Genomic DNA, 124,793 nt, shown 5'->3' on the forward strand with positions numbered 1-124,793 from the left:
TTTAATTCAATCTCCCTTCCTTCCGTTTCCTTTTCTCTGCGAGGGAAACTTCATGGAGGAGATACTTCTGGGAATAGGTTGAATAATGTTGATTAGGTTTAATCAGGTTTAGATATTATTATTATTATTATTTTCTCCCTCTTTAGAAACGCGCGCGCCCGCGCACACAGAGAGACACAGACCAGCCACATCCGTCGTTCTCCGAAGGTTTAGGAGCTGTGAAAAATTTTCTCCCAGGCTTGGAGATAATTTATTCCCCTATTTGATTAAGGCTTCTTAAAAAGGAAAGTGGGCGTTGCTATTTCCGGACTTCGTAATTCTAGATGGTAAATCACAGCGCCAGGCTGCGATCCTAAGCACGTTAAATAAGGGAGGAGGTCTCCAAGGTAGCAACCTGCAAGCAAGTATAGATAGGATCGGGCTGCGCTATGTGGCGATCCTATACATGCAAACTCAGAATTCCCACCAAATTTTCTCCCCATATGTTTATACTGGGAAGCACCTCTGCTGGCAAAACTGCCGCGACGCCCCACAGATTCCCCATAGATTTAAAGGAGATGGGCAAATTATTCTAGTTATGAGGGGTGTCGGGGAATTTGATCAGTAGCGTTAAGATATTTCTATACAATGTGAAATGAAATTAAAAAATATTTACCAAAGATGGTAATATTAGGATAAAAGACAAGCTCAGATCAATGACCCGAGGCCAGACTCTGTTTCAGCGTCTTCCTCTGCTCCGCAATGGAAACGAATTATTGTTGCTGTTAATAAAGGGTCTACCTTGCAAGGCTTCTTACCGGATCTATGGCGTGCTTGGAACTTGAGATAAACAATAAAACGAGCTCATCAGTTCTTTCGGAGTACATGCAGTATTTTAAAAACATCCAGCTAATTGGAATCAGCGCCAAGCAAAGACAGTCCTGTCTCCGCGGATGCGCGGTGTTGGCAGGGAAGAGGAAGCAAGCTTGCGGGACGCACAAAGCTCTTTCTCAGGTGGGATTCAGTTCCCAAATTAAGCAATGCAGGCCTATAAAAGCCAGCCAGCAGGCCAGCGCCCCTACCCACCACCCAAATTGTTTAGGAGTGGATTTCTCGCCCCCTCCCCGGATGAGAAATCTCTCTCTTACTCGAGGTGATATCCAAAACTCTTTGGGAGACGGGGGAAACGGCCATGTTAATAAATGCCATTTTTTTCTGAGTTTTGTTTCATTCTGACCACGCGGTTTACACAAAAGCCTCAGCCATCTCTTTCTCTCTCTCTCTCTCTCTCTCTCTCTAACCAAGTTAACGCTCCATGCGTCCGAGGAAGCCCTGGAAACGTAATAGCCTCATAAAACGCGCCAGCCTTAGGGTTCACACAAGGCTCTTCGTTGCTTCTGCCGCAACCAACGCAGCGACCCCCTCTGCCAAATCCTACAATGTACAGTAAGTGCATTGGCTTAGGCTGATCGCCTCGGCTCCCCTCCGAGTTCTCCCCCTGCTGAGTCAAACGACTGTAGGCGTTGCGGGGCGAGGACCTTTCCTGCACCATCCACGTCGCTCCGTAAACCGGCGCTGCGTTTGTCAGTCAATATACTGAGTTGTAGCCAAGCGAGTTCTTCCTAAGAGAGTACCCTTTGAAATGACTGGGCCTAAGCGGATCGTGTCCATTGATTGCAACGGGTCTCCTCTGAGGAGCAGGACAGCCACTGGATTTACAGTATCTATTTATTGCATTCCTATCCCATCTTTTGCTCCTCCTCATCTGATCTCCGCAACAGCCCTGTGAGGTAGGAAAGGAAAAGCGACGGAGCCAAGGTAGCAGGCAGGGAGCTTCACGGCTGACGCTGCTTTCTCCCAGGTCCAATCCTGACACCTGCACAACCTATTAATAAAAATATATTGTGTTTTATCGAATTTGATATTTGCAAGGGGAATCCTAATGGGTTAGTGTAAGAGACTACGCTATAGCACAACGTGTCTTAAATATATGTCTCCCGCCCTCCTTTTAAAGCAAACCCAAGAGCAAATTGCCTTATTACTGTGTAGGGCAGCGGGGCAGAGACCGCGGCTTCCATCTTAGGCGGCCTTTCTTAGGAATAAGCCCCACGGATCTCACTTCAGAGTAGATCGACCTTCCTAGGACGGCGCTGAACAGAGTTCCCTGCTGCCCAACTCAAACCCTTGCGCGCTTAAATATGCCCCGCGGTCCTTGCGTTTGTTTACTCGGGAGTAAATCCGAATCCGTTCGCATGGGTCTGCCCTGGCAGCACCCGAGCCGAAGTCCTGAGCGCACCCTTACTCGGGAGTAAGCCCTTGGACCGTCGCCCAGGGGCTTACTCCCGAGTAGACCCCATTGGACAGGCTTGCCCCTGTGGGGAGAAAGAAGGCGGATCTGTCGAGGGAAAGATGTACCTCTAGGCGGCTGTTTGAAACCCACCTGGCTGGATTTATTTCGGAGTAAAAACATGCACGGGTGGATCGGGGGCCTCTCTCCGTAATAAAACCGAGGCGTTATCGATCCCTGCTTTTATTGACTAGTCAGGATTGGAGGGTGTTCAAGTAACTGATGTGTTTAAACTGCCGTATATAATGCAGAGATAAGCAAATCTCGACCACGCGTCTTGTAAATAAAGCAGACCCGCGCAGACTCCCCTGGGAGGAATGTTGAGATTGTAAGCGGCTAGAGGCAGAGACCTACTTGTATCTAATAGATAGAGGCAGATCCTTTGAAATGAATGGACTCCAGCTGGTCACGTCCGCTCATTTTAATGTCTTGGGTTGGGGTTTTTTTGTCAACCACGTTCCAGAGTAGCGCTTCTGAAATCAACCAGGCTACTTAAATCCATTTATTACAGTGGGTTTACTCTGAGTAGGACTAACATGCCGTGAAAGCGAACGGGGAGCTATAGTAATGAAAGAATCAGAAGAGTTATATCTGGGTCCCTAAAATCGGGACCTCGAAATAACCTTAAAATATCTTATTTTTTTAATTCCAAAAACTAGATAGGTTCAAAAACAGAACGCTTATGAACAATTAACTGTCTTTAATGGGGGGGGGGGCTTCTAAAAATTAAAATAAATAGATTTTGGACTCTACAGCTGGGGTCAAAAATAGCCCCGGAAATCTGATTTAGAATGGCTGCGTTGTGTCCACTCTGTGCGTCTCACAGCCTCGTAAAAGGCGTAAATCCAACAGGTGAGCATCCCCGCCCCGAAGGGGAATGAGGGCAGCTGCCACCTGTTGGATTTCTGCCTGATAGGCAGATGGGAAAGGCACGGGAATCCGCTGCCATGAAATAATAATAATAATAATAATAATAATAATAATAATAATACCTCTAAAAGCAAGATGGTGATCTTTCCCCCCGTTGCCTCGTGAGTAGGAGCTACCGTCCAGGCGATGGGAGTGCGCTTGAAAAAACAGGGTTCTCCCCTGAATATGACGCCTGGACTGCCTTCAAGGTTGCCAACTGACCAGGGCAAAACGCCCTGGCCGGCTCTTGTGTTCCTTTATAACTGGCAGCTCGGCCTGTAGCAAGGAAGCCTCTCCACAGGGAGGAAAGTCCGACACGAGCTGCTGCAGGATCGAAGCCCTGCGAAAAGGGCATGGGAGCGGAGAGGCTTGCGAGAAGGGGGAATATTGGCAACCGCGGCTCCAACGCCGTTTCAGGGCCCCTCCAGCTGCGAGCCTAAAGCAGGATTACTCTGGAGTAAACTCCACCGACTCTCCCCCACCTCCAATGTCTTATGAATCTGTGACTGTTTAGGGACTGATCCAGCAAGGACCTTTGGGGGGAATTGTCATTCTCATTTAATTTTTTTAATAGGGCATAGTTCCTCGGCAAGTTATTGGCAGGGGAAAGTCGTGGGTTCAAATCCTCCTTTCGCGGCCTCGATCAACTCTGAAATACAACAACAATAGCGTGTAAGGATGGTTGTATATACCTGCACACAAACACTTTAAGCCTGTAAACACCCATTAAGCCCATCTGAATAACTGTGTCTGGCTTTTCCCCAGTCTTGGTCGCTTCTGTTAATGTAAGAATAGTAATAAAAATCAGAATCAGGACATCCAGTTCTGGCCGAGGAATTAACAGACATGGCTGACCATTCACTTCCATGAATAAACTCCCTCGGATACAATCCCATTAGAACAAAGCCATGGCTTTAAATTCAATATTCCCCCATCCAGGTGCGACAGAGTCCTCTGCAGGGGACCCTGATTACTCAGAAGTAACCCTACTGAATTCAGTGGAGGGGAGGCGAAGGTGTCTGGGATCTCAGCCCTAAGAGGGCAATCCTCTAGCTCGCCTACTCAGGAGTAAAAGATCCATTGCGGTCCAAAGGGAGGCTTACTCCCAAGGTAAGAGCGCAGCCTTTTTAAAAAGTAGGCTCCCGATCCTGGGCGTGGAGCCACCGGATGGCGGGGCTTGCTCTCGAGTAAGCCAGTATTGACCGGCTGTTTTTGTGTAAGCTGATAGATCTTGTTTGTGCTGAATTTGGAGGGGAGGGGAGGCGTATTAGTGAGGAGTTGCTTTTTAATCGACCTGGTGCTTATAAACTTGTATCTATACCTTGAAAATGTAAACTGTTTTTTCTTTTTTTTTGGAGTGGGGGGGCGGGGAGGAAGATCTCCATTAAATAGATTTTGCATACATTTAGAGAGAGAGAGAGAGAGAGAGAGACCGCAGTTCTCCTATAAAAAGAGCACTTAGGGACGAAAATTGCCAGCGTGGGCAGATTTTTCTTGGGGAGAAATATCACCGAGGTCCTCTGATGCCTCCTGCATTAATCATATTTTCTTCTTCTTTTCATCCCAAAGTTCAAACACAGATAAATAGATATAGATTCGGAGAGACTTGGATTTCTTGATTGGAAAAGAAAAAAGAAAAACCACCAAGAAATTTATATATATATATATATACTCCACCCCAGCTCATTCTGCCCAGATTATTTACAGTGTTTTGTGATTCGAGACCAAACGATTGGTGCAAAAGAATTTCGTGGCAAATTCAAACTATCGTGGAATTAAAAAAATAAATGCGTCTGTCTGACACGCTCACATTTCTAATGATCTCTTCATTTCTTAAAAATATATTCTGTTAAACAACAGAGCCTCCGAAGACGTCTGGGACATCGATATGGGGTGTGTGTTTATATATGAGATATTTTAAATATAACAATTCGGCCGTTAGTCGAGGGCGGGTATATTTTATTTATTTTGAAACCTCTCTCCTCTTTCGATTAGTTGAGGGGGGGGGGGAGAAATATGGTGTCTGCCTGGAGTCTGAGGGAAAGAGAAATATTAAATAGCAGGAGGTTTTTATTGTCCTTAAAAACAATCAGTGTTGCCCCCCCCCCAAAAAAAAAACTGGTCCAGTGAAATTTAGGATGGAGAAATAATTCTCCCCCTTTATAAATCACTTGATTTGCACGTCAGGTGGTTTTTTTTTAAGCCTCTCAGTAAATTTGACTTGCATTTCATTAAAAACGGGCAAGTGATTTGTCTGAAGCCCTGCAAAGGAGGAGAAGGGGGAAAAGACTAAATTGATATAATGCAATTTTCCTGCTGTTAAAAGGGTCTCCTATTGCATTATAGGCGTCTTCATTTCCGCAGAGTGAACGATGGGGCTGTACATATATTTCTTGCTCAGTTTTTCTTGAAACGAGAGGCGGGGATCAAACAGTATATGCGTGTGTGTGTATCTATACAGTATGTGTGTGTGTGTATATGTATATATATTTTAAGGAATCAAGAGTATTTGGTGTCTCCTAATGACTGGGAAATGTATTGAAATCTATGCAGCGAACAGTGTCCCTCTGCCAAATAGCAGATTGATCAATAAAAGACAATTAATCAACCAAATGGTGTTTTAAACTCTATCCAAGGGAGTTTAAAAAAAAATTCAAATTGATGTGACAACTCCATTTAAAGAGTTATGTAGGAGCCGCCTCGGATTCCCAGGGAGGGCTTTCAGAGTTGCAAAGCGTCTGCTGTTGTTTCATAATTAGGTTAAATTGGAATATGAACTATATGCCCACATTTTCTTCTGTCCTCTTATCCATTGATTGCTGAATTTGCATCCACTTATAATAGGAGAACTGCGTTGCCTTCTCTTAAAACACACACACACAGATCTCTGGAGAAGCTCAGGCATCTAAAATCAAATCTTTAAAATCTATGCCTTTTTAAAGCCATATTTATAACAATAGTTTTCTTTTAGATGCGGGGGGGGCATATTAATTTCTTATCATGCGCTCCAGGAAACGCAGTTTTCATTCTCTCTCTCTCTCTCTCTCTCTCTCTCACACACACACACACACACACACACACACAAAGAGTCAGAGAAAGAATAAGAATAAGAGGCCACTGATATTTCTGTGCAAAAACAACAACAAACACCCATATTTTAAAATCCTTTCCCAGTCTAGACCTAAGATTTAGGGGGGAAGCATGGAAGTGTACCCGGTAATTTTGTTGTTTGGGGACTTTTTTTTTTAAGTAATCGTGCATTTCCCCCCTCACTGAATTCCAGAAGAGGAGATTTTGGTATAATCTGGGATGGAGCCATCCCCGTGCCTTTTGGTCCTAGCTGAAGTCTTTCTCAATCTTGCTAGGAAAGTATTGTTGCATGCTATAAAACTGTAACCGCAGCGTATTATTCTGGAATGTGCTGCTACTTACAAGAAAATCTCCTATCCAAACACAATTCGAGTAGAATAAAGGTCTGGGAAGACAGATTGCTGAAGTTAAACGAACAAACAAACCAATTATGATAATATTTTGGAGAAAGAGATTCGCGCTCAGTATCTCTGCAACGAAGATTCCTAAGGACTTTATAACCCGAGCAAATCCGGTTCCTTTCAGCACCGAATGAGCTGGACAGCTCCTTAGAAATGCCTCTTCCTGCCTCCACCAAAGACACGGAAAACGCTCAAATATCGTACGCATTATGGGAATATCTTTTGTTAGGCCAACCAACATATCCTAGCTTTGCATGCAAGTTTGTGAGTTCGGCAGAGCGCTTCATCAAGTCAGGAGGAACACAACGGAGACAGTGCTTGAACTACATCTGCAGACGAAAGGCCCTGCCATAATAGTTTGCCTTCCACAGTGAGTCCACAATACTTAGGATTGAATTGGCCCTTCCCTAACCCCTTACTTCCATCGGTTTGATTAAAATAAAAAATAAATGGTGGGGGTCCTACTACTGACACCAGTCACTGCTGGGTGGAGAATTGTTTTAGAGCCGAAAGAAACCTCTGGGCTTCTGCACGGAGCCATGGTCGAGAGAAAGGGTTGTGCATGCAAGGCTAGATTGTTACAGGTCTCTGCATCCATAGAGCTTACAGTTTAAGTGTTAGGACATAACACTTGAGAGGAGAGGGCATGGGACCCCGGGGGTCATGTCCCCAAAATCTGTTTATAAACTGTAGGCAGCGCATAACATTTAGACTTCCAGATGAGTAGAATCACAGAACTGTAGAGTTGGAAGGGACCCAAAGGTTGTGTAGTCCAGCCCACGGCAATAATAATAATAATAATAATAATAATAATAATAATAATAATAATAATTATTATTATTATTATTATTATTATTATTATTATTATTTATACTCCACCCATCTGGCTGGGCTACCCCAGCCACTGGGTGGTTTCCAACAAAATATTAAAATACCGTAATACATCAAACATTAAAGGCTTCTCTAAACAGGGCTGCCTTCAGATGTCTTCTAAAAGTCTGGTAGTTGTTGTTCTCTTTGACATCTGGTGGGAGGGCGTTCCACAGGGCGTGCGCCACCACCGAGAAGGCCCTCTGCCTGGTTCCCTGTAACTTCACTTCTCGCAATGAGGGAACCGCCAGAAGGCCCTTGGCGCTGGATCTCAGTGTCAGGGCTGAACAATGGGGGTGGAGACGCTCCTTCAGGTATACTGGGCCGAGGCCGTTTAGGGCTTTCAAGGTCAGCACCAGCACTTTGCACTTTGCACAACAATGCACTGACATGATGTGTTTTTAAAGTCCTGCATCACAAGTGTGCACGGCAACATAATCCACCAGCAGCTAAAGCACTTAGCCTGAAAGAAAAGTAGAGAGTTCAGGGCATCAAAGATCACTGGCATGATCTACTAAGCCCCTCTGAAATCACCAGAAGGGTGGGGGTATATCTAATAGAGTTGGAAGGGACCCTCCAAAGGTCCTCTAGTCCAACCCCCTGCAATGCAGAAATCTCAACTTTTAAAGCATCCATGACAGATGGCCACCCATCTGCCTTTAAAAAGCAAATAACCTATACCAGTGTTTCCCAACCTTGGGCCTCCAGCTGTTTTTGGACTACAACTCCCATCATCCCTAGCTAGCAAGACCAGTGGTCAGGGATGATGGGAATTGTAGTTCAAAAACAGCTGGAGGCCCAAGGTTGGGAAACACTGACCTATACAACACACTCATTAGTTAATAAATAAACCACAGGCACAATGCACACCTACCCATAAAGCAGGTGTGGTGATTTAGGATGAACAATTGTGGCTTGAATAAATTTACATGGCTGTTCTGAGGCTTAGGCAGGATTCAAATCACAATTGTTTATTTGGTGCTTGCAGCCGGAGTCATGGATTTGCAGTGGGTCGCATCCATCTCTTAAAACGAGGAAAGATGTCACAAGGTATGGGGACCAATGAGCACGGACACTTAAGCAAGCAAGACAGTTGTCATTTTATGCTGTGTCACACCTGCTCATGTTGCTAGCCCTCAATTTACTCACCTAGATCATAGGCACCATGATCCCAAGAAAGCTGGAATGAAGAATCAGCATACCTGTTGCATCCATCCAGCTATCTATCTTTTATTTTATTTATTTCATAAAGTTATTTCATATTTCATTATTTCATACACCACTTGATTGTAAACACACCCACCCACTCCTCAGAGCAGTTTACAAAAATATAAAGCAATAGAATTGAGGAAACAAAAACCACAGTTATCCTTTGAAACATACAGAAGTTAAAATACTAAAACTGATTAAAATTTCCTCAGCTTTCTAAGTATCTGGTTAAGCTTGTCTAAACAGGAATGTTTTTTTAGCAGGCACCTGTACGCAGGAGGGAGGAAATCAGATAAATGTTGCGCAGGGGGTGGATATTCCCCCCCCCCAGGATCAAATTAGCAGAATTTAGTAGGGAAAGTTTCCCCTCCCAACCCAAATAACCAGCCCTCTTCATAAAAGTTAGAGAGGGGTTGTTCCTGTTGCGTTTGAAACCTGATGCGATTATTTCTTAAAGCACCTATGTCGACATCATCCCTTAAAAATAAATAAATCTCATTATTGTTTTGGTATAATTTGTTTCAGTCTTTTATTGTATTAAGCTGCCCCGAGAATATTTATCCTAAAGGGGGCATTGCTTTAATAAAATAAAGGATCTCAGGACAGCTCATTGGTCGAACTCACATGTGATGCAGCCCTGAAGATACTTCTCTCTCTCTCTGTGTAATGATAGAATCACAGAATCCTAGAATTGGAAGGGGTCCCAGGGGTCATCTAGTCCATCCCCCTGCTTTGCGGGATCCTCAACTAGATCATTCATGGCAGATGTTCCTCCAACCTCTGCTTAAAAACCTCCAAGGAAGGAGAGTCCAACCCCCAACCCCCAACAATGCTGCTAATATACACTGGGGGGGGCGGGTTAGTAATGAAATAGCTAAGAAATCTAAAAACTGGTGGACTGTATATGATGTCAAGGTCCATTGAAATCAATCAACACAACTAACTTAGACCCAGTCATTTCAGTGGGCTGAAACCGAGTTTCCTACTTGCCTGCCGTTGGTGGTCTCCTCTCTCAGCAAAACATTCTGTAAGCGATCAAAATTGCATGTCCTAAACAAGTTGTGTTTAGGGAAGCTTTTAATGTTTCGTGCATTACTGTATTTTAATATTTTGTCGGAAGCCGCCCAGAGTGGCTAGGGAAGCCCAGCCAGATGGGCGGGGTATAAATAAATTATTATTATTATTATTATTATTATTATTATTATTATTATTATTATTAATTTCCCAATTCCCAGAGCAGTCAGAGGGGGCACTGTGAGGATGTCCAATCTGACCCCGATGCAGACTTGGACAACCCACATACCAACCCCTTACAGTTGGAAGCCATGCACCCCCACACCATGGGGTGCCCCATAGCAGAGCGGAAGGGCTCGTGGAGGGAATCTATTGCCCTCGACTATCACAGAGGGTAGATCTCCTGTATACAGGAGTACTCAGCCTCCAAGTAGTCACTGCTAAGGACAAAGCAACAGAGGGGAAGACTGAAACTTTTGTGGCCTGGGCTTGTTGCCGTTTCAGAAGCACCTGACCGAAGCAGATGGACCTTTAGTCTGGTCCAGCAAAGGCGTTCTCAAATCTAGGCCATAACATAGGTGAAATAGTTTGGGAGCCACAGCTCTCCTGGGGCTTTGATTACTGTATTTTTCGCTCTATAAGACGCACCAGACCATAAGACGCACCTAGTTTTTGGAGGAGGAAAACAAGAGGAAAAATATTCTGAATCTCAGAAGCCAGAACAGCAAGAGGGATCGCTGCGCAGCGAAAGCAGCAATCCCTCTTGCTGTTCTGGCTTCTGGGATAGCTGCACAGCCTGCATTCGCTCCATAAGATGCATAGACATTTCCCCTTTCTTTTTAGGAGGGGAAAAGTGAGTCTTATAGAGCAAAAAACACGGTATTTTTTTTAGTTGCAGACGCCATGCCATTGATCCTGGAAAAACAAATGAGCCGTACAAAAATTGCAAGACGTTTTGAGCGATGTTAAGACATTGTTTGTGCAAACCCGTTTTGAATGAAGAGCGATTCCTGCGGTGGGCACACCCCCTAACCCCACAGCTGTCAACTTTTCCCTTTTCTTGCGAGGAATCCTATTCGGAATAAGGGAATTTCCCTTTTAAAAAAAGGGAAACGTTGAAAGCTATGCCTAACCCACATATTTCAGCCCTGAGATTAAGAAAAAGCCTCTTGAGCAGACGCTTCTGATCCTACCCATCTAGAGTTCTGTGTCATCAGAAAGCTTGCAGACTGCTCCCTTCCATGGAAAAGTAGAGGTTTTTAAAATGGAGTTGATTATTATTATTATTATTATTATTATTATTATTATTATTATTATTAAGCTGGTCTCAAATTTTAGCTGTTTGAGCAGAGGACATCTTCTGCTCTAAGCAGGAGGTTCCCACTGGACTAGAGGATGGCTCTAGTGGACCTGCTCACAGAATTGTAGAATTGGAAGGGACCCCAGGGGTCATCTAGTCCAACCCGCTTCAGTGTAGGAATCTCAGCTCAAGCATCCCTGACTGATGGCCATCCAACCTCTGTTTAAAGACCTCCATGGGAGGAGAGTCCAGCACCTCTCGCGGGAGTCTTTTCCGCTGGCAAACAGCTCTTACTGCCCGAAAGTTCTTCCTAATGTTTAGTCGGACTCTCTTGTAATTTGAATCCATTGGTTCAGGATTCGGCCTGTTGGGATCGGCTCTTGAAAGTGTTGCTGCTCCTCTGGCGTGTGTGTCTTCTAAATCACCCTGAGGATGTTTTTGGAGGGCAGAGGCTTTGAGATATAGATAGATAGATAGATAGATAGATAGATAGATAGATAGATAGATGATAGATAGATAGAGGAGGGTATGTACTTTTAAAAGCCGCCAAGATGAGCCACAGCTTTGCATGTTTCTAAGAGTGCGCTGGGCACGTCTTCCTGTTTGGTAATCCGCCCAACCCAGGCTTCCAAAATGTGGGGATGTGGTCTTGTTCACTGCTACTTTATGGCTTATTATATACTTTTTAAAAGCCTGGGTTTTTAATCTCCTTTTTTATATTTTTTTTTAAAAAAAATCACAATTGCAGAATGAACAGAAGATTAACTCCCTAAGCTTACCTGCTTTGTGGAGAAGGTAGCACAGATGTTTCAAAAATAGTACCATTTTTAAAAAGGTTCCCCCCCCACTGCCCACACCCAGCCTAGGGGTCTGACCTCCTAGCACTGGAGAAAGGCCTGCAGGCTTGATTGTTGCTGAGGAAACAGCAGGGTTTTGTTTGTTTTTTTGTAAACAGATGCAGGCCCGCCTATCATTCGCCTAGGAGGAGCAAAATCCTGCCCTAGGAGAATAGCCCCGTGTGTCATTGCAGAACTGTTTATTTCTTTAAACTGCACCTTAATATGCGCTAACCCACAATTAAATCCGCATAAAGAAACAGGAGGGTGGAAAAATATCAAGTGACCCCTAGGACGCTTTGAATATTGCACCGGCTGTGTCGATATTATCAGTCCATTTTTAAATATAGGATGCACAGATTAATAGAGCTACTGTTCTCTTTGATGACAGATTTGGATGGAGAGCAAGTTGCATACATGCGTACATTCATTCATTTTTTAAAAATGGAAATCACATGTGTACCCAGTTTTAAAATGCGGCTATTAACAAAATGTGCTCGGGAACCATGCTTATAAAAGTCATCTGTAAATTTGGGATTAGCTGTAGCCTTTAACTGACGTGAGATGTTATCCACAGCCAGGATTTCCCAGATCTTAGGCGGAGGATTTTAATCCCCGGTGCCCCACATTTTGTTACAGTTTGAGCCCTCTATGAAAAGAGAGTCAATCAGCCCTTTCTAATTAGTAATATTCCTTCCTTGTGCATTAAAACTACCAAGACCATCATGGAATTTAAGACCAATAAATACTCTGCCTCCCACTTAGTCCTACACAGAGTAGACCCACCAGAATTAATTGATGTAAATCAGGCGTGCACATGAATTTCAATGAGTCTACTCTGGGGACCACTGCCATTTGGTCATAACCTGCTGTAAGTTTCTTAATACAAGCAAACCTCACTCCCAAATTTCTCTCTGTCTTCGGAGAATATCACTAAGTATGAATATCAACATATGAGCTTGTCTGGATACATTAATCTGCATTTTCTTTCTTCAATTCTGATGTATTTCTATTCTGTTATTCTATTAGAAATCACACTGATATATATAGATAGATAGATATATGGATATAGATATATTACAAATCTAACAAAAAACCCTACCCCTATAATATCTATTATCTATAAGCTATCTACAGTATATACGTTATCGGGTGGGCTGTATGAATACAGTCAATAAATTCTATAATTGATCCCAGAATACCCAGCCAATTTAAAACAGCATCTTAAAACACACACACACACACACACACACACACACACACACACACTGCCCGGTGTTCAGAATGCCTTCTGCATTTTGTGTTCCTGTCATTCGACTACAGAAAGTCACTTGGTTTGGACACGCTTCCATCCAGCTGCTCACTATTTCTTCATGACCAATATCCGCATAAACAGATAGGAAGAAGGCCTGTGTTTTGTTCGTTTCATGGGTGGAAAAGGACTATGGAAAGATTTTGCCACAGGGGAGGGGAAAAAATTGAATAAATTCTTCTGTGCGCTTGTGAAAGGGGAGATCACTCAGCCAATGCTGATTTATAATAACAGTGATCTGAATTCCTACGTAGCTTAGTATAGCTGAGAAAGTGAAGCTCTATATAATATCCAGAGGAGGGATATATTTAAGGAAAACCTCATTTTAATTTTGTTTACTGATTGTTCCCAAAGACGCCCCAAATGCGACATAAAGGAGATGTTAAAGAGAGGTATTCTCTTTGCTCTCGCAGAAACTGGCAAGCAGTCAATTCAGTTCAGGACAGACAGACAGACAGACAGGGAAATAGATCTGTCAACAAATCCACACCTGCTGTGTAGAGTTCGTTGCTGCAATATGAGACGATGGTGACAGGGTTAAATAGGGGGATGGACACAAATGCATTGAGGTGGAACATCCAGGCTCAGGGACAGTCTACCTCCAACGGCGAGATCCCAGAAGCAAGCAGACAATGGGGCGGTGGTTTGTTTCCTGGTGGCCTTACCAATAATTATCCGGCTGTCCACCATTGGCAACAGGAAACTGGGCCTTTGCTTTGATCTGGCCAGGCCTCTTCCTGGGTTTCTGAGGGCTGGTTTTAGATGGTGAACCCCGGCTGCTAGTTTTAAAAGTCACCAGGTCAGGGGAGGGAGCCGAGTCCCTGGAGACGGGCCCTTCCCAAAGTTCACCTCCTCGAAATGGACAGGCGCCAAACTCAGACCAAGACAGGCACCTGATATCTCTCTCCGCACATCATGCAAATCTATTGGGATGCAATGTTCTTCCTTTTAAATGGCAGCGGATCTTGACCCTAAGCCGCCCGCAAAACGGCAGTGTCAACAGTGGCCCTGATGAGCACCAGCGAACATCTCTTTCCTCCCCTTTTCCCTTCCAGAGCAGCCTCAGTTTTCAATCTCTTTCTTTTTCTCTTTTTCATTCTCTCTCTCTCTCTCTCTCTCTCTTTTCCTTTCTGGGTCCAGGGCTGACTGGGTTAAATCAGGTTGGCTCCTGATTGCGATCTGTCAGTTTTTTAGGCTGGTGACGTGGGGAGAGAGCAGGCAGGCAGAGGGTTTGGGTTGTGGAATCGATACCAGTGGCTTTGGGCTGAAAAGCAGCAAGCAGGGCAGAGCTCTCTGGAGGAAGACAGAGGAATGAGAGAGAGAGAGAGAGAGAGAAGGAGACAAAGGAAGAGGTTAGTTGAAGCTGGACCGATTCTAAAACAAACTGAAAATTAAATGGACACCGGCCTTAAAAAAACAAACAAAAAACCAGATTTCCACGCATCTGATGAGGGATTTTCCTGGACATCCTCAGCTATTCCTGCAGCCAGTCAGTTTGACAGATCTGAAGAGAGTGCGACTTTAAAAAAAAAGAAGAAAAGGGGGGGGGGACTAAGAGGAGTGTGAAATGCAGATGGGTTTTTAATTTCTGACCAAAAGAGGGAGTTCGAATCTCTTTGCGTTCAGGAAGTGCCTTTCCCCCCTCTTTTATTTTTCTTTTATATTTTAAGCACCAGCAAAAGGTGGAGGAAGAGAGGGAGGGGGGAGGCAAGCCGCTTTGGGGGGGAGGAAATGCCTCTGAAGAAGCAGAATTGGCCAAGATGCTTTTTCTTTCTTTGAAAAACGCTCAGGTTTGAAAATAATTTCTCTTTTTCTTCTTCTCTTTCACTCTTGCTCTGCTCCCCCACCCCCGACCTTCTTACAGCCCTGCGTGCTTCCAAAATGCTCAGAAAATGCAACGCTTGACACTAGGTAAGGCACATAAATTATGACCCCTGTTATTAATTAATTGTTATTATTAATTATAAAAATTAGGAGGGGAGGGCCGTTCGGACTTTTGCACAGGGATGGAGAAGATGGGTGTGTGATTTCTTTGCTACGATTCGTAATCTGCCTCTTGATCTCCAAATCTGCCTTGAACTGGACGGGGCAGAGTGGGCAGGTGTCCCTCGCTTTGTGTGCAGGAAGTGGGGAGTGCCAAGACCACTTTACCTGTGGGGCAAGGAGCTTGTGGGGTCCTCTACATTCGGAAGCCGTGAGCATCTCTGAACAGTCTCTCCCCCAAGCACCCCAATTTCTGATGAGGACCTACCTGTTTCGAGAGTGCAAAAAGGGGGGAACAAATGAGCTTTGAAGTTTGACCGGTGCACCCTTAATTTGGCATCCTTGATGAATGCATTTTCTTCTTTAAAAATCGGCTGCGTTCTCCCATGCCTGTGTTCCCCATCAGCCACTTCCCAGCACATAGCGAAACTGCGGAATTCGTGCCCACAAATTCTGTAGTGGTGGCGGCCACTGGCTTGCATGGCTTTCCTAGAGGACCTGGCAAACTTGTAGGCAGCTATCCATGGCTACCACTTGCCCCAATGGCTGTGTCCTCCCCTGTTGGAGGAAGGATGCCTCCGAATGCCAGTGTTGGGGGTCGCAGGTGGGGAGAGATGTGTGGCCCTCAGGTCCTTCCAGGTGGGCTCCCCATTGAGGAACCTGGTTGACCAAGGAGAGGATGGGATGAGAGACTCAGTGGGCTTCCTTTGACTTGACCCGGGAAGGCTCCCGCGGGGTAGACTGCCCTGGGATGAATCAGACCAGCAGTTCACCTGTCTCACGATTGCCTCTCAATGCCCGTTGACGGTGGTGTTGCTGTTGTCCTTGGGTCTTGATTGTGGGCATCTGCCCAGCCCCAGTGAGACCGCGATGTGGAGCAGATGATCCAGCCACAGGACTCTACCAATATCCCAATGGAACCCCCAGATCTAAAAGCAGTCTATCCACGTTCCTAGGTCCGATGGGGCATTTGTCCACTGATAGGCTGGGTGAGATGGGCTTTGCTTTGGCCCTGATCCAGCAGGCAGGCTCTTCCAGTTTTCTTATGGAACCTCCAGGTCCAGAGGCAGTCTAGCTGGATCAGGCATAGGCAATCTCGGCCCACCAGATGTTTGGAGACTACAATTCCCATCATCCCTGACCGCTAGGGATCATGGGAGTTGCAGTCCCAAAACATCTGGTGGGTTGAGGTTGCCTACGCCTGAGCTAGATTCTTTGGGGCTTTTGGCTACTGAAATAAGAGGGAGCTGGACCTTGCAGCTTCATTTAACAGGGCTTTCCTTATGCTCTTATGGAACCTCCAGGTCCAGAGGCAGTCTATCTAGATTCCTCAAAGGCCCACCTAGTCTAGACACTGAGCTAGGTGAGCCTTTGAGCCTGATCCAGGAGCCAGGCTCTTCTGTATGTTTTGATGCTCTTCTGTCCCACTGAAGGTTCTCAAGGACGGTAAGAAACACCACCTTGGTCTTCTCCAACCAACCAACCAACCACCACCTTCCAGAGCCCGTAGCGCCCATCCTCCCAGAGCCCCGCTGAGCTGGAGATTTCAGACCCGGTTCGTCCAACGGATGGGAAGGTGATGGCCTAGGGCCAGGGGTCTTGCACCATGAACGTCCAGCTGAGCTTGGAGAACGGCGGGGACATGTCCATCCAGGAGCAGGAGCTGATGCACAGCGACAGCCGGGCCCTGCACTCGGCCCTGCAGAGGCCGTCGCTGGTGGCCTCCGTCCTGGAGGGCAGCGAGTACCACCGGGCAGAGCACGCCCTGGCCACCACCTTGCACCCGGGGCTGGGCTTTGGTGGGGAGTCGCCCTCCGCCGGGGCGGGGAACAGCTACACCACCCTGACGCCCTTGCAGCCCCTGCACGAGAAGTTCCACCATCACCACCACCACCACCAGTGCCTCCCCATGGGGAACGTCATCGGCAGCTTCACCCTCATGCGGGAGGACCGGGGCCTGGGCGCCGGGGGGAACTTCTACAGCCCCTACCCCAAGGACATCGGCATGGGGCAGAGCCTGTCCTCCCTGCCCAGCCCGCAGCTGGGCCCCATGCACAACTATGCAGGCCACTCCTCCGCCCCGCTGGGCAACGAGAAGATGGTGTTGGGCAACGGCTTCGAGGCCCACTCAGCCGCCATGTTTGGCAGGATGGAGCAGCACTTCTCCCGGGAGATGTCCCCCTCGCAGAACTCCACCATGGCCTCTCCCAGCGCCATGGGCCAAACCCCCTACGGACACCCCCGGGCGGAGATGAACGCCCGGCCCAACCCGCCCATCGCCACCCAGACCACCGTCCTCTCCAGCCAACTGGAGGAGATCAACACCAAGGAAGTGGCTCAGAGGATCATCGCAGAGCTCAAGCGCTACAGCATCCCCCAAGCCATCTTCGCCGAGAGGGTCCTCTGCCGGTCGCAGGGCACCCTCTCGGACCTCCTGAGGAACCCCAAGCCCTGGAGCAAGCTCAAGTCCGGGAGGGAGACCTTCAAGAGGATGTGGAGGTGGCTGCAGGAGCCCGAGTTCCAGAGGATGGCAGCTTTAAGGTTAGAAGGTAAGATAATTTTTGACCCCCACCCTCCCCCAGGTGCAAGCTGTAAGCAAGGCTGGAACAATACAAGGAAGCGAGGAGGGGCTGTTGCCGCCCCCCTCAAGGTCCTCAACAGACGTGGCAACCCTATATATCAGGGCTTCGCAACCTTTTCAGGGCCACTGCCCCCCATAGCTGTCAATGTTTTCCTTTTTTTAAGGGAAATTCCCTTATTCTGAATAGGATTTCTCACAAGAAAAGGGGAAAGTTGACAGCTATGCTGCCCCCTCGGGTCCACAAACTCATCCCCTGTGTCTGCTACCCCAATAAAAGCATTACAGTGGTACCTCAGGTTAAGTACTTAATTCGTTCCGGAGGTCCGTTCTTAACCTGAAACTGTTCTTAACCTGAAGCACCACTTTAGCTAATGGGGCCTCCTGCTGCTGCACCGCCGCTGGAGCACGGTTTCTGTTCTCATCCTGAAGCAAAGTTCTTAACCTGAAGCACTATTTCTGGGTTAGCAGAGTCCGTAACTGAAGCATATGTAACCTGAAGCGTATGTAACCCGAGGTACCACTGTATTCAGAACAGCGGTTTGCATGACCCACAAAGGAAGATGGTAGCTCAATAAAATTCATTGACTCACAGAATTGTAGAGTTGGGAGCACAGGAGCCCATTCCTAGGGGGCCAAAGTCCCTTCTGCCCCCCCGAATAAAATATTTGAGGGGGCCAGCCCCCCCTCCAAGTTGATGTGCATTGACATTCAAATGGTGTCTCATTCATAATCTTGTGGTCAGTTATGTGGGTTGGGGCTTAGCTAGGGCCCCCCCATTTTTTTATTCAAGTTGGCACCCCGAGGGACCCTGAGGGTCATCTAGCCCAACCCCCTGCAATGCAGGAATCTCAGTGAAAGCATCCGTGACGGACAGCCATCCAGCCTCTCCTGAAATACCTCCAAGGAAGGAACGTCCAGCATCTCCCGAGGGAGTTCAAAAGAGGAACAATTAATTGCACATTTATTCGAAAGCAAAACTATTTGGTTTAATTAAGTGAGCAGAATGGATAAACTGGATCCAGCGCTATCGGCTTTCCAAAGTCTGTTGGGCGTTGGCGTCTCCTGCACCCGCTGCCGCCCCCTTGCGCCTTAGCTCTCCACTAGGGAATCCCACCCCCCATTCTCCCGGTGGCACCACCCACTTGGGAACCGCTGCTATCAGAGCCCATTAGGTGGGGTGGAGCAGCGTCCGCTTCTGCCGGCAGCAGAAAGCACCCCCTTACTGAGTTTCACCCCATAGGTGGAGAAGACATGGCCATAGCCTTGCTCAGTGCTCTTCCCTGGCTGAATTTGGCGATGGGGTTGCGTTCCAGCGTGCGGTGGAAGCCGTGGGGTGCGGTGGTGGCAGTCGGGGGGCAGGCAGGAGACGGCACATTCCCATCTTGCCTCAGGTGGCGAAATGGGATGGGGCGCCCCCAACTGCTCTATGCAGGCCCTTGCTTGGGAGTCAAGACTTGCTGGACTCTCTAGGCCTGGCTGCTGAGACAGCAGACCTGCCAAGGGTCTCGTCGAAGGAGGAACACCTTGTCCAGCCCAGGGGTTGGGGAAGAAAGGAAGGGCTTCTTCCTCACACAGCCCGCAGTTAAACTGTGGAACTCACCCCCACAGGAGGCAGCTATGGCCACCCACCTTTGAATGAGGATTAGACAAATTCAGGAAGGAGGATTGGGCTATCGGTGGCTACAAACCACAGCAGCTGTGTACTCCCTCCAGCAACGGAGGCAGATTTAGGGGGTCGTGACTGGTCTGCCCTCACTGGGTGCTGAGCCGAGAGGGCACCGCGACAAAGACTTTGAATGGAAGTCGAGAGGCAGGGATGCGCACTGAATTTTGGTGTTGCACAGGGCACCGCTGGAATTTGAAAGCCCCTCTGGAGAAGACCCGTTGCTGCGAATTGCAAGCACTCAGGTTGTGCTTTTGGGCTTCCAGTTGGAACATCAGGGTGCTGGGCTAGACAGGACCCCTTTGGCCTCATCTCCTGATTCTTTAATTTTCCCCCCAAAGATCTTTATTGAAACTTAACGTATATACATAATAACCAAAATTCCCAATGATTCCCTCATATAAAATATAATATCTAAATTACAACAGCTGCATAATTATACACTTAATTATAAAACCCACCCCCACCCTCTACAGCAATTCAACTTCTTTATATTTCTTTCTACCTTTCCCCCTTGCATTCTATAATAAATTATTTTTGTTAAATTCTTATTTTTCCTTCTTTCTTTGTTTTGTTATTGCTTACATTTCTTATTCTAAGCTCATTAACATATCATTTTTAGAATAATATTTTGACATACAATCTTCAAAATACTTCCACTCCATTCTTAACTTTTGATTTGATTGATATCTTATAATTGAAGTTAATTTTGCCAATTCTATATGCTCACTTAATTTACAAATCCACTCCTCCTTTGTTGGTGTGTCCTGAGATAGGGTAGTGATTGCTACTAAATGGAAATCACAGCCAAGCTCTCCTTATGGAACCTCCAGCTCCAGAGGCAGTCTAGCTAGATTTGTATGTTATCAGGGGCGTTGGCCATTGAGGGAAGAGGGTGCTGGACCAAAAGGGCCCTCATTGGCCGGATCCAGCAGGTCTCTCCTGATGTCCTTACACTGGGCCTCTTCTGAGAGACAGGACTGGGCTTGGAAGAAGGTCGCCATCCCAGAAATCCTGCACCCAGCCTTCCAGGCCACAGGCTGGGATGGGTTGCCAGGGTGAAAAGATGGAGTCAGAGTTTTTTGGCGCCAGCCTGAATATTCAAGCCACCAGGTTTGTCAGGCCCCTGGGATATCCAAACGCTCCAGGTGTGTGGGAACATCTGGCCTTCCAGATGTTACTGAACTACAACTCCCATCTGCCCCAGCAAGCATGGCCAATGGTCAAGGAGGATAGTGGGACTCTGAGCCCCTCTAAGCGCCATTCCCCAGCCACAGGCAAGGATCCGCACACTGCCATGGGCAAACCCAGTGGAAGTCCACGACGGTGGCGAGGAGATCGAACCCTGCGCTCCCTCCTCGGCCGGTTCTTTCGAGGCTGACCACAAGACAGGGCTTCGTTGGGGCCTGCAAAATGCCTCTGTGTGGGTGTTTGGGTGCTGGGCTGCTGCTCAGCGCCATTCCCTCCCCCCCCCCATCCCTTGCAAACTGTCATTCACTCGCATGATCACAGAGAGGCGGGTGGAGATGGCTGAGTGTGGAAGTAAACCCTCACAGTTGTTATTATTATATATATATATATATATATATATTTGCTTTCGTATATATATATATATATATATATATATATATATATATATATATGGCATGAGGGAGGAAAGAGCCAAAAGGTCACCATTATGGCGACTTCTTGAAAACTGTTAAGTCCTGAATATCGGAGCGCTGAATGAATAATCACCCTCTCGGATCCATTATTGTTGGGTAATATGAATCTCGGCTATTGATTAGGCTTTTTGCAATAGAGTCGGATCCAATATCTGTAAGAGTGGTTTGCTGGGGTTGGGGGGGTTGGGGTAAGATTGCCCAATAAATAGGGAAATCTGTCCACAGATTCTTTGTGGTTATATTTCTGCTTTCCTTGTATTGTTCTGAGCTTCCCTCCAATATTTTCCCGTGGCCTCTACTGGATGCTACTGCAAGCGTCGAATTGCCCCCTCCGAAAAATTTCCTTGCCAGTAAACACACGCTGCTCTGTTCTTCCGTGCCTCTAGCTCTCGTGATTCAAGGGCAAACTGAGATGGATAATCTATTTGGAATTATCTAAATTATATCTAAATTATGGGTGTTGCTGGGTTTAGTAGGATGTTGTATGTAATACGTGTGTGTGTGTGTGTGTGTGTGTGTGTGTGTGTGTGTGTGTAACAAAGAAAGAAAATTGGAGAAAGGTGTTAAAAGGAGATTTCGTTTTACAATTCAGTTGCAGGGCTTGAGTAGCGATCCTAACCCTACTTACCTGGGAGTAATCCCCATTGAATTTAGTAGGACTCACTTCTAAGACGACAAGCTTAAGGTTTTGCCATATGGCTGTGATCCTGCTCACACATCTTGGCTGGGAATAAGGCCTGTGTAGCATAAGCGGCAGTGGGAGGCTGGGCTTACTTCTGAGTAGACTTCCCCAGGGTTGAAAGTAAAGCATTAAAAACTACCCAGGATGTGTGGGGTGGTGTAATTTATTCTGAGTAAACAGAAGCACAAGGTGTTAAATATGATATAACTGTAGGGGTGGAAGGGGGTTCCCCAACGGTCATCCAGCTCAACCCCTTGTGATGCTGATTGTGTTGATTGTGGAATCCCCCGCAAGCTGCACTTTCCCAATTAAAAATTTGAAAGCTAATGTTGACATTAACATCACCAGATACACAAGCAGATGCATTTGCAAACCCGTTACTTTTCCACTGCAAAATTCAGAAAAGTGCGAATTTCGAAGGACGGCTGTGTTTCAATTGGCATCTGGGTTTGGAAAATATGAATTAAGTGGGATTGCCTACAGTGCAGACTGGATCAGATTTCTCTCCCCTGTCCCTGTTCTTTAAAGGGGAAAGCTCAAGTGGGGGGGGGGCTTTTTAGTTGAGACAAAAAAACGGCGATGAAGCGCAGGCAGGATAGAAATTTTAAAACTGTATGTAGTGTAGAAAAGGCAGAAGGCAGGGCAGAGAATTCTAGAGCTCTGGGTCATGAAACTGATGGCTGGTAGGTTTCGGGACAGACAAAAAGATAGCATCCTTCTTCATGCAACTAAGAGTGAGCTTGAGGGATTTGGCGCCAGAAAACAGGGTGACGGCCACAAGTTTCGCTGGCTTTAATTGGGATTAAAAAATAATCATGACTGCAGGTCTGTCCACAACTCAGTTGAACTGCCATGTGCAGGCGCAGTCTACCCTCAAGTAACCTCTATTCTCCCCCCCAATGGAGGAGGGGGCTTCATGGCCCACTTGTAAGCTTACTGCAAGCATCTGACTGGCCTGTGCTGGGAAGAAAGATGATGACTTGATGGGCCTTCTGTTTCATTCAGGAGGGTTCTTGCTAGGTTCTTGAGACAGGCTTGGGTTCTCCTTTGTGGTTCAAAAAGCAAGGCAAAAACATTTTTAGAGGTACAGGCTACTCCCCATTTACGTGGGGGTTACATTCCCAGGCACCGCACATTTGAGTGAAATCGCGTCTATTGGGAGCACCGTTGAAAAAACTGCAGGCGCTCTCTAAACCTCTGGAAACTCTTGAGAAACCCTTTAAAAAACCTAGCAGCACTTTCCAGACTCCCTCCAAACCTCCTTTCTCAAACTCCAACTCTCCATAGGCCTCAAAGGTCGGTGCAAAGGCTCTTGGGATTGCTAGACACTGTTTTCACACCATTTTTGCATTCGGGGTGTGTGGGCATTTCTGCCTCTTTAAGTGCCACTTCCAGGTTTGCAGCGATGTGCATGAACCCAGTTGCACGTAATTCGAACACACACGAATGGGGAGTTTCCTGTACCTGTAGAAATGTAGCAGGCAAGGGTGCCCATTGGGCCTGGTAGGGCAGAAAGCAGGGAGCCGGGCAGTAGGGGGCGCCAGAGCCAATGGCCAGGTGGAATCAACTCACCCCAGTTCTTGCCATCCTCCTCTTAGCTGCTGAGTTCTCCAAGGGGCAGCACAGAGACAAAGGTGAGCAGGAAAATAGCCAGGTGGGTGCTGACTGAGGTTGGTGGGGCAGCACCCCACTTGCCCAAATGGACCCCCCCTCTAACGGTAGCAGGGCTTAATGAATGCCAAAGAGGCATTTGCTGACCTGGAACAACGCAGACCACCATTCGATGGGGACTTGAACCTGCTATTTCACAGTTGCCTTCCTTATAGCACTGCCTGCCAACTCCTGCCTCCCGCCACACCCCTCGCCGTTTTATCCTCACACGATGACCCTCTGAGGTAGGCTAGGCCGAGAGATAGTGGCTGCCCCCAAGGTCACACGCAGCGAGAGGCGAGTGGGGATTTGAACTCGGGTCCCCAAAGTCCTGGCGCAACACGCAGGCACTCCCGTGCTACCGCCGAAAGACACACAGCAGAGCTGTTGCCCCTTTCACATTCCTTGTAATAGAATCCTACGGTGGGAAGGGACCCCCAAAGCTCATCTAGTCCAGCACCCCCCCCCCCCCCGCAATGCCAAAACACAGCTAAATAATCCCTGGAGGATGGCCAACAGTCCTCTGCTCAAAAACCTCCGGAGAAGGAAAGTCCACCATCTTCCACGGGAGTCGGTTCCACAGCCAAACAGCTCTCACCATCAGAGAGTTTAGTCAAAATCTCATTTATTGTAATTTAAATATAGTGGACGCTCAGGTTGCGAATGTGATCTATGCAGGATGCATGTTCTCAACCCGCGTCTGCACGTCTGCACACTCATGGGTTGCGATTCGGCGCTTCTGCGCATGCACAAAGCGCAATTTAGTACTTCTGTGCATGCACGACCACTGAAACCCAGAAATAACCCATTCCGGTACTTCCGGGATTTGGCGGTCTGCAACCCGAAAAAGTGCAACCTGAAGCAGCTGTAACCCAAGGTAGGACAGTACACCATTTCAGGTCCTCACCTCTTGAGCAGGAGAAAACAAGCTTTCTCCATCTTCCATGCGACAGCTCTTTAGATATTTGGAGATGGCTATCAAACCACAGGGACGCAGGTGGCGCTGTGGGTTAAAGCCTCAGCGCCTAGGACTTGCCGATCGAAAGGTCGGCGGTTCGAATCCCTGCGGCGGGGTGCGCTCCTGTCGTTCGGTCCCAGCGCCTGCCAACCTAGAGTTCGAAAGCACCTTCGGGTGCAAGTAGATAAATAGGGACCGCTTACTGGCGGGAAGGTAAACGGTGTTCTGTGTGCTGCGCTGGCTTGCCAGAGCAGCTTTGTCACGCTGGCCACGTGACCCGGAAGTGTCTGCGGACAGCACTGGCTCCCGGCCTATAGAGTGAGATGAGCGCACAACCCTAGAGTCTGGCAAGACTGGCCCATACGGGCAGGGGTACCTTTACCTTTATCAAACCACCTCTCAGTCTCCCTCTTTCCAGGCTAAACAAACCCAGCTCCTTCAACCGTTCCTCATCAGGCTTGGTTTCCAGGCTCTTAATCTTCTTGGTCTCCCTCTCTGCACACATTCCAGGCCGTCCTTTTTTAAAAATTGTGGTGCTCAGAACGGGACACAGTATTCCAGGTGGGGTTTGACCTTGGGTATTCAGTGCTCTTTCCCTGCAAATCCAGAACCAGAACTGGGTCTGCCCAGCGCGCCAGATGAGCTCATGTCCGAGGAGAGGGAGGAGAGACACCCACCCACCCCCGTGGAAAGGATAGACCAAAGGAATCAATGTCTCTATACTTAGATATGCTGAGACACAGTTATTCTAATAATATTTCCCGCGTGGCGGCATGCCCTGTCAAAAGATGACCATAAACCCAGACTTCACTCTGCTGACCATCACAAATGATATATAATGGCCAAGCATTGCCTTGATGGGAAATTAAAAAGGCGTCCTTTCCTTTCCTTTCCAAGATCACTTAGCTTGCCTTTGACCAATCCTGAATGTTGGCAGATCGAGGACAGATAAGAGGAAAGGCCTCTTCGTACATCACATAGTTGATCTGTGGATCACTTCCCCACAAGAGGCAGCAATGGTCCCCAATTTGGATGGCTTTAAAAGACAACTAGACAAATTCATGGAGGAGAGTAGGGCTAGTGGCGGCTGTTGTTGTTGTTGTTAAGTCGTGTCCGACACTTTGTGACCCCCTGGACCAGAGCACACCAGGCCCTCCTGTCTTCCACTGCCTCCCGCAGTTTGGTCAAACTCATGCTGGTAGCTTCGAGAACACTGTCCCACCATCTCGTCCTCTGTCGTCCCCTTCTCCTTGCGCCCTCCATCTTTCCCAACATCAGGGTCTTCTCCAGGGAATCTTCTCTTCTCATGAGGTGGCCAAAGTCTTGGAGCCTCAGCTTCAGGATCTGTCCTTCCAGTGAGCACTCAGGGCTGATTTCCTTCAGAATGGAGAGGTCTGATCTTCTTGCAGTCCATGGGACTCTCAAGAGTCTCCTCCAGCACCAGAATTCAAAAGCATCCATTCTTTGGCGATCAGCCTGCTTTATGGTCCAGCTCTCACTTCCATCCATCACTACTGGGAAAACCATAGCTTGAACTATACGGACTGCTATGGCGGCTACTGGTCACAATGGCTGTTCTCTGTTGCTGCGGTCAGAGGCAGCGGTGCTTCTGAACTGTTGGAAATTGGGGGAGGGTAGAATGTCTCGCTTACCCACAATATTTAGAGAAGTGCAAATGTCAAAGGCGAATTATTTCGTAAGGTAGGTTTTCATCCCCTGCCAAGGCAGGAAACTCTCCACGAAGGAGAATCCCACACTGTCCATGTCAAACAGCTCATAGCTTCAATAAGTTCTTCTCGTGTTTGTTGAAATAATTCTTCCAGGAAGCGGACCCCTCTGGGTCCAGCCCTCTGGGTCCCAAATTCTACCCTTCTTAATGCCGAGCTGAAATCGTTCTCCGCTGGGTCTCACCTTCTGAAACAACAGTGGGGATTTTTTTGTTCCATCATCTCCTTACTTATTTATAAGGCTATTTATAAACCATCAACTCTTTAAAAAAGGCAAGCAGTGTAGAATGGCAGTGTAGAATAAAACCATTACAGAAACATCGTAAAATGAAGAAAATCATAAATACGAAGAAAATCACTGAATGATAAAAAAAATAAATCTCTAGAAACCCCATTAGGATGAGAGATGCTGATGGGCTCTGTGTTGAGTGTGAGATTAGAATCTGAATTTTTCCAAGTTCTAGTCTGATACTCTGACCACTACACTGCACTGCCGTAAAGATAAGCTAGAGACTCAGGGGCAGTTCTTGTGCGAAATTTCAGGAGCCAGAGCAAAGAGAGTCTGTGGTAAGTGCCAGGCTGAGAGCTTTACAAAAATTGTACTTATTAGAGAGGTTTTTTTATAGTCTTTAGCGGCTTCCTGTTTATTATGACATAAGCTTTTCTGAGGCGCATGAAGTATGTGTATAGTTCACACACACACATATACACATACAAAAATACATAGCATAAAATAAAATCAGTTTAATCTGTGGAAAGCTTACATATTCACAATGATCGGATATTCCAGCAGACATTGGTGACAGAACAGAATTTTCCTGCTTATAGATCTGTGGTTGTTGATTTTTAAACGAACATCCTGCGTTATCTTGCCAAAACAACAACCCTGGGCATCTAAAAATGCAAAAGAAATAAATAATATTTTAAAGCAAAAATTCGACTAAATGCATCAGGGGGGGGAACAAATGCGATGAAACTCAGCAAGAATTCCAAACAGTAACTAGTACAACTCCAAAAGGTTGCCCAAGAAGACCACTAGCTACTCTCAAATAAACCCCAGTTTCAAGTCAAAGAAGATTGGCTTTGATGGTGTTCATAAACAGATAGAATTAAACTCACTGACAGGTTATAGTTCTGCCAACACTGTCTTTCACTGTCATTTCTGCACTGCAGAAGGCTGGACTAGATGAACCTTGGCAGTGGCAGACCTTGGGTCTCAAACTGAACTGCAAAATTCAGCCCCCCCCCCGCCTCTCACACTCCATTCTAAATCAGTTGTGGCGCCCCCTGCAGTGTCCCTGAGGCTCTGCGCCCAGTGCGACCAAACAGGTTGTGCTCTCCAAAATCCGCTTCTGTCCTTGGGGTCCCCTCTACGATTCTACGATTCTATAAATCAAAAACATTTTCAGTGGGTGACAAAATGGTCAGCACCGCAGCTGCCTGTCTGATTTAAGTGGGAAGGGTATATTCCCAATTACTGGTGCCATTTTGTTAAAAGCTCACATAGTCTATGCAACAGCTTTTCAAATATTTGGCTATCATGTAACTTTGCTCGGCTAGACATATTGAATTCCCTCCAATACGGATGCTGAAAATAATCAGACAAGGTTCCTATATTATCCCGTTAGAGATAGCAATATTATTCCCGGGCACAGATTGCGGTTTCTGGTTCAACCAAGGTGTCAAAAATCTTTGGCTCACACCACATGCCCTTAACCACCAGCCTCTTGTAAACTCCAACTGCTCGTTTGAAAGCGTATTAGAAAATTGAACAGCTGATGTTTATCCATAGCTTAATCCTGAATCGCAAAGGCTGTTTAGCGGTTCAAAAAGGCCAGGTTTCTAATGGCCACACAGTGCCATAGTCCTGGAGACTGCCATATGTGATATAGACAGGAGATGGCTTTCAGAGCATGTGCAGAGTGCAGGTCCTTACCACTGGTGCCCAATCACGGCACAGACTCTAACTTTGCATAGATTTGGGGGGGCGGGGGAAAATAAGATGGGAAATAAGAAAAAAATAACCCTCCTCACTGTGGATCACTGCTTAAAGTCTCTCTCTCCTCTTCCCAGTGCAGATTAGGAATGAATTTTGCACATTTGATGTACAGTGCCTAATATGGGCAGATTTCAAAGCTGGAAGAGTTTGTGCTTTTGATATTACACACACACAGAGGCCCAAAAATCTGTTAAAACTGACAGCACAAAAACATACCTTTCCTGCCACTGGGTGTGCCGTGACAAGGCCTCACAATTTCTGTGTGGCACCCTAGTGCTCATCCGTTCATTTGCATCCATCCCCCTAACCAAGAAAACCAGCTTCAAAGGACCCAGAGGTGAGTCTGAAACCTGATTGACAAGTCTCATTCATTAAAAACCCCCTCAGAATCTTAAGAGGCAAAATGGGGACAGCAAATGTCCGTGGTAAACCAGAACTCATGGTCCAGCTTTATTCCTCACCAACACCCAATTTATATGGCATATTTTTGGCATTTCTGTCCTGGGGGTGTTTAATTTATCCTCGTGGCAACCCTGCGAGGTTAAGGCTGAGGCAGAGTGCCCATGGAAAGGACTCCAGGACTATGGAACTCACTGCCACAGGATGGCCACTGACGTAAATGGCTTTTTAAAAAGGATTAGACGAATTTGTAAAGTCAGAGGCAGCGATGCTCCTGAGGACCAGTTTCTGGAAGCCACAAGAGAGTAGAGAGCTGCTCTTGGGCTCCAATCCTGCTTGTACCTGGTTGGCCGCTGTGAGAACAGGATGGCCCACTGGTCTGATCCAGCAAGCTGGGCTCTTCTTCTGCTCGTATGAGAGTGACCGGCTCAAGGTCACCCAAGGCCAAATGAAAATTTGAACTCTGGTCTCGCCAGACCCAAGCTGACCCTCTAACCGCTGCAACCGTGCTTCCAGCCAGCCTGTCTCTTTCCAAACACTGGGTGCTTTTAGACAACAAACACAGCAGCTTTTCATTCCTCCTCGATGCCGGCGCATCTCCTCTCAGCAACCAGGTTTTTAAAGACCAGGCCGCTGTTTCCCGCCCCCTCTCTCGACGGCATCCTTCGGTGACCCTCCCTGGCACCCTGGGTGTCTCCACCACGCTCCGTTTCCACCTGCGCGAGTGCCATTTCCCTGGCAGAGCAAGGGGCCTCGTCACCCGCGCCGGCAGAGAGCGACCGCTGGCTTGTTAGGAGCTAATGAAGCTGTCACAGGGTGATGGATCCATCAGAAGGACGGTCACGCACTGGGATGTCCAAGGGGGCCCAGGCGAGCCAGCGGACGCCTTGTGTCTCTTCCCCGAAGCAGCAGGAAGTTCCAAGGCAGCGTTTGGAAGTGGGCTTTCCTGGGAGGGAGGGAGGGAGGGAGGGAGGGAGGGAGGGAGGGAGGGAGGGAGGGAGAATCAGCAGCAAAGCTGCGTGAGGAACGATCCCGTCCCGGTGCCTCCCGCTGATTTGGGGAAGAGATCATTTGCCCCTCCTTTAAAAACCAGCACTGCCTCTTATGCTGCGTAAGGTGCGACTTACAAGCGAGTCCCACCACTAGGTCTTACTCTCAGGCAGGGATGGTGGGGAGGGAGAAATTGGCTTGCGCTTCCCGAAATCAACACACGAACCAAAACACATTGAGGCTTTGAAATTTGCACTTCTCTGAATTTTGCAAGGCAGTCCTCCTGCCCCAAAATAGAGTCGTGCGTGTGCCGTAAGATGCCATATATTAGGGGAACATAGAGAATTATTTGCTTGCGAAAAGCGAGGGGAAATTGGGAGAAATTTGCACTAAAGCACTTTTTTAGCAGGTTTTTTTTTCATTTGTTTATTGCAAACTGATGTGGAAACGCAGGAATCTGAAACGGGTTAAGTAAGAAAAATTAAAAATTACCGATTTGTCCGTTCTCACCTCAGGCCAGGACTGTTTTTTAGGACTGACTGCTTAATAATGCCAGTGGTATAAAGAGGTAAAAAACACTCTTTTTAATTTTACAAATGGGAGTTTGTAAAGGGAGGACAAGTGTCAAAGGAAGCAATGAGAACATTTGTGTAGAAAAGTGATTTTAAGCATGCACACACGCATACTGCAAGCAAAACACACAATTTTAACTATTTTTATTTTACGAAGGGTCAACGAATTTACTTAAATTTTAGTCCATTCATTGCCCTCCGTTTAACCATGAGACTGACTCAGTTTTAAAAGAAAGTTTAAAACCTGTGCATTCTCCCCCAAACCTCAGTATTGGTGGTTGACATATTTCTATTTTATTTTTAATCACAGCTCCCCCAATGGCTCTCTAAAAACAAAACACACACAGCTTAACACTTCCTTTGTTAAAAGCAGAGAGTTTGAGCGAAGGAGGCATCTTAAAAGTACAATTTGCTTTTTTTTTAATAAAAGAAGCAGCAGCCACCCATTGCTTTTTTAGAAGAGAAAGGCTCCCTTTAACGATTTTTAAGACGTCCCCCTTTGTAGCGACACCACCGGCCTCAAAATCATTGCCCCGAAATTAAAAGCAGGTGTGCTCTTAACACTTGGCCTCCCTTTTCACAAAAACCAGCCGAGAACGGTTCTGGGCAGGCTTCCTTAGAATTAAACTCCAATAAACCCAGCTGGGGCTTACTCCTGAGTAAACAGGCACAAGCACAGCTCTCTTTAACCTTTAATCAATCCATTTAACTGCGCCAAATTCTCAGGATGTCGTCGATAGATTATTAGAGGGGCAGCGGGGATGTATTTTAAATGGAGTGGCAGTTGGTGTTGGATCGGGCCCCATCCTAATGAGCAATGGGGGGGGTAGGACCGTTTGGATTCTGCACATCCGGTTCAGTTGGGCCAGGCCTGCTGTGACATGATGGAGCGCTTGAACATATTAGCGCAAGCAAGCGTGAATGTCAAGATTCGGGGACGTTTTCCTGATGGGTCGGCCATGTTGTCGAGAGCCCAACTGCACGGCGATTGGCTATTAATATCATGGTGGCCGCAGAAGCATTTCCCATTGTCCAGGGTGTTTGTGTGTGTGCAAAAAGCTCGGTTAAAAAGTCTGGGCAATCCACGCAGAATCGAGCAGCTGTTTGGGGTGGGGTGGGGCGGTAGGGGAAGGCAAGCCGTTCTATCCTGCCCCCCCCCCTGCCCTCGACCTACTGAGGGACTTCATATAAGGGGAAGTCATTGATTTTATTTTCTGCGGCAGACACAGTCACAAGCTAGCAAGCGGTGTGCTCTCCCAGAATCCCCTCTGTTCCGTTCCCCAGGGTGTTTTGTTCTGCAAAGCAAAACATTGATTTTTTCCCCCGTTTTGATTGGCCCAAAATTGCCCCTTCTTGGTTTTAACCCTGTGCCCAAAATGTGCATGTTTTTGTTTGGGGGAAGCAGGGAGAAGAGAGCGAGAGAGATTAAATTTCTGGATTTCCCCACCTCCAGTTTGACCCAATTGTTGTTGGGATGCACAGACAGATCAGTGCCTCTCCTGAAGTTGTTGGACTTCCACCCAGGGCAAATGAGAGTTGGAGTTAATGGATGCGGGAGAAATTTGGTTCAGATTTTAAAGCAAATCTCCCTAAATCACACTGACGTGTGTATTGAAACATAGCGATCCTTTGATGGTCACACCTCTCTGAATTTTGCAATGTGTTTCTGCAACCAAATAATGTGTAGGAGAACACATACGTTGGGTGGGGAAGGGTGTTTCAAAATGCATATATATTTGTGAAAAGAGCATGCAGGAAAATGCATCAGCTGGGAGAATCACTTGCAAAACATAGCTGTCAATATTTCCCCTTTTTAAAGGGAAATTCCCTTATTCCGAATAGGATTCCTCGCAAGAAAAGGGAAAAGTTGACAGCCATGCTTGCAAAGGCATCTGTATTTGGCAAAAATGGCATACAAAAACGGGCTCGTTAGGAGAAATGAAAACCCTGGTGAATTTTTGTAAGGACCTTTTTAAAGAAATCTGCAGAAAGTTGCAGAAATGGAGAACTGAACTGGACAAAGGACAAATGAATAGAAACTGAAATTAACAGACTTTTGCTTCACTGCTTGTAGTCCAGCAACAGGGGAGGGGGCACAGAGTTTTCCATCTCTGTTGTAAATCTCTCTCAAGAATATTTTATAACACCTCCCCCCCCCCCAAAAAAGTGCATGGTTCTGACATTTAGAGGACTGGACACTCTGTTCCATCTGCTTGGAGAAAGTTTAAGTAAGTGATACAAACCACATTCAATGGGGAAAGCATAAAAATAAAAATAAAAAATAGGAAGAATAAACTGAGCTGGATGGGCAGGCGGCTGATCACTTGGCAGCCACAAAGGGGATTGTTGGCTATTTTTAAATTTCTAACAGAATCAGCATGATAGGGATGGGGAGAGAAATTCAACTCTGTTCTCATTTAAAGCCAATTCTATCAAAGCTGCACTTTTGCAAACAATGTGCAGACCAGAACATAGCCGCCTGTCAAAATTCACACCTATCCAAATTCTCCAGCACTGCTCTCCAAACAAAAGTGCATTTATTACGGCAAAGTGGGCATACAAATGAGGGTATTAGTCAAAAGAACATGGATATATTCATTATATTGGGGGAAGGTGGAAAAATGCGTGGATTAGTCAAAACTTCACGCAAAGATGTGTTCGTTAGAAGGAATTCGCACACAAACGCTGGCGAATTCTCACGAGGACTAAAAATAAAGAAATCCTCAAATTGCTGCAAAATGTGGAGAGCTGAATTTAATATTGGGGGGAAATGAGAAAGGGGGAGAACCGAAATGGACAATCTTCATGCGGCGTCACACAAATTGTCGCATGAGCAGATGGGGTCCAAGTGTGTGGCTGCCTTGCTGCAAGATTCAGGCCCCATCTTCACGATCCGTTTAGAGCAGAATCACGCCACTTTTGCAGTCATGGCTTCCCTCCCTCAAAGAAGCCTGGGAACTGTAGTTTAAGGGTGCCAAGAGTTGTGAAACCACCCTATCCTCCTCACAGAGCTACAGTTCCCAAAGTTGTTTAAAGACCAACCCCTCTTCCCAGGGAACTCTGGGAACTGTAGCTCTGTGTGAGGGGAAATAGGTCTCCTAGCAGCTCTCCACACCCTCAGCAAACTACAGTTCCCAGGATTCTTGGGGGGGGGAGCTGTGACTGTTTTAAGTGGGATGACGCTGCTTTAAGTTTAAAGTGCAGATGGCGCCTTGTTCATGAAGGATGCAGCTTTTAGTTGCGGTGCCAAATGGAGTCTCTCCATCCAGAAACAGGCATCACCTCCAAAAAGGCAGAGGCCAAATAATCAGAGATCCGAGTCTCCAGCATGCCTGGCCTGTCAGATTCCGGACAACCCTGCTGGTCCGTTTCCCACACCGACATCGGGCGCAAGCCCTGCTCCAGATCCACTGGCGGCGCAAGCTTATGTGGAGTTGCCATTGAGAGGTTCCTCTAGTCCTGCTTCCCCCTAACCCAGCGGTTCTCAACCTGTGGGTCCTCTGATGTTGTTGGACTACAACTCCCATCACCCCTAGCTAGCAAGGCCAGAGCTCAGGGATGATGGGAGTTGTAGTCCAACAACACCTGGGGACCCACAGGTTGAGAACCGCTGCGGCCTCACCTGTGCGCTTGCTTCTGCGACCCTGGATATTTTCTGTCTACACCCATCCATCGGCAGACGGTTCAAAAAAGGCAAACATTTCACTCACTACTACTCAGGGGAGACGTTTTTCTCCCTCTCTCGTAACTCTGGGAACCGGGGGGACAGCCAATGAAGCTGAACAGGACAGAGGAAAGAAATAAATTGTTCGTGCAATGTGTCGTTGAACTGTGGAAATCACTTAAAAGAGGACTGGGCACTTCCACGGATGAGTAATGTGGATTGTTGGGGACACGGGTGGTGCTGTGGGTTAAACCACAAAGCCTAGGACTTGCCGATCAGAAGGCCGGCGGTTCGAATCCCCACGACGGGGTGAGCTCCCATGGCTCTTTCCCTGCTCCTGCCAACCTAGCAGTTCGAAAGCACGTCAAAGTGCAAGTAGATAAATAGGTACCACTCAGGCAGGAAGGTAAATGGCGTTTCCGTGCGCTGCTCTGGTTCGCCAGAAGCGGCTTAGTCATGCTGGCCACATGACCCGGAAGCTGTACGCCGGCTCCCTCAGGCAATAAAGCGAGATGAGCGCCGCAACCCCAGAGTCGGCCACAACTGGACCTAATGGTCAGGGGTCCCTTTACCTTAATGTGGATTATAACTAGCTATGATGGTTCTGCTCTGCCTCCATAGTTGCTTCTGAATGCCAGTAGCTGGAAACCACAGGAAGGGAGAATAGCTCTTGTGTTCGGGCCCTGTTTGTGGGGTTCCCCCTTGGGGCATCTTCTTGGCCACCGCAAGAACAGGACGCTGGACTCGATGGGCCACGGGCTTGATCTATTATGTTCTGTATAAACCTTTTCCTCCCTCAGTAGCTTTGCTAGGTAAAAGTAAAGGGAGCCCTGACCGTTAGGTCCAGTTGTGGATGACTCTGGGGTTGCGGCGCTCATCTCGCTTTACTGGCCAAGGGAGCCGGCTTACAGCTTCTGGGTCATGTGGCCAGCATGACTAAGCCGCTTCTGGCGAAGCAGAGCAGCGCACAGAAACGCCATTTACCTTCCCGCCGGAGTGGTACCTATTTATCTACTTGCACTTTGATGTGCTTTCGAACTGCTAGGTTGGCAGGAGCAGGGACCGAGCAACGGGAGCTCTCCCCGTCGCGGGGATTCGAACCGCCGACCTTCTGATCGGCAAGTCCTAGGCTCTGTGGTTTAACCCACAGCGCCACCCGCAACCCAAGTGGCTTTGCTAGCTCTCCCCTAAAATAATAGGCAGCCTCCCCGACTCCGTGTTTCCCAAAGGGCGAGGGGATGGGGTCCCCGTCTCGCTTTTCCTCGGCGCAGGCGTTCCGTCGTTCCCTCCCAGCAAGGGTTAATGCAAAACTGGCTGGTCTTTGCAGCTGGCGTAGCTTGGATCTGATCAATATTTTCTATCAGTGTGCAGGCAGTGCAGAGGCAGGGGGCGGAGGTGGGGGGGGAGCTGAGCCCACTCAGGGAAGATGTGGAGAGGGAAGGAGGAAGACGGGAGAGTGAAGGGAGCTTGTCACGTTTCACAGCCGCAAGGCAGATACGCCATACAGATTAGGGCTTCTTCAAAAAAATGAAATGAAATGAAAAGCCTCACCACTTCGTGCCAAAAGACCTATATTATTATTATTATTATTATTATTATTATTATTATTATTATTATTATTAAATCTAATTTCATTTCTTCCCTCCTCTCTCTCTGGTGCCTCTGATCTGGGACTGCCCCATCTGCTGTTTTGTTTTGTTTTATAATTGATCTGATTTGAAATATTTGCCTGCCGACTGTAAGGGGCAGGAGAGGGTCTTGTGGGACGGCATATGATTCGGCTATAATACAGAGGTGTAAACTTGTGACTGGGTCGTAGCCAATGCTCTTCAGAGGAGATCTGCTGAAATTCGTCCACGTGAACTTAGTTTCGTAAATTTCGGCAGGTCTGCTCTAAGCAGAACTTAATTTGATATCTGTTATCCACGTTTTATAATCCGGCTTTTCTTAATTCCGTCCATCTACCTCTGGCCTGGGACCTGCCACAGCTGCAATTTGATTTGCATTGGTCCCATTTAAAATGTTTTTTGGACACTTTTGTAAGGAGGCGGGCGAGGCAGCGAGGGAGATCCCAATTGCGTTGTACACTTAACATGTAATAAAATGTTTAGAAAGCAGGAAAAAGTAAACTACAAACATCCCCCCCCCCCAAAAAAACCAGTGCAAGACCACAACAAAGGCCAGCAGGCAGACAAGCAAAGCTGTTAATGAATTAAGACTATTTTTTTAAAAAGTTAATTGTATCGTGTTTTTTGCTCCCATTGCTAGTGAGTTTTCTTTTCTTTTTATCTGGTTCATTATTTGGAACACAATTAAAAAATAAAAAATAAAGGACCCAAAGCAGCTTTAAAAAAATAAAAATGAAAGGGAAAATATAACATGGTATATATATATAAAAATAGACATAATTAAGGAAGACAGCAAAGGAAGATAAGGAGGTGCTATATACCAGGTCAGATCCTTGGTCCATCTAGTTCAGTATTGTCAACACTGGCAGGCAGCACAAAGTGGCTGCTAGACTGAGCAACGGCCCTCCCTTGAAAAGCAAAGCAAGTTTCTAGTCCTCAAGTGCTGCCTCAAACAGGAACATAGAAAGGTAGTTGCTTTATGCCACGTTAGACCCCTGGTCCATCTATCTCAGTACTGTTTATATATACGATATACGATATCTTTATTGTCACTGTCCCATGCAGAACAATGAAATTGAAAAACTACATAAAACATTCAAAAACCCCTAAAAACTCTGAAACACCCATTTTAAAACACACTATACTATAGAGACCCCTTATGCTGTGTTTAGAACCAGAATTGCATTTGGGTAAAAACTGTTTCTCAGGTGGCTAGTCCTGGCCTTTATAACCCTGTACCTTCTTCCAGAAGGCAGAAGCTGAAAGAGATCATTTCCGGGGTGCGCACTATCCTGCGCTATCTCTGCCTCTTTCTTATGGCACCTGACAGCATAGATTTGATCTAAGGTGGGAAGAGTGCACCCACTTATTCTCTCTGCAGTCTTTACAACCCTGGACAGCATTGTAGATGGGCTCTCTGGGATTTCAGGCTGCTCCTGACACCAAGGAGCAGGTTTTCATCACTGTTTGGATACAACTGGACGCCATTTTGAATCAAGATGGCAGACAGAAACTTTCCAAGCTGCCCTGATTCTTACCACCGACTGCAAAACTGCCCTGGTTTGGTTGGTTTCTTGGGATTCCCAAGCAATGCCAGGCACTTTCCCTTAGTAAAGACATACAGGATACAATTGGATATTGAAAAACAGATTAACAGTGTGCTAGACGCTGTACAAAAATCTAACTTCCGGCCTGCCACCAAGTGAAATGGTTTTGCTTTCCTTGTGCGGCCCTTTTAGATGTAAACATTGACACTGGGATAAAGTTGGGACAGAAATCTGTGCTATCAGACACACACATTTCCTACCCACCCAAAAGCCCTCCTGCCGAAGCCATCGCCCTCAAGCCATCCTGAAAAGTTATCCTGCAGATTGTTAATTAAAATAAAAGACTCATTTAGAAATAAGAAAACCTGCAAGGTTTTAATACAGGGCTGTAAAATCTCAGCCCATTAAATGTTAATGGAGACCCTTTGCCAGGTTGCTTAATAATGTCTTAGCTTTGCAAAATTACATCTTGTTTTAATATTATGATGGACCTGGGTGGCTGTTAGCACTGCCGTCTCATTCCCTTCCCTATCTTCTTTTCCTTTTCGTGTGTGCATCACCTCCATTTTATGTCCATTTCTGGCAGCTGTCAAAAGAAGCCACAGGGGGGAATGCAGGCAAGGGATTGCCAACTGATCAGGAGAATAAGGATCTGGACGCTCTTGTGCTTTTCACAGAATTTGGCAGGCCTAAACTTTTCACGGCAGCGAGATAAGTTGGCAGTGCTTGGTTGACAAGGGGGAAGGAGGCGGCTTGGCCCCACCAGCAATTTATATATTTTTTACATAGTTGCATTGCTGGAGAACATGTTGTTGTTGAGTTGTTTAGTTGTGTCCGACTCTTTGTGACCCCCTGGACAAGAGCACGCCAGGCACTCTTGTCTTCCACTGCCTCCAGCGGTTTGGTCAAACTCATGTTGGTAGCTTCGAGAACACTGTCCCACCATCTCGTCCTCTGTTGTCCCCTTCTCCTTGCGCCCTCCATCAGGGTCTTTTCCAGGGAGTCTTCTCTTCTCATGAGGTGGCCAAAGTCTTCTTGGAGCCTCAGCTTCAGGATCTGTCCTTCCAGTGAGCACTCAGGGCTGATTTCCTTCAGAATGGAGAGGTTTGATCTCCTTGCAGTCCATGGGACTCTCAAGAGTCTCCTCCAGCACCAGAATTCAAAAGCATCAATTCTTCGGCGATCAGCCTTCTTTATGGCCCAGCTCTCACTTCCATAGATCACTACTGGGAAAGCTGGAGAGCATAGCCTGCCACAATCTGGAAGTTGTTAGTGTATGGGCTTTATGGATGTTAACAGACCCACTAACTCTCCAAGGGGCCGGTAAATAATTGGCAACCATATTTACACAAAGCTACAGGTGAAAGGAGGGTCTCATCCCATGGATTTAAGCGCAACAAGGGACAGTGTTTTCTTACAAGAAGAACACTATACATCCACCACTGTTCTTCAACATTGGGACCCCACCCCTGATGTCATTGGACTACAACTCCCATAATCCATGGCCAATGTGATGGGTTTTGTAGTCCAACAACGTCTGGGGACCCAGACACTGCCAGACACTTTATACCACCAACGGTGGTAATGGGTGTGAGGGGAGATGCTTAGCCTTCACAAGCTCAAGGGATGGAGCTTAAACCTCTCCTCCATATACCCACCAACCTCTACCATTAGGGGGCGCCACTGCTCTTTTGCCCCTCAATGTCCCACAATTCCTCTTTTCCTCCTCCAAGCTTCCCACGTTGGCCCCCTTCCTACCTCAAGGTAGGAATGGTGGAGAAATTCAATTAAGGTCACAGCAAAAAGCAGATCTGCCTCATTCTCACTTGGCGAAACATGTGCTGGGCCCAGGCTTAACCCGAGCAACGCGGTCCAGGTCCAGTCCTGAATCCAAGGGTTCTGCGAGGAGTCAGTCCGACAGGACAAAGGCATAAACCAGGCAAGGTCAGGCACAGATCAGAGGCAGGTTCTGGCAAACAGCAACGTTGCTCCCGCAACCTGGGGCGGGGTCCAGCAGCCTTTTATCTCTGTCGGGGTAACGGCCGGTCCTGATCCCCCGGCGACTCACCTCCCTGTCTCGCCCGAAGGCAAGCACTCCTCCTGCAAGTACGCAGGTCTCTCCTTCTCTCAGACCTCAGTCTCTGCAGCTCGGGAGACGTCGGTGGGTGACTAGACCCAGAGGCCGCCTCAGCCTCTCCTGACCCAACTGGTAGTGGAGCAGCTGTAAGTGATGGCCCAGCTGGAGGCAACGAGGGAATCCCTGCATCTGGAGCCAGGGCAGGATCAGGCCCCTGACTCGGCTCAGCTGGTGCTTGTTGCAGGGGAGCCTGTGCAGAATGGGGCTCTTCAGGATCAGGCCCCAGACTCGGTTCAGCTGCCTCATGAGGCAAAGGATCCGGTGCGGACTGAGACTCCTCTGGCTCAGAGTCCGAGCCCGAGTCCCAGGCCATCACACAACGATACCAAAAATCCAAACACAGCCATCCTCCAAAATTATCTCCCAATGATACCGTGCCCTCCTCCAGCTAAGCGATAGGTTCAGGAATGCACATGCTAGAGTATGTGTGCCCCCCCCCCCCAAAGATATTAGGGAAAATGACATCCACAAATGCATTGTGTTAGACAAAATTGCTTGTGCAGGTATGGCAATAATAATAATAATAATAATAATAATAATAATAATAATAATAATAATAATAAATTGTATTTATACCCCACCCTCCCCAGCCAAGACTGGGCTCAGGGCGGCTAACATCAGGTATTAAAAACAATTGATTAAAAGACAACTTAAAAACAAGATTAAAACACAACATTAAAATGCAGCCTCATTTCAGTAGAAACTCAAATCAAAAACTTTTGGGGGATAAAAACAAACATCAGGCAAAATTGCATACAAATATGTGTCTATTGAAGGGACGCGGGTGGTGCTGTGGGTTAAACCACAGAGCCTAGGACTTGCCGATTGAAAGGTCGGCAGTTCGAATCCCCGCGACAGGGTGAGCTTCCGTTGCTCAGTCCCTGCTCCTGCCAACCTAGCAGTTCGAAAGCACGTCAAAGTGCAAGTAGATAAATAGGTACCACTCCGGTGGGAAGGTAAACGGCGTTTCCGTGCGCTGCTCTGGTTCACCAGAAGCGGCTTAGTCATGCTGGCCACATGACCCGGAAGCTGTACGCTGGCTCCCTTGGCCAGTAAAGCGAGATGAGCGCCACAACCCCAGAGTCATCCGCGACTGGACCTAATGGTCAGGGTTCCCTTTAAGGTAAAGGTAAAGGTACCCCTGCCCATATGGGCCAGTCTTGACAGACTCTAGGGTTGTGCGCCCATCTCACTCTACAGGGTTCCCTTTACCTTTACCTTCATGTGTCTATCGAGAAATTCGCACTGATGGAATGAATTTTCATGAGGACTTAACTTTTTCCTCCTTCGCAAACTCATATGGAAATGTGGAGATCTGCACTTGAATTGAGAGACTGAAATTGAAAAATCCGCGCCTCCTACCAGTGCTTTCAAAGGAGGCTTTAAAGGAGGGCTGGACCAGTTCATGGAGGGAGGAAGAGCTTTTAGCCAAGCTGGCTCTGCCCTGTCTCCACAGTCGGAGGCAGAAATGGTTCTGAATACCAGAACCGTAGGAGAAGAGAGAGCTCTTGCGCTTGGATCCTGTTGCTGGTTTCCCTTTGGGGTATTTGGGTGACCAGCGGGAGACCAGGATGCTGAACTAAACAGCATCCCGCCCCCTTGGGCCTGATCCAGCATCCAGGCTTTTCTGACATTCTTATGGAACCTCCAGGTCCAGAGGGAGTCTACCCAGATTTCTAGGTTCTTTTTCCCCCAAATTTTTTTTTATTCATTTTATAACACAACTAAACAACACAAACAGAAGAAAAACAACAATACAAACAAATTCTTGTCTTATCCTTATTTTTCTAAACATTGTTAGGTGGGCTTCCGCAAGTCCCCCCATCTGATTTTCATTTTTACCTCATCTTTAGCAGTTTACATATATCAGAATTTCGAACCATTTTTAAAATTACGCTTACTTTTACCATAAAAATCTTCACATTTTATCACTTACAAATACAGTGGTACCTCAGGTTACATACGCTTTAGGTTACATACGCTTCAGGTTACAGACTCCGCTAACCCAGAAATAGTGCTTCAGGTGAAGAACTTTGCTTCAGGATGAGAACAGCAGCAGCAGGAGGCCCCATTAGCTAAAGTGGTGCTTCAGGTTAAGAACAGTTTCAGGTTAAGAACGGACCTCCGGAAAAAATTAAGTGCTTAACCCGAGGTACCACTGTAATACTATTTTAAAATACACTAACCCTACAGCCTATATCCACTTCCAAAGCTATTCTAAGATTTAAATATTAACACATTTTATCAGATATTCTTTAAACTTCTTCCAATCTTCTTCCACCGTCTCTTCTCTCTGGTCTCGGAGTCTCCCAGTCAGTTCGGCAAGTTCCATATAGTCCATCATCTTCATCTGCCATTCTTCGATAGTTGGCAAATCTTGTTTCTTCCAATTCTTCGCTAGTAATATTCTTTCAGATGTTGTGGCACACAGAAAAAAAGTAACATCCTTCTTGGGGATTTCAGCCCTAGATTTCTAGGTTCTTTGGGACATTTATGGTCACTGTGAGAACAAGATTTTGGACTGGAGGGAGAGCTCTCCTAATGTTGTTGTTGTTGTTTAGACGTTTAGTCGTGTCCGCCTCTTTGTGGCCCCCTGGACCAGAGCACGCCAGGCCCTCCTGTCTTCCACTGCCTCCCGCAGTTTGGTCAAACTCATGCTGGTAGCTTCAAGAACACTGTCCCACCATCTCCTCCTCTGTCGTCCCCTTCTCCTTGTGCCCTCCATCTTTCGCAACATCAGGGTCTTTTCCAGGGAGTCTTCTCTTCTCATGAGGTGGCCAAAGTCTTGGAGCCTCAGCTTCAGGATCTGTCCTTCCAGTGAGCACTCAGGGCTGATTTCCTTCAGAATGGAGAGGTTGGATCTTCTTGCAGTCCATGGGACTCTCAAGAGTCTCCTCCAGCACCAGAATTCAAAAGCATAAATTCTTCAGCGATCACCCTTCTTTATGGTCCAGCTCAGAATAAACCACCCCTATTGCATAAATGCATGCACCCTTTGGGTGATTTCTTTGGGGTGAGGGGCGGGAGAGGAGAGGAAGTTTCCTCACCTCGCTCGACCGTTCCGGAAGCTTCCGGCACAGAAGAAACCCAGGAAGTCCTACATCACTGGGAGGCACACTCAGGTCAGAAACCCAGCAGGTTTTTCTTAGAGGGGGAAAGTTATATGGAAGGGACCTGAGGGTTTTTTCTGAGCGAGGGATAGAGACGGAAGACTTCAGTCACCAGAACTATTGATTTGGCATTAAATTCCCTCCTTTCTTCCCTCCTCCTCCAATCCATGCAATTAAACAGAGGCATTAAAAACAAGGGAGCCACGTTCTTTTGAGGTCACCATCCCCTTTAAAAGCAAAACTTTAAAAGCGTTGGCCCCTTTGGAAAGGCTGGTTTAAAGAGGGACACAGTAATAAGGTGCCCTACAGAGAACCAAATCCGTCTAGCTCAGTTTTTAAGGGAACAGCCTGAAAAGGCATCTGTAGGCAGGATTTGGGTACGCTTCTGTTTGAAACTCCCGAGAGCCACAGCCAGGCCATGTAAACAAATGGCTCAAAGGTCTGACTCAGTATAAGACAGCTTCCAATATCACTATTGCTCAGCATTTTCCTCAGAACCATGAGGACTAGAGACTTGGTTTATTTTTAAGGGGACGGCTGAAGCTCAGGAACAGAGAGGGGTTTGGGGAGACTCCCAGTCTACAACGCTGCTGATCAGTGCAGACAGTATTGAGCCACATCAGGGAGGTCCAACTTTTCATACCAATGGCATAATCCAATAGTTTAATCTGCCAGTCCACTCTGGTAGGGACCTTGTCGTCTTTCCAGCTCTGGGCAAGCAATATCCTTGCAGCTGCTGCGGCATACATAAACAGTCTTTTCTGTTCCTTCGTTCTCTCTGCACCTACAATTCCTAACAAAAAGCCTTATTTTAAACATTCCCCCCACCCAATTCATTATATATTTCCCAGAATTCCTTTATTCCTTTACAATTCCACCACATGGGGTAAAGGGACCCCTGACCATTAGGTCCGGTCATGGCCGACTCGGGTTGCAGCGCTCATCTCGTTTTATTGGCCGAGGGAGCCGACGTACAGCTTCCGGGTCATGTGGCCAGAATGACTAAGCCGCTTCTAGCGAACCAGAGCAGTGCACGGAAACACCATCTACCTTCCCGCTGGAGTGGTACCTATTTATCTACTTGCACTTGACGTGCTTTTGAACTGCTAGGTTGGCAGGAGCAGGGACCGAGCAACGGGAGCTCATTATATATTTCCCAGAATTCCTTTATTGCTTTACAATTCCACCACATGTGGTAAAAGGTGCCACCCAAATCTTTTAAGTGCTTAGGGCCTCTGAAGGTCTTGATCCGGTCCTGCGTGAGGCTCTGGCAGGCTCCCCGAGCCCCTCCACCTCCTTCCCAAAACTGGGAAAGCACTAACCAGGCTTTGGGGAGGAGTTGGGAGAGGACCCTGCCAGAGCCATCGCACCATCTTCCCAAAGCCCAGCAACTCACTTACCTGGTTTGGGGGAAGGGCTGCAAGGGTGGGGGAGGCCAAAAAAGGCCTCAGGGGCCACCTTGAGCTAGAGGACCCAATGATCTGGCCCTGCGGTGCGTCACGAACGCCTTCTCATTTTCTCTTTTCTTCTCCGTTTTGCTGCCTCCCGCCAGCCTGCAAAAGGAAAGAGCAAGATCAAGGCAAAGCCGACCGAAACCACGTCCCTAAGCGCCACCGCCTGGTCTTCACGGACATCCAGCGCCGCACGCTCCACGCCATCTTCCACGAGAACCAGCGCCCTTCCAAAGACCTTCAGATCACCATCGCCCAGCAGCTGGGCCTGGAGCTCTCCACCGTCAGCAACTTCTTCATGAACGCCCGGAGGCGCAGCCTGGACAAGTGGATGGAGGAGGGCCGCTCCCCATCCTCGGGGGGCCACGCCACCAACCCCTCCTCGGCCGTCACCTGCACCAAAGCGTAACGGGCCTCCCTTTGGCACCTTCCGGCGTCCCCCAACCACGACCCTCCGTTACACCAAAGATGGCAGGATGGCCTTTGGCCAGGAGACAAAATGGCGGAAGGGCGCTTGGCCAATGCGCCAAGTGGGAGGGGGAAAACCAGGATGGGGGCGGTGTAATACGACTTTACGGTTTCATTCCTCTCTGGATCTGACCTCTGGGCAGAAACTAGCCGGATCCTAAACGAGAACAAAGCTTTTTGCGACCTAAAAGGAGGGTTATGGCGAAACCCGGACGGCGGAAAGCGAGGAAGGTGTTTCCCGGGCAAAGGACGGCGTCTACGGTCAAGGCTATTCCAAAGACTTTCTGCGTATGTTTCCCCCGCTGAGACCTTGTTCTGTGTTGTTCCTATTGAGGAGGCAGTGCCATCTGGTGGCGAGAGGGGAAAAAGAAGTGTGTTTGGCAGTGGGGTCTATGGGGGAGAAACTAGGTTATTTTCCATCTTTCTCTTTCAGTGGGAAAGCGGCAACGCTTAAAAAGATGGGAGCATCCATGGTTGCCACCACCCTGGGAAAGCAAGCCAGGAAACCCATCTAATATGTTGCACATCTGGAGGAGGAGTAGAAATACCATGTACCAAATCCCAGGCTAACCAGGAGGGGTTGAATTGAAAGCCTCCCTCTCAATGCAAGGGGAGAGAACCAATGTTTTCGGTCGAGGGCCACATTGCCTCTGGGGTGATCTCTCGGGGGCCGCGTGCTTGCGGTGGGCGGGGCTGCTGCCAGGAGTGGGCGGAGCCAGCACCCAAAATGGGCAAGGCACTTCAAGGCACAGAAAATGAGGTGCCTCCCTCCCAGTTTTGTCAGGCTGGTGATAAAGGCCATCCATTGACCAGTGAAAACCTAGGGTTGCCATATATAATAATAATAAATAATAATAATTTATTATTTATACCCCACCCACCTGGCTGGGTTTCCCCAGCCACTATGGGCAGCTTCCAACAAAACACTAAAATACATTAACCTATTAAACATTAAAAGCTTCCCTAAACAGGGCTGCCTTCAGATGTCTTCTAAAAGTTTGGTAGTTATTTTTCTCTTTGGCATCTGGTGGGAGGGCGTTCCACAGGGCGGTCGCCACCACCGAGAAGGCCCTCTGCCTGGTTCCCTGTAACTTGGCTTCTCGCAGCGAGGGAACCGCCAGAAGGCCCTCGGCGCTGGACCTCAGTGTCCAAAATTTCCTGGACATAGCCAGAAACAATGTCCGGATGGAAATCGCTGTAATGTCCTCTATTTTGAGATTTTGTAAATCTCAAAAAACCAAAAACCCTCAGCAACTTTTGTGTCTGGGTTTTCACTTTTTGAAATACGGCAGCCCCACCCTGCCCACACCTGTGCCTTTGAAGAGCAGCTCAATCTGCCAGCAAAATATGTCAAGGTGTGGAAATTAGCATAGCTGCTACCAATGTGGACAAACTGGGGCAGGAGCAGGTGGTAAAATTGGAGAGCCTTGCCAATGATCCACTTTGATACAGGCCTTGCTGAAGCTTTTCTGATTCAAAGTGAAATATACTCAGAATCGAGAGTGGATTTCACGCTCTTTATTCAGCTCATCGTGGTGAGGAGGAATGGAAGTTTCCCCAAAGTATCTGCTTTATACACCTTATTTACACAATGGGCTGCACGTGATTGGCTAATTCCAGAATTCTCTTGTAGGCCAATCAGGTTGTGGATTCACTTCCATCTGGAGCTGGATTGGGTGGCTCCTGCGGAACAATACTGCTGCATTGTTCTAGGACCAATCAGACTGCTGCATTCTGAATCCTATTGTTCTAGGACCAATCAGACTGCTGCATTTTGGATCCTATTGTTCTAGGACCAATCAGACTGCTGCATTCTGAATCCTATTGTTCTAGGACCAATCAGACTGCTGCATTCTGAATCTTATTGTTCTAGGACCAATCAGACTGCTGCATTCTGAATCCTATTGTTCTAGGACCAATCAGACGCTGCATTCTGAATCCTATTGTTCTAGGACCAATCAGACTGCTGCATTCTGGATCCTATTGTTCTAGGACCAATCAGACTGCTGCATTCTGAATCCTGTTGTTCTAGGACCAATCAGACTGCTGCATTTTGGATCCTATTCAACTCAGTACATAACACAAAGCATGTTCAAAGTGCTGGTTCCCAGATGGCGTGTCGAGGGAGAACAGCCTTGTAGGCATCTGACGCCTGCCCATAGCACCCCTGGGCGAGTCAGGGGTCTGGCTTTTGCCTCTTTGGGCCAGCAGGGGGCAAGCAAATACCGGCAGTTTGTAACTTCCACAGAAAGGGTGCCCATCCCTTCTTCAGGTGATTTCGAAAGTAAACTCGTGGGCCGGCAAGCTGAGGATTGCCAGCGATTCCTCAGTTGTGATTCCTGCATTGCAACTTCCTGCATTCTGCTGTATAAGACGACTTTTTAACCCTGGAAAATCCTCTAGAGCAGTGTTTCCCAACCTTTTTTGGGCAAAGGCACACTTGTTTGATGAAAAAAATCTTGAGGCACACCACCATTACAGCCCCGTGATGTCAGCGCGCAGCGTCACGCTGGGAGGGAAGGGCGCCGGGGCGCTGCTGCTGCTGCTGCCGCCGCCGCTCCCGGCAGGCATGGGCCCAGCTGAGGCGGTGGCGGCTGTTGTGGTGGTGGCGATAGCGGGCGGAGGAGGGGGCGGCGGCGGGGCCGAGGTGGCCGGCGGCGGCGGGGGAGGCGGCGGCGGGTGGAGCAGGAGGGCGGCCGAGGCCGGTGAGGGAGTAGGGTTGCCCGGGGCTTGAGGAGCCGTCGCCGGGAGTTGCTGCTGCTGTTGTTGCTGCTGCTGCCCGGACATGCCGGCCTCCTCCTCGTCCGCTGTCTCGCGCTCCTCCCTTTTGCGCACGCTGCCCCGCCGCCGCCCCATTGGCCGGGTCCTGTCAGCTGATCCTATGTTATTTCCTGTGTGTGTGTGTGAGGGGAGAATGGAGAGAGAAACCTCGGCACCACCACCGCGGAGCCGCCCCCGGCTCGACGCAGATCCTCGCCGCCGCCGCCCCGCCTCTCGCCGCCCGACTCGCCCGCCTCCCTCCCACGGCACACCAGGCAACGTCTCGCGGCACACTAGTGTGCCGCGGAACACCGGTTGGGAAACACTGCTCTAGAGAGTCGGGGGTCGTCTTATTCGCTGGGTATGGGTTCGCTGAGCAGTAGCAGTGGGTGGTGGGCTCCTCTCCACGCCAGGAGGAAGCCGCCCAGCGAAGCCCGCTTAGCATCGCTGGACAGCTTCCTCCCGGCACGGAGCCCGCTGCCCACTGCTGCTGCCCAGCGAAGCTGCCGTGTATAAGGCTGGGCGTGTAAGTTGACCCCCCAAATTGGCAGCTGCCAATTTGGGGGGTTGTCTTATACGCCCAGTCGCCTAATACGCCGGAATCTATGGAAGTTGAAATGGATTATTTGTGTTTGTAGCATCAGACCCACCTCCCACCGCAAACCAGAACGTCTGGTTCTTCTCTGTTTTGACTTGGGCCTTGTTTACAACCTCGGGGGGCTTCCGTCGCTGGTCAGGTGGGCAGACCTACAGGGCTGACCTGAGGTTTCCAGGTGTGCCTGCCCCACTGCAGGTGAGGGAACCTTTCTTCCATTATTTTACGCACAACAAGAGCTGTTCTCTCTCACAACACACTTCGGCACAGTTTGAGAGCGATTTCCCCAAGTTCTTCCAGAAGCGGACACCCAAGTCCCACCTGCCTTTATCTGTAAGGTGGGGTGGGAAACCTCAGGCCCTCCAGGCCTCTCTATGCGGCCCTCAGAGGCCTCTCCAGGCCTCCCCTGCTCTCTAGAGAGGGCTGGGAGAGGGTGTGCAGAAACTAGCCAGCTGTACAAAGCCATTTACATCCGTTGTTCCACCCACTTTTGCTCCTGGACACTATTGGCAAGCGGCCCCCGGAAGGTCACCAAGAGTAGAATGCGGCCCCTCAGGTGGAAAAAGGCCTCCCATCGGTCTTAAGGATTCCTCAAATAATGTAGGGGATGCATTTTCAACCCTTCTCTTGGGCCACACCAAATGAAACTTATTTTAGCTTTGGAAGCCCTCCTAGGTGAAATTGCCATAACTGGCTTTTGCTTTTCTCTGGCTGCTGACATGACAATATATCCCCGGGTGGGTGGGTGCAAGGATAGCTCCTCCCCTTCCTGCCAGAACATCGCGCCAATGGTCACTGCCTCCTCCTCCCTGTTTCCCTATTGGGTGTTCCCACTGTCCGAAATTTGGCAAAATTTGCTGGCGGGGGGCGGGGGGAACGAAAAGAAACTTCTACCTCACTTTGTCTCTTGCACCGAAAACGATACCAAAGATGATTTTTGTTTGTTTGTTTCGTTTTGCAAAGGAAGTCTTTTGTGCGTCCGCGTGGGTGAGCATGTGTTTTGAGGATGCGTGGGTAAGGTGGGCGCGTGTGTCGTGACATAGATATATTTCTATCTATTTTTTGCATGGCTTCTCAAAAAAGAAAAAAAAGGGAAAAAACGTTACTCTGTTTCGTGTCAGAAACTCTCAGCTTGCGCCGGGCAGAGAGGGAGACGGCTTTTCCTGCTGCGAGGGAACAACCACATCCCCGAATTTGCCACGACACAACCCAGACCCCCCCTTTCCCCGCTACCACGATCCGTGCAGGTGCTTTCGAGAAGAAATAAATGCACTTTAGTATTTATGCCACAGGGTTAGGAGCTGGAAGGGCCTTCTGAACAGATGCTGAGCCACAAAGTTTCCCTTTTTAAAAAAAGCAAGCCACAGCGATGTTTTGTCCACCCGTCCCTGTTCCAAAATTTAGCAGCTCTGTGACTTAGGAAGAAACAAGAAGAAACAGAGCGCAGCCCAGGTCATTCCATTGAAAGATGTTTATGCAATCTGCACACTGTCAATTTGGGGGTTTTATTGTGTGTGTGTGTAAAAGCTTACTGGTTTTACTGAGGCAGAGGCCTCAGTTGGCAATTGCAGGGGGGAAGGATGGAGGGGGAAGCAGCAGCAAGGCAACGGGGGACAGAGTTGCGTGTGTCCTCAGGTGTGATGGAGGAGGCCTGAGTCCAGGTGGCCCTCTGGACCCATCAGCTCAGGCACCAAAAAGGAAAAGTCTTGGGCTGGTCCTGCCTCCAGCTCCCAAACCAGCTGCACTGACAACATCTAGCAAATCAGGCAAGGCCACAGTCACACCACATGTTGAAAGCACTATGGCGGCACTTGAAACAGCTACTGCTGCGCCCAGAGGATCCTGGGAGCTGTAGTTTTAAGCATACTGGTAGTTGCTATGGAAACCTCCCCCCTTTTCACCTTAGAGAGCTACAATTCCCTGAGCTCCCTGTGAAGAGGGATTGATCATTCAACCACCCTGAGAATTGCAACTCCGGGATTTCGCCTAACGGCTCTCCCGCACACTTAAACTACAGTTCCCAAGATTCTTTGGGGGGAAGGCATGACACTTTAAAACAGTATCTAGAGTGCTTTAAATGCATGCGAATGTAGCCTTTGCTAACAAAGCACTACAGTGGAATACACAAACACCATATTGGTTTTAGGTTGTGGGTGTGCCAGTGGAATTTGGCATGCAGACCTGCATTGACAGGTGACTGCAATAAAAACTACCTTTATGATGCGGCAGATAAGGGAGCGGATACAGGCAGGAGATTTTCTCTGACGTCTGACCGATGATGCAAAGCTGCCCCCCTCCCCTCCTACCACACGCCAGAATTATCTTCAAAACACAAAGCACACTGGGTGGCAAGGTGCGTTCTGGAGACAGTGCGATGCCTGTGGCATTTTGGAAATCTTACAATTGCGCTTCGTGCACGACACCTGGAATGCAGGAGACAGGGATGTGGCGATGGCCTAGTCAGAGAAACCAAACATTGCCACATCAAGGCAAGAGGTTGGGCGGCCATCCAGCAGGGATTCTTTAGCTGTGACTCCTGCACTTCAGGGGGTTGGGCTGGATGACCCTCAGGACCCCTTCCCAACTCCACAATTCCGATTCCCGAGATTCTTAAGAGACACAGCTCTGAGAGTCAGATTTGAAATGGCAAAAGGACACTTTCTCGGAACCAGTTTTGTTTCCATCGTTTGACTGCTCCACTAGTTAATTCTCCTCTACATCAAAGTTTCCTATAGCCTGACCCTGGTTCTGAGCTCTGGGACCTCAGAAGGTGCCTTCTGGCTTTGATAATCTCTTTTGATGTTTAAAAGCTCCCTGCTTCCAAAACAGCTGCAAACCAGGAGACCTTAATTATATATATTTAAAAAATCCAGACCCTGCACAATAATGTCTTCATTTTAAAGAAGAACAAAAGAGCCCCGACTTGGCAAAAAAAGAGAAAAAATGAAGTTTTGTTTAAAAAAATGGCAACCCTGCGAATTGTTTTGCCATCTTTTCCAAATTTGGCAATTGCTCCTGTGCCTTTAATAACAGGCAGAAAAAGCACCACAAAGCTTTTCCAGACAAAGAGAAATTTCACCTGCCTCGGTTTCGGAGTTCCAGGCTTTCTTTCAGAAAGGCACAGAGAAGTTAGAAGTTTGTCTGAAGGAAGGAAAAAGATGGCAACCTAACAAGCGCCGATACATTTCCCATAAGCCCTTTCTTCTTCTCCCCTCCCCGCTCCCTGGCCGGTGTAAGCTGAGTGACGTGGTCATGTTTTTAATCAAAGCAGTGCATTACTATATATTAATAAATTGAATGTTTCTTCTTTGTTTGTCGACCGAGCTAACTTAAAAAGAGAGAAAACCAAAGTCGCTTTTTTGGCCTGTAAACGAGAAAATGAAAAGGAAAAAAAAAGGAAGAAGCTGTACATTTTATACCAAAGGTTTTTCTTTTCTTTTCCTTCTTCTTGGATACCTCATCCTGTACCTGTTTGTGGTGAAATGTTAATTCACAAAAAGTAAACGTCCTGAATTGAAATACAATGCAGTGCTTTACATTTAATGGGGAGAGGGGGGAAGTATGTTTGTTTGTGTGTTTCCTCAACAGAAGCATCTGCATTTTAAAAAATGCATCCTTATAAAATGTCAAAAAGGGAGAAAATTCCTGTAGAAAGGCAGTCAAACGGCTAGGTGGAATTTCCAACAGCAAATCTCCACCAAGAAACTCACCTAATTTGCAATCCCCTAGCCTGAGGGGAAGGGACGTGGGTGGCGCTGTGGGTTAAACCACAGAGCCTAGGACTTGCCGATTAGAAGGTCGGCGGTTCGAATCCCCGCGACGGGGTGAGCTCCCGTTGCTCAGTCCTTGCTCCTGCCAACCTAGCAGTTCCAAAGCATGAAGTGCAAGTAGATAAATAGGTACCACTCCGGCGGGAAGGTAAACGGCATTTCCATGCACTGCTCTGGTTTGCCAGAAGCGGCTTAGTCATGCTGGCCACATGACCCGGAAACTGTACGCCAGCTCCCTCAGCCAATAAAGCGAGATGAGCGCCGCAACCCCAGAGTCGGCCATGACTGGATCTAATGGTCAGGGGTCCCTTTACCTTTCCCTAGCCTGAGGGGAGATGAAGTCCTACAGTATCTGGGGGTGACACAAGTTCTCGAGTCCCACTGAAAGACCCAAAGCACAGCCATTTATTATATATATTTATGGCCTGTCATTCTCCATGCTGCCCCATGATACACTACAATTACATTGTGTCTCACCTTCCATCGTTTCAAAGGAGCAGAAAGGTGAAAACCTTGGCCCAACGTCAAAAAGTACAAGAAGCGATGGGGCCAGAGGGAAGGGCATTCCACAATCTGGGGAGCCACCACCATAAAGACCCTCTCACGCCCTGCCACCCCACAAACTTCACAAAACAGTGGAGGCCTTGCTGGTGACTCAACACCTGGGCAGGTGGACCTAGGAGGAGGAGGTGCTCATTCAGGTATTTGGGGGCCATGTCATTCAGGGTTCTCCATATGTTGGCGGAAGCATCTGTAACTGAACTCAGAAGCATACAGGCAACCAGTGCTGGTCCTCAAGAACTGGCATAATATGTGCCCAGCAAGCAATGCCATTGCACAGAGCAGGGGTAGCCAATGAGGTGCCTCCAGGTGATGCTAAACTACAACTCCCATCATCCCAGGGTACTGGCCATGCTAGCTGGGGCTGATGGGAATTGGAGTCCAAGCCATCCAGACGTCACCTCATTGGCTAATCTTGGCATGGAGTGTCCACTACACCTGTCACAATATACCCAACCAAAATAGCAGCCTAGGCTTGGAACATTAATGGGTTATTTTGGCAACTCAACTAAAGCTTGGAGCAGCCTTCTTTTCGGGATGGTCGGCCCTCTCTCTACACCAGCAGGGTGTGGGGAAGCACAGCTCCGTAGCAGAGCACATGCTTGGATTGCAGAAGGCTCCTAGGCATGGCCTATTAAAAAGGATCTCTGTTAGCTTGTTGTTGTTGTTTAGTCGTTTGGTCATGTGCAACTCTTTGTGACCCCCTGGACCAGAGCACGCCAGGCACTCCTGTCCTCCACTGCCTCCCCCAGTTTGGTCAAACTCATGCTGGTAGCTTCGAGAACACTGTCCCACCATCTCGTCCTCTGTTGTCCCCTTCTCCTTGTGCCCTCCATCTTTCCCAACATCAGGGTCTTTTCCAGGGAGTCTTCTCTTCTCATGAGGTGGCCAAAGTCTTGGAGCCTCAGCTTCAGGATCTGTCCTTCCAGTGAGCACTCAGGGATGATTTCCTTCAGAATGGATGCGTTTGATCTTCTTGCAGTCCATGGGACTCTCAAGAGTCTTCTCCAGCACCATAATTCAAAAGCATCAATTCTTCGGCGATCAGCCTTCTTTATGGTCCAGCTCTCATTTCCATACATCACTACTAGGAAAACCATAGCTTAAACTATATGGACCTTTGTTGGCACTCTGTTAGCTAGATCAGGAAATAGCTCCTCTGTTCAAGAGCCACATCCCCGGCCATGGAAGACAGAACAATGGTTGGATTGGATTCTCTCTTCAGGCAGCTGCTTTTGGTTCATCCTAAGGAGAGCCTGCAGGATGAGGCCCTTGGCCCACCTAGGCCAGCATCCTGTTCTCACAGCAGCCAGCCAGACGTCCGTTGGGAACCTGTAAACAGGACCCAAGCACAACAGCACACTCTCGTCCTGCGGTTTCCAGCAACTGGGATTCGCAAGCAAAATTGCTTCCTGCAGCGGTGGAGGAAACTTTCCCCAACTTTGGGGGAAAGGTCACAGCTCATTGGGCGCAGGACACACACTGCAGATGAAAGGATCTTGGGAAGGGTGTGCCCAAGACCCCAGAGACTTGTGGCAATTCAGAAAGGGCTCTGGGAAAGGCAGACTAACAGCTTCACTCCGCCTGGAGCAGCTTCGCACACTTAATTCCAACAAGTGGTTCAGGGCTCCTAAACCCACACTTCTGGGTACAGAGCTCTCCCCAAAGATCCTGCATTGCAGGGGGTTCGACTAAAGGACCCTTGGGATCCCTTCCAACTCTATGATTCTCTGATTCCATAAAAGCACAGCAGGATCAGAACAAAAGTCCGTTTAGCCCAATACAATTCTTAACAGTTCTTAGCAACCTGAGATGCAATATCAGCAATGCACGTATCATGCTGTGTTGCCAAATCAGAGTACAGTGGTACCTCAGGTTACATGCGCTTCAGGTTACAGACTTCGCTAACCCAGAAATAGTGCTTCAGGTTAAGAACTTTGCTTCAGGATGAGAACAGAAATCTTGTTCAAGTGGCACGGCAGCAGCAGGAGGCCCCATTAACTAAAGTGGTCCTTCAGGTTAAGAACAGTTTCAGGTTAAGAACGGACCTCCGGAACAAATTAAGTACTTAACCCGAGGTACCACTGTATGGAGTTCAGTTGGCTGGAATGTCTGGTTTCATTTAAAAAACAAAACCAAGCTTCTAGATCTTATGACCATGAAAACATGACCTATAGCGTATGGGCAACACCTAAAAGTCTCAGAAGCCAGGAAGATGACGGAAGAAGATTTTAAGAGCATAGGCCATGGTTTGCCAGCATGGTGCCTCTCTAGGTGTTTTGAACTACAGCTCCCATCAAGCAAAGACAGCCGAGCCAGGGATTGCGGGAGATCCAAATATCTGAAGGGGGCCTGGCTTGGGGAAGGCTGCTGGTTAAGGGAAGGGGCTCCAAATCAAAAGCAGAATAAAATTATATAAATCATGCAAATCTGCCCAGTTTGTATAATCTGCGCAGGTCCCAAGAATTTAGCGGTTGGCTGTGGGTGAAGAAATTCAGGGCTGGATCCAGAATAAGATGAGCAGCACTGAAATGTTTGTGAAAAGTAAAATAATGATTTTAACGCAATCAAGAGGCAGCAATGCTTCTGAATGCCAACTGCTGGCTACCGCAGGAGGAAAGAGTGCTCTTGCGCTTGGATCCTGCTACTGGGTTTCCTATTGGGGCACCTTGTCAGCCACTGTGAGAACAGGATGCCGGAACAGATGAGCCATTGGCCTGATCCAGCAGAGCTCTTCTGATGTTTTTATGACTTTAAATTAAAATTTCATTGATTTCAATCAATGCAACTAAGTCTTGATCCAACACTTGGCTTTTCATTAGCCCAGAACACACAGAACGTCACCAGTTTATGGGTATTCTCTGCCTACTTTATAAACAAATTGCCACTGGGAAGGAAGTGGAACCCTGAGAATCAAAAGCGTGGGGGAAAAATAACACACAAGAGATTGCATAGAGATTTGTGCTGTAATGGTTTTTTTTCTTCCAGCAGAACACAAGGAATAAACAGCACAAGGGAAAAACTGGGTCGAAAAAACGAGACAGGGCAAAACAGAGGTTGGGGTTGTAAGATTTAACACACAGAGGAAAAAAATGGAACAAAACGAAACGAAAATCCCAAATGCACATTGTAATTTGTTCCTCCCTAAAACAGCAGAGGGGGGCGGAGAAAAGAGTTTGAAATAAACGAAAGAGGTGGCTCACTCCACTTCTAGCAGACAAAGACCTTCATTTTAAACTGGGGGGGACAACGGAACGGGGGCGTGTTTCCAGGGGGAAGGAGAAAACGGCGCACAAACTTCTTTGCTCGTTCTTGCAACCTAACAAGTCCCCAAATCCGAGGAAGAGGAGATGGTGGTGAAGATATAGGCATTCCTGTAACAGAATGTCGCCTGCCGTGCCCAACATCTGTGGTGGCGGCTACGGGCGCGGCAAGTCACCAATGCCCACCGCTAAGGAGCATGGGAAGATTCCACAGAACGGAAAAGGTTCAGTCCTAAAGAGGAAACGAGGGCCAAACCCACTCAGAACAGCCTCACCCGACTCGGGAGGCCTTTAGGACTTGTTGAAGGCTGCCAACACAGCCCAGATCATCTCTGAGCCCCCCGCCTTGGCCGCTTCCGCTTCAGGGTCTCTGTCCATGAGGTCCTTGGACCGGTTCATGGCCACGTCGTATTTCTCGTCGACCAGGCTGGTGAAGACGTTCTCCAGCACATCAGAGGCGTGGGCCAGGACCAGCAGGGCTAAGGTCCGCCTGTCCATGCGGTGGGGGTCATTGACCCACCGGTCCAGGACGCTCTCTTGCAGCTTCTTCACCAAGCGCTGCTTCTCCGTGGTGTTGGTGACCGGGTGGGTGGTCATGTCGAAGAGGAGGAAGTTCTGCTTCTCGGTCGTCAGGATCCCCTTCTCCACAAGGTTCTTGGCGATGCGCTCCCGGACGTTGCGGAGCTGGTACTGCAGCTTGAAGGGGTTCCAGGTCTCACCTGCAGGAGGCGAGGAAGAGGGTCAGCAACAAGGTCAGGACCTTGAGGGCCCATCTAGCTCGGTGCGGTCTACTCTGGCTGGCAGTGGCCTGCCAGGTTTCGAGAGGAAGTGTCTCCCAGCTGCACCAAGAGAAGCCAGAGGTTGAGCTGGGCCTTTCTGTGCGCAAAGCAGATGCTCAGTTACTGTGCTACGTATGTTACCTTAAAAATAAACAAAGATTCTAGTCCTCACCGTTTTAGCTCACTCTAGCTACAGATTGTTTTTTAAAACAAACAAATTCATTTATTTAATTTTAGGGATTTACATGGCCTTTGGTTTGGACTCAGTCAGACCCTTATGTTTCCCTCCCCTCATGGTCTTGATCTATCGGCTACTTTTAAAATGAGGCTGCATTTTAAATTGTTTTGGTTTTTGTCCACCCCCTCCCCCACAATTATGTTTTTACTGTGATTTTATTGGTGTTAGCTGCCCTGAGCCCGGCTCTGGCTGGGGAGAGTGGGGTATAAATAATAATAATAATTATTATTTATTATTATAGGTATGGGAATGTCTTATAACCTATGATTTGCTCAGGTTCATATTACAATAATCTACAAAAGATGACCTATAATAAAACTTGGTTGAGAGGTGGCTGTACTTTAGCTACAGAATTTTGCACTAACACCTTATGCCCATCCAATTTTGGCAGCGGGAGTGGCAGTGGTGGAACGTGTTGTCTGGGGGCTGACTGTGGCCCCTGAGGCTTCTCTATTCTAGCCGTTGGGACTATCCCCAGACCAAACCCGTCACTGCCCTTCCTTCACATCCTCCTCGAGTGCTTTTGCTTGGGATGTGTCCTTGAACTGCGACAGGGTCTTTTGCTCACCTGGAGGAAGAGACTGGAATGTAGCCTACAGTACCACCCACTTTCGCATTTCACTATTTGCACCTGGCCCCTGGAAGGCAGCCTACAGGGAAGGTGGCTCTCAGCCTGCCAAAAAAGGTTCCCCACCTCCACGTTACTGGAGCGAGGGGGAAGAAGGCGATGGGTTGTGGAGCTGGCTTGTTTCAAAAGGTAATACTTAGGGGATTAACCACAGTTTAGGGTTTGAACACAGGTCACTATGTTTTTTTCTTCAGAGCTCTGCAGCAGCCCACAGGCATAATTTCAGTTTCCTAATATTTTGCTTAATGTTTTACTGGATTCCTATTTACCCAGGTATCATGTACTGACTTTTTGTGATTTTACTGATATATACAATGTCAACCGCTTAGAGATTCTGTTATAAGAGGCACGTAAGTTCTTAAAATGAGAAGGAATCTGTAGACCCAAAGGCTTAGCAGCCCTGCAGTGCTCAGAAACACTTCCGCCCTCACCTGTCAGCAACTCAATCCACGTCTGCACTGTCTCGGCAGGTTCGGTGGCTTTGAGGTGCCGCAGCGTCTCGTCTAGGAGGACGTCTCCCGTTGGGGCATCTGACTTTAGGAGGACCTAGAAGGCAGAAAGAAAGCGAGAGACAAAGACTTCTGCCAGGCTCCTAAAGGCGCATTGAAACAGGCCCTAACGAACAGCCTTAGGGAGGCCAGGGAACAGAAAAACCCTCTCACCTTCCGGTCCAGCAGTCGTTTTTTCCTCATAGTCTGTGGCTCTAGCTGTATCCTTCCCCTCATTGCCAGCTCAATGAGGATGCCGCCCCGGAGACCGGAGGAGATGCAGTCGTTCCAGAAGGACGTGTAGCCCTGAGGAGGAGGTCAGGAATGGACATCAGCAAAGACCCAGGAAGAGACACGCAAAAAACTGCAATGTCAGGCCATAAAGAGCTTGTGGTTTGGTGCAAGTCACAGACTTTAGAGGTGACCAAAGACAGGATTATTAGTCAAGGCTGTCATTAACTAATTTGAGTGGAGTTTTTTGGGAAGGGTGGCGATTGTGATGCTTGTTTTATGCTGCTGTTTTGTCTCTTTCACGAAACAGATGGGATAAAAGTTTTGGGCTGTATCCAAAGTTAAACTACTCAGGGTAGACCCACCAAAAAGCATCAGATATAGCTAACTTAGGTCTATTTCAAAGAGTATTCCAAGAGCATAAGAAGAGTGTGCTTGATCTGGCCAAGGGCCCATCTAGTTCAGCCTCCTGTTCTCACAGTGGCCAATCAGATACTCCAAAGGGAAACCAGGAAGCAGGACCTGAATGCAAGAACACCGTCTTCCCTCCTACGGCTTCCAGCAACTGGTTTTCAGAAGCATCACTGCCTCCGGCACTGGAGGGAGAGTACAGTCATTGTGGACAGTAGCCACTGATAGCCTTGTTCTCCTCCAGGAATGCATCTAATCCAGCGGTTCTCAACCTGTGGGTCCCCAGATGTTGTTGGACTACAACTCCCATCATCCCTGAACTCTGGCCTTGCTAGCTAGGGGTGATGGGAGTTGTAGCCCAACAACATCTGGGGACCCACAGGTTGAGAAACGCTAAATTCTAATCCTTTTTTAAAGCCATCTAAGTTGGTGGTTGTCACAGCTTCCTGTATAAGTGAGTTCCATGGTTTTAACTATGCACTGTGCAAGGAAGAAGTCCTTCCGTTAATCTGCCCTGAATCCTCCAACATACAGCTTCATTTGATGTCCCGGGGGGGGGGGGGGGAATCCACGTATAATTTTATACACTTCTATCACGCCACCTCTTTCTACGCTAAAAAGTCTTTTGATCACCCAGGTGTGGGCTGGGGGAAGGGAGGACTTCCAGACACAGACACACAGACACAGACACAGACACACACACACACACACACACACAGAGCTCCAATCCAAACTTCTACCAGTTAGGGATTAACTTTTGATGAAGCTGTTCCAAGTTGAAGAACAACTCAAGTCTTCCTTTATAGAAAAAGGAGAGGAAGTGCTGAGCCAAAAGGAGCTGCAGCCTGCCAGATGGAAAGCAGCGCTTCCTGCTCAAACACCCAGCCCATTATTTCAACAGCTACACCGCTTGTTTCAGCCTAGGCAAAAAGCAAAAAAAAAAGAAGTGTGGCATTTTAAAAGCCTATTTACTCCAGTATGGTTAAGCTTACGCAAGACACCCTGCCTTCACAACCATTTAACAGCTAGAATCAGGCCTTTATTTACCTTTAAAAAAACAACCCTCCACTTCCTCATAGCAGAACATGATGGATAAGAGTGTAATTGGAAAGACCAAAGAAAGTCTCTTTTCCACCCATGGCCTTTCTTGACGTTTCACAAGGATACAGACAGCAGCCTGAAGTTCAGGAGTTTTATTTCTTATGCAAACAAATTATGTGACATCAGTGGCTGCGGGTTAAGCTGGATTTCAACAGTTCAAGGTATCACAAAGAAACCTCTTGGAGTGTCTTCTCAAAGAGGGAGGCTGTGTATGTTCAACGTCAGTGCAGAATTTTAGACCGTGACAGGCTCAGCTTCCATTCTGGGGTCCGAGCAAGTTTCTAGTCCTCATTGCCAAGGAGTCACGCTGGATGTGGTTTTTTTAATGGAACTTGGTGCCTCAATTGTAAAGCTAAAATTTAGATTTCTAGTAACAAAACTAGGCAAATGCCACCCATACATGTCTTTGTACAAATTCAGCTGTCCCCTCAAGACCTATTTATTTTTGTAGCTGTTTGGGGGCATAGTAAAAGTGGGACTATAGATATAATTGTCTCACCGGTGTATTTTAGATTTTTAGATGCTACTGGCTGTCCTGGACTCTTTATAAGGGTGGGCTATAAGGAATAATGATGGGCTGCATCCAACTATTCAGAAAAGACCCAGTGAAATCAATGAAGCAAGCTAGTCATGTCCATTAATTTGAACGGTTCTACTCTGTGGTTGTGCAACACCACAAAAAACTCAATATCATGTTACTAAAGACCTGAAAGGTATGCCTCAATTAAAGATTTATTGTGGAAATCAAAAACCTAAAAAAAAAAAAGGCTTTGGAATTTGAGATATTAATTCTGACACTGGCATTCTAAATTTCAAGAATGATAGTTCAAATTACAACTTTACAACCTGCATTCTTGCACCAGACCGGTTCAGAATAGGCCTGAAAAGCACAGAAGTGAAATTGCACTCTACCCAAATCTATTTTACTTTGGCCATAAAACCTGTTAATTTTATTGGAGTGTACCTACAAGTATGCATGCTAAGCACCACAGACTCTGACAGCAAACAGAGTGGACCAAGGATAATTCCAAAACCTTTTTTTTAAAAAAAGCCCCCCAGCCACACCAGTACTGATGCTCCAACTCTTAGATGTAAAGTCAGTAAGTTAAACTCTCGGAATGATGCCTCGCCCCAGCAAAGGAAATGAAGTTGAAGAACCAGTCTGAGTCAAACCACTGAATGGGAAAAACAAACACGGATCAAGAGTTCCGGCAAGACCAGGGCTTTAAATCAAATGCATAAGTGCCACACTTCCAAATCGCTCCAGCTCTTCTGGGGGTGCCTGAGGCTCACTTCTCTCTCCAGCTGCAGCTCCAAAGGGAATCACATTTAGGCTGTGTAGCTCTGCCCCCCCCAAAAAAAAGAATTGGGAGAACGATAGTTTACCCCTGACTGAGCTACAATTCCCATCATCATTAACAAACCACAGTTTCTAGGTTTCTTTGGGGGAAGTCAGGCACTTTAAATGAATGCGTGTCTGCAGCCCAGTCAAAATGGAACAATGATTGCTTAACATGGGGGTGGCCAACAAGGGGCCCTCTAGGGCAGTGTTTCCCAACCTTGTGCCTCCAGCTGTTTTTGAACTACAACTCCCATCATCCCTGACTAGCAAGACCAGTGGCAAGGGATGATGGGAATTGTAGTCCAAAAACAGCTGGAGGCACAAGGTTGGGAAACACTGCTCTAGGGGATGCTGGACTACAACTCACATCATCCCTGGCTGATGCAGCCGAAGGGGGATGTGGCTCAGCAACATTGGCGGACCCTGGCATAACACATTTCAGTTGTCCCACAGCTCATGCAGGTGCAGTGAATAAGCACATCTTGCCTTAATCCTCTATCTTGGTGCCCAGTCTACCTCAAAGGGTTGCTGAAAGTATAGGAAAGGGGGGTAAACACTGCTCTGTGACCCTAGAAGGAAGATAAAACTTCTACTATGATGTCAGCCACACTCAGGGTCTACCTAGCGTACAAAGTAGTTTATGTATTTATTTCAGATATTTATATACAACTTAACATTAAGAATCTCTAAGCAGTGTAGATAATAAAAAAGAGAATAAGAACAATTAAAAGCTACAAAACTTCAAGATGCCTGCTGAAATAAGGAAGTTTTTGTTCGTGCCTGAAGTTTAGCAAGGAGGGTGCCTGTCAAATCTAAGGAGGCAGCTTTGGAGATCACCCAAAGCCCTTTTGGCTGCAGCCACAAAACTATCTGTGTTCCTCCTTGGACCTGTTTGAGAGGACAATAAAGACGTTTACACTCCCTCAAGCATTTGGGATTTAGCCGGGAACATGATTTCAGTTGCTTCCTGGTGGCGTGGCAGTAACAGGGGTGGATAGGAAGCCTACCTGCCACAAATTTCTCCCTATGCACCCTTGCTAAGCCATAGTTTAGGCTCAGTGCTTTGTGAGAAATCAGACCATTAACACTTAAAACCATGGTTTGTTTTACTAACCACGGTGAAATGTTGCCCATGGTTTGTTTTACTAACCACGGTGAAATGTTGCCCCAATATACCTACACTGAGAATTAAGGACTGGCCACAAACCAGATGGTGAAATGGGCCTGGAGCAAACTTGAAAACCAGTTTAGGAATTACTAAAGAAGCCACGGTTGTGTCAGCTCCCCTGGCTCCATGTCTGGATTAACCAAGATTAAAAGACATCCAACTGTGGCTAATGCTAACTATACTTAAGTGTGATGGGTGCTCTGGGCTACTGTCCCTGCACCATTGCAAAAAAGTAGTGGGGGGTTGATGCTGTTAAATATGCTGTTGTAAGACAACCTGGGCCAGCTCCTAGGAACAGAGGAAGCTGCCTTATTCTGAGTCAGACTGTTGGTCCATCCAGCTAAATATTTCTACGCAAACAGCCCTCCAGGATTTCTGGCAGGAGTCCCTCCCAGCCCTACCTGGAAATGCCGCCTGGGACCTTCTGCTTGAAGGCAGATCCTCTATCACTAAGCTATGGCCCTTCCCCACAGCAGAAGTCAACCACCTACGATATAAATGCAGCATGAGCATGCAAATCAGTTCCTACAGTTCATGCCCTGGGGGGAAGAGTCACAAGACAGGTGCAGCTGGAGTCTTGATGCCACAACTTCATTTAAAAGGGTTCCCTAAAGGACAAGGAGTGACTTGCATCAGGATAATATTGTAATCTAGGCTAGTGACCGACTAGCAAGCAAATGCAGCTCTCCCTGACAGAGCTTATTCCCTCCCCCTTCTCCTTGCAGTGCTTTTATTGTACCCTATGTCTGCACGCCAAGACAGGGACTCCAAAGACAGGGGTGCATCTTTTAAAAAAATCAGAACAATGTGATCATCCTTTTAAGCAGGACAAGGGAGGGGAAGTCAGATCGCGTGCAGCCAAGGCACGAACCAGCAAGGTCTATATGGTGTCACAAGCAGCAGTGACAGCCACCAACGTGGATGGCTTTAAAAGAGGGTTAAAGAGATTCCTGGAGGAGAAGGCTTCTGGCCACACTGGCTTTGCTCTGAGCCAGGGTTGGAGGCAGCAGGCTTCTGAATACCAGTTGCTGGGAAATAATAATAATTTATTATTTCTATCCTGCCCATCTGGCTGGGTTTCCCCAGCCACTCTGGGCGGCTTCCAAGAAAAGATTAAAAATACATTAAAACATCAGTCATTAAAAACTTCCCTAAACAGGGCTGCCTTCAGATGCCTTCTGAATGTCATATAGTTGTTCATTTTTTTGACATCTGATGGGAGGGTGCTCCACAGGGAAACACAAGTGGAAAGAGTTGCTGTTGCACTCAGGACCTGCTTGCTGGCTTCTCTATAGAACAGGATGCTGGACTAGATGGGGCATTGATCGGACCCAGCAGGTCTCTTTCAGTGTGCTCATGGAACCTCCAGGTCCAAGGGCAGTCTATCTAGATTCCTAGGTTCTTTGCGGTATTGGCCGTTGTGAGATCAGGATGCTGGACTAGATGGGCCCCCTCTGGCCTCATCCAGCTGCAGGGCTCTTCTCAGATTCTGGCAGGCTCTAAAAACCTAACATTTACTGGTTTCTTGCCAAACCGGCTTCTATTTATTGTGGACTCAGTCAAGACAAAGGTTCTCTCTCGCTCACTACAAATGCCTCAGTACAATATAACAGAAGGTTGGCAACTGCATGGCAAGAGCTCCAATGGTCTAGCAGTTCTGAAGAGTAGTCCTGGGCAGCAGCGATCCTGTGATATGACTCGCAACTTCCACCCTCTTTTGAGGTGGGAGGTGTATGTCACTAGACCTGATCAGTGGCAAAAGCTTCGACAAGTATCTGTAGAAAGCTGTGCAAATGAGCAATTCCAAACCGGTTTACCTCAATAATTACTAACCAAGGACTGCCCAGGTGCAGGTCTGACACACCTTTGGACAGAGGATTTTCTGCAAAAAAGGGAAGAGCACTGAAAGCAATGTATAAATGGTAAAGATACCAGTTGGATCAGTCCGGAACTGGTTTTAAAATGCACTCCTCCTACTCCATCACGGACACTGCCCTCTAATAAATTTCTGCTAAAAAGAAAGAAAGAAAAGAGTCCTGGCAAAGTCAGTTATATCCTTTGTGAAAAATCACAGAGTCATAGAACGGTAGAGCTGGAAGGGATCCCAAAGGTCATCTCTTCCAATCCCTTGTAATGCACGAATCACAGCTACGTTGTCAGAACTAGAATCTGTCCACAAGCTTGATTCGATTTGTTTACGGACACTGCTGAAACCAAGCTTCTCTGACTTGCAACGGGTACTAATTGAACGTAGCTGGTTGTCTCCTTGGTGCTGTTTGGCAACCTTCTGGAGTTTTATTAGTTAGTTTTGAATTTCTGCTTTACAATGTTATTTATTTCATTTGTATTTTGACAGCTGCCCAGGGTTGTTGTTTTGGCACAATAACACAGGATATTTATTTTAAAATCAACAACCACAAATACATAAATATGAAGAGATTCTGTTCTATCACCAATAACTACTGGAATCAATGGCCACAATGCTTACCCTGTAGATATGTAAGCTTTTCAGATTGAACAGATCACATTTTATGGCCTTTTCACACACACTGCACATATATTTTGCTAACTTCATGCAACTCACAAAATCTTATGCCATAATAAATGGGGAGCCATTAAAGACTATAAAGAAACTCTCTTTTTCTGGTGGGATATAATGGAGCAGTGGATATAAAGATATCCAACATTCTGGGCCAGAACAAGGGGAGAGAATCTGGCAAAATGTTTGCCAACGTGCATACAGACGCTTATTATGCCCAGCCTTTTCTGTTCACAATAAGAGACTGGCTCAGATCAACTAAATCCCACCACTGGTAAACACTGGCAATCTGGCTCTCGCCACACACCTCCACTGTCTTCGCTCTGGCTCCTCAAATTTCATACAAGAACTGCCCACACGTCTCTGGCTTATCTTAACCACTACGGCAGTGCAGTGTAGTGGTCAGAGTATCAGACTAGAACTGGGAAGACGCAGATTCTAACACTACACTCAGCACAGGGTCCATCAGCATCTCTCATCCTAACCTACCTCATAGGGTGCAGTGTGGGTAAAAACAGGAGGGAGCTAACTGAAAGAAAAGTCGGATATAAATGTAATAAATAAGAAACTGCCTTATACCAAATCAGGTCTGTTTAGCCAGGATTGGACCTGGATCCTTCTGTGATCGAAGCAGATGCTTTGCCTTCAAAGCAGATCCTCTACCACTGTCCTGAACAATAAGGTTCTGGTCCTCATGGTTCTGAAGAAAGGGCTAATTTTAAAAAGGAAGCTGCCTTATCCAGGGTCAGGCTATTGGTTTTCCTACCTCAGCATTGTCTACACTGACTGGCAGCAGTTCTCCAAGGTTTCGGAAAGGAGGTCTCTCCCAGCTCTACCTGAAGATGCCAGGGATGGAAGCAGGGACCTTCTACATGCAAGCAGAAGCTGTACCACTAAACTACAACCCTTCTCCCATAAATAATCTCATGCAGAAGAGAAAGTGGTGCATATTGAAGACACAACTCTCCACCCTGACCTTTGACAGGCAAGCTGTCTTGCTTAATTTCTACTGTCCTGTTTAGGATGGTGTGGTTTTATTTGTCTTTATAAATGCACACCATTTTGCTGTAAACCACGCTGGGACCTTATGGTGAATGGGTGGGTAAGAAATCTTACAAATAAGATAAATAGTAATAAAAACCTTCTCAGGACATACATGCTGGCTTGCTCTCCCCAGGGAATCTCAGATTTCTTCTCCTCTAGATCCCCAGCTGACTGTGCAGTTAAGGAGTCACTGAGCTACCTTCTGCCAGTCAATAGCAGTTAGGTGTGCTTGACTAGGACCTGGGAGATCAGGGTTCAAATTCTGACTCAGCCAGAAGGCTCATTGGGCGACCCTGGGCTGCTGTCTTGCGACCTGGCCTTCCTTGCAGGGTGGTTGCGAGGGTAAAACGGGGTACAGCTCTTTACCCTGGCCTTTGACACCTGAGATGTGCCTGCCCTGTTCCTGCAACTGCAACCTGCTCTGTTTTAAATTCTGAATTTTAAATTGTTGTACCCCTCCTTGGGAGCTGCTGCTGAAGGGCGGTTAATCAATGCAACAACAAGGCTTTTGTACCTCTTTATCCTTCAAGCCGAGGAGCAGCACCTCCTCCATGAGGGTGAGGCGGATGTCTTTGGAGTCTCCGGAGTCTTCCTCGCCCAAATTCTTGTCTGGTATGGAGTCCTCCTCACCCTCCAGTCGCTTGTCAACGTTTCGCCCGACATCTGCGCGCCGCCCCCGGTGAATTAACGTCGTCATGGTCTCTCTGTCGTGCCTAGGAACAGAGAGAGAAGAGGGGGGGGGGGAGATATATATGTATCTCCTGCAAATAGTTCTTTGCGATGCTCCCGGTTTCTAGGGGAAGGGCCATAGTTTGGGGTCAGAGGAACTGCTCTGCCAACAGAAAACCAACATCTCCAGGTAGGGCTGGAAAACACTCTCTCTCTGAAACCCCACGCTGCCAGTCAGTGTAGACAATAATGAGCTGGATGGACTGATTGTCTGACTAGGTATAAGAAAGATTCCTATGCATTTAAGTATTCAGAATAAGGAGGGCTGGGATCTCACTGCATGGTTAGGGGAAGGGTTGCAGCTGAAAGCCAGAAGATCTGGCTTGTGCGGAAGGCCCCAGGTTCAACCAGTGGAAAAGTACAGCTGACAGTGTCCACAACCTTGGAGAGTCGTGGCCAGTCTAAAATGAGCTAAATTTAAAATTCAATATCAAAAGCTACTGAAAGCAAATAACAGACACAGGAATAGTGTTCATACTAAACCACCGTTTTGCAAAACATCCTCAGGCAAACCCCTTGTTTTTCAGCATTCCTAACTGTCTGCAGCAAAGATAACATAACGATATGCAATTATTAAGACAGGCAATATAAAATAAAAATAATCTACAGCAGCAATTTTACAAATGCCGAAGCTGCCCTCCTAACTGAGCCAGTGTGGTGTAGTGGTTAGAGTCTTGGACTAGGGCCTGGGAGAGACCAGGGTTCAAATCTCCACTCGGCCATGAAGCTGCGTGTGACCTTGGAAGACAGATACTGTTTCTCAGCCTAACCTGCCTCAAAGGGTTGTTATGGGGATTCATGGGGGTGGGGGTGGGGAGGAGCCTTGAGCTCCTTGGAGGAATAAGGTGGGACATAAATGCAATTAATAAATAAAATAAATGAACAACCATGCCTGTTCAGAACATCTACTGAATTGAAGGGGGCTTATTCTCAGGTTAGTTGGGTTAGTGTTGCAAACTTTCTGGGAGAGGTATATACTGACGTCTACTGCTGAGTAAACATAGATAGCATAAGGTTGCACACATGCCTGTTTTTTCTTTTCATTTCCCCATAAAACCACTGCTTCTGCTTGGCACAAACTAGACACGAGGTGGGTAGGTAACACCACATCCTGTGCCTCCCGCAGCTAAAGAAATGTAGCCTTTTCTGACCCACAAATTAAACTGAGTGGTGCATGTGTAACTTCACACTTTTAACACGTCATTTATTGCAACAATTTGCATACCACTTAATCACAAAATCAAAATCCAATCAAAAACCCAGCTGGAATAATAATGCTTAAAAAATTCTTCGGTTTTACTGCATTGAGGTATCACCTTTCCCTTCAAGATGCTCAAGGTGGCCTACACAACTCTCCCCACTCTTTGTCTTATTGTGACAACAACCCTGTGAAGTAGGCCAAGCTGAGAGGTGGCGACTTTGCCCAGGATTGCCCAGGGAGCTTCAAAGCTGTGTGCTGGGGACCTCCCCTAGGCCCTAGCCCAGGACTCAAACCTCTACTGATTCAAACTGCAGCTAAACAGGTACAGAATACATTTAGCTGCCTGGTTATATTTCGGTATGCATTTATGAGAACCAATACAATCACTTAACTAAATAAAAATTTAAAAGGCACAGAGGCGTGGGGCCGAAGAAGCAAGGAAGGGATTGGAAGCGTAAGCAGCCACCTCTCTCTCGAACACGTTGCAAACAGGTCATTTTAAGAAGAGACGCAGCTATTAAGATTACATTTTATACCCTCTTTAAAATAGGGTGTTAAGATTAAACTCAAAGCGGCTTGTAGCCTAAACAACGAAGCAAACACAGCAGCATAATCAAGATTTATCAAGTGCACCACCATAATCAGGATTAGGGTTCCCCCTTAATTCCTAGATGTGGGGCAGAAACCCACTGCCTGCGCCCACCTCTTAAAATGTACACATTAAAACGAAGGGGGGGTTCCTTTATGCACCCAAGGGTGCCAAGGCTTTAATCGCGCCTAGAAAGTCCTTTCCCAGACTCACCTGTAATAATGCCCTGTTCTCCCCTCCTCCTCCTCCTCCTCCACCTATTGCTCAAGTTGCTGGCTTGCTTCTTAATGGGAAAACGGGAATCCTAAGCCGAGCAAACTTTACTTCCTGGTTCATCGGCAAAAAGGAAGGGGGAGGAGGAGAAAGGGGGAGGAGGGGGGGAAATATACACCCCCAGCACATCAGCTTCCTGGTTTCCCTGGGAAACCTACCCTGGTGTGTATGCAAAGGGCAAATGAAAAGACCTGCTGCAAAGGAATTCACCAATAGGCTCCTTGGGAAGGCGGGCTTTACGCCTCTCTTTGTTTCAACAGACAAACTTGCAAAAAAAGAGGGGGGGCACGATTAATTAAGTAAAAAAAGGTGGGAGGAGCTAGTGGGATTGACAGCAGAGGGAAGCAATGGAGAGGGGGAGAGCGCGGCTTGCTTTCCAAGGCCAAGGAACCAATGGTCTTTTTGCACACACATGCACAACATTGGTGTGCACCACGGGAAAGGAGGAGGTGTGTCCAAGGAAAGGTGTTAAGGCGCCTGCGCAGATGTTTGCATGCCGGGTTAGGGATTGCAAGATTTGGGGGGGGGGGGGGGTTGCATCCAGGTCCTGCGCGAGATTACTCGGGAGTAAATCCCCCTCCCCGAATGCAAGGAGTGAAGGCTTCTCCCTCCTTCCCTCTTTTTCCCTCTTCATCAAGTTTGCATGGGATGGAAGGTTTTGCAGGCTGCACCCGGTGCATGTTGTGTCCACCTTTCCTCTACCCTCCCCGCCCCTGTTTTCCTTTTGTATAATAGTAGTAATAATAATAATAATTAATAATAATAATTCATACCCCGCCCTCCCCAGCCAAGACCGGGCTCAAGGCAGCTAACAATCAATAATAAAAACAAGTTGATTAAAATACAATTTTAAAAGATTAAAATACAACGTTAAAGCATTAGGATGCAGCCTCTTCACAGGATGAGAAAGGAAAAAGAAAGAGGGGGAGGGAATCAAGTTGATTCCAAGCCAAAGGCCAGGCGGGACAACTCTGTCTTACAGGCCCTGCAGAAAGAAATCAGATCCCGCAGGGCCCTGGTCTCATGAGACAGAGCGTTCCACCAGATTGGGGCCAGTACTGCAAAGGCCCTGGCTCTGGTTGAGGCTAATTTGACTTCCTTAGGGCCTGGGACCACTAGGGTGTTGCTATTTATGGACATTAAAGTCCTCCGTGGGGCATACCAGGAGGGGCGGTCCCATAGGTATGAGGGTCCTAGGCCGTGTATCGTGTCAGACCATTGGCCCGTCTAGCTCCATATGGCCTACACTGACTGGCAGCAGATTTCCAGGGTTTAAGAAAGTGGTTTTCTCCTAGCCCAGGGGTCTGCAACCCGCAGCTCCTGAGCCGCAAGTGGCTCTTTTACACCTTTGCTGTGGCTCCGGGGCGGATACTAGCGAGGGGAGGAGGCGCATTGTGCGCCCCGACACTCCCCACTGTGGCGGGCGCTGTACTGGCTGTGACGTCGCATGGGGGCGGTGCGTGTGTTAGTCATGCACCGTCCCAACGTCACCTTCCCGCCCACTGTCAGATCGGACATTAAGGTAAGAAACAATATATGCAGTGTTATATTTGTTTTAAATGTCGCAATGGTTTTGTGGCTCCCAGTTTTTTTCCCTTTGGAAATGGGTCCAAGTGGCTCTTTTTGTCTTAAGGGTTGCAGACCCCTTTCCTAGCCCTATGCAGAGAAGTGATTGGACCCAGGACCAGTGTCCCAATGAATTTTGGTCCTTCCCTTAAAAAATAAAGTAAAATTTCACTTCTGATGAAGGGCTGGTTTCGGGGTTTCAAATTTGGAGACATTCCCAGCCCATCTGGGGATGCCGGCGAATCAGCTACTGCTTATGCTTCCCTTATAAACCTTCCCTGTTACCCTAGGGGCTTTAGCAACAAAGTAAAATGTAAGAATGTAAGAATGGATTAACAAATAGATAAACTAAACTGTTTATATTCAGACATAAGTTTTGAAAACAAAACCCCTGAAGGCGTTAAGGCGGGAGAGGGCGGATTTTCGGACTCGACAGATCTCATTTTGTTTCCACCTGATCCTCAAGATCCAGCAGCTAAAGCCATCTGTCAGGGATTCTTTTAGCCAGGATTCCTGCATTGTACGAGGTTGGACTGGATGACCTTTGGGGTCCCCTTCCGACTTCTGGGATGCAAAATGGGAGAATGGATCTCGCAATCCCAGTTTAACCGCTTCTCTGCTTTATTTAAAGCCACCTAATTGGGGCAAGCGTGGGTGTCTCTTCCTTCTTGCCTTATTTATTCCATTGATAATAAAATTTATATCCTGCCTCTCGCCGCCACTCAGGGTTCCGCGTGGGGTGGAACAATTTAAAGCACCCGTTTACAAAAAGCTTTTGTTGAGCCATTTTCGGGTCAGCCAGCGACCCTTGCAGATCGACCCGCGGGCGGCCATGAGATCTCGCAGTGGATCCTGATCCACTTTCTGCCGCAGGGATATATTTCCCCAAGAGAATATGCTTGTTCTGGGATGACAGCTGTGTCCCTAGGAAAGCATCTCCTCCAGTGCCCACTTTAAAGACTGCAAACAAGAACAACGCAATTACTGTATATGTTAAATTAAGATTTCCTGATATTTTTGCCTCCTCGTTTGCTATTCTCATGCCCGTTCGCCCGTCTTGGAGAACCCGATGGCTCTCTGCTGCCTTTCCCCTCAAAACAGCCCCTGCAATGCAGTAATAAAATGGGAGGTCAAGCTCAGCCAGTAGATTTCGTAGCCGGAGTGGAGATTTGAACTCGGGTCTCCTTTTCTTTTTTAAACGGATTTTGGTATTTTTATATTGCCTGGTAGGCCCAAAGTAGTTCAGAATGGAAAGTGTACAAACATGTTGAAGCATAAAACAGTAGCCATCTAACAAGGCGTAGATGAAACAGCGGCAGTTAAAACGACAAATTAGCAAACCTTGTACTTTGTTTTTTCTTTGTTTGTGTGTGTATATCGTATTTTTCTGTGTATAAGACTAGGGTTTTTTTACCAAAAAATTAGGTTTAAAATTGGGGCTCATCTTATATACGGGTAGTGCTGGGGGTGTTTTCTTAATTTGGAGTCCCCAAAAATAGGGGGCGTCTTATACATGGGGGTATCTTATACACCGAAAAATATGGTGTGTGTGTGTGTGTGTATGTGTGTGTGTGTATATATATACACACACACACAAACAGGCCATAATTTGCTCTTCCTTTTCCCTCTCCTCCATTAGAGCCTTTTGAATTTTAAAGCCTTCTGGTGAGGCTCTTTTGTTTATACTGACGTGAGCTTCTTTGAGAGGCAAAAATCCCATTTTTTTATTTTTACGCAGTACTGTATAGAAATTGTTTGTTATAAATGTAAGTCACTTTGAGGTCACCTATAACAGAAAACGCTCAATAAGTGGATACAGAAATGTGGCCAAATTTTTCTCCTCAGGAACTTCTGCTGGGCCTGAGAGCCTGTGGATTTATACTGTCACGTCTGAGGAGGAGCAGACATGACAGTCCCTCGGAAACTGCTTTTTGATATGCTAACAGGGCAGCCTTCCTTCTTTTTTGACTAGGGCCTGGGAGACCTGGGTTCAAATCCCCACCTGGCCATAAAGATAACTAGCTGACAGGGTTGTTGTGGAGGATAAAGGGGGGGGGGAGAGACAAAATGTATGCCATTTTGAGTTCCTTGGAGGAAAGGCAGGATATAATATATGAATACATATTTATAAATATATAATATATAAATATAATAAATAAGATATTGTGTGGTGCCTAATGATCCAGAGACCCCCCGCTTTATTCCTCAAAATGGTTTATGAACGGTTGAGATTTTGACAAGGACTAGCACTTTTTGTACGATTTGACGTTCCTTTTATCACTAATACTGCAGAACCATCATTTTCAAAGACAACCATTGTCACACGCCTGGCAAATCTGGAACTAGACTTGGCAGCCAAATAGTGCAAAACCGTATTTCTTTCTTTATGCGAAGACTGTTATTTTCCTTTCCTTTCACGACCTGGACTTTGTTACTTAATCCATACGTGACTGCAATTCTTCTACATGCCTATTCTATGGTGTTGGTTTGGTTTACATCTGTTATTAGAAATATTCTCTCCGATTGATGTACGTCATAAAATGAAATTAATTTTTTTTTACAAAAGAAGAAGATATCTATTCCTGAGAGGAATGGCCCCTAGTCTCAGGAGCTGCTTGCTCGGGTCAAGAGACAGGGAGCCATTGTCCCTTCTCCATTTTGTTTCTGTGCTTCCGACGCCGGCGCCTCAGCGCAGCCCTTTGGCTTTGACCGTTTTATGGCTTATTAATTTATATACCGCTTAAAACCAAAATAGGCTTCTTGCCACATTACGGCCTGATAAAAGAGAAAAAGAGGGGAACTGGCCACCTTCCTTCAGCCTGCCTGGGCTGTCACTGTGAGGAGAGGGAAGGGCCGGTAACCCTGCTAAGGTTTATTTTTTAAAAGGCGGGAAAATAAGAAAGGCTTTCAGGGTCTTCTTTGACAACCCCTTCCTTCACTGTCTTCTTGGTCACTGCCGGAAGCCATCTTTACCAAGGCCGTTGGCACATTTGAGACGCATGTTTTTCAGGACCCACCCTATTCCCGTGACCTTAATTTGGCTGAACTGTTTTTAATTTCATAATTTTTAATTGTCGCAACCTGCCCTGGGACTTGCTGGGGAAGGGCGGGTAACAATTATAATAATTTTGTGGCCGCTGAGGAGATGACAAAGATGGCGCTGGCCCTCCAAATTGACCACAACTGTGCCGTACATATAAAGCGCTATTATACTAAATAATAATAATAATAATTTTTTATATCCTGCCCATCTGGCTGGGTTTCCCCAGCCACTCTTCCAACAGAAGATTAAAAATACATTAAAACATCAGTTATAAAAAACTTCCCTAAACAGGGCTGCCTTCAGATGTCTTCAAAATGTCAGATAGTTGTTTATTTCTTTGATATCTGATGGGAGGGCGTTCCACAGGGTGGGCGCCACTATCTATAAAAGTTGTGGCTTTCACCAGCCAAATAATCCTGGGAATTGTAGTTTATTAAGGGTGCTGAGAGTTGTTAGGGAAACCCCCAACCCAATTCCCCTCACAGAAATACAATTTACAGAGTGGTTTAACAACCAATCCCTCTTCCCAGGGAACTCTGGAAATGGTAGCTCTGTCAGGGGACAAGGGAGACTGAGGAAAGGCTGAAGGAACATTCATCCCAGAGAAGATGCAGAGTCCATGGATAAATTGGCAATAGGATGCTTCAGGTTACCAGACAGGATGTCACAAAGATGAGGACCAGAAAATGAACTATAATGCAGAAAATGACATATAATGGGCTGAAGTTATAGGAAGGATTAATTGAACACTGGGAGAATTTTATGAACAGGAAGAACAGTTTGAAAGTGGGGCCCGAGGGCCGCATTCTCGTCTGAGCAACCTTCTGGGGGCCACATGTTTGCAGATGGAGCCAGAGGCAAAACTGGGCAGAGTAATGAATGCTAATTTTCTAAATTACCAGAGGCTAGTTTCTGCAGGCAGTTTTCCAGGCAAGCAAAGGGCATTATCAAGAGGACAGGTGCACATTCAGGTTGAGGAAACGCTTGCAAGCTTGTGCATGAGGTGTGGGAATGGTGTGTGGCATAGCTGTCAGCTTACAGATTTGAAAATAAGGGACCAGCAGCCTCGAAAATAAGGGATCAGCAGCCAAAATAAGGGATTTTGCTTAGCTCATACAGAAATCCGCCACTGATGGAGCCATGCTGCTTTGGCTGCCACTAGCAGGGGTTGGACTAGATGATCCTAAGGGTCTACAACTCCAGCCAAAGAAGAATGGCAGACAAAACTGATGAACGACGTCCAGATGGCAAAGCTTACTGGCAGAATTAGAAACCAGGAAGAGGACCTCTTTCATAAAGAATGGGGAAGGTTTATAATTTAGTTGAAAAGCTATTGTAAAGAGTTACATACATTGGTAGGACCGACAGAAAACGTGTAGTAAAAATTTGAACTATGGATGGACAAATGATTTATAAAAATAGAGTCATGAAAGGGATGCAGAGGGGGAAATCACTACATTAAGATGCTGCACTGGCTGGAGGGGATGCTAAGCAGCACGTCGGGGCTGCCATCATCTTGGAGCAAGGAGTTCCATCGGCCCTTCCCCACCCGAAGGAGGGAGACTCTCGCCCATGCCGCCCGCGAGCCTGGCATGAGGTGCTTGCGGCGCCACCGCAGCTGCTGAAGCGCCGCCCTTCTGTGTCCCTCCCCTTAACCTCTTCTTCCTTCCTCAGGCCACCTCCTCAGCCGCTGCTGCCTCCGACTTCCCCTGGCAGCGCGGTGGAAGTTTTGCAAGAGAGGGGCTGCCTGCCCGCCCACCGCCACCCGTCTCCTCACGACGCGCCCTGAGGGGGAAAAGGGAGAGACGGAGATGCGGCAGCCCGTGCGCATGCTCTCTCGCGCGGCGGAGGACCCCGAACCGGGCGAGCATGAAACCCGGGAAATTTAAGGGACATCATCAATAAGGGACAGCAGCGGGAAACGGCACTGGGATAAGGGAGTTTCCCACCAAATAAGGGACAGTTGACAGCTATGGTGTGTGGCCTGGGGTGAGTCCCGAGGGCCGGATAGAGATCCCTTAAGGGCCACCATCACTGGCCTAAAGAAACAATGTGTGGGATAACCAGCCTCATGTAACCAACATACAGTACTTAAGTCGAATTAATGCATGAAGGGGGAAGACCATGAAATAAGCTGTCCTGGCACGCTTGGCTCACCTTGGTTGCAATAAAGATATCGTATATCGTAAAGTGTTCTCATTATAGTTAATCTTATTTAATATACACACTTAATTGATTTAATATATTTCTTTATTAAGCCAAATATAATATACAAACAGATTTATGCACTTTCACTCTCAATGAAGACTTTGAGTCCCTGTCAAGATAAAAAGGCAATACTACTAATTTTACCTGAACTCATCATGTAAAGAGGTCTGAGTTGGTTGCTGCAAGCTCAGACTGCATGGCTCTTACAAACTATTCTTATGTTCCCATGTCCATAATTTAGGAACTTTTCACCACTATAACGAGCCAAGTTTTACAGCCTATGCAATTTTTTCTGAATTGCTGTGTGGAAAAACACATGAATCTGTCCCTTTGGAGAGCTTGCAAGTAAACTGTTTTTAACTTGCCACGCATGTGGTCTTTTTCTTTGTAGGGGGAAGATGGGACTATTTTGGAACTCACTCACAAGGCCATATTTTTAAAGGTCTAACAGTCTATATTTCCACGCTTTACTTTGCAGCATATTTTGTGACTTTAAATCTCTGCTGGGGTTCTCTCAACCAAAGAGTACTTGACCCAAACTTGGATCTTGGCATCCAGGAATTCTCCTTTTATACTGTTATAGATTCTGGTAGAATTAGCAAAAGTTAGAATTAATGATGGTTTGATTAAACTCTGCCAAACATGGAAATTCCTGTACTTGGCCTATGCTGGGGAGCCGGACGAGCCTGGAAAGGCAGGCTGAGTGGAGCCATTAATAAACATAGAACAATCAGTACTCTAACGAAACAGGTAAGACATTCAGCAGCAGACAAGGAAGGGGAAGGTTGCCAGGGAAAAAAAGTGTATTTTAAAATGAGGTTTTTGTAGCCTTATGAGGCTTTGCCCTCGGGTGGGAAAAAGAATTGCACCCGGGAGAGGGAGTGGGAGTCAAACAGACACTCAAGGAATAGTTTCAGAGAAAAAGCTTTATTTCTACCATCCATGAACTGGTAGAAGGAGCAAGTGTGATAACTCACAAACAAGCACGGGTTCACAGCCATTTGCACAGAGCCTTCCAGTTCCCTCCCCTTTCTCCTCCTCTTCAAGAGTCCCGCCTCATGAGTTCCCCTGAGCATGAACAGAAAGCTCCTGTCTTGAGACTATTGAACTCTTGGCGCCCTTCCCAGGAAAGGGGGATGAGAAGCCTTGCGTTCAGCATGTCCAAGATGTTGCAACTAGACTGAGATAAAATTCAGTTCTCAGGCTTGCTTATGCTTGGCATTGACAGAGCCTATCCATTAGCTTTTTTTTTTTTAATATTTTTATTAAAGTTTTCAAAATATTACAAAAAGGAAAAAGAAAAAATACAAAGTAAAAACAGTTAAAAACAATTCAATCTTTCCGTGTCTTATCTTTCATTCGCTTGTTCCCCAGACCTCCTCACACCTCTCTTTTTTGTATCCAGTTCAATTAGTTGGTTCAGCAAATCCTTTCCCTCTTTGTTTTTATCCTAATCTTTAATCTTAATATATTATAACTTTAGATTATCCCCTGTTAACAATCCATTTTTACACATCTTTATAACATTACTGCTGAAAACCACTTAACTTCAATCCAACATCATTCTAACATTCATTAATTTTGCATTGTTTCTGTAGATAGTCTTTAAATTTCTTCCAATCTTCTTCCACCGACTCTTCTCCCTGGTCTCGGATTCTGCCGGTCCTATTCATTAGCTTTTGAAGCTCTCTCGTACTGATAAAAGTAACATTTTGCCTATGCACAGCATCTTGTGAGAAAAGCAGAGGAAAGCTTTAGCTGTGGATTTTTAGAAGAGAGAAAGGGAATTTTGGACAGTTTTGAGGCCTGGGGTGATTTATTGGGGGGGGGGTGACTTCGGGCCTAGGTGGGGCACCTGTCCTCATCTCCTTCAGTTTTGAGCAGCAGCTTTTGGAAAGGAGGGGCCAGAACTCCATGCAGCAATTGGCTGGAGGAGGCTGCACCAAGAGACGTGGGGGGGGGGGGGGAGACTGACTGCTGCATTGGACCCAAGCTTGCTGAAGCTTTGAGGTGCAACGAGAGACACTATTGGGATATGATATTCTGCAGCACATCATAGACTCCAGGTGTAAAGTTGTGTAAAATAAACCATATTTCTTACAAGACACTAGCCTCCGCTGTGCCTCGATTTTCCCAACAGAAATGCAACAATGGCTGAGTGCCTGGAACCCCCTGAAATTTTGCTACAACTTGCAGAGATTGGGCTTTCCCTTGCTGGAGGGAACAGATGCTGGACAGCTGTCTGGATTTTGTGCGCTGAGCAGGAGAGACTGGATGCTTAGAAGTCTCCTTCCAGCTTTGATTCATTGACTAAACAATTTCAATCTATCTATTTCAGTTTCTCATTTTTCCCAATCCTAAATTTAGTTATCCATATTTCTCCTTCAGCTTGTGTGTGTTTTTTAAAGAAGCCCCTTAAGATATGCCAACATTTTAGTTTGCATTTCTCCCAACTGTTTTGTATGCAGCTTTCCACAATGCATAATCTTTGGAAGCAATTTTTCCAACTGCAGATTTTTCTAGGTTATTTTCACTAATATACACATTTTTGTGCACAGATGCAGAACTGCATTGCAAAATTAGGAGTGGGAATTTCAGAAGGTAAGTGAGCCAAAACGCAGCTATTATTTTAGAAAGTGTTAGGTATGTTCGTAATAAAATGTGAACCAAAGTGAATTTCTACCCCTTTCCTCCTCCACCGTGGCATTCAAAATGGCAGACCATACAAGGCCAGAAGTCTTTTGCCTGCTTATCAGGTTGAGCCAGTCCTGGAAGCTGAAGGGAAGCCCCTCCTCCCCACTTATTTAAGCAAATGCATATCCTGCATTTCCATCCACGTTGGCTAACAATATAAAATCCAAGAAACAATATCAAAACCCAATAAAAACCAACCAACCAGGACTCCTGATGTTATTTTTGAGGATATTGTCTGTCAACCATGGTGCCCCCACCCAAATAACCAATGAATCATTTTGTATGAGGTTTGTGGCATCCAGAGAATAAATTATTGAAAGATGACTGTGACACTAGATGCCACTGCTTTGGATGCCATATACCGTATTTTTTGCTCTATAAGACTCACTTTTTCCCTCCTAAAAAGTAAGGGGAAATGTGTGTGCGTCTTATGGAGCGAATGCAGGCTGCACAGCTATCCCAGAAGCCAGAACAGCAAGAGGGATTGCTGCTTTCACTGCACAGCAATCCCTCTTGCTGTTTTGGCTACTGAGATTCAGAATATTTTTTTCCTTGTTTTTCTCCTCCAAAAACTAGGTGCGTCTTGTGGTCTGGTGCGTCTTATAGAGCGAAAAATACAGTGATTTTGCTTCATGTGGAGTAAGGTTCCAAAGAGTTATTGCGAAAATATCAGTTATTTCTTTACAGTATTCTGAAAAGGAACGTGGCAATCACAGAAAGATTGGGAGCACCCAGTGATGAGGCAGGAATCAACATTTAAAACAAACATTCTGAAAAGAGGCAGCTAGTTCAAGTTGTAAATATTTTATTGTGGCTATAAAATTGGAAGGTCTAAAACAAAGCACATGCACTGCAGACCTCTATAAACATTTAATCAGAAATCAATATGTTCTCGAGTCATACTTCCATTATGTTTCAAGAATTATATAGCATAAAATTTTTAAACATTTTCTCTACATTTTTTTTATAACACTTCTAGTAACAGAAAACAAAGTAACAAATGCTTTAAAAGTTAATTGCTAGCTCCAGAGAAAGTAAGATGTGCCTAAGAACTGTTGGAATCCACGGGGCTTAAGTCAATTTTGTGACATCTCATTCCACAGTACTTAGATGTGATTAACTTTTTCTGTGGATGAGGCTACTGGTTACAACATCCTTCCCCAAGCTGGTGCCCCCCCCCCCATTTTTTGGACTACAACTCCCATCAGCCCTGGGACTGATGGGAGTTGCAGTCCCAAAATCTAGGAGGTTGAGTTACAAACCTTTAGCTTTTTCCTTCTTTTAATTCACATGGCAGTAATAATATTGCCTGAATTTTTTCCATTTGGAATCAATTTATCATAGTTTGTTCTTAAGGACATTTCTCTCTGGCCCAATTTAAACTGCTGTTGGGTCTCATTTCGCCCGTGCATGCAACATTAAGCACACTTGAGATTCATTGCCTGGGCACATGTACAGGTAACAACTCAGAGCCCCAAATTTAATGTGAGCCTGACTACATGAAATGCCACATGGGTATATTTTCTTGCACGCCCAATATTACATTTAAATCAGGCCTCAGATAAAGCAGCAGCTCTCTATCCACATTGACAAGTGAAATTTTACAAGACTAGATTTTACATTTACCTGAATTAAAAGCCTGTACTCTTAACTGCAAATAAAAGCACTGAAAAATGTTGGATGGCTTTAACAGGTTAAACTATACCCCCTCTAAAACATCAAAATACTGGGTATAATGAGAAAAACATTCTAGGGAGGGGGGGAAACGGGAAATAATAAACATTTGAAAGCCAATATCTAAATCCACTCTTTTGGTTCACTGATTTTTCTCCGTTTGGGAACTGAGTCTTCACCAGAAAAGAACTCAAGATGATAAACCTTTTTAAAAAAGACAATGAAGTATTATTTAGTCAAACTCAGAGTAGAACCATTAAAATCAACATACTGTCTTACTCTAATGCACCTAAATATTGTCAGGTAGAGCCCAATTATGCTGAGTTACAGAGAACAAATAACTTTGTGTCCTCTCTGCTGGATTTTCAGTGAAGGGTTTGCTACAATTGCCCTATAAACTATGCATCTGTGATATGTCATTGATCAAATGGGAATTTCAAATCTATCTGATCAAATAGGAACTACGCACTTTAACTGAGCAGAATTGTAAATCAGCCTCCCCCCAACCCACCCCAAAGCCTGACACCAGCACCAGGCTGTCACGATGACCCTGGTGTCAGATTCCTCATCTGCAGAGGATGAGGACAAGGACTCTGAAGCAGAAGGGGAAAGGGCATGCAGGGCCAGCTCCAGAAGCACTCTCAGATGAACCTGCTGGACCAGTGCGCCCCTGCCTCAGCCTGAGGATGTGGCGCTGCCATTCTGTCTCAGAGGACTCCCCTGCAGAAGACTCAGAAAGGCCTGTAGCTCCCCTGCTTATCACAGTAGGAGACCAGTGCTGAAGGCCGGGTCCTTTAAGTAGAGCAGCATCTTGCAGCACAGATGGCTATATCAATTACTGTCCCTGCTACTGCTATTGCTGCTGCTGGTATACAGTGCTACCTCGGGTTACATACACTTCAGGTTACATACACTTCAGGTTACAGACTCCACTAACCCAGAAATAGCACTTCGGGTTAAGAACTTTGCTCCAGGAGCGGCAGCAGAGGGAGGTCCCATTAGCTAAAGTGGTGCTTCAGGTTAAGAACAGTTTCAGGTTAAGAACAGACCTCCGGAATGAATTAAGTACGTAACCAGAGGTACCACTGTATAAGGTCTCAGTTTCAGCTTGTTCCTTGCTGGAGAAACCTCAGAGCGCCATATTCCCCAGATCACAGGCTGAACCCTGCCTTGCATCCATCCAGCCTGACATTTCCCCCACCTCTTCTGGATTTTGCAGTGCTGTTCTCCAGCCAAGTATTGTGTACAAAAATGGGTACACTGTGGCAAAGTGCACATATTATGCACAGATATTCCCCAGTATACACAAAAATGTGTGCACTGTGCCCCAGTATACACAAAAATAGGTATACTGAGACAAGGTGCATAAAAGTGCACAAATTAGTGAAAAGAACATACAAAAGAGTATTATGTTAAGAAAAATTGTTTTGCAAAAATGTGTATATTCTGCAAATGTGTATAAAAAGGTAAAGGACCCCTGACAGTTAAGTCCAGTCACGGACGACTTTGGGGTTGCAGCGCTCATCTCGCTTTACTGGCCGAGGGAGCCGACGTTTGTCTGCAGACAGTTTTTCCGGGTCATGTGGCCAGCACAACTAAGCCGCTTCTGGCGAAACCAGAGCAGCACACGGAAACGGCATTTACCTTCCCACCGGAGCGGTACCTATTTATCTACTTGCACTTTGACGTGCTTTCGAACTGCTAGGTTGGCAGGAGCAGGGACCGAGCAACGGGAGCTCACCCCATGGCGGGGATTCGAACCACCGACCTTCCGATCGGCAAGCCCTAGGCTCTGTGGTTTAGATCACAGCACCACCCAAATGTATATATTAGAAGAAATTGGCACTGAAATTCAGATAAATTTTCATGAGGACTTTTAAAAAGAATTTCACAATTACCGCTCACTCTTCCAAGCAGTGGGCGGGGTTTGCGACTCGGCATGGGCTTCCCATGCCAGGGTGACACCCCCTTTAGTTCCTGGCTATTGCTCCACTCCCTCCCCGGCTACCCAATCGGCTGCGGCTGGGGGGCAGAGCAAAGACCAGGTAGTGCAGGCTCCAGCCGACCATCTCTCCATTCAGTCTTTGGAGATGTAGAAATGTGGAGAAATCAACTGAAAGCTGGAAAAAATGAGGGGAATTGAGGGAAACCAAAACTGTCAGACTTGCCCATCCCTAACAGCAGGTAATACTCACCATTGTCCTACATCTCAGGGCAAACAGGTTATGGAAAAGCAGGCCATAGAACTCACTACCTGCCAGCAACACCTTAGCTCCAACCAAATTAGCAGAGCCAAAAACAGCAAGTCCAGAAAAAGCAAAAACTTGTGTGTAGGAAAAGGATGTCACCATACTGGTTCCTGGAGCTGTTTTGCAACGTAAGCGGTTGTTGAGGGTCCTCGTCACACAAGTTGTATTGAAGAGACATATATTTTAAACTGCCTATTTCTCAGCAATTGTTTGGGCATCCCTGGGTTATTTGCCTCTTTCTCACTTTGGGAACTGCTGTTTCTGCTCTGGTCAGCCTCCCTGCCTGTGAAACGGAAGCTCTGAAGATGCAGACTGGGTGACAGCCAGCACCTTCTGAGGCTCCAGCTGGGAGGGAGAATCCAGAAGAAACAAACCCATCCCACCTCCACAAACCACATTTTGTTCTGTGCAGCCTCATTTGTTCACTGTAATGGCTGCAATTGAAGGCATCATTTTGTCCACTTAAGGCCACAGTCCTAGGCACTGTTTGAACCCAATGAAGCACAGTGGGACTTCACCAAGTAAACATGCCTAGGGCAAGGTTGCACAGCAGGTCTCACTCAAATCAACAGGACTGACATGAGTGAAAACACAGTGGACGACAGCCCTATAAAATCACCTAATTTTCCAATATTGTAATTGCCCCTAAACAAAAAACAGTGACAAACCAAGGCTCCTGGTTTTGCATAGAAATGTTGGATTCATAAAGACTGGAGATGGGGGCACCCACAGCAAGAACTCTTGTTACTTTCCTCATAATGCATGGAAAGAACTTACTGGCTTGCCCGATTCTGCGTTTCTTCTCTTCTGGGTTTCTCTGGGACACTTTGCTGCTAACTGAATTTTGTTGCTGCCTCCCTTGTCACCCTTGACAGAGACAGAAGAACCGTTAGCTCCAGGAGAGAGGTCTGCAGATGGCTATTAAGAAGCGCGCTGTGCATCCGTAGGCTGTTACTCTTCCTCAACGTGTGTTAAAAAATTAATGAAGGACTCTTTAAGAGTGGCGACAGTAAGGGCAAGTCTTAGCTTGGTCATGACAACATTATGATTTACTTTCACCGCTGTACATCTGAAGGGCATTTCCTAAGATGCTGATTCTGGTGGAATCTTCCCCCACAAAGTCTATAAGGTGAAAATGTCAGTAAAAGCAACTGGCAGATGCCTACGAAGGTTTGTTTCTGTACTGAACAGAGCAAAACTAGGAGAGGAGGGAGGGTAGAAACAACCTTAGTCTGATGGACAAGAGAGTGGGGATGGTCCCTCACAGTCTGTAAAAGAGATGAGCTGAAATCTTTACAAAACTTTTTCAGCTCAAACGCAGGACCTTCTGGGTTGTATGGTTTCATGCAACTTTCTTCCTAGGTTTCAGAGTCCAAGGCCTCCTTAGAAGCACAAACTATCAAAAACTTGTAGTAATCTAGTCCTGCAGCTTGTACAAAACTCAGCTTCTTACATTTTTAACATTACCTCCCTCGAAATCTTGCTATGGACAACAATAGCTTTGTCTATCTTTCACAAAGGCTAAGCTCTGGTATTTTATTGTTGAAAATAAACTAATGAATATGCTGCCCTACTGGTGCTACTACTATTTATAATAAATGTTTAGGTTACCTCCAGACTGTTATTATTTTTTGGGATGAATTCAATGGCATATCAGGAATTTAGCTTTATGCAATTTAAGTTGATTTAAAGCACTCTGGAGCAACAAATCCATTTTAAAAAGACAGCAGACCCTTTGTGGTAAGGAACGTGATGGGAAAATGCACTAAAAAAGTGTGGGATGAATTATCAATTGATGGGAAGAGGTATATAACCTCCCTGCAAACAAATCAGGATAAATGCTCAATAAACAGGGCATCTGAAGGAGCCTTAGTTAGTGCCCAAACATGCTGGACATGAACACGGCAATGGCATGGCATTGCCACTGGAGCCTAAATCAAATATTTTCCAAGAGCTCAGTATGAAGCTGTGAGAAGAAATCTGGGCTGTGATGCTGAGCACCTGGGTTCAGCTGTGCAGCTTATCATGTGGCCTTATGAAAATCACAAGCTTGCTGGGAGGATAACTAAGGCACTGCATTTGGAGTACTATTGCGGGGGAAATGCTATGGAAATAAATGAATACATTATTAAAAATAATAGAATTAATAATAATCCTGACTGCAACTTGCGCAACAGTAGCAAAATTGAGGTAACCTGAAAAATGAGCTAAGCCTTAAAGAACAGGGTTTGTATTGTAAAAATCTAAGTTATGCATCCCTTAATTTTTTTATCTCATTCAGATCATGCAACAGAATAGTTCGTTAATTATTTTAAAAATGACACTAACAGTGTTGCCTTTAAACTTCCTTCCACTTCGGGTCTTTCCCTCAGCTACTTCAAGTTCTGATGTCTTATTAATTAGATGTTCCACCTAGAAACAGTTAAACAAACAAAGAGAACAGCTTTTTAAAAGAGAACAGCTTTGGTTTGGGCTCTTGGAATGAGGACAAACATACCTACACAGTTTTGTGTGTGATTTTGCCATATATACACCCATACAAACAATAACTACATACATTTTGCAGGAACTCTTCCGCTAATTGTCAGATTGCGTTGCACTTGTTAAATCTAGTAAACATTTATCCAGCCACAAAAAAGTAAATCCAAAAAACTAAATGAGAACAAAAAAAAAGGGCCGCTTTATACCTGAGAACTATTGATGGAGAAAGTTTGGCTATCTTCTATCCTCATGTCTTCATCTTCTTCACACACTAAATTAAGTTCTGGGAATGGCATTGGAAGAAAATTGTACAAATTCTCAGAACACTGAATAAACAAAGAATTTATATTTCTGTACATAAGTAGAATGTTCTTAAAAGAGGATTGACAGATACATTGACAAGGCTCTAGTCTTCTCTGAGTGAGAGGCAGCCTCCTCCAGAAGGTGCAGGCAGTTGCTAAGGAGACAAAAACTGCTGGAGATATTAACTGTGAGGAACGTGGTCCTTCCTCCCCTGCTGTCATTGCAAGTTCAGGATGTGAAAATAGTCTAAACATGTGGGAAGGTTCATTCTTGGGGGAAAGGACATTGCTAAGTGGTAAAGCACACATATTGCATGCAGAAGGTCCAAGTTCAATCTTTGGCATCTCCAGGTAAGCATGGGAACAACTTCTGCCTGAAATCCTGTGGAGCCACTGCCCATTGGTGTGTAGACAGTACTAAGCTAGATGAACTAATGAATGTGACTTAGTCTAAGGCAGCTTCCTATGTTTCTAGAAAGCAAGAGTTGTAGCTCAGTGGTAGAGAATCTGATGTCCAGGTTCAATCTCTGGCATCTGGGAATGACCTCTTGCCTGAAACCCTGAAAAGTCATTGGCAGTCAGGCAATACTGAGCTAGATGGACCAATGGTCTGACTTGGTATTTAGCAGCTTCCTGTGTTCCTATCTTCTAACCCAAGTCCTGAGCTGAGTGTCATGCACAGTTTCATAAAATTAAAGAGGTGTGCAGAAAAGGTGTTGCCATGGAGAACACATCACCGTGTACCAATATGAAAGCAAAACACTCCTAGATAACATATGCTCTGTGTACCTTTAGTAGGAGGAACCCTGTGTGTGTTTTGCTGCTCCCTCATTCTGTTTTCTGCAATAAAATCTTCCTGTGTAAAGAAAACAAACAAGAACGTCTTCAACAAAGCTGAAATGTACCTGTAAAAGCATTTTGTTAAGGATAGGCAATGCAAATACTGTCAAAATTTCAAATAATAATAACTCCATACATCACTACAAAACTATAAAAATAAATTTCAAACCCTTACATCCATTTTATCAAGATGCTGTGGCTTTGTGGAAGTCAATGCCTTCCCTTGCCTTAATAAGTCTGCATCGATGCACTCCATTCGATCTTTTTCCGTCGTCACTTTAACTTTCATCGTATGAAAAGGGGTTGGAACCTCACCAACACTTAGGTACATTGGCTCCCCCTCGAATGCCACTGCTTCACAATGACCCTCTTTGAATCCTGGAGGGTGGTAATCAGGAGGTGTAACTAAAAAGGAAAATTGGTGATATTCCACAATGGGAAACATTTGTTTCGTCAGCAATTATTCTGACAATTATTCTGATGTTGAACAGAATTAAAATTTGAAATGGTACCTTCATCGTAATAGAACAGCTTCATCGTCAGACAGACATCACCAGGCAGAGGGCCTAGGTTCTGCATCAGGACATAAATCTTTCGTAGCATCAGGATACTAGCTTTCTTAGTATTTGTGCACGTGTTGTTGGAATTACTTCCATTGTTTTTACTAGAAAAAACAAAACCATCCATTATTTGAAAGCAAGGGCAGCTGGTGCCTCTATTAGCAATATTGAAAATGGAAACAGGAGCCTTCTTACATCCCTAGCCCTTACCCACAAAGAGTGGCTTTACTTTCCTTCTTCCCATCCTCCGCTCTCCTGATCTCTCTAAGCAACATGCCCCAGCCCACCATGGTTTAAAGCAGTCAGGACCCACTATTGACTCTGAGCCTGATCTAAACTAGATAACAATGGTAGCATTGCACTCCTCACATGGTAAAGTATTTAAGAAATTTTAAAGTTAGTTTGGGTTAAAGGTAGGTCATGGGCTGAAAATGCTGAAGACAATTGTTTAAAGTACTGTATCTATATTCTGGAAGTCAAATCCATTAGGTACAGGAGAAATTGGGAACCGATAAAATTGCATATTTGCTACTTGATAATATTTCCTGAGCCCTTCTCATAAATGTGGCTAGAAACCAGTTGAAGGCTGATTGTTATTGAGCATTTGTTCTGCAACAATTAAATGCCTTCTCTTTGGTGAACAGAGGGACATATTAACATCCAGTTTCTAGAATCAAAGAATACATGTTGGCTTTTCTCAGCTTGCTAGAACAGCCTGGCAGAGAAATGTCTTGTATAACTGCCTGATGAAAACAGTGGGGTAGGAGAGGAGAGAATACCTTGTGAAATCCATAGATGGTCCTTGATCGCTGTATTTGAACTTAAACTGGTAGCACTCTGTAACAGTCTAAACACAAAACATAGTAGTTACGTATCAAGTGCCGAAAATTGGAAACAGCAAGTAGAATGCAGCACCAGTCTAACAAATCCTCTGCCTTTGAATGTCCTCCAGTAAGCTGAGGGTGGAGGACATGGGCTCTCTTTCCCCTGTTTTATTGTCATAATTACCCAGTGAGGTAGGTTAGGCAGAACAAGAGTGACAGGTCCTGAAGTGAGTTTCATGGCTGAGTGGGGAGTTGAATCCAGGTCTCCACAATCTGAATCTAAGCACTTTGGCTCTCAGTAGTAATGTATACTGATAGTTAATACTTTTAAACTCATTGTATCTAAAGTGAACAAGCAATATGGATACTTAGCTGTGCTACTGAACGCAATGGGTTGCATCTGGTATTGGTCCTAGACCCCCTGAAATTAATCAACATGACTAACTTATGTATATCAATTTCAACCTAGCTGAATACCACTCATTGGACTGAAATCTCTTTTAGAGCCTTTGATGACAGAAAGGCTGGGTTTGACTCTTTTAAATAGACTTCATCCAGAGTGGATGTTAATGATAGCTTCCAGGCCACCCAGACTGCCAATTCACAAGCCAAACCAGCAATTTGTTTCAAGGCTTCCCTGCACCACTCACTTTCATGGAAGAAAGATCCACTTCCTTTAAACAACATCAGTATTAAAAAATGGAATGTCCTTCATCATGGAGTTTGATTTGATGCTGGCCTAAGTACTGCAATCCAGTTTTAATCCCTTTTTCATTACCAGCTTTCCTTTGTGGTCATTTGGATATTCTTTTTAAAAAAACAATGCACACTTTTCTAATGAAATTAGGGTCAGCAGAAGCAAATAATAAGAGAAACGATTGCCATAAAGTCTGGGCTGCAACATTTAATATGTAGAATTCATCTTCTTTAATATTATTCTAATTATCACATCAAATAGAGGAAGAGTGACACCTAGTGGCTGGATTTTTTTATCCTTATCTGTGGCAAGGGATATGCCTGGGGAAGAGAACTTGCGGTTCTCCAGATGCTGTTGGACTCCCAGCTCCCATCAGCCTCAGCCAGCCTGGAAAATCATCTGTGATGATGGGAGTTGTAGTCCAGCAACACCTGGACTGCCACAGGTTCCCCAACTCAGCAATATACACGATACACTCTTCCCTTGTTCCCAAAGAAAGGAAGAGTCAAACTCGACAAGAAGTGATTGGCTCTCCTGAAGTTTCCTCCCCACCCTACCCCTTTAGCCAAGGGGATGAATTAGATGAGGACCGCAGCCGCTGGTTTCCCCCCAAACAATGTATTCCCAATCTGAATCCACCACTTTTATAAAGCTGGTTGCAGATTAGTGTTTGAAAAAGGAGGTGGTGTTGGAATGTAGAGATGGTGAGAAAATAGTCCAATTACAGTAAATTTCAAAAACCATTGCCTTCAAATGGCTGTTTAATGATTTCTATTAGAGGTGTCCTTTGATCTTTCATAGTGGTCACTGTCACATGCACTGAATGATCTTACAATCCACATTTGTCGACATGTGTCTCTTTCAGCATGTCTCTTCACAAAAAGTATGTATTGATCCAGGACAAAACATCTGCAATATAAAATGTGCACTTATGAATGCAAAACCATAAACTTACCTGAGGATCATCCTGGTTGGTGTAGACCTGTATTTAAAAGATAAACAACATAATCAGGACAATACCAAATACAATACAGTATATGAAGTATTAATTAATTTTGAAATGTGGACGTGTATAAATATATATTAAACTTACCGCTAAGACGATTAATCTGAGCTATTTACCCAAAACAATAAAGAAAATAAATTAGAAATTAAAAGCATTATAGTGTGTTTACTATAATGAAAATTGCTAAGATGAATCTATGAACGCACAGTTACTCATTAAAGATAAAACCATATTTAACTTACATATTTTTTCTGCAGTGCATCATAGCATCCCAGCATCCTGTAAAAATCATAAAATGCTACTGCTTCACACAAATATATGCATTTTGGGTTGTTTAATCCCATTCATCTGTATCTATTGTGCAATTTTTCAACCCTGCTTTTATTCATTAAATGCTTAACATTATTTTATGGGCCTGACAAAGACAGCAATTGGATTCCTATTTACACTGAGTGAAATCCTCAACTACACACACACACACACACACACACACACACACACACACACACACAACTTTCATCTCTAGCCAGCACCCTGAAGCCAAAATCTGCTTTGGCCACATCACTGTCCCTTAAATCTCTGAAATGCCTTCCCCCTCCACTCCTGAATCCTGCACAAGCCCCTTTATCATTCCACTCGTCTCTCCAGAAAAATCCCCACCTACAGTATAACCATTTATCCTCCAGCTCTATCACTCTGAAATGTCTGAAGTTCTTCTGCTCGCTCAAATGGCATTTTTGTTCTTCTCTTAGTCCTTCTGAAGCCTGGAAGTGTTTCCCATCATGCCACCTCTCTTACTTCCTTTAAATTCTATCCTTTCCATTCCCTCATCTGTACTATACATTTAAAGCAGTATCATACCATTTTAAACAGTCATTGATTCTTTCAAAGAGTCCAGTGAAATGTTCGCCTCACAGAGCTACAATTTCCAGAGTGGTTTAAATATCAATCCCTCTTTCCAGGCCAGGGAACTCTAAGAATCTCTGTGAGGTGTATGGCAGGACGGGGAGTCTCCTAACAATTCTCAGCACCCTTAATTAACTACAGTTCTAAGGATATTTTGGGTGAAGCTATGACTGTCTAAAGTGGTATGATACTGCTATAAATGTATAGTGCAGTGTTAGAAACTGAGATAAGAAAGCTAGGAGCTAAATGGCACCCTAAATCTAGGTTATGGGTGCAACAAGGGAAGGTCTAGGCATGTTTTTTTTAAATAACGAGAATACAAAGCTGGAAATGAACTGCAGCTAAAATATTATGTTCATTTTTCACATGGTCTAGTCCTTCCCCTGCCCACACCCCTAATATTCTTAAGAGGGTCTCATCTCCAGTCTTCAGAAAGCGGCTGGAAGTGGGGAGGAAAAGGTCTTCCTTCCCTTCCACTCTGCCGTTTTAATATGAAATCTTAGGCACAGTACTGCGTCCAGAGCTCAGAAACTGCTCACGCTAATGAAATTCCCTGTCGCAAAATGCGTCTATAACAAAGGGAGTTTTGAACACTGGTATAGTGCGGACCTTTGCCAACAAAGGTCCGTCTAGTTCAAGCTCTGGTTTTCCCAGTAGTGATGTATGGAAGTGAGAGCTGGACCATAAGGAAGGCTGGTCGCCGAAGAATGGATGCTTTTGAATTCTGGTGCTGGAGGAGAGTCTGGAGAGTCCCATGGACTGCAAGAAGATCCAACCTCTCCATTCTGAAGGAAACCAGCCCTGAGTGCTCACTGGAAGGACAGATCCTGAAGCTGAGGCTCCAATACTTTGGCCATCTCATGAGAAGAGAAGACTCCCTGGAAAAGACCCTGATGTGGGGAAAGATGGAGGGCACAAGGAGAAGGGGACGACAGAGGATGAGATGGTGGGACAGTGTTCTCGAAGCTAGCAGCATGAGTTTGACCAAACTGCAGGAGGCAGTGGAAGACAGGAGTGACTGGCGTGCTCTGGTCCAGGGGGTCACGAAGAGTCGGACACGACTAAACAACAACAACAACATAGTGCGGATGGGGGCAGCACATAGTACCAAACCTAGGTACATATATGTCACCTCTTGTTCCCTTGTTCAAACCTGCCTCCATTTCCCTTCATCTGTTTTCTCATGTTGAATTACAGACTGTAAGCTCCCTGCGGTAGGGACCTATTCTCTAATTATTTGCAAAGTGGAAATCACAAAAAACCTACCATTTCACCAGCTGACTGGAGCCAGGGCAGTTTTTATCTTCCCGCAGTATTTTCACACAGAGGTCTTAAAATACAATCAAAATACATTTGATCAATCTTAACTACAACATTGATAACGCTATTACTGACAACTTTTTCTGTTCTTTACACAAGCACAGAATGGAAAGGGAGAATCACTCAACAGCAGTTTGCAACAATAACTCTGCACTTTCAAATAATTATTTGATTACATGTTTTTGCATATTTTAAGGATGGTCCTATATTGATTGCATGGTTTTATTGTATTTTGAGATTGCACCCTGCTTTGGGATCATATTCTGCTGGAAAGCAGGTTACAAATGTTTATAAGTAAATACATAATAATAGCTTAAAGCTCAGGTACTTTTTCTGGCGTATCACTATGTAGTAACTTCTGAAGATCACAGTCTGGTGTGTTTATCAGCTACACTAAAGAGAAAGTTTGCTCTTTTTGGAAAAGCCATTACCATCAATATATCTTGTTCCATATGCACTTTCTGGAAATATCCCTCTTAGGTAGGTAATGCAGGATACAGCTATTGCCAGCAGTCTTTTCACTAATACTAGAGATTGCTGCTCAGTTGATATTTTGTTGGGAAATATTATTGCACTCTAAAAGGTAAAGAAGAAAGAATTAAGAAGAGCATGGATTCAGAATAGCTCTACACATTCTTTGGTCAATAAATACCATATGCAAGTGCCTAACTCACTGCAACCTTCTGTGCATCATACTGAGTTGATCTAAACACAATGGTTACCATAAACATATAATTACTGTTAAAAAACTTATTAAAGGGTAAGAGAAATTAAATTTTTGAAATGGAACTATACCAGATAGGTTCTTTGCTTCTGAGCAGTTGCCATATTTCCTGTTCTTTCTCAGTCACCTATTGATAAAAAATGTTGTGTTAGTATATACAGTGTTTTGGTGAGAAATTCCAGTTTCTAAATTTAACATACGACATATCATGTGAAAAGATTTGTTGCTCCTGGGAGCAGACTCTCTTTTTATAAAATGCCCCACTTGGTTTAAAATGAACACATTATTTATTTAATATGTACCGTATTTATTTATTTGTTATTAAAATGCTTTATGTTGCCTCTAATATCACAGATGGAGAGTTTTAGACTATATTTTATTGGTTGCATTTTTTTTCCAGCCGGGACCATACCTCTTCTGTCCTGCCCTGCCCGCTCCTTGAGGGTACTAACAAGCTCTCGACTCTAACCAGCTCAACGGACTCCATTGAAATTAATGACCATGGCTAGCTTCAATGTATTCCTTTCCGTCTACTCTGAGTAGAACTGAGTTGGATACAACCCAGAGTGCTCTTGGCCTGGCTGAAATGTGTTTTTGACCTGTGATGACCGTGCATGTCTCTTCCTTGCCTGGGTGAACGATAAAATCACCGAGGCTTTTCATTTAACAATTCAGCAGTATATACATTTTATGAAATAAATACAAATAGAGAAGGGACCCCGAGGGTCATCCAGTCCAACCCCCAGCAATGCAGGAATCTCAGCTAAAGCCTCCAGGACAGACGGCCACCCAACCTCTGCTTTAAAACCTCCAAGGAAGGAGAAATGTGTGGGTCTGCGCAGGAACACTCTTGTCTTTTTGTGTGTGCAGAAACTGCCCTACTGCTCAAAGGCAAGAGTCAGATCCGCTGCAAGTTTGCCTCTGGCCCACCCACCCGCCATTGGCAGAGGCAAAGCTAGGCTTTATTTCACCCGGGTCAAAGTTTGGCACACACAACCCACACATTTACATCATAGCTGTCAACTCTTCCCTTTTCTTGCGAGGAATCCTATTCGGAAGAAGTGAATTTCCCTTTAAAAAAGGGAAACGTTGACAACAGCTATGATTTACGTGCACATGCACACAGGCTGGGGGCCTCATTGGTGCCCTTCTGGAAGCTGCACCCAGGACAAAAAAACCCAGCTAGAACCATAGCTGTCAACCTTTGGATTTGAAAATAAGGGATCAGCAGCCTCGAAAATAAGGGATCAGCAGCCTCGAAAATAAGGGATCAGCAGCCTCGAAAATAAGGGATCAGCAGCCTCACCTGTCCAGGGGACAGTCTATGGGATATCTAACAATCCGGGATAGCAGCGGGAAGCAGCGCTGGAATAAGGGAATTTCCCGCAAAAAAAAATGGAAGGTTGACAGCTATGGCTAGAATCCCCACCCCCACCCCCCGTAGCTACCTGGAAAAAGGAACATGGCTCCTTTTTTCCATCTGGGCATTCTTATTATCTCTTACGAAATTAAAAGACGCCTGCTTCTTGGGAGAAGGGCAATGACAGGCCTAGACAGCATCTTGAGAAATAGAGACATCCCCTTGCCAACAAAGGTCCGTATAGTTAAAGCTCTGGTTTTTCCAGTAGTGATGTATGGAAGTGAGAGCTGGACCATAAAGAAGGCTGATCGCTGAAGAATTGATGCTTTTGAATTATGGTGCTGGAGGAGACTGGAGAGTCCCATGGACTGCAAGAAGATCCAACCTCTCCATTCTGAAGGAAATCAGCCCTGAGTGCTCACTGGAAGGACAGATCCTGAAGCTGATTCTCCAAGACTTTGGCCACCTCAGGAGAAGAGAAGACTCCCTGGAAAAGACTCTGATGTTGGGAAAGATGGAGGGCACAAGGAGAAGGGGAGGACAGAGGACGAGATGGTGGGACAGTGTTCTCAAAGCAACCAGCATGAGTTTGACCAAACTGTGGGAGGCAGTGGAAGACAGGAGGGCCTGGCGTGCTCTGGTCCAGGGGGTCACGAAGAGGCGGACACGACTAAACAACAACAACAAAATTATCTCTTACACCAGGAATGTGGAACCTTTGCTCCCTGCCATGGGCATAGCCAGGATTTATGTTGGGTGGGGAGAGAACAAAGCTCTTTGTGCTGCAATTGTTCAGTTAGTTTAGGGTTTTGAAATTTATTTACTTGATTTAGTGTGGGGAGCAGCTGCGCCCCACCCCCGCCCCAGATGTTGATGGACTACAACTCCCATCATCCCTAGCAAGCATGGCCAAAGACGAGGGGTGATGGGAGTTGTAGTCCAGCAAATATCGAGCGAGCCAAAGTTTTCCCGATTGAAATTGTCCCCTCGTCCCTCCCAGCTATTTACTCCACTGAGGGAGGAAAAACAACACTGAAGCTTGGGAGGGACGAGGGGAGCAAATTAGATCTGTAAGAAAAGTATAGGATGAGGGAAGGCTCGCATATTATCTACCAACCTCTGGGCATTAAGAGCCCAGCTGCAAATGTCAGCTGGGAAGTTGGCAGCAGCAGCCCTGAGGTTTACGATCGAGATGGAGTGTAATATATAAAATGGGGGGAAGTTCAGGTGGAGAAGCACTCCTGAGAGACCACGTCTGACTTGAGGCGATTCAAAACAGCCAAGCCATGTAGCGCACAATGGGGCTTTTTTGCTTTGAGGGTCGGGGCGATTTAGGACGGCCGTGCTTATAATAATAATAATAATAGTAATTTTTATTTATACCCCGCCCTCCCCAGCAAGGCCGGGCTCAGGGCGGCTAACAAGCAGTAAGAAAAACAAGTTATCAGCAGACGACCTCTCATTACATTAAATAAAATTAATTCGGGGATATTAATTTCTTTAAAACAGACGCCCTTACATCATATATACAGACTGTAGTATTTTATTTTTAACTATTTCAGGGTGATTCCCACACGCTTTTCAAAATCCTTTTTCCTCTCAGCAAAGAGCAGGGGTTTTTAGGCTCCTCGCGCCTCCCCCGCTTTCCCGCCTTTTTTCGCTCCTCCGACGCCGACGGTTTAACGGACGGCCGCCCTTCCCGCTCCGCCGCCTGAACTTTCCCGCCTTTTTTACACCTCAGGCGACCCAACTCAGTCGCTCAGGGCGAAACCTATTCAGACTGAAGGGTCGAGCGAGTACACTGTAAACAATAATAATACTTTCCTTCCCTAGTTGACATTTTATTCACCCTCCCCGCAGAGTTACTTAATAAAGCCACATTTCTGTTTTTTCCACCAAGATAGTCCCCATCTTATGGTAACTTTTAACGCTATCAGAAGCAAATCGCCACCAATCACTATTGTAATCTGGTGGTTTTTACCTTACCATAGATCTTAACTATTTTTGGAAGGTTTTAAATAGGTTTTTTTTAAAAAACAAAAAACCTGAAACTTTCATTGTCTTATTCTTCTAAACTGCTCTCAGGTTCATTCGTTTTTTACAATCAAGCGACATAAATCTCATAAAATCAAAAAAATAATTGTTAGTGGGTTCCATTCAATGCTAATTCTTTTCAGGCCCATTGAAGTTAATAGACCTAACTTGCTTCCATCAATTTCAATGGCTCTACTCTGAGTAGAACTTTAGCTGGCTACAACCCCTTATTGTTTTAAAATAGTTCCTTAACAGAAGTGGGGTGTTAAGTATAAAATGGCATTGTTCTTGGAAACCATGTCTTACTTAAAAGAAATATCACCTTTTTCTCCCCACCCTCAGCTCTGTGCCTTTCTATCATTGTCTGGCAGGCAGAAATTCTCCGGGTGAAGCTTCCCCCAACCAGTTAACATCTTCATGACAGGAAAAGCGGACCCTGTTTTAATTTCATGCCAGGCATGGTTTTAAAAGCACATAAGAATATTTTTTCGCTGAAGAGGCGCTGCAGCCCCCTCTTAGACAAGGGAAAATACACATTTAAGGACATAATATGTGTACAGTTTATGCCCACATACTCAGAGGGACTGCCCTCAACCTCCTTCATGGCCAATAAGTTTGCAAACTGGCCAGCAAAAAATATACTGTATATGCAGCATCTTCTCCATCTTTAACAGAAATCAGAATGTGACATTTTTCATGGCATGGAATTCAAATTATTTTTGCCCTAGCTACAGATCAGATTGCTGCTCAAGACAACCCTACCCTAGGTCTGATATAAATATAGATATAGATATAGACAGCAATTATTTTATAAAGTCAAGAGTAGTTGAATAGGAGATGGGCTGTGCTGACTGAGTACCCTATAAGGCCTTCCTTGTATCTGTGTGTCCAAGTTGGCCAGTTTCCCACTGGTGAATGGAAAAAGCACTCTGCGCATCCTCAGAGAACATTTCCTCAATTACCTTCTTACCTCCCCTGCTAAACTGACATTGAAAACAGGGCAAAGTCAAGTACGGCTCTTTCACGCCACACCTTCTGCAAAGAAACTCTTTTCACACATATTTTTGAAGGAACAGGGTTAATGTCTAAACCAGAGGGGTATAAAAGGGTGTTAGGGTATTTTTGTGTGTAGAGAGATACATGGTAGATGTGAGGAGGGAAATTTATCCAATAACTGTTCCTCAGAGATACTGAATGAAGAGGAGAGTGCTCAGTTTTCTTTACTGTGAGGCATTAGAGCTCAAAGTTGTTTAAAAGTTAGTTTAACCTGGAATCCCATGTGTCCAGAGTGGTTGTGATTATTCAGTGGTGTTCAAATGTACTTTTATTATTCCTTAACACTGCACAATGGCCCAAATCTGGGAATTCAAAATGTGGCCTGGCAAATGTGTCGTATGTTCAGAATGAAGTGAAGGCATTAGCTGGCAATAGCTATATACGTCCTTGGAAAACATAGCTTGACCTTTGCAGTGCACACACATTCCTTAAAAATTCCAGGCAGTAACAGCCCATGATATTTTGCAGCCTGATCCATACCAAATCAAGGTGCATGATCCCAAAAGCCGACCAAGATATTCTGGCACCTGGGGCAGAAAATCCCACAAGAATAATAGAATTGTAGAGTAGGAAGGGACCACAAGGGTCATCTAGTCCAATCCCCTGCAATGCAGGATAATAAACAACAATTTGTTGTCCTTTCATAACACTTTGAGTCAATTTACCCAATGGTAGAGCCGTCCCTGATTCCAGGTTGCAAAAATTTTCTTTCATGAATGTTATGTACTGAGTTGAATAGGATCCAAAAGGCAGCAGTCTGATTGGTCCTAGAACAATGTGTGGCCCTTCAAGTCTCTCTATCTGGCCCTCAGAACTTTCCCCAGGCCACATACACTCACTGGCCCTGTTTTTGCACCTTGGGTGTTTTTGATTCTGGAAATGTGTCTTTGAACAGCAATAATGCCTCTTCCTTACCTGGATGGAGGATAGAGAGGTGTTAAGTGTAGACACTATTAAGTCTATTGTGCAAAAGTAATATTTACATGTGCTGTCCCACCCACTTTTGCCTCTGCTCATGTTCACTACTTGGAGTTTAAGACGCTGAGATTCCCTTCCTCTGCCTAATCCAGGCATGTCCAAAGTCCATTTCGGGGATGTAATCCGTCCTGCCGGTCGATTTAATCCGGCCCCTGTGGCACACTTCAATCCCAAAAAACAACTTTGGGGTAAACGTCATCAAATCTGGCACACTGAAAAAAGTTTGGACACCCCTGAAATCTTTCCTGCCTTTTTCCTCCACTCACTCACCAGATTGAAAGGTTGTTTGCATGCAACTAAAATAATCATCACCACCACCACCCTTTCCTGCTGAGTTCACACTCTCCAGAATTATGTAATAAATCCACATTTCTGCCTTTTCCACCAAGATACAGTAGTTCCAACTAAAGTGGCTTTAACCCACATCAAAAACAAATAACCATCAATTCTTAGTATTGTCTCCAGAAGTAGTCCATGACCCTTTCTCTGGGCCTCAGAACTTTTCTCAGGCCACACTCATGCAGTGGCCCTGTTTTTGCACCTTGGGTGTTTTTGCCTGGCTGCAAATGTGTCTTTGAACAGCAAAAATGCCACTTGATTATCTGGATGGAGGATGGAGAAATGTAAGTGTAGAAACTGTAGCCTACTGTGCAAAGGTAACATATACATGTGTTGCCCTGCCCACTTTTGTCTCTTGCCAATGCTCACTACTGGTATACAGTACGGCCTTTAGTGGTTATGCAGAAGGAAATGTGACCCTCGGGCTGACAAAAGGATTCCCCATCCATCATTGTAAAGTGGCTTGCTTGCCATTTCTGGAGCCACAGAAGGTTTTTGTTTGTTTCTGTGTTTACCTGACACAGCTTTTATTCCAACATACCTTGAGGTTGTAACAGCGATACTATCCGGCAATTACATAAAGCCTGGGCTGTTCAGAGCAGGACTACAGACATTACATTATTAACTGATTAAGCCCCACAGCGCCCAAGGGATGGTTAGCAAATACCAAGATCAACCAGGATAAATCATCATTTTGGCTGCTTGTCTCAGATCTACCAGGTGGAGCTGACAGGAAGACCTCGCCTTTGGAGACCAATCACTCTTCTTAAAACAGAGCAGTTTGATTTTTTAAAAACTCTAAAGATTAGTTGCCTAATAGGCTGTTCTTTCAGTGACGAACAATCCACTGTGGGCTGGAAATCCTCTCTAGATTAGTGGATAGGAGCACTGGCTGGCAATGCCACAGCGATTCCCATGATTCCTTGCAATTTTAATGAATCCTTCATCGCCAAAACTTAGACCCCAGCTGTTGAAATAACAGAGAATGAGACATTAGGAGAATAATTAACACTTTCATTGTGAACAAGGGGCTTTTCAAGGGTCTTACGATTCTCAGTAAGGAACTAAAAATAATTATCATGTAGCCTTAATATCTCATGTTACGGGGATGCTTCCAGTGCTGTGTCGGGACACCAGTCACACCACCCTCGTTACACTACTGGGCGAAACACATAAAAACACAAGAGTCTCCTGGATCAGACCAGTGGTCCATCTAGTCCAGCATCCTATTCTCGCAGTGGCCACCCAGGTGCTTCTGGGAAACCCACAAGTAGGACCTGAGTATGAGCCCTCTCCGCTCCTGTAGTTTCCAGGAGGCAACTAACTGGCATTCAGAAGCATACTGCCTCCAACTGTGGAGACAGGTCATAGCCATCGTGGTGAGAAGCCACTGATAGCCTTATCCTCCGTGAATTTATCTCATCCTCTTTTATTTATTTTTATTTATTTCATAAAAAATTCTCCTACCTCCTAATTGTTAAAAAAAGCCTCCAAACTCACAGAGCGGTTTACAAAATAGAATAAAACAATAACATTTTCTCAGAACACAACCTCCTTTCATTTCCCAATCACAGTAGATGCTTTAGAACAGTGGTTTCAAACCTGGGCCCCAAAATGTTGCTGGACTAAAACTCCCATTAGCTAAACATGGAGTCCTGACAACAACTCAGCACCCAAGGTTGAAGAACAATGCTTTAGACCAGGCTTCCTCAAACTCGGCCCTCCAGATGTTTTTGGCCTACAACTCCCATGATCCCTTGCTAGCAGGACCAGTGGTCAGGGATGGTGGGAATTGTAGTCTCAAAACATCTGGAGGGCCGAGTTTGAGGAAGCCTGCTTTAGACTAAAGTGTCTCAGAATGGATGGGCAGTGGACTCACTGATATACAATGCTGGCTTAGCAGCTGGTTCCCTAAAGGGTATCCTTACCTATTCTTCACAAGCCAATATTCTTTGCCTTCTTCTGTTCCATATCCAATTACGACGACTCCGTGATTTATATGCTGAGAACACTTTGGATCATCATATACACCTACATAAAAAGGATAAAGAATCACTTTCAGGTGTGTATGAGCGTATGGTACATTTTTAAAACTGAAGCAAATGAAAGTTGCTCTTGAAAAATAGTCCTCCTAGTTTAGGGCCAACAGAATATGCTATATTCCACCAAGAGGATACAGGAAGCTGCCTTCAGGGCTGCCAAATGAGAGGGAAGAGATGGCACCCATTGATCCCATGTACAGAATCTGATCAGGTTGGTAGCTGAATCTTACTTCAGCAGTGGTTATCTGTTAACATCTTCCACTACAGTGTCAGGCTAGCCTTGTGGGCACAGAGCAGGCTAAGTCAGGAAACCTAGGGGAAATAGTGGGGGTTGCTGTTGCCCTTGGCACCTGCATCACTCTGCCAAATAGCAGGGCCAGCCTTTGCTGCCTCATAACAATTCAGACCATTGGTCTATCCAGCTTAGTATTCTCTAGATTGACTGGCAGCAGCTCTCCAGGGCTTCAGGCAGGGGTCTGTCCCAGTCCTACCTGCAGACGCCAGAGATTGCACCTGGAACCTTTTGCATACAAAGCAGGTGCTGTACTGTTGCGCTACAGCCCTTCTGCAAACAACAGTGGGGGAAGCAGGTATCAAAGATGCAAAGGTAAAATCATAATGTGATATTAATTGGAGGAGGGGAGGAAGTAATAACACTAGAGTAGTAACCTAACTCCATACCAAGTTTGGCATTGGTGTTTTGGTAAGGGAGAGTTTTGAGAAAATGTTAGTAATGTCCTGGGAAGTTATGTAGCCTGTTGGTATTCAGTTGGTGGGGTTCAGGACCAACTAAATGTAGGTCACATCAGCACTGGAGAGAAAAGGAGATTAGTACACCAAAGCAAAAGAGAGGGAAGAATAGTTCTAGACAGGCCAACAGTAAACCTGAGAATAATACAAGGCATAATTTATTTGTTCATAGTGGGTCCTGCATTGGGTCCTGTTTGGGGTTAAAAATGGGTCAAGGTTGTGGAATGCTTGAAAAGTATCTATGGAGAGAACAGCAAGGAATTGTCAAGGATCACACACAGTTGAATACCGGTAATTTATTGAAGGAAAGGTAAAATTGCGGCTTTCAGAAGACCATTAATCTGTGTGCATGCACACACAATCAGCCCTGTCTGAACAACTTGCCTGCACAAAATGGCTGACCTCACTGGGATAGCAAAAGAGTCTGCTTCTTTGCATGCCAAAGAGGGTTGAATCCAACTAAGTCATACTCAGAGTAGACCCATTGAAATTAGTGGACTTAAGCTAGTTTTGATGGGCACGAAAGAAAGCACTGATTTTGGTGCCCGCCCATGTTCATCTTACGCAGCGCTGTTTCGGTTCCACTGCAGTTCGGCTTCCAAAAAAATGAAGGCCATTCATTTCAATGCAAACAAAATTTTTAAAAAGTGGGGGTGGGGTGGAGAAGAGAGAGTCATTGATTACTGTATATATCATTCACAGACTGAAAACAACAACAGCTAATACTGTTTGCATTTATTGGATGGATTTCCGCTCCAGACATGAAACAAATAAGTAAGTGAACAGCTGGCTATTTCTGCTCCTATTCCGTCAGAATTCTCTGTGTCCCTTGATTTCCAATGAGTCTATCCAGAGTATATTTGCAGGGAAGCACGGTAGAACTCACCTCGCTTAAACAGGAAGAATGACATTAGACTTGCATCTATACCAACCGATACAGGGCCAACATTGGCTACGGCATCCATCAGGGCAGCTTCATCTCCATATGGGAGAGTAACATATTTAGAGCAGGTAGCAGCTCGTGCAGAGGGGTCATAGTGACACGTTCCATTCTGAAAGAAAAAGAAGATAAAGTTGCTTTTCCTCCATGAGTTTCCCTAACACTATAAGATCTTAAGAAGAACTCTGAAGCTGGATCAGGTGCCCGCCTTGTGGGTAGCAGGTTTTAAAAGGTGTGCAGTAGTGACTACTGCTGACACCAGGGCTGGATCTACGCTGACCTGTTTAATGTTGTTATAACGATATTAGATATATCTAATCTATATCTTAGTTAAATAAGTCAAATAATTTTAGCTGATTTCGCAACTAAGGCACTGGTTTTATTTTACAAAAATATTCAGGTGAATGCAATCATGTTTCTGAAGAAGAAGAAAGAACAACTTTGTTCCAGATGATGCACGCATACAATAAGCAAAGATCATCTTAGAAGAGGGACGTCTTTGTAAGTAAGTACAATGAATGTAATTTATTTGCAACAGTCTCTAATGCATTGCTAGCAATCATGACAGGATATATTCTGAAATAAATCTGCAGATGCACTCTGTAGTGTTTTATGTTTACATTCAATCTAAATTAAATGATACAAACCTTGGCTTCATATGGGTAGGAAGCTTCCGAATCAATGCCTTTGTTGTCTATGATATACTGGAAGGCAGCCCGCATGTAGCCTCCATTGCACCCATGGTTTCCATACTTACTGGAGCAGTCAACAAGGTTTTGTGCACTGAGAGACACCAGTTTCCCTGTCTTGAGTTTTAGCTGGCCTTCCAGGGCCCCAACAGCACTAAAGGCCCAGCATGCACCACATGCACCCTAAAATGGAGAGGAAGCTATCAGAATCAGTTTCAAAGGAAGAAGTTGCTAAGTTCCTGTAATGGGTATGAGTTACTTGTGCGTAAACTGCCGCCTCTCCAGGCTCAATTGCCTTGTTAAACCGTTCTGACTGCACAGCCCATCTCAACGTGGCTGCCTCAGTCGCTAGCAGAATCAGTCAGTGGGCGTTTCTTAAACCTCTTCCAACATAAAAGCTGTTTGACTCCCAGTCTCCTCCTCCTCTCACTGCGCGGGAGTCTTCTGCGCAGGGAGGGCGTGGGTAGCGGAGGACCTGTGCTCTCCTCACTGATGTCCAGTGAAGAGTCCTGGAGCCCTCTCTCCGATTCCCCCATCTGCCCCCCTTTATCCCTGGTGTTGCGCTGATTTCCTTCCCCCTCTACTGAGCTGCTTCTCCCCCTGTTGCTGGGTCCTTTGCCAGCATCATCTGGGAGCCTCCCCTTCGCCTCTCGCTCCGATGTCAGTTCCCTGACAGTTCCAGATGACCCGTTCATTGAGCCTTCGTTCTCATTTGTTTGTGGAGAGATTAGACAACATTGTAGCAGGCATTTCCCCACACTTTCCAGTGCACTTGCCAATCACTTTCCTTATCGCAAAAAGTCTGATTTTTCTGGAAGCTGGTTGTTGTGCAAGTCCTCACAATCAGCTTTAACTGCACAATTTGAATTTGCTGAGGTGTGATTGAATCCCACCCAAAGACAGTGATGGTCTGGAAATGCCGAAAGACCCTCTCTTACCTGGTTCTTAACATCTGTGACACACCCTTTCTGCCTCCAGTCTACAGCGTTGGGGAGGACTCCCAGACTTCGCACATAATATGTTGAATTGTGCATGCGTGAGTCAGGAACTTTCAAGCCAGTCAACATAGCAGTCACCTCCTCACTGGTCTACATGAAGGAACATATTCCAGAGATGTTGCTGTGTTAGGTGATAGCTTCATGAAGCAAAAGCAACCAAGAGTCTTGTGGAAACTTAAAGACTACCAATTTTATTATGGCATAGAAACTTTCATGGATTTCAATAAGATGCATAAAGGAACATAGATGCACTTAATAAAAAGCAAGAATCGGTCACATTTTTTCTGTAAAGGGTTCATTCCCTCAGGTGGGTAAGGACTAGGGATGGAAGGACTTGCAGTTCATTAAATCCAACCCATCACTACTCGGTGCTAGCTCTGTAACACAGCTAAAGCACCCTCCTTCAGTAAGATGAAAATGTTAATACTGAAATCTACTTATGAAATGGACTCCCCTCCCCTTTTTCACAATTAAAAAGTAATGTTTAGGAGGAACCCTAGAAATGAAATGAAAATTTTCCACCTCTCTCGGTCCCTGCTCCTGCCAACCTAGCAGTTTGAAAGCACCTCAAAGTGAAAGTAGATAAATAGGTACCGCTCCGGCGGGAAGTAAACAGCGTTTCCGTGCGCTGCTCTGGTTCGCCAGAAGCGGCTTAGTCATGCTGGCCACATGACCCAGAAGCTGTATGCCGGCTCCCTCGGCCAGTAAAGAGAGATGAGTACCGCAACCCCAGAGTTGGCCACGACTGGACCTAATGGTCAGGGGTCCCATTACCTTTAGGTAAAGGTAAAGGTACCCCTGCCCGTACGGGCCAGTCTTGCCAGACTCTAGGATTGTGCGCTCATCTCACTCTATAGGCCGGGAGCCAGTGCTGTCTGCAGACACTTCCGGGTCACGTGGCCAGCGTGACATCGCTGCTCTGGCAAGCCAGCGCAGCACACGGAACACTGTTTACCTTCCCGCTAGTAAGCGGTCCCTATTTATCTACTTGCACCCGAAGGTGCTTTCGAACTGCTAGGTTGGCAGGCGCTGGGACCGAGCAGCGGGAGCGCACCCCGCCGCAGGGATTCGAACCGCTGACCTTTCGATCGGCAAGTCCTAGGTGCTGAGGCTTTAACCCACAGCGCCACCTGCATTGCTGTAGTTTTCCTCAATCCCAGCAGGAAGTTGATTCAACCAGTTTCAGTTATTTGGTTTCAATCAGTGGCATATTTGTTCTAATATGACAGAATTACCAACATACCCATCAATCATGTTAAATTCGTTTACTAACCATATCCCCCAGATGATTCATGCCAAGTTCATAGGAATGTAACCCCAGGGAATGTTCGAGGTTATGCAACATGATAAACTGCAGATTCCTTTCCCAAGTCATACGTCGACCACCTTCCTCTTTCTTAAAAAAAAAAGAAAAATGCAGAAGTTCACATTGTTTATGAAGGGAAAATTATCTATTATTATTACCATTGCTATTTTATAAATTTATATGCAACTTTTTCATATAGATGTGCTGGAAGTGGCTCACACGACAGAAAAACAAAAATGCTGATTGATACATGATTCCAATAAGAACCAAATGCTACATCATTTCAAAGCATAACACGGCAATCACACAAATCACTCAGTTTGATTATGTGAAGATGATAACATTTTAAGGTTGTCATAAGGCAAACTATCAATAATTAAAACATACCAAAATGTATTTATTATTTAAACTAACATAAGACTGTTTTCACCCTACAATTTAAAGTTTGGGTCAATACTGCCATATCTATACAAACAGAACCCAAACTCATCCCAATGCCTGCAACTAAGGTCACATCTACACTTAGTGCTGAATCAGCAAACGTCAGTCCACAGAAAGCCCAAATTACCATTTGCTCTGATTCAGCATTAAAGATGGGGTTTTCCTGGGGAAAACAGTGGCAGGTGAGGGAAATGCTCAGACACAGACGAGGAAATAGGAAAGTGTGGACCTGTGCCTAAAAAGCATAGGGCAAAAGGTAAGTATGGATGAGTCCTAAGTATCCCACTACATCAGAGTTGTTGATTAGTATCCGTACAAACAGAATCGGTCCTTTCGGCCTGTTGGTTTCTGCCCACAGCCAGCCCATAGTGGAGGATGTTGCAGAAGTTTATACTTATTATTGTGATATGTGCCGTTTATTGGCCTCTGCTTCAGTTTTCTAACTGATCAAACAACTGTTATATCTACTTAATGCCTGCTCGTATTCTCTAGGACAGGAATGGGGAACTCAAGTGCCTGCCCCCCCCCCCCCCGATCTTAGCAGCTGAGGCTGGTGAGAACTGGGGTCTAGCAACATCTCAAGGGCCCCAAGCCTGCCTCCCCTACTCCATTATCAGACCGGGTGCCTTTGCATTAGCACTATCTTGGCTCTCACTCCAGCTACCTTGACTACTTGGCCTTGCTGTAGACCTGGCCTGATACCCCTGGAATCACAGGGTGTTCTTTCCCCTTTGAACCTCTACATTTGCCCTTTCATCGCTCTTCTGCTCACCCGGCACTCTTTGCAACCATTTCCACATTTTACTCTGTCTCAAGGCTTTCAAAGCCTTCTGTGTGGGCTTCCTGCAGCCAATCGGAAGCCGCAACGGACGTTCGGGTTCCAAAGAATGTTCACAAACGGGAACAATCACTTCCAGGTTTGCAACATTCAGGAGCCCAAACGTTCGACTGGCAAGGCGTTTGACTTCCAAGGTACGACAGTACTGGAATTTCTACACCCATGCTCCAATGCCGACAGCTTGTGCCCATACCTCATTTTTGTATGTTTTGCCATACTTTTTCTTCCAAAGCTCCCAGTGCCTGTTGAGTGTGGGGTCCTTCTCCCAGTATGCAGACGAAGCAGCAGCAGCAAATGCCAGGAAAACACAGGCCCACAGTTCCATCCTACTGAGGCAGACACAGAAAGCTGGTAAGTACAGGGTTGTTGGTGTCATAGCGATAAGACAGGTGGCTTCCAGGGTGAGGTGAACCCTGGGTAAGCACTTGGAATCTCTCACCACTTGGAAATTGGGATGCCATTCTTATGTTCTTAATCTGGTATTCAGCACCTGGGAGAAACATAGCCTGCAGTCTTCATTGTAAGCACAGTCTATATCCAGCCCTAATGGCTATGTGTATATTTTAGGACCCACCCTATTCCTCAAATATTAATATGCTATAAATTGTTGTATTTTAAATTGCTGTGAGCAACCATAGGACCTTAGGGCAAAGGGCAGGTACTAAATAAAATTAACAACAATCTCTAGCCTCCTTTTCCAACTTTCCTTTTGTTACCTACCTCACCTGAATAGTCTTCCCGTTTCCATAACATTTTGCCCAATAAAGAGTTCTGCAGTGCCTAAAAGCTGGCCACAGTTTATGGGTTGTTGTTTTTTTGTTTTGTTTTGTTTTTTTTTGGGGTTGATCCTAATAAAAGTTACCCCTATTTTACTTATTTAAAAGCATTTCTAAACCACTTAGTGTATATATATATATATATAGAGAGAGAGAGAGAGAGAGAGTATCTCAGCCTTTTGGAGGGTGCCCTCCCCTCTTAATGGACCTACACTCTTTTGTAAAAGAAAAAATAAAGTTACTTCCTCAATTGCTCCGAAAGAGATCAGTAAAGGGGAGGAAAAAATTCTCTTTCTCCAAGTCTCTCCTTATAAATACCTACCTGAATGTCTTTCAGCAGACTGAGGCTGGGTGTTCTCTCTTGACCTCTTCTTTAGGGTGTAAGAAACCTTCCTGTTCCAGGAGCCCCTTTCTTATGTTGTTTCTCCGGCTGAACCTTTCAACAACACTGCTCCTGCTTCACCCGCATGCTGTTGATAAAAAGGCTACTTTCGATTTCTTATGCTCAATGTCACATGGGCCTCCCCACCCCAATAAAGGAAATGCCTTGCTTTCATTACAATGGTGAGCAATCTGAGCATGCAAGATGACTGTGAATTGATTTGCTACATCTTCAGGCTCGGTAGGAGATTATGAAACAAGGAAAGTTTAGCTTGGTTCCCCACTTCACAGGATGCCGTGCATTTATCTTCTGCATCTGCATCTCTCAACACAGATTGTGCTCACACAACCAGTAACTGGGCTTCTTTCCCTCGCTGGATGTGTGTCTATATTATTAAGATTTAAACTAGTTGTGAAACACATTGAAGGATATATGATCTGCATCAAGCCAGATTAGAAATTGATGAATCTGTCAATTTCAGTTCCTCTCAGTGTCTCTCCTTTTTTCCTGTACTGAATTTAGTTCACAATTATTTGTGCATCAATTGCAATGGTGTTTTTTTAAGTCCTCCCTAATATCTGTCAGCATTTTTCTTAATACATACATTTTTAAAATACAATTTTCCATAATACAATGCATTGTTGGTCATTTCCCACTAATATTTGAATTTGTAGGCAGATACTTTTCCTTAATGCACACAGTTTTGATTGGAGAACTGCACTGCAAAATTTGGAGATGGGCAGATTTTGAAAGACAGGTGCATCTCAGTTTGTGTACTAAGTTTGGGAAGTGTGACCTGGGGAGCTCACCGAAAAATGTGACCCAATCCAAATTCTTCCCCCATCCCTAATCCAAGTAAAGCAAGTAAAGTTACTAGTACTGTACAAGTAACCAGTAACAGATCCGTCCTCCCTGAGTCAATCTGTTAGGAGCAGAGGAAGCTACCTTATACTGAATAAGACCCTTGGCACATCTAGCTCAGTGCTGTCAACACGGACTGGAAGCAGCTCCTCAGGGTTTCAGATGAGGTGTTTTCCCAGCCCTTTCTGGAGGCATCAAGGATTGAACCCAAAACCTTTGCTTGCAAACCACACGCTCTTCCACTGAGCCATGATTCTTCCTTGGCCTTCCTTCTTCCAGTTTGATATTGGTGATGTAAACAGATGGCACAAATTTAGGATGCAGACGTCTCTCAGAAGTTGTGAGTCATGATGGCAATGTGAAGCCTCCAGGTCTGGAGGCAGCCTACTACTGAATGCCAGTTGCTGGGGAGAGACAGTGAGAGAAGGTTGTTGGCATCCAGCCACACTGGTAAGCTTTCTGGAGGCATCTGACCGGTCATTGTGAGAAGCAGGATTCTGAGTAACATATACCCACTTTGGCCTGATCCAGCCAGGCTTCCCAAGCCTATAATCACAGAATGGTAGAGTCGGAAGGTACCCCTAATGGTCATCTTGTCCAATCTCCTGCAGTGCAGGAATCACAGCTAAAGAAACCAATCAGGAGGTCAGGCAAGGAGTCAATTGACTTTGCTGGAATAAAATATCTCTAAAGGACCCCTGACCTTAGGTCCAGTCGTGGCCAACTCTGGGGTTGCGGTGCTCATCTCGCTTTATTGGCCGAGGGAGCCGGCGTACAGCTTCCGGGTCATGTGGCCAGCAGGACTAAGCCACTTCTGGCGAACCAGAGCAGCGCACGGAAACGCCGTTTACCTTCCCGCCGGAGTGGTACCTATTTATCTACTTGCACTTTGACGTGCTTTTGAACTGCTAGGTTGGCAGGAGCTGGGACCGAGCAATGGGAGCTCACCCCGTCGTGGGGATTCGAACCGCCAACCTTCTGATCAGCAAGTCCTAGGCTCTGTGGTTTAACCCACAGCGCCACCCGTGTCCCATAAAAGATCTCTAGACCCTCTCAAAAACCTGAAGCAGGAAGGAGTCCCTAGAATTCGGTGAGCCATGAAAATATAAACTGGTTTAACTTTAGTGTGGCATGGAGGGAGCTGGCTCATGTCGAACCCAGAGACTGTAAGAATTTGGCTTTGCTGTACAAGAAGCAGCTGGCCTGAGGGAACAAGTGGTTTTTGACACTTGCCACAGCGAAAGGTCCTCTTTCGCCCACACGTATGCACTGGGGCCTGACTCTTGAGTTGAAAGCGGCCCAAGTCACTGCACTCAACAAAATTCAGCTGATGCCCTTCCTGTAATCACCAGAAAGGAGAAGCAAAACTTGACCCAGCTGCTGCCAGTTTTCTCTTCCTGAGCTCACTGATGCTTTCTGCACCCTTGCAGAAGGTTCAAAGTCCTTGTTTTAACTTGCAAAGGCCTGAACAATTCAGGTCCAGGAAACCTCAGGGACCACCTGAACCCTTATATATCCAGCTCAATTGCTGAGAACATCTGCAGAAGTGTTCTTGGTCATCCCCCAAGTGGGCAAGGCTCATTTAACAAGAAGAAACCAAGGTGTCTTCTGTGCCAACTTTTAAACACCTGCTGAAAACTTTTCTGTTCTGACAGGCCTATGCAGGAAATTAAGAATATGCCATTGTTCAATGGTTAATTGATGCCTGTTTTTAACTCTCATTTTTAAAAACAAAAAACAAAATTATTTTATGGTTTTATGTTTCATTGCTGTGAACCGCTTTGGTTTCTTTTTAAATGGCATAGTGGTATAGAATTTTTTTTTAAAAAATTAATAAATAGTAAACATTTCAAAAAGCCAGGCCAAGTTGGACCAAGTCTAGAAGTTTTGCTCCCTGCAGCGAAGGACAGGATGACATGCTTGTTTCCCACTCATGTTCAGGACTGGTACTTGAATCTCACTTAGGAGCGCAGCCCTAAGGATATGAATATGGAACCTTCTGCATGAAAAGCTGGTGTTCTATCACGGAGTTACAGCCCTTCCTTTAAAAACAACAACCTCATGGTTTTGAAGAAACGGCCAGTTTGAATAGGAACTGAGAAAGTTGCCTTATGCCGAGTCAGGCGGTTTGTCCAACAAGCTCAGCATTGTCTTCAGTGACTGGCAATAGCTTTCTGGAGTTTCAGGTGGGACATTTCCCTGGCCCCACCTAGAGATGCCAGGGATTGGACCTGCATGCAAAACAGAAGCTCTGCTACTGAGCTAATTGCTAGTAAATTCAGAACAAAAGAAAGCTCTTTGACACAAGGCATTGCTAGTTTTGGGAAATCACCCCACCCCACCTTGGTTGGTGGCCACTGGTTCACATGGCTTTTTCAAAAATCCAAAAGGTTGAGCAAATCCATGGCCAATTGCCAAGACTGAAATCAAACCTCCAAGTCCAGATGCACTATACCCCTGAAAACCAGGCAGGGGGCAGGTGACAGCTGGTGCCTTTGTGCCCTGCTTTGGGGGCTTCCCAGGGGCACCTGGCTGATTTGAGTTGGAAATAGGATGCTAGATGGACTGGACCCCAATTCCTCTTTGTCATTATGATCCCAACTTGTAGCTGTAGCAGCGATCCAGTGGCAGCAACTGAGTCAACCTGAGACCACTCCCCCACTCCCTCCCTGAGAGACTGCTGCCCCCTTCAAGATTTCATTGAAGCACCACCTCTTCACCTCCAGGCCTCACACTCCTCTAGCCCTGCTGGCCCAAGCAGATAATGCACACAAAAAGCATTCATGGAGTATAAAAAGGACTTCGTTGAGACTTGCTTTTAGCAAGTTGCCTGCTCCTAGGGCTTTCTCTGAGTCCCTTAAAATTCTGTCCTTGACCACCTTTGTTCACTTGATTGCTGGACCTTGCTGGGCTGCTTCATACCCAAAATATGACCTAGCACGCCTGCTGGATCTTGCACCCTCCTGACTGTGGGCTCCACCTCACCAGGACTGGTCATTCATGGAGGACGTGGCTTGGCTCACTTGCTTGAGTGATCTACTCTGTGTGTTCCTTCCTGCTTTCTCTGCTTGAGGATGTTCTGATGCCCTGATTTGCATACACCAGGCATGTGGAACCTCAGGCTCCGATGCAGTGAGCAAACACGGCCCTTCAGCCCTCTCTATCTGGCCCTCAAGACCAAGTCACACACCCCTCATCAGCCCCTGCTTTGCATCCTCCCCTTGTAGGTTGTTGCCCTGCTGGGATGTGTCCTTACACTCTGAAAACGCTTCTCACTTGCCTGGATAAGAGAGGAATACCCAAGTGTAGAGACCCTGGCTCTTTCGCGTTGGGAAAATTTTCATTCTGGGATCCAAGAATCAGCTCAATAAAAAGATCTGCATTAATCTATGCTGGATTTTGTATTGGCATTGAAGTTGAGGTAGAGAGAGAATGTGTTCCTAATATTAGTAAGTTTCCCATTTTTCTTGCAGAGGAAGAACCAAGAGACATTTTGTGTTTAAAAAAAATGAAAATGAAAGAAAGCTTTTTAATATGCTGTCACAGACAACTGCCTATATCATTGCAGCAAAACAGCTTTCATGGAAGTCCCTTGTTAGTGCTCCTTAATGTCAGCTCAGGAAGCCAGCCATTTGCTGACACGAGGGCCACTTCTGGTGTGGCAGTGCATGCATGGACTGGTCACATCTTTGGGAAGCTGGCCAGGTTGGCAATCCCGCAGGCGTTGTCCATATTCCGGGCCATCAGGATGTAGCCCTTGTTGCCCCAATCTTCCCCCCAGCTATAGGGAGGAGAGGGAGAGAAAAAGAAAGAGAGAGAGAGAGAGAGAGAGAGAAAGAATGTGGATGAACATTCTCTGTCAGCCAACACATTAGAAAATTCAGCTAACCAGGCAGGTGAGATGTCACTTCTGTTTTGTTTCATCTGCTCTGGGTATCTATTCATTTCCTGCTTCTACTTAAAGCGGTGGTGACTGCTTTCAAAAGCCAAAATCGCCTGGGACCAGCAACGTCAGGAGTGTAGAGATGCAATTTTCATGTGCAGGAGTTGCCCATGAGTACAAAAGAAGCCGGGTGCTGGATCAGGCCTATCAGGGGCCCATCTAGTCCAGCAAGCTGTGTTCACAGCGACCGAAGGCCCCCAAGAACCTTGGAATCTAGACTGACTGCCTCTGGACCTGGCAAGCTGGAACATGTCCAGAGGAGGGCTGATCCTCTGGAAACCAAGTCTTATGAGGAACGGCTGAGGGAGTTGGTTATGTTTAGCCTGGTTGATAGGAAACGGGATAACCATCTTCAAATTTCTAAACGGCTTCCACATCAGGAATAACTTTCTGACAGTAAGAACTGTTTGACAGCGGAACAGACTCCCACGAAAGGTGGTGGTGGACTCTCCTTCCTTGGAGGTATTTAAAAAGAGGTTGGGAGGCCATCTGTCATGATGTATGAACTAGCTGTGATTCCTGCACTGCAAGGGGTTGGACTAAATGAACCCTGGGGTACCTTCCAACTCCATTTTTTTCAAGCCACTGGGAGCCCATCTAGTCCAGCAACCTGTTCTCACAGCGGCCACCCAGATCCCTGTTGGAAACCCACAAGCATCTGCCTCTGACTGTCGAAGAAACATAGGAATCTGCCTTATACTGAGGCTCTGTACACGCTGTATCTTTAAAGCACATTTGAAGCACATTCTTTCACCCAAAGAATTCTGGGTACTGTAGTTTACCCCTCTCAGAGTTACAATTCCCAGCAAGTCCTTAACAAACCACAAGTCTAAATATAGAAAGGGCAAGGGGATATTCAGGCCACTGGCTGATAGATGGTGGATGTTTGTCCTCCTTCCAGCCTCGCAGTAAAAGTCTCTTAGCCACCTATTCGAGCTCCCCAAACCCACCATTCTTGGACATACTTTTAGAAAACTTCAGATATGTACCTGTTTTTAACAATCCAGTGCTTGGTGCCTTTCTGAGTCCCATAGCCCACGGCCAGGACAGCATGGTTGATGTTGCCGGCATCGCATTGCTCATCGTAATACACACCTAAGGAAACCAGAAGGGGCAGGGTGTGACTCAGTTTAGTCTATCGCAAGCTCTGTCTGTGGTTCTCAAAACGGGATGGACAAATTAGTCAGTTTTAGTGCCTCCTTTTCCCAATCTTAAATTCAGCTATGGCAGATCTTTCCTCCATAGTAGTAGAAGAAGAAGAGTTTGGATTTGATATCCCGCCTTTCACTCGCTTTAAGGAGTCTCAAAGCAGCTAACATTCTCCTTTCCCTTCCTCCCCCACAACAAACACTCTGTGAGGTGAGTGGGGCTGAGAGACTTCAAAGAAGTGTGACTGGCCCAAGGTCACCCAGCAGCTGCATGTGGAGGAGCGGAGACGCGAACCCGGTTCCCCAGATTACGAGACTAAAAAGTCCACCTTGCAAAAAAATGCCAAAATTGTACCGTCTCCAGTGCTGTGTGGTGGTTGAACTGTTGGACTAGGACCTGGAAGAGACCAGGGTTCAAATCCTTCCACTTGGCCATATAGTGGTCCCTGGGTGTGACCTTGGGCTGGTCACTGCCTCTCAGCCTAACCTACCACACAGGGTTGTTGTTAAGCTTTGAGTGTCATACCAGGACAAGGAAGTCCAGGGTTAAGCATCCCCCTCAGCCACAGGGTTGTTGTGGGGGTAAAATGAGGAGAGGGAGAACTATGTAGATGCCACTTTAAGCTCCTTATAAATGCAGTTAATTATTAAAAAATGAGTGTGTAATATTTTGCCTTATACAGTTTGGCATGCCATTTCCCCAAATCTTATGCCTTTCTCCATGTTATTGCCATGATTCTATGGACGTTTATGCTGACTTTCCCCCAATCTATGCATTTTTGTTTGCCATTTTGCTACAGTAGTCCATCCTCTCTTACCTCGGCTGTAGAACTGGAAGGAGGCCAGGCTGGCATCGATGCCCACAGCGATGGGGCCTATCCTGGCAACAGCTCTTTTCAGGGCCTTCTCGTTCCCCTCGGGGATCTCCCTGTAACCACGGCACTTGGCAGCTTTACCAGTTGGGTTATACATACAGTTTTCATCCTGCAAGGTGGATGAACAGGAGAGGGTGAATACAGAGCATGGCAGATTGTGCAGAGGAGCAGTAGAGTTTTGGGTTTGGAGCTCAGGTTTCCCATTACCTGGCCGATATATGGGTAGGAATCGTCCGAATCAATGCCTCGGTTCTCCTTCACGTATTCAAAGGCATGGGTCATGTAGCCGCCCCCGCAGCCATCATTGTCGGTCACGCAGTCCACCAGGTTCTGTGGGCTGAGGTTAAGCAGCTTGCCAGTCTTCCTCTTGAGCTGCCCCTCCAAGGCCCCCACAGAGCTGAAAGCCCAGCAGGACCCACACTGGCCCTGCCAAGAAAGAAGGGGGAATAAACTCAAAACAAGAAGCGGTTGTGATCAAAACAGCCTTTCCCCAAAACGGTGTGCTATTTGGCCTTGCTTGTGCTCCAGGGTGAATAAGTCTTCTGCATCTCTGCATTGGGTATACAGTATGATTGGATTAGTCCATGGCTCCCAAAAACAGAATTAGCATCTATTATCATTACCACGGCCCTCAAAACACAATCCTTCTTAATTATCATTAGTATTGCTCATCAAACAGAATTACTCTATATTGTCATTACCATGACTCCCGAAACACAATTCTTCTTTATTATCTTTATCATTTGGGAGTCATTATCATGGCTCCCCAAACAGGGTAACAGCTATTATTATTTTGTGCTTATTATTTGTGTCTTTCCTCCCGACAGAGCCCGGCGTGGTTCTGAAGGAGCATAAAGACACAACCACCCACACACAATAGCTAAAAAAATTCTCCTCTGTGAATTTGTCTAATCCTCCTTTAAAGCCATGCAGGTTGGTGGCTATCACTACCTCTTGTGGGAGCAAATTCCAGAGTTTGACTATGCTGTGCAGTGTGTGTGTGTGTGTGTGTGTGTGTGTGTGTGTGTGTGTGTGAAGAAGGCCCTCCTTTTGTCTAAAGTTGGATCCTTGGACCAAAGGGAAGGAGCAGACAGCATCACAAGCCATGCAGGGATGACTTAAGGCCCACCCAGCAAGAAGCTGTAAACAGAAAAAAGAGATGAGGATTTTCACCTGATTCTTGACGGGAGTAACATAGCCTTTCTTTCTGTAGTCCATTTCGTCAGGAACCCGCTTTTCCCAGTCTGGGATGTAGAGGGTGTCGTTGGTTGGTTTGCGTGAGGGAGGGACTTTGAGCCCCGTCATCTTCTGAACAACTTCTTCACTGGTCTGGAGAAGGAAAAACAGCGAGCGAGCGAAAGGTGGATGGATGCATTTGTACTCTGTGAGTTGCATTCTTCATTTTTTCCAACTATTTATATTCTGCTTAACTCTGTAGTCTTTAAGTGGTACGCAACAGGATTACCCCCAAATGCTGTTGTTGCCCAGACAGGCTAATAGTGCAACAAAGGGTGTGGATACAAAATAACCCAAAACAAACACTAGAATATTACTGGCATGAAACGTTTCAGCAAGAAGCTACAGGGATAAGCACTGATTGGAAATGAAGCAGTTTGACCACCTGAAACGCTTGCAGGTGCAAATAGTATTGAAATTAGGATCACGTGTCACAGCCTGGATATTCATCATAAACATGAATCGTCATACGTGTGCTGTAAAAAGAACTTCTAGAGGTGTCCCAGGTTACTAGGCTTTTCCGAAACTGGAGGCCAGGGAGACATTTATAAGGAGGTGGTGGAAGGGTAACAGAAGTGAAGCCGGATTAGCAGTGGAGGCAAGTGGATGTAAAAATAAGTCAGCCTTTTGCATGGGGTTGGTCAGCTAAAATATTGGCAGTTACCACCATCCCCCCACCCAAGTTAAAAGGTTACCAATCTTCACTTTGGGATTATTTCGCTGCAGAGATGTCCCCAGGAAATTTCCACCACTAGCACTACCTACCATATCTCCCAGGTGGTTCATAGCCAATTCAAAAGTGTGCCTTCCCAGAGAAAATTCCAAGTTATGGGTGTTGATGTATTTAAGGTTCTTCTCCCATACAAGCCTCCGGGAGACCTCATCCATCTGTAGGTTACGAAAAGACGAAAGGTTAGTTCAAGATCTTAATGTACAGGACAAGCCCTGGTGGCCCTTGGTCCAGAAGTGGCCCCCAGCCAGGTTTCACCTGGACCCCTCCTGACCACCTGCTGTTCTGCAGGGAGCAGAAATGGTTTCTATTGTGTGCAAAGGGCACAATTTCAGGTATTCCCTCTGCGTGAACAAATTGTTGCTAGCAGAGAGGTAGATCTTTGTTCCTCGCAATGCTGCACAAAAAGCAGCCCATCTTGCAACCACTAGAGTTGTTCCGCAAAGATTTGAGGAGGATTTTCAGAACCAGCTAGGGCCAATGCCCCTTCCTGCCTTGCTGCCCAGTCCCCCTACCTTGCCATTGTATTCCTTCCTGTGGGTTTTCTTCCAGAGTTCCCACTGAGAGTCCAGCATTCCATCAGGAGAGCCATCAGTAGCCTTGGCTATTGGCAACAGGGCAGCTAGTATGAAGGTGGTCCACAACATCCTGGAACGGGAGAAAGGAGGGCAAGGATGAGGAAGGGAGGAAAGTATCGGGTCACATTTAAAGCACATGGCTTCCCCCAAATAATCCTGCCCACTGTAGCATAGCCCTCACATTGCTGCAATCCCCAGCACCTGGAACAAACATCTGTTCCCAGGATCCTTTGCAGGAAGTCACACGCTTTTAATGGATGCTGGATCTGATTTGGGAGTAAGGATGCACAGGATCAAACCCAGCCAGCCACCCACCCAGGAAGTTTAGAGTGGGACCTCTGGCCAGTCCTCATCTGCCAATCTTACTGACCTCACTGGGTCATTGTAAGGTATAACACGAGGAGGGGTGTTGACTGGGTAAGACCACGTATGCTTGTCCTGAGCTCTTTGAAGGAAAGGCCAGCTCTTTAGATTGGTAAAGTTTGCTGAGTTCAAAAAGAAGTGAGCTGGTCTTGGTAAGTTTGGGGTCCCCCCTCATTCTGCCAGGTGGGGCGTTGGACTGCTGCCTCCCAAAACCTACCTGGACGGCACTTCTGCTGAAAACAAGTTATTTTTCTGTCTTCTACAGCCCCTTCCCCCCTCTCTCTCCCCAAAACCCGTCCTTTGAAAGGACTAGGAAGATAAAAGAGTCACGTGCAGCGCCACAGCTGGTTCCCATTAATACACTAAACAGCGCCATACGTCATCACTTTCAGCAAAACCAAGATCTGGTTACCTTTGTTCAGCTCCGTAGGGAGCAAAAAAAAATAAACCGAAAAACTGGGGCAAGCTAAATCTCAGTGGAACCCTGTAGGTTCAGGGCTTCAGACAGGAGCCTTTCACAGCCCTTCCTAGAGATGGGACTGGGGATCTTTCAGAGGATTTTTTGTTCCTCCCACCCCCCAAAATAAAGTAAGATTCTAGTCCTCATGGTTCTGAAGAAAGGGCTGATTTAAAGAGGAACGTAAGAAGTAGCTGTCTTATCCTGAGTCGGGCCACTGGGTCTATCTAGCTCAGTGCTGTTGACGCTTGGCTGGCAGCAAATCTCCAGGTTGCCAGAGAGGGAGTCTCTCGGCAACATCTGCAGAGGACCAATTACATGCCTGATTTGGATGACTGACAAACCACCACAAGGCTGTAGCAGTGATGGCCAACATGTTGCCCTCCAGATGATGCAGGTCTAGATTACCATCGCTGACCATCGGCCACATTGGTTAGGGTTGTTGGGAGGTTTGAGCCTTAAGGAAGGTTTGAGCCTTAATAAGGGATGAAGGGATCATAGATAATAGGATCATAGAGTTTTCCCCACCCACTTCCCACCCTAGAAGGGTCGTCTAGTTGATGGAGAAGACATCTTTGATTTGGCCCATGTTTCAATGCAAACCCACATAATTTGTGCTTCTCTCAAAACAACACGTAAACTGAAACACAGCCATCCTTCAAAATTCACCGCTCTCCAGGTTTTGCAATGCATTTCTCTGATGCTCAGTCGGTATAAGAATTCATATGAATAAAAATGCAGTTTAGTGAAAACTGCAACCAAATGTATTATGTTAAATTCCCTGCAAACAATGTGTATATTAGGCAAAAATTGCATGCAAAAAGATGTTTATCAGTTGAAATACATGCTAAAATGCATTTTTAAAAAACAAATAAATCATGAAATGATGCAGAGGACTGAAAAAAGCAGAAACCGAAATTGGTAGACCAGTCACCCCCTCTCTTCTACAGCTGTCTTACCTGAGTTAAAACTCAGCCACCGAAGTTCTCTTGCAAGGGCAGGTCTGCAGGGCAGAAGTTGCTTTTTAAAATACCCAAAGATTGCAACTGAGTGGACGAATGCCCGCGGGCTGCTTGGCTTTATGCTGAGCTGGTTTTGAGGAAGTCTAGCCAGGCGGTGGAAAATCTGGGCTGTTTGTCTCAGGCAAAGTTTACTCAGGTTTGCAGACTGACCCGTGGTAAGAGAACGAGGGGGGCTGGGAGTGGGGAGGCCTGGTTGCGGGAAGAGGATCAACTTCCTCACATGATCCTTTGGCAAAGATCACATCACTTTTCCAGCTGGCTCAGGCTAAACTTCAGCTCTGACGGGAAGTGGATGGGAAAAACAGTTTCCAATCCACTGCTACTCCTGCTCAGAGCAGAGGGATATGGATCTACTCTGAGTAGAGCTTAGTTAGCTGTAACCTAATAAAGAATAAGTAACAAATTTGTTGCTTCAGCAACTTGAATATGTGAATTGGAAACTAAGTTATAAGAAAGACGAGGTGGACAATATGAAATAACTATACTATGTTTATTTTTAAGATATAAATAACGGAGATACAGCATTTTGAACTTAGAAACATAGTATTTGAAAGATACAGTAAGATATGAAACAAGGTAACAAATTGCTGGTGTTCTAATTGCAAAGAACGCAGGGTTCGGAAGATGTGGGGAAGTCCAGTTGGAATGGCAAAAATAATTTGGAAAGTTGGTTTTTATGTACCTCTTTTTCTCTTTACCTTTATTCTTTATTCTTCATTCTGTAAATTTCTAACTGTTGGAAAGAAAACTTAATAATTTTTTTTTTTAAAAAAAAGAATAAATAACAAATTTGCTAGGTACTTTCAAAACATTAAACTAGCTTCGCAAATAACACAAACCCCATTTTGCAAAAGGAACAGTAGAAAGTCCTTCTTCATGCAGCACATAGTTAAACTGTGAAATTTAGGAGGCAATGATGGCCACCAAGCTAGATTGCTTTTAAAGAAGATTAGAAAAATTATTATTATTATATATTTATTATTGCTGTTTAATTAATTTGTATACCACCCTTCATCTGAAGATCTCAGGGCAGTTCAGAACAACAAAATACAAAATGAGAATACAAAATACATAATAAAACAAAAACAGACCGAGAACTCCCCGCTCCCAGAAACACATTTTAAAAGCTATAGAATGTTTAATCAGCCAAATGCCTGGTTGAAGTGAAATGATTCTGCATGGTGCCTAAAGATATGTAATGAAGGGGAGCCACTGTAGAAAAGGCCTGTTCTCATGCTTCCACCTTCCAGATCTCTTGTGGAGGAGGGCCTCTGATGATGATCACAGGGTCTGGGTAGGTTCATATGGGGAGAGGCGGTCCACTTAGAGTTATCGCGGTCCCAAGCCGTTTCAGACTTTATCGGTCAACACCAGCATTTTGAGTTGGGCCTGGAAACTAATTGGCTACCAGTGTAGTCAGGCTAGGATCGTTGTAATATGCTCAAACCACCTTGCTACGGTGAACAACCTGGCCACTGAATTCTGTACCAGCCGACGTTTCTGAACCATCTTCAGAGGCAGCCCCATGTATAACACGCTTAGTAGGTTACTGGAGTAGATAGGGGCGCAGCTGGGCCATCAACCCAAGCTGATGGAAGGAACTCGGTATCACCGAGGTCACCTGAGTCTTAGGTGACAGCAATGGATCCAGAAGAACCCCCAAGCTGCATCCCTACTCCTTCAGAGGGAGTGTGACTCCATCAAGAGCTGGTCACCTCCCATCCATCCAGTCTAGGGAGCTACCTATCAAAAGTGCCTCTGTCTTATCTGGATTGAACTCCAGTTTGTTGGCTCTCATCCAGTCCAGCACCAAGGCAAGACACTGGTCCAGCACATCCACAGCCTCACCTGCAGATGTAAATGACAAGCAGAGCTGAGTGTCATATTGCTGACAATGTGCTCCAAAACTCTGGATAACCCCACTCAGTGGTTTCATGTAGGTGTTAAACAGCATAGAAGATAAAATTAATGGAGGAGAAGACTTCTGATGGCTGCTAGTCATGATGACTATACTCTGCCTCCATAGTTGGAGGCAGCAATACTTCTGAATACCAGTTGCTGGAAACCACAGGAGGGGAGACGGTATTTGTGCTCAGGTCCTGCTTGCAGGTTTCCAACAGGCTTCTGGTTGGCCACTGTGAGAACAGGATGCTGGACTAGATGGGGCATTGGCCTGATCCAGCAGGCTAGTCTTATGTTCTTAATAAGATATAGCAAGGCGTCAAAGCAACACCGTTTCCCAGGATTGTGTTCATTTTTCATGGAATTGGGGAAAAAACTGTTTTGAGAACATACCATTTGGAAAAAAACTATACTCAGGCAGCTGGGGAGTGGTGGGTGGGCAGGGGGAAGAGATAAAACATCTGTCTGGGCTTGTTTTGACCCAATACAAATCTTTGATATGCTCCCTCGGAGCCAGTGTGGTGCCTTGGTTAGAGTGTTAGGCTGGGGGGACCTGAGAAATCCAGGGTTCAACTCCCCACTTAGCCACAAAGCTCTTACTGGGTGACCGTGGGCCAGTCTCACAGTCTAGCCTACTTCGCAGGGTTGTTGTGAGCATGAAATGGGGAGAGGGAGAAAGAGCCACAGACCCTGCCTGCAGCTCCTTGGAGGAAAGACAGGATATAAACATAAGAATAAAGAAATGAATTAAGGCTTGCTTGCCCCAGAGCATCATGGCCTCGTACGACACAACCCACACACCTTTATTTGAGTTTCTGCCATTTAGCATAGCGGCACTGTGAGGATCTATCTTGCGTTTTCCTTCTTGAATATTTCTGCAAGCTGCCTTAGAGTGTTCAGAGCTGCAGAGATAAAAGAGTAGAATCTCAATCAAGGCTGTTTCTCCTGCTGGCTTTGAAAAGGAGATTTTGGGATTGATTTGGAGCTGGTTTTGTTGTTTCCCACCCCCATCCCTTCCAAATTCTGGGTTGGGCAGGCACAGGGCACCAAAACCTACAGCAGCAGGAATGTGATGAGCAGTTGACCTTGAGCTCACTTTGATTTGCTAAAAATTGTCATAAGTCAATGCTTGTGCATGTGTGTATATGTATGAATAACAGGGAATTTCCAGCTGGAGATTTGTAAGGCCCCACATGACACAGAGAAGGCAAGAGTCACATCTAGCAACACAAAATGTTCTGGCTCCCAAGCAAATGAAGTGGAAGCCAGGCTAATGAGAATTTGATTTCAGAATTCAGACTGCTTTTCTTGATCACAATGGCTGCTTGGGGTTTATGTCGTGTTGGTGCCATGGATGCTTTGGGGGAGGGCAGCACACAATACACAGAAATTAGAAAACAAATGAATGAATACCCCATAGGGGTGGGATCCTTGGGCTGGGGGCCGCATGTGGTCTCAGGACTCCCCTGAGGCCACACCCCTCACCCCAGGCCACACCCCACCCTCAATCTCCTGGAGACCCTGCATTGGAGGGGGCTCTAGATGACCCTTGGGAGTCCCTTCCAACTCTACAATTCCATGAGTATATGATCCTATGAGTGCTTTCCCTTGACTGGAAGGCATCCTTGAATGGTTAGAATGTTTCTTGCATACCTGGATGGAAGATGGAGAGAGGGGTGGTGGTGTAGACATCTCTGATTTTTGCATGATTTGAATATAGCCTTGCATGGTGGGTAGTTTAGGTGGGTAGAAAGGAAAACCAGGAGGTGGGGGATCTTAAATGAAAAGATGTGACTTGAGTCACCAGCTTCACATCAGGAATGTGCTCTTTTTGCAGAAAACCACAATTCTGGCAGCACAGCAAACCAGAGAGGTTTTGATTTTCAAAGGAGAGCCTAACTGCAAACAGCTTACATCCAGCCTTTGCCAATGCGGTGCCCTCCAGATGTTTGAGGACTACAACTCCCATAACCTCCGGCCAACATGGCTGCAGAGCACGGCTGGGAGGACCAGGTTGGTTGGGCCAAATCTCTTTGGGGGACGCGTTTCAGAAGCAGGACTCGATCCAGAAGCAGAAAATAACACCTGGGTGCATTTACAAGGAAACCATGTGGAAAGTTAAGATGTCAGTCGCCCCCACCTGCAGATGGAGGTGCAAAAGAGGCTCCCTTTCCCACGATGCATGACTCTTGCTAACATCTGGCAGCTGCCCAGGGGTTGCTTGTTTTTGCAGATCAGGCCAGAGGCAGCAGTTGATTTTCAGAGCAGACAGAATTACACAAGGCATAATTATTAATTAACAGGTGGGATTCGACGTGCCAAGGTCCAGCAATGGTTGCTGCCTTGGATTAAGGCTTCCTAGCTGGCAGTGACCATATAAAGCCACTTCCAGACAACCTCTTTATCAAACATTTATCCTGATCTGTCTGCAGGGATGTCAGATGATGTTAACTATTTCAGGAGCCTTCGTTCTAATTTGTTTGTGGGGAGGTTAGATGAGGTTGTGTCAAACAGAGCACCAGTCCCACACTTCCTGGGGTGGATCTACACACAGGAAAAACCCGCTATAAATATGTCAGAAATTAAATCGTTATAACAAGGGGGGGGGCCTATGTAAATACTGCATAGAAAATTTGTTTGCTCTCTGGCATCATCTGGTGTTGCATGTTCATAACACATTCAAAGTGTTGTTTTTTGACTAATTTGGCTGAGTCCCTAGTATGTTCTGCCATTTCTTTCCTCTGTCACAAGAAGTTTGATCTTCCAGGGAAGCAGGTTTTGTCATGCAAAAGCTCCCAAACTGCTACGGCCTCTTTGAGGCTGCCGCTGTTGGCATAAGAAGAATACTGTAGCCATCTAGTCCGGCCTCCTGTTCTCACCGTGGGCATCCAGGTGCCCCATTGGGGATCCCAGAAGCAGGACCTGAGCACCAGCGCTGATGGGAACTGGAGTCTAACAACCTTCTCTTGACCCCATCAACATAAGAAGCATGACAGAAGAGAGAGCCTTTTCTGCGGCTGCTTCCATATTGTGGAATCCCCTCCCAAGAGAGGCCAGGCTGAGGCTGGCTCCCTCCTCGCTTGCTCTTTCCGCCAGCAGGCTGAGCGAAATCTTCCTGTTCAAACAGACCTTTGGAAACAGGGGACTCAGCTACATTGGCAAAGAAGAAACACTTTATATTCATTGCTTATGCATTCTAACACTGCAACGCCAGATGGCACTGTGGAGTTCCATTTTTGCCAACCCGATTTCTCATACAAAGTTTGCAATGCATTTAATTGAAACGCTTCTTTGATGTGTCTAGATTGAGCCTGAAGTGCAGGCGATGCTGATCACCGGGCTGCTGTCAGGCCAGGCTGTGCTTTAATACCTAGTTTTAAACGTGTTATGATGCATTATAATCACTGCTTTTAACTAGGTTGTTTTTATTGCTTTGTATTTTTGTCCTCAAATGTTGTAAGCTGCCTTGGATCCCAACCTGGTAATAATAATAATAATAATAATAATAATAATAATAATACAGTACAGTAATAATAATATAGTAATAATAATAAATATTACTTATTACTTATACCCCACCCCTCTGACTGCTTTCACCCAGGTACTCTGGGTGGCTTCCAGCATGAAAGCTTCCCGATACAGGGCTGCCTTCAGATGTCTCTGGAAAGTCTGCAGTTGTCTATCCCCTTGACATCTGAAGGGAGGGCGTTCCACTGGGGAGGGTGCCACCGCCAAGAAGGCCCTCTGCCTGGTTCCCTGTAACTTTGCTTCTCACAGTGAGGGAACTGCCAGATGGCCCTTGGAGCTGGACCTCAGTGTCTGGGCTGGACGATGGGGGTGAAGACGCTCCTTCAGGTATACTGGGCTGAGACTGTTTAGGGCTTTCAAGGTCAGCACCAACATTTTGAATTGTGCTCAGAAATGAACTGGGAGCCAATATACAAATGCATTAAACAATTACAAAATCACATTGGGAGTGTCACAGACTAGCCATTCTTTTGTTAAGTGAGACATGAAGAAATTCTTGATTTGTCTTTTTCTGCTGCCCTGGAGCTGCTGCTAAGTCTGTTTCTTGCAGGGACCTGATCTTACAGTCCTCCTTAAAATGCAATCTGCAGCCCAGTGCCCTCCTGATGTTGTGGAACTACAGCTCCCGTCAGCCCCAGCCAGTGGGAATCGTAGTTCCCAAAGATGTGCAAGGGTTGGCTGATGAACACGTACAGAGCTACTCTTTCAGAGCTTAGTTAGTGCAAATGCAGGACCCATTTCCCCTTCCCTCTAGCATACTTCCTTCTACAGGAAGATCATTCAACCCGGGCAGCTGCTCTACTGAGCAAAAGCTCCACCTGTTGGTTCCCCCACAACTATAAAAAGCACAGGAGCCCTTTCAGCTGAAGCAGGGGGTGGGAAGGAGGAAGTGGGAAACTTATGACTATATTGCTGCTGGTGGTGGGTTCCCTCCCCCCGAAAAGAAATGGGAAATGGGTTATAGGAGGAACTGACTACTTTGCTGCAAGCCATGAAGCGGTTTTCTTCAGGCACAAAATCTGAGCTGCTTCTTCACACACACACATACCAGTTTGCTAAACTATCTCACATGTATCCCTCCTTTCCTCCAACTAGCTTGAGGGGGCGCTATATCCTCTCAGCAACCCTGTGAGGTAGCTTAGGATGGGAGGCAGTAATGGATGGGCCAAAGTTGCCCCTGTGGGAGCTTAATGGCTGAATTTGGCGGTGGTGGAGAGATTTGGTCTATTTGTCCAAAATGCCACAGCCAGACTACTGGCTGGGATTCCATTTAGATCCCACATAACCCATCTTAAAAGCAGCTGCACCGGTTGCCAGTTTGTTTCTGGGCCCCATTCAAGGTGCCATGATGGCAGCGGGTTGGACTAGATGACCCCTTTGGGTCTCTTGGAACCCTGTGTAAATAAAAACACACCTGAATGTGAAAGTGAAGCAAGAGCACTCCCTGGTGGGACAGGCCCAAAGTAAATCAATATATACTGTTCTGCACACCAGTAGATTGTGGGAAATGTATAAATTGTCCCTGGGCCTCTTCAGAGCCACCCTGCAGCATCATAGAGGCAGAAACTTTAAAAGGGGTGAGAGAAGCAGAGCTTAACCTCTGATACAGGCTTTGCGGAGGCAGCTATTCAGAAGCCAGTGATGTAAAAAGAAAAAGGCAGAGAAGTTTAACTCCTGGCTAGAAGCATCAGTTGCAGGCATCTCAACTATTCAACTGGCAGAAGCAGGAGGCTGAGAGATGGGGGGGGGAGGCGGGGGGATGCTCTGGGGCAGTGTGAGGTAGTGGTTAAGACACTGAGCTAGGGACTGGGAGCAGAATTGGGAGGCCTTTTGCTGTAGCTGCTGTCATCATGGCGTTGCATGTTTACCTGAGCCGAGTAAGGCTGTAACCATGTCAGAGATCTGAGGGAGACCACCAGCTGAGCATGTAGAACAGCCCCCGATTGAATCGCTGGCAGTTCCAGTTTTAGAAATAATCTCAGCCAGCCAGCCAAAGTAGGCATCCCTAAGTGAAATGGACCAATGTTCCTGCATTGCAGAGGGTGGGCTACATGGCCACAGGGTCCCTTCCAACTCCGTGTAAGGCAGCTGCTACGTGGTTTGTGTCCATGTAGGAGAAAGGTTGTGGTTGCCTTACAACCCATACATTTAAGGCTCCACCCCCCCCCAAAAAAAATCCTGGGAACTGTAGCTGCGTTTCCCAGCACCCCAACAAATGACAGTTCCCAGGATTCTTCGGAGGTTAAATGTAGTGTGGCCAAACCGCTTTTTCCCTCT

General features: G+C 46.1%; 5 protein-coding genes and 1 long non-coding RNA gene across 13 annotated transcripts; 2 read left to right on the top strand and 4 right to left on the bottom strand.

Annotated features, from left to right (window-relative positions):
- Nucleotides 1-14,488: 14,488 nt before the first annotated feature.
- On the top strand, nt 14,489-45,829 carry LOC114587120 (hepatocyte nuclear factor 6-like). Its single transcript, XM_028711066.2, has 4 exons — nt 14,489-14,619; nt 15,132-15,178; nt 16,684-17,799; nt 43,774-45,829. Exons 3-4 carry the CDS (start codon nt 16,857-16,859, stop codon nt 44,079-44,081), a joined length of 1,251 nt encoding a protein of 416 aa, XP_028566899.1. The 5' UTR covers nt 14,489-14,619; nt 15,132-15,178; nt 16,684-16,856; the 3' UTR covers nt 44,082-45,829.
- An 8,944-nt stretch (nt 45,830-54,773) lies between these two features.
- On the bottom strand, nt 54,774-73,141 carry GOLPH3L (golgi phosphoprotein 3 like). Of its 3 annotated transcripts, none has more exons than XM_028710122.2 (5): nt 73,113-73,141; nt 65,573-65,771; nt 57,397-57,528; nt 57,166-57,280; nt 54,774-55,808 (listed from the first exon to the last, which is right to left on the bottom strand). In XM_028710122.2, exons 2-5 carry the CDS (start codon nt 65,753-65,755, stop codon nt 55,381-55,383), a joined length of 858 nt encoding a protein of 285 aa, XP_028565955.1. In that variant the 5' UTR covers nt 65,756-65,771; nt 73,113-73,141; the 3' UTR covers nt 54,774-55,380. The 3 variants fall into 3 exon arrangements, with proteins under 3 accessions (XP_028565955.1, XP_028565947.2, XP_028565948.1); XM_028710114.2 differs by lacking the exon at nt 73,113-73,141 and adding an exon at nt 72,154-72,246; XM_028710115.2 differs by lacking the exon at nt 73,113-73,141 and adding an exon at nt 67,791-68,023.
- Nucleotides 73,142-78,168: 5,027 nt separating this feature from the next.
- HORMAD1 (HORMA domain containing 1) lies at nt 78,169-94,320 on the bottom strand. 4 transcript variants are annotated; one of them, XM_028709564.2, is made up of 15 exons: nt 93,824-94,320; nt 91,016-91,071; nt 90,652-90,796; nt 90,167-90,230; nt 88,237-88,273; nt 88,082-88,102; nt 87,944-87,970; nt 86,247-86,314; nt 85,420-85,571; nt 85,083-85,312; nt 84,857-84,923; nt 83,972-84,048; nt 83,613-83,696; nt 82,062-82,151; nt 78,169-79,239 (listed from the first exon to the last, which is right to left on the bottom strand). In XM_028709564.2, exons 2-15 carry the CDS (start codon nt 91,046-91,048, stop codon nt 79,159-79,161), a joined length of 1,176 nt encoding a protein of 391 aa, XP_028565397.2. In that variant the 5' UTR covers nt 91,049-91,071; nt 93,824-94,320; the 3' UTR covers nt 78,169-79,158. The 4 variants fall into 4 exon arrangements, with proteins under 4 accessions (XP_028565397.2, XP_028565401.2, XP_028565398.2 ...); XM_028709568.2 differs by lacking the exon at nt 93,824-94,320 and adding an exon at nt 93,422-93,648; XM_028709565.2 differs by lacking the exon at nt 93,824-94,320 and adding an exon at nt 93,129-93,170.
- Nucleotides 94,321-97,221: 2,901 nt separating this feature from the next.
- On the bottom strand, nt 97,222-106,031 carry CTSS (cathepsin S). The gene is made up of 8 exons (XM_028709579.2): nt 105,814-106,031; nt 104,909-105,041; nt 103,404-103,526; nt 102,071-102,220; nt 101,091-101,315; nt 100,390-100,555; nt 98,640-98,742; nt 97,222-97,678 (listed from the first exon to the last, which is right to left on the bottom strand). The coding sequence occupies exons 2-8, from the start codon at nt 105,038-105,040 to the stop codon at nt 97,579-97,581; spliced, it is 999 nt and encodes a 332-aa protein (XP_028565412.2). The 5' UTR covers nt 105,041; nt 105,814-106,031; the 3' UTR covers nt 97,222-97,578.
- On the top strand, nt 100,826-112,733 carry LOC114586296 (uncharacterized). Its single transcript, XR_003704094.2, has 4 exons — nt 100,826-100,948; nt 104,948-105,066; nt 105,869-106,055; nt 112,626-112,733. It is a non-coding gene; the product is annotated as an uncharacterized LOC114586296 (long non-coding RNA).
- Nucleotides 110,244-117,261, bottom strand: CTSK (cathepsin K). Of its 3 annotated transcripts, none has more exons than XM_028709572.2 (8): nt 117,024-117,261; nt 115,182-115,314; nt 114,702-114,824; nt 113,874-114,029; nt 112,908-113,126; nt 112,644-112,809; nt 111,667-111,772; nt 110,244-110,515 (listed from the first exon to the last, which is right to left on the bottom strand). In XM_028709572.2, exons 2-8 carry the CDS (start codon nt 115,311-115,313, stop codon nt 110,416-110,418), a joined length of 1,002 nt encoding a protein of 333 aa, XP_028565405.2. In that variant the 5' UTR covers nt 115,314; nt 117,024-117,261; the 3' UTR covers nt 110,244-110,415. The 3 variants fall into 3 exon arrangements, with proteins under 3 accessions (XP_028565405.2, XP_028565406.2, XP_028565407.2); XM_028709573.2 differs by lacking the exon at nt 117,024-117,261 and adding an exon at nt 115,825-115,947; XM_028709574.2 differs by lacking the exon at nt 117,024-117,261 and adding an exon at nt 115,615-115,805.
- Nucleotides 117,262-124,793: the final 7,532 nt, after the last annotated feature.

This window comes from Podarcis muralis, chromosome 16, assembly GCF_964188315.1.
Source record: "Podarcis muralis chromosome 16, rPodMur119.hap1.1, whole genome shotgun sequence".
Lineage (NCBI taxonomy): Eukaryota > Metazoa > Chordata > Lepidosauria > Squamata > Lacertidae > Podarcis > Podarcis muralis.

Excerpts from the sequence above, each read along its gene's own strand:
- LOC114587120 (XM_028711066.2), top strand. The coding sequence starts at position 16,857 with ATGAACGTCCAGCTGAGCTTGGAGAACGGCGGGGACATGTCCATCCAG. Across the intron at positions 17,800-43,773 it reads GGCAGCTTTAAGGTTAGAAG|CCTGCAAAAGGAAAGAGCAA; the intron begins GTAAGATAATTT and ends GCCTCCCGCCAG.
- HORMAD1 (XM_028709564.2), bottom strand. The coding sequence starts at position 91,048 with ATGGCAACTGCTCAGAAGCAAAGAACCTATCTG. Across the intron at positions 87,971-88,081 it reads TCAGATTAATCGTCTTAGCG|GTCTACACCAACCAGGATGA; the intron begins GTAAGTTTAATA and ends TTTTAAATACAG. Across the intron at positions 79,240-82,061 it reads ACGCAGAATCGGGCAAGCCA|GTTTATCATCTTGAGTTCTT; the intron begins GTAAGTTCTTTC and ends TTTTTTAAAAAG.
- CTSK (XM_028709572.2), bottom strand. The coding sequence starts at position 115,313 with ATGTTGTGGACCACCTTCATACTAGCTGCCCTGTTGCCAATAGCCAAG. Across the intron at positions 114,030-114,701 it reads TGAACCACCTGGGAGATATG|ACCAGTGAAGAAGTTGTTCA; the intron begins GTAGGTAGTGCT and ends TTCCTTCTCCAG. Across the intron at positions 112,810-112,907 it reads CCTACCCATATATCGGCCAG|GATGAAAACTGTATGTATAA; the intron begins GTAATGGGAAAC and ends TCCACCTTGCAG.
- CTSS (XM_028709579.2), bottom strand. The coding sequence starts at position 105,040 with ATGGAACTGTGGGCCTGTGTTTTCCTGGCATTTGCTGCTGCTGCTTCG. Across the intron at positions 103,527-104,908 it reads GCAAAACATACAAAAATGAG|AAAGAGGAAGGTGGTCGACG; the intron begins GTATGGGCACAA and ends TTTTTTTTTAAG. Across the intron at positions 101,316-102,070 it reads TCACAGATGTTAAGAACCAG|GGTGCATGTGGTGCATGCTG; the intron begins GTAAGAGAGGGT and ends TCTCCATTTTAG.
- GOLPH3L (XM_028710114.2), bottom strand. The coding sequence starts at position 72,185 with ATGTGGCAAGAAGCCTATTTTGGTTTTAAGCG. Across the intron at positions 57,529-65,572 it reads TCGGCTTGAAGGATAAAGAG|GGCTACACGTCCTTCTGGAA; the intron begins GTACAAAAGCCT and ends CCTCCTCCTCAG. Across the intron at positions 55,809-57,165 it reads GTGGATTGAGTTGCTGACAG|GTGAGACCTGGAACCCCTTC; the intron begins GTGAGGGCGGAA and ends CGCCTCCTGCAG.